Raw genomic sequence first — 144,179 nt, 5'->3', positions numbered from 1 at the left:
GCTGCGTGTGAGGAAAATTTCATTATTGAAGAAGAGACCAGAATCGGAACGGCTTGACCTTTCTAGTGAATGTCACCAAATGCCGGGACATTAAAGGGTTGACGAGCGATTCATCACCCTTCTCAGTATTTCTGCCTTTTCAAGTGAATTTTAAAACCTTGTTTTCCGCCGCTTGGCGAGAAATGAATAAAATGTGTCATGCTTCTCTCGCTGCGTGTGAGGAAAATTTCATTATTGAAGAAGAGACCAGAATCGGAACGGCTTGATCTTTCTAGTGAATGTCACCAAATGCCGGGACATTAAAGAGTTGACGAGCGATTCATCACCCTTCTCAGTATTTCTGCCTTTTCAAGTGAATTTTAAAACCTTGTTTTCCGCCGCTTGGCGAGCCATGAATGAAATGTGTCATGCATCTCTCGCTGCGTGTGAGGAAAATTTCATTATTGAAGAAGAGACCAGAATCGGAACGGCTTGTCCTTTCTAGTGAAATGTCACCAAATGCCGGGACATTAAAGAGTTGACGAGCGATTCATCACCCTTCTCAGTATTTCTGCCTTTTCAAGTGAATTTTAAAACCTTGTTTTCCGCCGCTTGGCGAGAAATGAATAAAATGTGTCATGCATCTCTCGCTGCGTGTGAGGAAAATTTCATTATTGAAGAAGAGACCAGAATCGAAACGGCTTGACCTTTCTAGTGAATGTCACCAAATGCCGGGACATTAAAGGGTTGACGAGCGATTCATCACCCTTCTCAGTATTTCTGCCTTTTCAAGTGAATTTTAAAACCTTCTTTTCCGCCACTTGGCGAGCCATGAATGAAATGTGTCATGCATCTCTCGCTGCGTGTGAGGAAAATTTCATTATTGAAGAAGAGACCAGAATCGGAACGGCTTGACCTTTCTAGTGAATGTCACCAAATGCCGGGACATTAAAGGGTTGACGAGCGATTCATCACCCTTCTCAGTATTTCTGCCTTTTAAAGTGAATTTTAAAACCTTGTTTTCCACCGCTTGGCGAGCCATGAATGAAATGTGTCATGCATCTCTCGCTGCGTGTGAGGAAAATTTCATTTTTGAAGAAGAGACCAGAATCGGAACGGCTTGACCTTTCTAGTGAATGTCACCAAATGCCGGGACATTAAAGGGTTGACGAGCGATTCATCACCCTTCTCAGTATTTCTGCCTTTTCAAGTGAATTTTAAAACCTTGTTTTCCGCCGCTTGGCGAGAAATGAATAAAATGTGTCATGCTTCTCTCGCTGCGTGTGAGGAAAATTTCATTATTGAAGAAGAGACCAGAATCGGAACGGCTTGATCTTTCTAGTGAATGTCACCAAATGCCGGGACATTAAAGAGTTGACGAGCGATTCATCACCCTTCTCAGTATTTCTGCCTTTTCAAGTGAATTTTAAAACCTTGTTTTCCGCCGCTTGGCGAGCCATGAATGAAATGTGTCATGCATCTCTCGCTGCGTGTGAGGAAAATTTTATTATTGAAGAAGAGACCAGAATCGGAACGGCTTGTCCTTTCTAGTGAAATGTCACCAAATGCCGGGACATTAAAGGGTTGACGAGCGATTCATCACCCTTCTCAGTATTTCTGCCTTTTCAAGTGAATTTTAAAACCTTGTTTTCCGCCGCTTGGCGAGAAATGAATAAAATGTGTCATGCATCTCTCGCTGCGTGTGAGGAAAATTTCATTTTTGAAGAAGAGACCAGAATCGGAACGGCTTGACCTTTCTAGCGAATGTCTCCAAATGCCGGGACATTAAAGGGTTGACGAGCGATTCATCACCCTTCTCAGTATTTCTGCCTTTTCAAGTGAATTTTAAAACCTTGTTTTCCGCCGCTTGGCGAGAAATGAATAAAATGTGTCATGCATCTCTCGCTGCGTGTGAGGAAAATTTCATTATTGAAGAAGACCAGAATCGGAACGGCTTGACCTTTCTAGTGAATGTCACCAAATGCCGGGACATTAAAGGGTTGACGAGCGATTCATCACCCTTCTCAGTATTTCTGCCTTTTCAAGTGAATATTAAAACCTTGTTTTCCGCCGCTTGGCGAGAAATGAATAAAATGTGTCATGCATCTCTCGCTGCGTGTGAGGAAAATTTCATTATTGAAGAAGAGACCAGAATCGGAACGGCTTGACCTTTCTAGTGAATGTCACCAAATGCCGGGACATTAAAGGGTTGACGAGCGATTCATCACCCTTCTCAGTATTTCTGCCTTTTCAAGTGAATTTTAAAACCTTGTTTTCCGCCGCTTGGCGAGCCATGAATGAAATGTGTCATGCATCTCTCGCTGCGTGTGAGGAAAATTTCATTATTGAAGAAGAGACCAGAATCGGAACGGCTTGACCTTTCTAGTGTAATGTCACCAAATGCCGGGACATTATAGGGTTGACGAGCGATTCATCACCCTTCTCAGTATTTCTGCCTTTTCAAGTGAATTTTAAAACCTTGTTTTCCGCCGCTTTGCGAGAAATGAATAAAATGTGTCATGCATCTCTCGCTGCGTGTGAGGAAAATTTCATTATTGAAGAAGAGACCAGAATCGGAACGGCTTGACCTTTCTAGTGAATGTCACCAAATGCCGGGACATTAAAGGGTTGACGAGCGATTCATCACCCTTCTCAGTATTTCTGCCTTTTCAAGTGAATTTTAAAACCTTGTTTTCCGCCGCTTGGCGAGCCATGAATGAAATGTGTCATGCATCTCTCGCTGCGTGTGAGGAAAATTTCATTTTTGAAGAAGAGACCAGAATCGGAACGGCTTGACCTTTCTAGTGAATGTCACCAAATGCCGGGACATTAAAGGGTTGACGAGCGATTCATCACCCTTCTCAGTATTTCTGCCTTTTCAAGTGAATTTTAAAACCTTGTTTTCCGCCGCTTGGCGAGCCATGAATGAAATGTGTCATGCATCTCTCGCTGCGTGTGAGGAAAATTTCATTATTGAAGAAGAGACCAGAATCGGAACGGCTTGACCTTTCTAGTGTAATGTCACCAAATGCCGGGACATTATAGGGTTGACGAGCGATTCATCACCCTTCTCAGTATTTCTGCCTTTTCAAGTGAATTTTAAAACCTTGTTTTCCGCCGCTTGGCCAGAAATGAATAAAATGTGTCATGCATCTCTCGCTGCGTGTGAGGAAAATTTCATTATTGAAGAAGAGACCAGAATCGGAACGGCTTGACCTTTCTAGTGAATGTATCAAATGCCGGGACATTAAAGGGTTGACGAGCGATTCATCACCCTTCTCAGTATTTCTGCCTTTTCAAGTGAATTTGAAAACCTTGTTTTCCGCCGCTTGGCGAGCCATGAATGAAATGTGTCATGCATCTCTCGCTGCGTGTGAGGAAAATTTCATTATTGAAGAAGAGACCAGAATCGGAACGGCTTGACCTTTCTAGTGAATGTCACCAAATGCCGGGACATTAAAGGGTAGACGAGCGATTCATCACCCTTCTCAGTATTTCTGCCTTTTCAAGTGAATTTTAAAACCTTGTTTTCCACCGCTTGGCGAGAAATGAATAAAATGTGTCATGCATTTCTCGCTGCGTGTGAGGAAAATTTCATTATTGAAGAAGAGACCAGAATCGGAACGGCTTGACCTTTCTAGTGAATGTCACCAAATGCCGGGACATTAAAGGGTTGACGAGCGATTCATCACCCTTCTCAGTATTTCTGCCTTTTCAAGTGAATTTTAAAACCTTGTTTTCCGCCGCTTGGCGAGAAATGAATAAAATGTGTCATGCTTCTCTCGCTGCGTGTGAGGAAAATTTCATTATTGAAGAAGAGACCAGAATCGGAACGGCTTGACCTTTCTAGTGAATGTCACCAAATGCAGGGACATTAAAGAGTTGACGAGCGATTCATCACCCTTCTCAGTATTTCTGCCTTTTCAAGTGAATTTTAAAACCTTGTTTTCCGCCGCTTGGCGAGCCATGAATGAAATGTGTCATGCATCTCTCGCTGCGTGTGAGGAAAATTTCATTATTGAAGAAGAGACCAGAATCGGAACGGCTTGTCCTTTCTAGTGAAATGTCACCAAATGCCGGGACATTAAAGGGTTGACGAGCGATTCATCACCCTTCTCAGTATTTCTGCCTTTTCAAGTGAATTTTAAAACCTTGTTTTCCGCCGCTTGGCGAGAAATGAATAAAATGTGTCATGCATCTCTCGCTGCGTGTGAGGAAAATTTCATTATTGAAGAAGAGACCAGAATCGGAACGGCTTGACCTTTCTAGTGAATGTCACCAAATGCCGGGACATTAAAGGGTTGACGAGCGATTCATCACCCTTCTCAGTATTTCTGCCTTTTCAAGTGAATTTTAAAACCTTGTTTTCCGCCGCTTGGCGAGCCATGAATGAAATGTGTCATGCATCTCTCGCTGCGTGTGAGGAAAATTTCATTTTTGAAGAAGAGACCAGAATCAGAACGGCTTGACCTTTCTAGTGAATGTCACCAAATGCCGGGACATTAAATGGTTGACGAGCGATTCATCACCCTTCTCAGTATTTCTGCCTTTTCAAGTGAATTTTAAAACCTTGTTTTCCGCCGCTTGGCGAGCCATGAATGAAATGTGTCATGCATCTCTCGCTGCGTGTGAGGAAAATTTCATTATTGAAGAAGAGACCAGAATCGGAACGGCTTGACCTTTCTAGTGTAATGTCACCAAATGCCGGGACATTATAGGGTTGACGAGCGATTCATCACCCTTCTCAGTATTTCTGCCTTTTCAAGTGAATTTTAAAACCTTGTTTTCCGCCGCTTGGCCAGAAATGAATAAAATGTGTCATGCATCTCTCGCTGCGTGTGAGGAAAATTTCATTATTGAAGAAGAGACCGGAATCGGAACGGCTTGACCTTTCTAGTGAATGTATCAAATGCCGGGACATTAAAGGGTTGACGAGCGATTCATCACCCTTCTCAGTATTTCTGCCTTTTCAAGTGAATTTGAAAACCTTGTTTTCCGCCGCTTGGCGAGCCATGAATGAAATGTGTCATGCATCTCTCGCTGCGTGTGAGGAAAATTTCATTATTGAAGAAGAGACCAGAATCGGAACGGCTTGACCTTTCTAGTGAATGTCACCAAATGCCGGGACATTAAAGGGTTGACGAGCGATTCATCACCCTTCTCAGTATTTCTGCCTTTTCAAGTGAATTTTAAAACCTTGTTTTCCACCGCTTGGCGAGAAATGAATAAAATGTGTCATGCATTTCTCGCTGCGTGTGAGGAAAATTTCATTATTGAAGAAGAGACCAGAATCGGAACGGCTTGACCTTTCTAGTGAATGTCACCAAATGCCGGGACATTAAAGGGTTGACGAGCGATTCATCACCCTTCTCAGTATTTCTGCCTTTTCAAGTGAATTTTAAAACCTTGTTTTCCGCCGCTTGGCGAGAAATGAATAAAATGTGTCATGCTTCTCTCGCTGCGTGTGAGGAAAATTTCATTATTGAAGAAGAGACCAGAATCGGAACGGCTTGACCTTTCTAGTGAATGTCACCAAATGCCGGGACATTAAAGAGTTGACGAGCGATTCATCACCCTTCTCAGTATTTCTGCCTTTTCAAGTGAATTTTAAAACCTTGTTTTCCGCCGCTTGGCGAGCCATGAATGAAATGTGTCATGCATCTCTCGCTGCGTGTGAGGAAAATTTCATTATTGAAGAAGAGACCAGAATCGGAACGGCTTGACCTTTCTAGTGTAATGTCACCAAATGCCGGGACATTATAGGGTTGACGAGCGATTCATCACCCTTCTCAGTATTTCTGCCTTTTCAAGTGAATTTTAAAACCTTGTTTTCCGCCGCTTGGCCAGAAATGAATAAAATGTGTCATGCATCTCTCGCTGCGTGTGAGGAAAATTTCATTATTGAAGAAGAGACCAGAATCGGAACGGCTTGACCTTTCTAGTGAATGTATCAAATGCCGGGACATTAAAGGGTTGACGAGCGATTCATCACCCTTCTCAGTATTTCTGCCTTTTCAAGTGAATTTGAAAACCTTGTTTTCCGCCGCTTGGCGAGCCATGAATGAAATGTGTCATGCATCTCTCGCTGCGTGTGAGGAAAATTTCATTATTGAAGAAGAGACCAGAATCGGAACGGCTTGACCTTTCTAGTGAATGTCACCAAATGCCGGGACATTAAAGGGTTGACGAGCGATTCATCACCCTTCTCAGTATTTCTGCCTTTTCAAGTGAATTTTAAAACCTTGTTTTCCACCGCTTGGCGAGAAATGAATAAAATGTGTCATGCATTTCTCGCTGCGTGTGAGGAAAATTTCATTATTGAAGAAGAGACCAGAATCGGAACGGCTTGACCTTTCTAGTGAATGTCACCAAATGCCGGGACATTAAAGGGTTGACGAGCGATTCATCACCCTTCTCAGTATTTCTGCCTTTTCAAGTGAATTTTAAAACCTTGTTTTCCGCCGCTTGGCGAGAAATGAATAAAATGTGTCATGCTTCTCTCGCTGCGTGTGAGGAAAATTTCATTATTGAAGAAGAGACCAGAATCGGAACGGCTTGACCTTTCTAGTGAATGTCACCAAATGCCGGGACATTAAAGAGTTGACGAGCGATTCATCACCCTTCTCAGTATTTCTGCCTTTTCAAGTGAATTTTAAAACCTTGTTTTCCGCCGCTTGGCGAGCCATGAATGAAATGTGTCATGCATCTCTCGCTGCGTGTGAGGAAAATTTCATTTTTGAAGAAGAGACCAGAATCGGAACGGCTTGACCTTTCTAGTGTAATGTCACCAAATGCCGGGACATTATAGGGTTGACGAGCGATTCATCACCCTTCTCAGTATTTCTGCCTTTTCAAGTGAATTTTAAAACCTTGTTTTCCGCCGCTTGGCCAGAAATGAATAAAATGTGTCATGCATCTCTCGCTGCGTGTGAGGAAAATTTCATTATTGAAGAAGAGACCAGAATCGGAACGGCTTGACCTTTCTAGTGAATGTATCAAATGCCGGGACATTAAAGGGTTGACGAGCGATTCATCACCCTTCTCAGTATTTCTGCCTTTTCAAGTGAATTTGAAAACCTTGTTTTCCGCCGCTTGGCGAGCCATGAATGAAATGTGTCATGCATCTCTCGCTGCGTGTGAGGAAAATTTCATTATTGAAGAAGAGACCAGAATCGGAACGGCTTGACCTTTCTAGTGAATGTCACCAAATGCCGGGACATTAAAGGGTTGACGAGCGATTCATCACCCTTCTCAGTATTTCTGCCTTTTCAAGTGAATTTTAAAACCTTGTTTTCCACCGCTTGGCGAGAAATGAATAAAATGTGTCATGCATTTCTCGCTGCGTGTGAGGAAAATTTCATTATTGAAGAAGAGACCAGAATCGGAACGGCTTGACCTTTCTAGTGAATGTCACCAAATGCCGGGACATTAAAGGGTTGACGAGCGATTCATCACCCTTCTCAGTATTTCTGCCTTTTCAAGTGAATTTTAAAACCTTGTTTTCCGCCGCTTGGCGAGAAATGAATAAAATGTGTCATGCTTCTCTCGCTGCGTGTGAGGAAAATTTCATTATTGAAGAAGAGACCAGAATCGGAACGGCTTGACCTTTCTAGTGAATGTCACCAAATGCCGGGACATTAAAGAGTTGACGAGCGATTCATCACCCTTCTCAGTATTTCTGCCTTTTCAAGTGAATTTTAAAACCTTGTTTTCCGCCGCTTGGCGAGCCATGAATGAAATGTGTCATGCATCTCTCGCTGCGTGTGAGGAAAATTTCATTATTGAAGAAGAGACCAGAATCGGAACGGCTTGTCCTTTCTAGTGAAATGTCACCAAATGCCGGGACATTAAAGGGTTGACGAGCGATTCATCACCCTTCTCAGTATTTCTGCCTTTTCAAGTGAATTTTAAAACCTTGTTTTCCGCCGCTTGGCGAGAAATGAATAAAATGTGTCATGCATCTCTCGCTGCGTGTGAGGAAAATTTCATTATTGAAGAAGAGACCAGAATCGGAACGGCTTGACCTTTCTAGTGAATGTCACCAAATGCCGGGACATTAAAGGGTTGACGAGCGATTCATCACCCTTCTCAGTATTTCTGCCTTTTCAAGTGAATTTTAAAACCTTGTTTTCCGCCGCTTGGCGAGCCATGAATGAAATGTGTCATGCATCTCTCGCTGCGTGTGAGGAAAATTTCATTATTGAAGAAGAGACCAGAATCGGAACGGCTTGACCTTTCTAGTGAATGTCACCAAATGCCGGGACATTAAAGAGTTGACGAGCGATTCATCACCCTTCTCAGTATTTCTGCCTTTTCAAGTGAATTTTAAAACCTTGTTTTCCGTCGCTTGGCGAGCCATGAATGAAATGTGTCATGCATCTCTCGCTGCGTGTGAGGAAAATTTCATTATTGAAGAAGAGACCAGAATCGGAACGGCTTGTCCTTTCTAGTGAAATGTCACCAAATGCCGGGACATTAAAGGGTTGACGAGCGATTCATCACCCTTCTCAGTATTTCTGCCTTTTCAAGTGAATTTTAAAACCTTGTTTTCCGCCGCTTGGCGAGCCATGAATGAAATGTGTCATGCATCTCTCGCTGCGTGTGAGGAAAATTTCATTTTTGAAGAAGAGACCAGAATCGGAACGGCTTGACCTTTCTAGTGAATGTCACCAAATGCCGGGACATTAAAGGGTTGACGAGCGATTCATCACCCTTCTCAGTATTTCTGCCTTTTCAAATGAATTTTAAAACCTTGTTTTCCGCCGCTTGGCGAGAAATGAATAAAATGTGTCATGCATCTCTCGCTGCGTGTGAGGAAAATTTCATTATTGAAGAAGAGACCAGAATCGGAACGGCTTGACCTTTCTAGTGAATGTCACCAAATGCCGGGACATTAAAGGGTTGACGAGCGATTGATCACCCTTCTCAGTATTTCTGCCTTTTCAAGTGAATTTGAAAACCTTGTTTTCCGCCGCTTGGCGAGCCATGAATGAAATGTGTCATGCATCTCTCGCTGCGTGTGAGGAAAATTTCATTATTGAAGAAGAGACCAGAATCGGAACGGCTTGACCTTTCTAGTGAATGTCACCAAATGCCGGGACATTAAAGAGTTGACGAGCGATTCATCACCCTTCTCAGTATTTCTGCCTTTTCAAGTGAATTTTAAAACCTTGTTTTCCGCCGCTTGGCGAGCCATGAATGAAATGTGTCATGCATCTCTCGCTGCGTGTGAGGAATATTTCATTATTGAAGAAGAGACCAGAATCGGAACGGCTTGTCCTTTCTAGTGAAATGTCACCAAATGCCGGGACATTAAAGGGTTGACGAGCGATTCATCACCCTTCTCAGTATTTCTGCCTTTTCAAGTGAATTTTAAAACCTTGTTTTCCGCCGCTTGGCGAGAAATGAATAAAATGTGTCATGCATCTCTCGCTGCGTGTGAGGAAAATTTCATTATTGAAGAAGAGACCAGAATCGGAACGGCTTGATCTTTCTAGTGAATGTCACCAAATGCCGGGACATTAAAGAGTTGACGAGCGATTCATCACCCTTCTCAGTATTTCTGCCTTTTCAAGTGAATTTTAAAACCTTGTTTTCCGCCGATTGGCGAGCCATGAATGAAATGTGTCATGCATCTCTCGCTGCGTGTGAGGAAAATTTCATTATTGAAGAAGAGACCAGAATCGGAACGGCTTGTCCTTTCTAGTGAAATGTCACCAAATGCCGGGACATTAAAGGGTTGACGAGCGATTCATCACCCTTCTCAGTATTTCTGCCTTTTCAAGTGAATTTTAAAACCTTGTTTTCCGCCGCTTGGCGAGAAATGAATAAAATGTGTCATGCATCTCTCGCTGCGTGTGAGGAAAATTTCATTATTGAAGAAGAGACCAGAATCGGAACGGCTTGACCTTTCTAGTGAATGTCACCAAATGCCGGGACATTAAAGGGTTGACGAGCGATTCATCACCCTTCTCAGTATTTCTGCCTTTTCAAGTGAATTTTAAAACCTTGTTTTCCGCCGCTTGGCGAGAAATGAATAAAATGTGTCATGCATCTCTCGCTGCGTGTGAGGAAAATTTCATTATTGAAGAAGAGACCAGAATCGGAACGGCTTGACCTTTCTAGTGAATGGCACCAAATGCCGGGACATTAAAGGGTTGACGAGCGATTCATCACCCTTCTCAGTATTTCTGCCTTTTCAAGTGAATTTTAAAACCTTGTTTTCCGCCGCTTGGCGAGAAATGAATAAAATGTGTCATGCATCTCTCGCTGCGTGTGAGGAAAATTTCATTATTGAAGAAGAGACCAGAATCGGAACGGCTTGACCTTTCTAGTGAATGTCACCAAATGCCGGGACATTAAAGGGTTGACGAGCGATTCATCACCCTTCTCAGTATTTCTGCCTTTTCAAGTGAATTTTAAAACCTTGTTTTCCGCCGCTTGGCGAGCCATGAATGAAATGTGTCATGCATCTCTCGCTGCGTGTGAGGAAAATTTCATTATTGAAGAAGAGACCAGAATCGGAACGGCTTGACCTTTCTAGTGAATGTCACCAAATGCCGGGACATTAAAGAGTTGACGAGCGATTCATCACCCTTCTCAGTATTTCTGCCTTTTCAAGTGAATTTTAAAACCTTGTTTTCCGCCGCTTGGCGAGCCATGAATGAAATGTGTCATGCATCTCTCGCTGCGTGTGAGGAAAATTTCATTATTGAAGAAGAGACCAGAATCGGAACGGCTTGTCCTTTCTAGTGAAATGTCACCAAATGCCGGGACATTAAAGGGTTGACGAGCGATTCATCACCCTTCTCAGTATTTCTGCCTTTTCAAGTGAATTTTAAAACCTTGTTTTCCGCCGCTTGGCGAGAAATGAATAAAATGTGTCATGCATCTCTCGCTGCGTGTGAGGAAAATTTCATTATTGAAGAAGAGACCAAAATCGGAACGGCTTGACCTTTCTAGTGAATGTCACCAAATGCCGGGACATTAAAGGGTTGACGAGCGATTCATCACCCTTCTCAGAATTTCTGCCTTTTCAAGTGAATTTTAAAACCTTGTTTTCCGCCGCTTGGCGAGCCATGAATGAAATGTGTCATGCATCTCTCGCTGCGTGTGAGGAAAATTTCATTTTTGAAGAAGAGACCAGAATCGGAACGGCTTGACCTTTCTAGTGAATGTATCAAATGCCGGGACATTAAAGGGTTGACGAGCGATTTATCACCCTTCTCAGTATTTCTGCCTTTTCAAGTGAATTTGAAAACCTTGTTTTCCGCCGCTTGGCGAGCCATGAATGAAATGTGTCATGCATCTCTCGCTGCGTGTGAGGAAAATTTCATTATTTAAGAAGAGACCAGAATCGGAACGGCTTGACCTTTCTAGTGAATGTCACCAAATGCCGGGACATTAAAGGGTTGACGAGCGATTCATCACCCTTCTCAGTATTTCTGCCTTTTCAAGTGAATTTTAAAACCTTGTTTTCCGCCGCTTGGCGAGAAATGAATAAAATGTGTCATGCATCTCTCGCTGCGTGTGAGGAAAATTTCATTATTGAAGAAGAGACCAGAATCGGAACGGCTTGACCTTTCTAGTGAATGTCACCAAATGCCGGGACATTAAAGGGTTGACGAGCGATTCATCACCCTTCTCAGTATTTCTGCCTTTTCAAGTGAATTTTAAAACCTTGTTTTCCGCCGCTTGGCGAGCCATGAATGAAATGTGTCATGCATCTCTCGCTGCGTGTGAGGAAAATTTCATTTTTGAAGAAGAGACCAGAATCGGAACGGCTTGACCTTTCTAGTGAATGTATCAAATGCCGGGACATTAAAGGGTTGACGAGCGATTCATCACCCTTCTCAGTATTTCTGCCTTTTCAAGTGAATTTGAAAACCTTGTTTTCCGCCGCTTGGCGAGCCATGAATGAAATGTGTCATGCATCTCTCGCTGCGTGTGAGGAAAATTTCATTATTGAAGAAGAGACCAGAATCGGAACGGCTTGACCTTTCTAGTGAATGTCACCAAATGCCGGGACATTAAAGGGTTGACGAGCGAATCATCACCCTTCTCAGTATTTCTGCCTTTTCAAGTGAATTTTAAAACCTTGTTTTCCACCGCTTGGCGAGAAATGAATAAAATGTGTCATGCATCTCTCGCTGCGTGTGAGGAAAATTTCATTATTGAAGAAGAGACCAGAATCGGAACGGCTTGACCTTTCTAGTGAATGTCACCAAATGCCGGGACATTAAAGGGTTGACGAGCGATTCATCACCCTTCTCAGTATTTCTGCCTTTTCAAGTGAATTTTAAAACCTTGTTTTCCGCCGCTTGGCGAGAAATGAATAAAATGTGTCATGCTTCTCTCGCTGCGTGTGAGGAAAATTTCATTATTGAAGAAGAGACCAGAATCGGAACGGCTTGACCTTTCTAGTGAATGTAACCAAATGCCGGGACATTAAAGAGTTGACGAGCGATTCATCACCCTTCTCAGTATTTCTGCCTTTTCAAGTGAATTTTAAAACCTTGTTTTCCGCCGCTTGGCGAGCCATGAATGAAATGTGTCATGCATCTCTCGCTGCGTGTGAGGAAAATTTCATTATTGAAGAAGAGACCAGAATCGGAACGGCTTGACCTTTCTAGTGAATGTCACCAAATGCCGGGACATTAAAGGGTTGACGAGCGATTCATCACCCTTCTCAGTATTTCTGCCTTTTCAAGTGAATTTTAAAACCTTGTTTTCCGCCGCTTGGCGAGAAATGAATAAAATGTGTCATGCTTCTCTCTCTGCGTGTGAGGAAAATTTCATTATTGAAGAAGAGACCAGAATCGGAACGGCTTGATCTTTCTAGTGAATGTCACCAAATGCCGGGACATTAAAGAGTTGACGAGCGATTCATCACCCTTCTCAGTATTTCTGCCTTTTCAAGTGAATTTTAAAACCTTGTTTTCCGCCGCTTGGCGAGCCATGAATGAAATGTGTCATGCATCTCTCGCTGCGTGTGAGGAAAATTTCATTATTGAAGAAGAGACCAGAATCGGAACGGCTTGTCCTTTCTAGTGAAATGTCACCAAATGCCGGGACATTAAAGGGTTGACGAGCGATTCATCACCCTTCTCAGTATTTCTGCCTTTTCAAGTGAATTTTAAAACCTTGTTTTCCGCCGCTTGGCGAGAAATGAATAAAATGTTTCATGCATCTCTCGCTGCGTGTGAGGAAAATTTCATTATTGAAGAAGAGACCAGAATCGGAACGGCTTGACCTTTCTAGTGAATGTCACCAAATGCCGGGACATTAAAGGGTTGACGAGCGATTCATCACCCTTCTCAGTATTTCTGCCTTTTCAAGTGAATTTTAAAACCTTGTTTTCCGCCGCTTGGCGAGAAATGAATAAAATGTGTCATGCATCTCTCGCTGCGTGTGAGGAAAATTTCATTATTGAAGAAGAGACCAGAATCGGAACGGCTTGACCTTTCTAGTGAATGTCACCAAATGCCGGGACATTAAAGGGTTGACGAGCGATTCATCACCCTTCTCAGTATTTCTGCCTTTTCAAGTGAATTTTAAAACCTTGTTTTCCGCCGCTTGGCGAGCCATGAATGAAATGTGTCATGCATCTCTCGCTGCGTGTGAGGAAAATTTCATTATTAAAGAAGAGACCAGAATCGGAACGGCTTGACCTTTCTAGTGAATGTCACCAAATGCCGGGACATTAAAGAGTTGACAAGCGATTCATCACCCTTCTCAGTATTTCTGCCTTTTCAAGTGAATTTTAAAACCTTGTTTTCCGCCGCTTGGCGAGCCATGAATGAAATGTGTCATGCATCTCTCGCTGCGTGTGAGGAAAATTTCATTATTGAAGAAGAGACCAGAATCGGAACGGCTTGTCCTTTCTAGTGAAATGTCACCAAATGCCGGGACATTAAAGGGTTGACGAGCGATTCATCACCCTTCTCAGTATTTCTGCCTTTTCAAGTGAATTTTAAAACCTTGTTTTCCGCCGCTTGGCGAGAAATGAATAAAATGTGTCATGCATCTCTCGCTGCGTGTGAGGAAAATTTCATTATTGAAGAAGAGACCAGAATCGGAACGGCTTGACCTTTCTAGTGAATGTCACCAAATACCGGGACATTAAAGGGTTGACGAGCGATTCATCACCCTTCTCAGTATTTCTGCCTTTTCAAGTGAATTTTAAAACCTTGTTTTCCGTCGCTTGGCGAGCCATGAATGAAATGTGTCATGCATCTCTCGCTGCGTGTGAGGAAAATTTCATTTTTGAAGAAGAGACCAGAATCGGAACGGCTTGACCTTTCTAGTGAATGTATCAAATGCCGGGACATTAAAGGGTTGACGAGCGATTTATCACCCTTCTCAGTATTTCTGCCTTTTCAAGTGAATTTGAAAACCTTGTTTTCCGCCGCTTGGCGAGCCATGAATGAAATGTGTAATGCATCTCTCGCTGCGTGTGAGGAAAATTTCATTATTGAAGAAGAGACCAGAATCGGAACGGCTTGACCTTTCTAGTGAATGTCACCAAATGCCGGGACATTAAAGGGTTGACGAGCGATTCATCACCCTTCTCAGTATTTCTGCCTTTTCAAGTGAATTTTAAAACCTTGTTTTCCGCCGCTTGGCGAGAAATGAATAAAATGTGTCATGCATCTCTCGCTGCGTGTGAGGAAAATTTCATTATTGAAGAAGAGACCAGAATCGGAACGGCTTGACCTTTCTAGTGAATGTCACCAAATGCCGGGACATTAAAGGGTTGACGAGCGATTCATCACCCTTCTCAGTATTTCTGCCTTTTCAAGTGAATTTTAAAACCTTGTTTTCCGCCGCTTGGCGAGCCATGAATGAAATGTGTCATGCATCTCTCGCTGCGTGTGAGGAAAATTTCATTATTGAAGAAGAGACCAGAATCGGAACGGCTTGACCTTTCTAGTGAATGTCACCAAATGCCGGGACATTAAAGAGTTGACGAGCGATTCATCACCCTTCTCAGTATTTCTGCCTTTTCAAGTGAATTTTAAAACCTTGTTTTCCGCCGCTTGGCGAGCCATGAATGAAATGTGTCATGCATCTCTCGCTGCGTGTGAGGAAAATTTCATTATTGAAGAAGCGACCAGAATCGGAACGGCTTGTCCTTTCTAGTGAAATGTCACCAAATGCCGGGACATTAAAGGGTTGACGAGCGATTCATCACCCTTCTCAGTATTTCTGCCTTTTCAAGTGAATTTTAAAACCTTGTTTTCCGCCGCTTGGCGAGAAATGAATAAAATGTGTCATGCATCTCTCGCTGCGTGTGAGGAAAATTTCATTATTGAAGAAGAGACCAGAATCGGAACGGCTTGACCTTTCTAGTGAATGTCACCAAATGCCGGGACATTAAAGGGTTGACGAGCGATTCATCACCCTTCTCAGTATTTCTGCCTTTTCAAGTGAATTTGAAAACCTTGTTTTCCGCCGCTTGGCGAGCCATGAATGAAATGTGTCATGCATCTCTCGCTGCGTGTGAGGAAAATTTCATTATTGAAGAAGAGACCAGAATCGGAACGGCTTGACCTTTCTAGTGAAATGTCACCAAATGCCGGGACATTATAGGGTTGACGAGCGATTCATCACCCTTCTCAGTATTTCTGCCTTTTCAAGTGAATTTTAAAACCTTGTTTTCCGCCGCTTGGCGAGAAATGAATAAAATGTGTCATGCATCTCTCGCTGCGTGTGAGGAAAATTTCATTATTGAAGAAGAGACCAGAATCGGAACGGCTTGACCTTTCTAGTGAATGTCACCAAATGCCGGGACATTAAAGGGTTGACGAGCGATTCATCACCCTTCTCAGTATTTCTGCCTTTTCAAATGAATTTTAAAACCTTGTTTTCCGCCGCTTGGCGAGAAATGAATAAAATGTGTCATGCATCTCTCGCTGCGTGTGAGGAAAATTTCATTATTGAAGAAGAGACCAGAATCGGAACGGCTTGACCTTTCTAGTGAATGTCACCAAATGCCGGGACATTAAAGGGTTGACGAGCGATTCATCACCCTTCTCAGTATTTCTGCCTTTTCAAGTGAATTTTAAAACCTTGTTTTCCGCCGCTTGGCGAGCCATGAATGAAATGTGTCATGCATCTCTCGCTGCGTGTGAGGAAAATTTCATTATTGAAGAAGAGACCAGAATCGGCACGGCTTGACCTTTCTAGTGTAATGTCACCAAATGCCGGGACATTATAGGGTTGACGAGCGATTCATCACCCTTCTCAGTATTTCTGCCTTTTCAAGTGAATTTTAAAACCTTGTTTTCCGCCGCTTGGCCAGAAATGAATAAAATGTGTCATGCATCTCTCGCTGCGTGTGAGGAAAATTTCATTATTGAAGAAGAGACCAGAATCGGAACGGCTTGACCTTTCTAGCGAATGTCACCAAATGCCGGGACATTAAATGGTTGACGAGCGATTCATCACCCTTCTCAGTATTTTTGCCTTTTCAAGTGAATTTTAAAACCTTGTTTTCCGCCGCTTGGCGAGAAATGAATAAAATGTGTCATGCATCTCTCGCTGCGTGTGAGGAAAATTTCATTATTGAAGAAGAGACCAGAATCGGAACGGCTTGACCTTTCTAGCGAATGTCACCAAATGCCGGGACATTAAAGGGTTGACGAGCGATTCATCACCCTTCTCAGTATTTCTGCCTTTTCAAGTGAATTTTAAAACCTTGTTTTCCGCCGCTTGGCGAGCCATGAATGAAATGTGTCATGCATCTCTTGCTGCGTGTGAGGAAAATTTCATTTTTGAAGAAGAGACCAGAATCGGAACGGCTTGACCTTTCTAGTGAATGTCAACAAATGAAGGGACATTAAAGGGTTGACGAGCGATTCATCACCCTTCTCAGTATTTCTACCTTTTCAAGTGAATTTTAAAACCTTGTTTTCCGCCTCTTGGCGAGAAATGAATAAAATGTGTCATGCATCTCTCGCTGCGTGTGAGGAAAATTTCATTATTGAAGAAGAGACCAGAATCGGAATGGCTTGACCTTTCTAGTGAATGTCACCAAATGCCGGGACATTAAAGGGTTGACGAGCGATTCATCACCCTTCTCAGTATTTCTGCCTTTTCAAGTGAATATTAAAACCTTGTTTTCTGCCGCTTGGCGAGAAATGAATAAAATGTGTCATGCATCTCTCGCTGCGTGTGAGGAAAATTTCATTATTGAAGAAGAGACCAGAATCGGAACGGCTTGACCTTTCTAGTTAATGTCACCAAATGCCGGGACATTAAAGGGTTGACGAGCGATTCATCACCCTTCTCAGTATTTCTGCCTTTTCAAGTGAATTTTAAAACCTTGTTTTCCGCCGCTTGGCGAGAAATGAATAAAATGTGTCATGCATCTCTCGCTGCGTGTGAGGAAAATTTCATTATTGAAGAAGAGACCAGAATCAGAACGGCTTGACCTTTCTAGTGAATGTCACCAAATGCCGGGACATTAAAGGGTTGACGAGCGATTCATCACCCTTCTCAGTATTTCTGCCTTTTCAAGTGAATTTTAAAACCTTGTTTTCCGCCGCTTGGCGAGCCATGAATGAAATGTGTCATGCATTTCTCGCTGCGTGTGAGGGAAATTTCATTTTTGAAGAAGAGACCAGAATCGGAACGGCTTAACCTTTCTAGTGAATGTCACCAAATGCCGGGACATTAAAGGGTTGACGAGCGATTCATCACCCTTCTCAGTATTTCTGCCTTTTCAAGTGAATTTTAAAACCTTGTTTTCCGCCGCTTGGCGAGCCATGAATGAAATGTGTCATGCATCTCTCGCTGCGTGTGAGGAAAATTTCATTATTGAAGAAGAGACCAGAATCGGAACGGCTTGACCTTTCTAGTGAATGTCACCAAATGCCGGGACATTAAAGGGTTGACGAGCGATTCATCACCCTTCTCAGTATTTCTGCCTTTTCAAGTGAATTTTAAAACCTTGTTTTCCACCGCTTGGCGAGAAATGAATAAAATGTGTCATGCATCTCTCGCTGCGTGTGAGGAAAATTTCATTATTGAAGAAGAGACCAGAATCGGAACGGCTTGACCTTTCTAGTGAATGTCACCAAATGCCGGGACATTAAAGGGTTGACGAGCGATTCATCACCCTTCTCAGTATTTCTGCCTTTTCAAGTGAATTTGAAAACCTTGTTTTCCGCCGCTTGGCGAGAAATGAATAAAATGTGTCATGCATCTCTCGCTGCGTGTGAGGAAAATTTCATTATTGAAGAAGAGACCAGAATCGGAACGGCTTGACCTTTCTAGTGAATGTCACCAAATGCCGGGACATTAAAGGGTTGACGAGCGATTCATCACCCTTCTCAGTATTTCTACCTTTTCAAGTGAATTTTAAAACCTTGTTTCCCGCCGCTTGGCGAGCCATGAATGAAATGTGTCATGCATCTCTCGCTGCGTGTGAGGAAAATTTCATTATTGAAGAAGAGACCAGAATCGGAACGGCTTGACCTTTCTAGTGAATGTCACCAAATGCCGGGACATTAAAGGGTTGACGAGCGATTCATCACCCTTCTCAGTATTTCTGCCTTTTCAAGTGAATTTTAAAACCTTGTTTTCCGCCGCTTGGCGAGCCATGAATGAAATGTGTCATGCATCTCTCGCTGCGTGTGAGGAAAATTTCATTATTGAAGAAGAGACCAGAATCGGAACGGCTTGTCCTTTCTAGTGAAATGTCACCAAATGCCGGGACATTAAAGGGTTGACGAGCGATTCATCACCCTTCTCAGTATTTCTGCCTTTTCAAGTGAATTTTAAAACCTTGTTTTCCGCCGCTTGGCGAGAAATGAATAAAATGTGTCATGCATATCTCGCTGCGTGTGAGGAAAATTTCATTATTGAAGAAGAGACCAGAATCGGAACGGCTTGACCTTTCTAGTGAATGTCACCAAATGCCGGGACATTAAAGGGTTGACGAGCGATTCATCACCCTTCTCAGTATTTCTGCCTTTTCAAGTGAATTTTAAAACCTTGTTTTCCGCCGCTTGGCGAGCCATGAATGAAATGTGTCATGCATCTCTCGCTGCGTGTGAGGAAAATTTCATTTTTTAAGAAGAGACCAGAATCGGAACGGCTTCACCTTTCTAGTGAATGTCAACAAATTTGGGACATTAAAGGGTTGACGAGCGATTCATCACCCTTCTCAGTATTTCTACCTTTTCAAGTGAATTTTAAAACCTTGTTTTCCGCCGCTTGGCGAGAAATGAATAAAATGTGTCATGCATCTCTCGCTGCGTGTGAGGAAAATTTCATTATTGAAGAAGAGACCAGAATCGGAACGGCTTGACCTTTCTAGTGTAATGTCACCAAATGCCGGGACATTAAAGGGTTGACGAGCGATTCATCACCCTTCTCAGTATTTCTGCCTTTTCAAGTGAATTTTAAAACCTTGTTTTCCGCCGCTTGGCGAGAAATGAATAAAATGTGTCATGCATCTCTCGCTGCGTGTGAGGAAAATTTCATTATTGAAGAAGAGACCAGAATCGGAACGGCTTGACCTTTCTAGTGAATGTCACCAAATGCAGGGACATCAAAGGGTTGACGAGCGATTCATCACCCTTCTCAGTATTTCTGCATTGTCAAGGGAATTTTAAAGTCTGGTTTTCCGCCGCTTGGCGAGCCATGAATGAAAATTGTCATGCATCTGTCGCTGCGCGTGTGTAAAACTTCATTATTCAAAGAAGAGACAAGATTAGAGCTAGCTTGATCTTTCCAGTGGAATGCCGCCAAATGCTTTAACATCCAAACATTGAGGAGCGACTGGTGACCGATTACTACAATGTACTTGTCTTGACGGTACCAAGAGAGACCGCCAGTGATTGAAATTCCACTCAATAAGTTTATAAATTCGAGATTTGTTTTTAAAGACATCTCCTAAAGAAACAAAGCTTTTATGAAGGTACATGGACTTTACTTATTAATTGTGGACGATGTCAAAATATATTTTGTTTCCAATGATTTTACGATAGATATAATTTTGGTTTTTGTAAATATATGTTTAAAAATTAATGACTGTTGAAATAAATTTTAGAATTTTGTAAATAAAAATCTTATAGTTATTATTTATCACCATTTAAATTCAATTTTAATTTTTAAACAAAATAATAATTTAAATTATTCTGTTTAAAATTTAAATTTTAACTATGATTCGAATATCATACAAATGAGTTGTTTTTTAAGTATAAAAATAATTTATGTTTTAATTTTTTTAAAATTTAAATTTTTATTTAAATTTTAAATTATTAATTAAAAAAATATTCCCGATTTAGCCTTCATCTTTAATAGACGCACATATTATCATATATACAGTTTTGATACTATTCATCAACGGCAACTTACTAGTATATAAGTAACGCTGAAAGTTTACAGATTATTTTTATGAAAAGGCTTGGCAAGAGGGCTTTATTGTATTAAATAACATACATCCAAAATTTAAATTATTAATACACCGTATTTCTCCGCATCTGAGTTCCTCAACCCAAGCTATCCCCTTTCCAATGGAAATTTATTTAACATAGAATCTTCATGATTACTTTCAATCGACAGTCCTGTTGCGTAAGATTCTATCAAAAACTGTATTAATATGTATTTGCACTGTATTAATACTAGATGGAAAATTTTGGATGTAATAAGAGAGATTTTATTTTTATTTTTAGATAAACTACTTTCAGTTTCTAATACTACCGTCAGGATAGACCAGACTCCAAAAGCGTTGACATCTGAAGCTATATGCATGATGTAACTATATTCTTTTCTTACAGTTTACTACGCCTATCTCGCACAAGATATTTTTGTGATCTTGTGATTTCAAAAAGAATTTTCCTTCTTGAAATTATATTTTTGATTGAATATATTTCTATTTTTAATTAACATTTAAGAAAAATTTGTTTGGCTATTACCCAGTCAGTATTCAATTTTACTTCCTTCTTTACGAAAGATATACAAGGTGGTCAAATTAAAACACCCCTACTTTATGTAGCGAACTACTCAGTGTAAAGATTCCAAAATTGACATTCAAGACATGGGGAAAAGGATTGCGCTAAAAAAATCAATTCCAGAAACACGGATAGATGGTGCTGTAGAACAGAAAATATGCTGAAAAGACACCGATAATCACAAAAAATACACACATGCGGTATGGAATTTTTTCTTTCTAGTTTCTATTGCTGATATGGAAAAAAAAAAAAAAGATGAAAAAGTGAAGAAACTGAAACTGCCATTGTAACTGCAATTTCACACTGTAAGCACAAAAATTTGCATAAACCCTTGCTTTGCAAAAGAGATAAAGATTGTTGTAAAAGGGATAAAGCTGGGAAAATGTCATTCTAATCAGTAATGGCTTCGCTCTTTGCTTTTGAAGCTGTTTTATGAAAACAAAAGAAATGCTGCAGCTGCACTTCGAGAGTTTCGTCGACTGGAGAATTTATACAAAGGACCAGCAGGTACCAAAACATGCTCGAACATTTTGTTGTACTCCAATGGCTTGATTCAGTTACTTTTATGCAAGATGAAGTACCTTTACACATTGGACTCTGTATACAGCAGTTGTCACATTTGACGGATGATAGAGTAATTGGTCCTGCGTTTCCGGCAACCTAACCACCTCGTTCAACACATCTTAATTCCTGTGATTTTTGACTTTGGGGATACTTAAATAAATCTTGTTTATTTATTACGTTTGATAACATTGGCGGATCTGAAAGACAGTATCACTCTGTATGTGAGAAGCATTTCAATCGACCCATTACGATCAGAAGTTGAATAAGCTGTCCACATAATGCATATTTTACGATCTGAGAGAAGGGAACCATATTGAGCAATTTCCCCTGCATCGACGAGGCCCTTGTGATTGAAAGTTTGATACGTTCGAATAGAATGTGTTACAAATGAGTATTTTGAGTCTTTTCAGCATAATTTTTGTTTCACAGCGCCATCTATCAGTGTTTATCAGTTAATTTTTTAGCACAATCCTTTTCCACATGTCTTGAATAGTATGTTCAACAATTTTGGAGTCTTTATACTGAGTTTTTCGCTGTATAAAGAGCTCAGAGTAGGAGTGTTTTAATTTTGACCACATTGTATATAGAGATGCATAAAAAATAGTGTATCTCGACATTTTAATTAACATCTGTTTTACTATCCACCTTATACCCGGAAAAATAATTGTGGAATTATATATTTGCTATGTTTCTCTTTGTTCATGTGCTTATAAGCATGAGAAACCCGATGCAATAAATCTTCTGATTTGTCAAGGTCTGTTCAAGAGAATCCATTTAACTCCCCCACCCGTCTGGACCCCCTTCCATAATTTATAACATGAGTGAAATCTGCCCATAGAAATGCCCGTGTAAGAAGATTCTTGTATTTATAAGAAATAATAAAAATATTTCCATTTTTCATAGTAATGTAAGAAAAGTCTTTTAAAATTTTTTATTATATTTATTCGAGTACACATATAATTGTTCATCATCCTCATTTATTACTTCAAATTATTTTTTAAATTGTTTTAATTTCAGATGTATACTCATGTGCTTTGTAGCTTTCTCCGTAGCAGGAAGCTTAATAACTGCTTTTGAATATTTCTGTGAAAGAAATGCAAAGGAAAGTGAAGTAAAAGGTGTGAAACATTCAAAGAAAGCAATAAATGGAGTAAACAGGATGAAAAAGTTCCAAAATTGTTTTAATGATGGTATGGTGACGATTTTGAAATATTTAAACAAAATAATTTCATAAAATTATAAAACTGATACTTAAAAGATTATGGAATTTAAGATGTTGTGACTTTTATGGCTTCAAGCTCTCGTCTCTTTTATCTGTCAAGAAACTCTTTATATCCTCTCTTTCCATAATAATAATTTATCAGATTCTATTCTATGAAGATCTTTAGAAACATGATGGTCAATTTTTAACAATTCAGAAAGACTTACCATTTTAAAAAAATGCATAATGCCTAGTGATTTTTTTTAAGAGAGCAATTTTTTGAAAATCATCAGATCCAAAAGTTTTGAAGAAATGCTTGTATGATAATACCCAAAACCTTAAACGAGATTCTAAGTAATACAATATGGTTTTATAAGAACTGAATAAGAACTTGCAACGCAAATAGAAGTTCTTTTTTTAGATATATATATGATGCAACACCAAATAATAGTAACAAAGGTAATGTGCAGAAATAGGAAATTTTGATGAAATTCTTTAATCTAGAGATTAGTTGAAAGGTAAAATACATCTAAAAAAAGTGAGATATCTGAAATAAATTATCGCTGTGATTTACAAAAGGATATGGAAGGAAAAAGGCTTGAAAGAAACAGAGGAGCGACAATTTAAAAGTTTTGTTCTTCTAGAACAGGTTTCCTCAAACCAACGCATTTGCTACTAATTACATTTTTTTTTATGATATAGTTGATTACAAAAAAAGGGGGAGGTGGCATTTCAGTAATTTGCTACTTATTATCGCATCTTCACGAAATTGTTGTCAATAAAAATGACACAGGTTTCCGTCGACAAACTAATTAACAGAATTAATTAATGTAATGAATTAATTATTATCCCGAATTGTTTTCCCTTTATGGATTTTTTTTTCTGAATCAATTTATTGTATAAAATTTACTTCCTAACATTTTTCGGAACTGTGATTATAATAGTGTTTACAATATTAAATGAGTCTTATGAGCGTTTGACGCTCTCTTGGAAAGTAATATAGTAGACTCCCGATTATCCGCGCCTGCCGCACACTAAGTTTTTTTTTTTTTTTTGCTTCCAAGCAAAGAGAAAATGCTTCCAAAGCAAGAAGCAAACACAAATGACTGATTTCTTCAAAAAAGGTGTAGTTTTACAGTTATGCTTTTGTAATTACATAATACATTACAGTATTAAAACAGTACATATGTATTCATTTTTCTGTGTATCCTTGACGCCCCTCTTAAGTACAAAGCACTTTTCTGTTTTCATTAACAAAATGCATTTTAGGTTAGTTTTGAGTGATATACTAAAATATAAGCGTTAGTTAAACATTTCCTGCTGTTTATTTTACGTTTTATTGTACATAAAACGATTTTTCAAAGTTGGAATGACTGTTTCCTCTTTTGTAATACCCGTTTTTAGCTTTTTTCGGATTATCCGCGATTTTTGTTATCCGCGGCGGCCGCGCCACCCAATTCCGCGGATAATCGGGAGTGTACTGTATATATTTTCCGAAAATTGTTTACACGTTCTAAAAGAAAATTATCATATTATATTGTTGGAATTCCTGACCTAACCCTAATAATGTAACCCCTTTGCTCATGCGCGCTCGTGACGTCAGGAAAAAATTTCCCATGAACCCACAGAGCAACAGATGTATATTGAGATTTGAGTTTGGATTGATGAAGTACGTATGATGGAACCAACTATGGTTGCGTGTTTTATAAAGAATTAGTGCACGTAAAATGAAATATGTAAATATTTGTATATAATTATCTGTGCCTGTGTCTTCGTCCTACAAATAAAAATGATGATAAAATTGAGAATACTTGGATTAAATATTTCGATGTTTATGTTATCTAATTCCCCTTGGAATACCTCGATTCTATCTCATTTAGAAGATCCCGGAATGACAAGGTAAAAGAGAAATTTTTCTTACATTTTGATAAATTTGAATTTGGGGCCTAGAAATCCAAAAATATATGAAAATCACGAAATAAATGTATAAATAACACAAATTTAATATTTTTGTGTTATTTATACATTTATTTTGTGTAATTTTTAAACATGAGTACGGGAAAAAAGTGAATTGTTAACGACTGTAACGAATTTGAAAAAAAAAGTGAAATCTTTGTATAACGACAAAGATGATATGTTAAAATGTAGGAATCCAAAAAAATTATGCATAAGCACAAAAATAATTTTCAAAATATTAAAAAAAATTGTAACATATCCGTAGTTGATTAACAATTTCTGCATTTTGAGTAACCGGAACCTCATTTTTGTATATAGTGATCTACACTTCACGCGCAAGCTGTAAAGACCTTTAGAAAATCGTAATTGGCTAAATATTAAATTTATTTTCAGCTCAGGCAATTCTAATTTAACATGACTTATGCTTCCATTTTTGTTTAAATAATGTTTTTTTTTTATCCATTAAGACTATATTAAATTTGATTGTTGAAAAGTTCAATCAGTTTGAATCTTTCACAAGCCAACGGCAATCATTGTTTGCAAATAAAATTTCTTTTACTAGTCAGTAGTTAAACAATACTAAAATGTAAAATGAGGAAATCGATTTTAATATAAATTTTAATTTATACTATTATATATTCAGTGGCTTAATAATGAGAATGCATTCATAAATTTCTTTGATTAAATGAAGGATTCTATCAGGATATCTTTAAGATAACTCAGGTTTATAAATTATTCTCTTCTTTGTAATTGCGCTTATGTAAAAAATATTATTCGAATCTCTAATTCCCCTTCAGGTAGCCAGATTTAAATGACATCAGGTGAATCATTCGGTTACATCATTCGTGAATATATTTGAATGATGTAAATTTAATGCGTTTTAATCAGAATGCTTTTAACTGAAAGAAATTTTTGTGATAGAATACATTTCATTTATTATTATTTATATGATATAAATAGGGCTGTGCCAATTTTCGATTTATCGAAAAAAAATCGATGTTTATGAAAAATCGTTTTTTGATGTCAATTTTCGAAAAATATCGATTTATTGAAATCATGATCATGAATAATAGTTGATGATGAATCGCGGTACAATAAATCGATATTCACAATTAATTTCCGTTTTCGTTTTGGTTATCGGTTTTTGTTTATTTTTGTTGTTCTTCATTCTTTTTCATCTTCATACATAATTTTTGTTAATATTTCTATGAATAATGTCTTGTTCTAATATATAAAAGTACTTTTTTTCAGCATGTCATTTTGAAATAAACTGCTTTCGGTTCCCTAACTGAATGATACCATTATGGAAAAAAAAATTGCGGTTATCAGAAGGTCGTTGACTGTCCTTTGTTTAATCGCTAAATATTCATCTTCCGAAATAAAAGCAAAAATCATTCATTCAGATTAAATTCACAATTTTATTCGCATCTCACATTTTCGCACTCAAACTTACTCTCATAAAAAAAGAAGCTTTAATTATTTTTTCAAGAAGCTTTAATTATTTTTTCAAGAAGCTAAAATTTATTTTTTTTCAAGACATCAGATTTTTAATTCATAATTTATTAAAACTACTTAATTTTACTTGTTAAAGGCATTATTATGTCGTTTTCCTTTTTTTATGTTGAATGAAAGAAACTGAATTTTTTTTTAAGGTATCAGTAAAAAGAGAAAAATTTTAAACGCATTTTTATAAATTGTAGCATCCAGACTTTGATTTGGCATTGACACATTTTATTAAAGAAGTTTTAATACAATTGTTTTCTAACTATTTTTATTCAAAAGAAAGCAAACAATTTTATGATATAAATTGAAACTTCCTTTTATTTGGAGCCTTCTGATCAGTCAGTATGTTAAAAGTTGTCATTTATAACTTATAATAGCTATAAATAAATAATGATATCACGCTATATCGAAAAATATTGATATGCGTTGGACGATATATCGCGATGATGAAATTCGGTCATCACCCAGCCCTAGATATAAAATTCTAAAACATTTCAGAAATCTCATTCAGAGAGGGATTCGAATTTCACCGCCTTCTTAAAATTTATAAAAAAGTTCTTATCAGAGATGTATTCGATTTATTTAAAAACTCTTTAAATATGTATCTCATTGTGAGAGAAAGCACATAAGAAATGAACAGTTTAATGTTTCCAAAAAGAAGGCTCCATCAGCACTTAAGAGAAATTGGCGAAAAAGTATAATTGTAACTTTCAGCTTAATTTACTAAATTGCACTTTTTTAACCAATTTTCATCAAGTGATTATTTGTGAGAGTGGAATTATTTAGAGTATTTCTCCTTGTATATTTACGCTTATTTTGATCCTCAGAAATTTTACTGGAAGTATTATTTAGGTTAATTATTTTTATAATTATTATTTATACAGGGAGTTTCAAAACTTATCGTTCAAATTTCTTGGGGAGGTAGGGAACATCGCAAAACATTGATTTCACATAGGAAAGTATGTCCGCAAACGTCATCTGCATGGACAAAATGAGGTGAACACAAGGAAACATTATAGTTAAGTGGCAATGAATGCGCCTTTTATTCCAACAAAGTAAAGTCAAGTTCATAGGAGGTATTCAAAATTATGAACATTTACACGAACACAAGATTCACAGCGCCGTTGCATTGACGACCGAACATTTTCAAAAACGCCTGGCATAGAGCGGGCAATGCCTTCTGCCGCCACTATTCGAGCAGCAAGGTCCATTTCACTGTCGACTGGGATCTCATACACATGGTCTTTCAAGGACCAGTACAAAAAGAAATCCATGGACGATAAATAAAGTGACCTGGGTGGTCAAGTGATTAGTGCACCTCTGCCGATCCATTAAGTTCAGAATGTTCGATTCAGGTATTCGCAATTTGGTTCAGGTATTCGGGTTCGCAACAATTGTGCTATGGTCTGGAGTTCCGTCATGTTGATACCACATATCTCGGCAGCGGGTATATTACAGGATTTGTCTGTGATATGTCAGGTGTTTTTGAAAATGTTCGGTGCTCGATGCAATGGCGCTGTGAATCCCGTGTTCGTGTAAATAGTCGCAAATTTGTAATACCGTAGTTCGTGTAAATAGTCGCAAACCTACTGTGAAGCACTTACTGGTAACGAATGTACTTTACTTTGTTAGAATAAAGATCCCATTCGTCAACGCTTCACTTTACTGTTTCCTTGTGTTCAATTCACTTGCCCATTTTGTCCATGCAGATGACGTTTGCGGACATACTTTCCTATGTGTATTCCGGAGATATTCCCTATCTCTCCACGAAGTTTGAAAGGTAAGTTTTGAATCACCCTGTATTATTTAAAGGTATTACTAAAACCTCATTTTATAACAAAAAATTTTTCTTATTTTTGTTATTTTTAAATTTTTCTTCCTTTTTTTTTTAGGAATAATGAAGAAAATTAACAAGTTTTTCAAATGTTTTTGCTTTGTTACTAACGGTAAAACAATTCTGGTCCGTAAGGCATCTGATGGAAAGGAAATAGATTGTGTCCATGGTATCAAAGTCATTAATTTATGCTGGGCCATCATCTTTCATACTTGCTTGTTTTATTTCTCATCAATAAGTAAGTTACACCAATAGCTATGGTATATTTTAAACCTTTAGAGAAATATTTACTTAACCTCAACTGGTCTAAGGAAAATGAATTATGGATTCAGGAATTCTAGAAGGAATCGCCCAATAAATTCTTTTCGCCCATTCTTCTTTTTTACATCAAAGATCTTCCGTTGTTTAATTGTTAAAATGCGAATAAAAAACGAATTTCTATTTAACAAAGTGTTTTCGTTTCATATAAAAAACTTTGTTATAATGAAATATAAATTTATAAATTGAATTAGTAAGAAAAGAAACAAAGATTGAAATTTATACTCCACTTTATTGGCTTCAATGGCTCTTAAAAAGTAAAATAAATTGTAATATTAGTTCATATACTTAATATAAAGTACGCTTTTTTCTATAGAATTTTTTATATTTTTGTAAAGATAGCCAAACGTCACCTGTAGCATTTTCTTTAAAATATATCTCCTTCATAAAACATCAAAAATTGTTAGTATATTTTCTTGTAAAGACTTTGTATATTAATCTTTTCGTTATCACTGAATTACTGTAGTGTGCTCGCATTACATTTCGTAACATTTAGCAATTAAACATGCTCTGATAAAATGATTAGCATTGTTAACGTCTTCATCATGTGGAAAAAAAAATCAGACACTTTTCACTTTCTTTCCTGGTCTTCATGTCTTTCTATCTTTCACGGCAGCAAATCCGGTTTATATTATTGAAGCTTCTGTTGAAGAGTGATTGCCGAACATTTCATAAACAAAATCAATCTAATGAACATCATTATATAGAAATTATCTTACGTAATATTTGGAGTAAATACAACATAAATGTCGGCTATTCTTATCATTTATCTGGTTTATTTTCGGTTATATTAAAGGCAATTTTTTTAAACAACACTAGAGCTATTTTGGGACGAAGCTCGTAATTTTGATCCGCGGCCAAATGATGAGGACGATATCTGATCTGGCACCCCTTCACCAAATTTCCACATCACACAAGCAGGAGAGGTTTGGCTCCGATGGATTTAACATGCGCCAGACCCGATTACACGATGGAATCGCGTCTCGAGCCCGAAACTCTTCGATTCCGAAGTCGAGACCTTACCATCAGGCTACAGCGGTCCACCATTTAACTGGAATATTTTAGCCATTCACTTGTCAGCACAGATGTCGTCCTCGTCATCTGACCGCGGTTTAAAATCACGAGGCTCGCCCCAATACAGCCCTATTGTTGCTTTAAAACAGGATGTTAATGTAACTGAACTAAAATATCCGTAATAGCCATGCTATTTCGATAATTGTTAATGTGCAGTTGTACTTGAATTGGAATTTTTAAAAAATTTTTAGTATTTTTATAGTTAAAGAATTCAATATTTCTGATGCAAGTAAAATTCCATCTAGAAAATTTGGAAGATCAAGGCGACTTCCTGAGAAAACGGTTTCCGAAAGTTGTCACTAGAGGAGATTATCTGAATGATGCCTTTTTCACTCTAGGGTAACTAAGTACTTTTAAAATGCTTTATATAAACAAAATGCTTCATTAGTTTCATGTCTATTATCATATTTTTTTTCATATTATTCCTATGTAAATTTATCTGGGTGTTTGAAATAGATTTATAATATTAGAAAATCTAATATCTGAATATTCAGAGCACAGACAATAATGTAATCAAAGCGGTTGTGGGGAAAGGCAACTATCAACATTAATTTTTGGCATATATTTATTAAGATTACAGGGACAAAACATTACTTAACTAACATAAAACACATAAAAAGATACACGAAAGTGAGCGGTACGTCTTGCCGTCTCACCGTCAAGCTCTCGTCCTCCAGTTATGGCGAGAAAGCACCATGTGATCAATGGCACTATACAGGTTATGAGAACTGTTAGCAGCTCCCACACTACTGTATTTCGTCGTAAATATTTTCTTCGACATTAACTAATACGGGTATAAAAGTAGCAATGATATTAAAAAAATGATGTTCTAAGACCCATTCAGGAGATTTAAATCTTCTACGAGCTAATATAAACTAAAGCGAGAAAAATATTAAAATAAATGTTTGTTTTTCATTTGTAACTAGATTTGCTTTTAAAATTTGTAATATTCTTTTATGATTTTCAAAAATGTATTCCATTATAGCAGCAAAACAACTTTTACCTATTTATTAGTCTTTTTTTTCTCTAATAGAGTTCTGTCAATATTTGCCTTTCTCTTAATCTATCCATATCATAAATTTGCCAGGTTTACGAAAAAAAAAATATTGCAAAACATCGACAGTTACAGTGATGACAAATACGCAGAAAACTTATAAAGACTCATTAACAAAGTACTTCCAGTAGTAAAGTATAACTCAATACGTTATAAACAGACATCGTGGATGGAAAATGATGGCATAAACCATGTTTTGTTGGGGGAAAAAAACATCCTGAGCCATAGAAAAAACAGTGTAATATCATTTGACAACTGAATACGGTTGCAGATTTGCTACGGTTTCTGCTTTAAGTAATGGATAATCTGGATTTTAAGTCTCAATTTTCTCCTGATAGCATCTGTAGATTTTTTTACTGTGGCTATCCGAAAAATATCCCATCAAGAGACGCCTGTGGACACACCAAACCCTCATAACCCTAATTATCAATATGCTGTGCCACGTATCAGTAAAAACATCGATATATTCAAGTGTGTTCCCGAATCATTTGCATATCTTTGTAAAGCGTGCAATGATATATATATATATATATATATATATATATATATATATATATATATATATATATATATATATATATATATATATATATACAGATGGATCAAAAAGGGAGGGGGGGGTTGCATTTGTATGGTACGAAAATGAACAAGAAAAAGAATCTAGAAAATTTTGATTGAATGACAATGCAACTGTCTTTATAGCAGAAGTGGTGGCAATCAGAAATGTTTTGGAGTTTGTCGCTCAACGCAAAATAAAAGGGGCAAAGATAATTTCTGATTGAAGATCGGCTTTAATGGCCCTAGATGCCGTTGGTGAAACAAAAAAAAATAATATTGGATATAAAAGCAAAAGCTACTGAACTTGATGTTGAAATGATCTGGATCAGGATCATATTGGAAATGAAAAAGTAGACACACTAGCCAAGGAAACTCTAAACTTAGAAACCCGAGAAATATCTTTCCATGAGTTCAAAATCCAACTCAGAAACGAGACTAAAAAACTAATAATTAAGGATTGGTGGGAGAGATGGAATAATTCCATTAAAAGGAGAGCTACCTACCAACATTTTATAAACGTTTCGGGTAACCGAATTGAGGGTGATTTTTATCTTAACCAAGTACACACCGGCCATGGTGTATTTTCTGTAAGTATGTTTCTTTGACCAAAGTTCGACTTGTCAGTATGGCACCGAAAAAGGATCTATAAATCACGTTATCAGAGCCTGTGCACTACGGCGAGAACACAGACTTAGATGGCCAAGAAATTGGTTGTCTCTTAAAGTTGAAGAATTTATAAAAAATTCCAATCATCAAATATTCTATTATGGACATTTTGTCAAAGCTTTTGTATTTAGCTCTCTCCTAATATAAAAATTAATGCTATGTAGTGTAATGTTTTTTTCTATTCTTTTTCTGTACCAATATGCATTTTCTCTAGAGGGTTCTTTATTGTTTGCAAGGGTCCAATGTCATCAAGTGTAGTTTGTTCCTTTGTGCTATTTGGGGTTGCTCTTCGGTGGCCCCATCAAGTTTCTTGCATGGCCTCTGGCTAGGTAGTAGTACCGCACAGTTACCACAGCGAAACAACATATTTGCATGAAGAACCTAATGTGAGGCTAGGGGGGGACTAATTTAAAATTAAATATTAAAAAAAATGCGAAAAAAAGTAAACTTCTTCTTCCTGACCTGTATCTTGAACTTTCTTTTTCTCTGTTGGCCCATGTCAATCTGGAATTTAATGATTTAACCACATACAATATAAAATACATAATTTATAACTAAAAATGAATGTGTCTAAAGTGGAATACATAATTTAAACTATTGGTTTGTTGTGATTTAATTTCTGTCTCGGTCAGGCCTGGCCATTGTCGAGCGAGTCGTATTGTCCTGGAGCTATTGAGCCACACTCTTGAAAAGTGGTTTACTTGAGAATCTGCCAACTGGCCCATTGTTGGACCACCCACGCCTGTGGACAGAGTCGGGAGCTTCCCGCAAATTTTCGGTAAGACATCAAAGAATCCCAGAAAACCACAAGAGAGGGGAAAGTGTGTTAGATTCAAGGCGGGCACAGGTCGTCGGAACAGGGCTAAAGAGTAAAGCACTATATAAATACCCATTGTCACGATTTAGGCAGTGTTTGTACATATTTTTTTAAGATACAATAAACCCATACGGGAAGAGTGACACAGGATCTGCCGATGCCCCTGAGTACCTATTGCTGCTCTTGTGCTTCGTGAAGAAGCTCTGTGTCAGGGCAGGCCCAAGAGTCTCAAAAGTGTTGACTTGACTTTTTTTTCCTTGTCGATCCATCTTTTATCCTAAACCCTAAATTGGGAGGTTGGTTCACTGTTGAAGAAATGGCTTGGTAGGTCAGAAGAGTTAACGAAATAAATCCACGTGAGTCAGATGTGCAAATCATGCCCATGATATGAATTAATAAAAATCTGGTACCTGCAATCTCATAATGCAAAATTGGCCGACATCTTGTGCACTGCCATTCCTATTCAAAAGGGAAATAGAAATAGTTTCATCAAAATGAATCATTATCAACCAAATAAAACAAAATCTATCCTTATTCTTCAGTACTTATCAATATTATACCATTCGATGGAACCTGACGAATATTTTAAAAGCCTCTAAAATTCTTTGTCTCAGAAGAACATCGAAACATTCAAATATATAAGAATTTAAAACATCAGAATAATTCTTTTAATTTGTAGTAAGCTGATCAAAAAATTTTCAAAAAAACAACAACCTACATTTAGTTTTTCAAAACCAAATTCTAAAATTAGATCTCAAAAATTCTGTGAGAGCTCTAACCTTGAATCTGATCAGAATCAATAAAAAAAAACTAATCAAAGTCGAGAAAGAAATTCGTTCTTAAAAGAAAGGAAAAATTCTTTTCCCACTTGCAAACCATTCTCTAACAAAAATGGAATTTTTGAAAACTACCAATGGATAAGTCAGTAATGCCAAGATTGTTTTTAAAGTTCTCCCATATGATTCTGATATATTCACTAGCAACACTTCGCCGTGCACAAATCCTGGCTATAATATGAAACAAAATGTCTCTTTTCCATTTAATAACAAACCAGTAACAAAATCCTCATAACTTTATTATAATAAACAACTTTATTTCCTAGAACTGTCGTGGATATCGTTCCAAAGTTTATGACATCAAATCAAACTTGACTGGTTATCAGCAAATCTATATAACTTAATTGAAAATTTTAAAACAGCTACAAAGTATATGGGAGAAAAATTGCTTAAAAAGGATATAGCAACACATATATTTGCATTTTCACTGCAATTAATTTTCTCAATTTGCTATTTCACACTTATTTGTAAGCCTTTGCTCTGCAAACTGATATTAAACACTAATTATTGTCTCTATTAAATTATTAAAACTCTTCCAAATGATATCATTACACAATAAGAAAATTTTTGATCATCTTCCAAAACCTTTCATTTTAATATAATGGCCAAAGTACCTGGTAGATAAATGCAGATGTAAACTCTCGAGAGACTGCAGATTCAGCAGTTGATTTTAAATCATTTCCTTGTTTAACATTTTTTCAAAGACCTTCACGTACGTTCCATTCGTTCAGTCTCGCAGTTTGATCTTCTTTGCTGCTATTGTTCTTAAATTCTCAGTTGTTACATAGCTTGCAATATAAATGATGTTCATATGAAAATTAAAGGAATTTATACTTGATTTTTTTTTTCATTCTGTTTCTTTTCTTTTTCCCATAGAGGACTTTTAAATGCTTTCAGTTTCGCTCAAGACTATAAAAAGAAGAGAGGAAATATATTATGGGTTCGTTTCTACATGAAGAGAATAATAAGGTATATTTTAAACTTTGTTTTAATGCTAATGCAGACTTAATTTTTTTGAATTTATTTCTACTGTGAATTCTTTCCCCAGTTGTCAGCATTCCTGTTACGCATGTATTTCTAAGCTTTACAACGATAATCAAAGTATAAAATTTTTTTTGGTAGAATTGGAATTCGAAAAGGAATCTCACAATTATTTGAAAGTTTGCCATTTATTCAAAACTCCCTGAAGATTTAATGTTTGATAGCTATGAATTCAATTATGCCTGTTTTTTGATGTCAAAATAAAATAATAATAATTTTAACAACAGAAGTATGAGATCATGCGAAACGTAATCTTCTAGCTTGTTGTCTTTCTTTGAATTTCAATTTAAATTAATCAAGTTATGAAAGTGGAACTTTAGTAATGTAGTGTAAACAGAATTGTGTAGAAATACATTATAACAATGTCTAAATTCAATGCAACTTCCATTTAATGGCTTTTCAATTAACGAAATTTTCTGCAGAATCTTAATTTTGAATGACATTCACATATTATTTAATCATCATATTATGAAAGATTAGTAACTAAATAAGTTATAAAATAAGTTTTAAGAAAGATAAGTTTATAAGGAACCAAGTTTTTACAACTTAATACTTTTTTCACTTTTTATCACAATTATCTTAATTTTTCATGACTTCTTATATACAAATTTCCAAAACAATCAACTCATTTGAGTAACATGAAAGATATTAACCTCTGGAATAGTAGAAGTTGTTGATGAAAGCAATCGAATGGTTTAAATGTTGCTGGAAATATTATAATATCTGAATATTTAATGGAATGTAATATATTTCAAAGTGTTGCGAAATGCAATAAAAATGCTGAATGATAATTAAGAGGTTATTAATATACATCTTCCCATGAAGAAATGCTAACAATACTTTATAAATAAGAAGCGGGGGGCATTTTGAAAAGCTTGCAAAAGGTTGCATTTTCCAAAAGCTTTACATATAAATCTTTCAATTTTAAGAAATAGCTGAAATTTCTATGAGAAATATATTCCGAATAAACTAGTGCAAAACAAATTTCTTTTGTTTGATATATTTTTTTTTGTAATACAGAGTACAAAATTTTCAAGTAATTGATTTTCGTTTAATTGTTTATAGTTAGCATTAATATATATTAATGATCTATGGCATTGATAATGTAATCTGATATATGTCAACCACAGAGAACAACCTGATAATTAAAGCATCAGCACCCATTAAAAATACTTTATCTTTTATTTCCTCTAATATTTTTGAATTTCTGAGTAGAAAGTCAATTTTGTCGAACACAAGCATTGCGTTCACATGATGCGGAATCGACATTTTCTCCAAGCAGCAAACTTAGTTTTGTTGATTTCACAGAATCAACAAGTTTTTCTTTCGATAAATTATTTGAACCAAATCTCAGTAGTACTTCTTCGAGGATGCTAGAGAAATGAAATTTCCTATTTTGTTCCTTTCTTTCTTCTTTTTCTTATTCGAAGTAAAAAAACAGAAAGAACTCCAGCTTTTGATATATCTCCACGTTCGAACTCCACCCTCAATCCGGAAAACAGAAATTTTTAGAATCATGTCTGTCTGTCCGTGAGCAGGATAACTCAAAACATTTTTCACTAGGTAAATGAAATTTAATTCATGGTTTTTACATAAAATTTGTAGATTTTTTTTTCTATCAGAGTTTACACGAATTTTGTTCTCAGGAAGTCAGTCTGTCTTGCTCTCCGAATACAAGTGGAAACGGTAACTACTGAGCAAAAATGGAGACAGATAAAACTTGGCACACAGATTCAACATCTAAAATGTTGACCTGTATCAAATTTTAAGCTAAAATTATTAAAGCATAAGACATTTTTCGCACGCATATAAATGCGGTAACTCAAGGATGCAACGATTTGGATGCACAATCCCCCCCCCCTGAAGTTTAGGCTCTTATCAAATTTTGAACAAAATCCATCAAAGTTCTGTAGTATGTATGTTTGTTCTTTCATATGCACATGAACGTAATGACTGAAGAATGCAGTGATTTCAATAAATGAAATTTGTTATACTCTTAATTTAAGTTGTAATTACTTATCATTAGTGAATCTTAGTTTTAATCTTTCCAGAAAAAAGCATCGAAAATACATAATCAGTTTTCTTAATTATAATACGAAGCACAAAACTCATGTGTGGGACTTTGGAAATAAAAAATTTGAGCATTTGTGGCATTCACGGTTTTGTTTAAAGCTCGCAATTTCAATGCAAAAGGAAGGAGTGTAACATCTTTATTAGAAAACATGCCAGAAAACTTCGAGTTGACCCCCTAACTAATATAATTCCGCGATCCCAATTTTCTAGATGTCGTCGACATAAGAAATAAAATGTTACATTTATTTATTTCTACAAATTTTGTCAATTTATAACCAACGTGCTGACTAGGCAATACTCTGGAGGATGCACCCCCGTCAATGCATTTTACTTTAAACCTGACTGTTGATATTACAAAAAATAAAACGATAAGCTTGAATCAATTCTTAAAAAGAAATATGAGAACAGAAACATGAATTTGTGGATCTATTATACGTAACGATACTTTTATAGATTTATCTGTCTTTTTGTTGGTATTGAAATGAAAAATACTCTTATTTAAATGGCAATTACAATGAAATTAACATTAATTAAATTTCTACTTTTTACAGAGTTATCCCACTGTATATGATCGTATTAGGTTTCTACGCAACTTTGTTCCCTTACTTTGGTTCCGGTCCTCTATGGCCAACGTACGCAACCCATCCACTTTGCAAAAAGAATTGGTGGTGGAATTTGCTTTTCATCAATAATTTCCTTACAGCACGAAATCAGGTAAAAAAATATATGAGAATATACTATAAAAAAACCCCTCACTCTGTGATATAAAGATTACTACGAAACAACTCTTGAAAATTTTACAGTTGCTTAATGTGTGCTTTTCAAACGCAATTTGATTATTTAAAATATAGAATGGTAAAAAAAAAAAAAAAAAAAAAAAAAAAAAAAATCATGGTACTAGAAATTATACATAATTTCTCTCGTGTCATATATTGCAGAATTGACTTATCTAATCTAGTATCTTAATTGACTGTTTTGTTTCTTATAATTTTATACTTGTATGTTCGAAGGTGAGGTGAGAAATATCTTCTAATTAATTCACTTTATCCATGATTCTGTATGCTTCCGATCTCATGTTCTGTTGCAACAGTTCCCTCCTCCTATGACCTTGATTAATCTTCATTTTTGAGTGAATTCCATTGTCATTGCGTTTCTTCTATCACTACCATCATTCCTTCGCGCAAAAAAGTTTTTATTGTTAATTCTAACAATTTAGATTTATTCAAGAATTTGACAACTCAAACTAGTTGAAAGTTCGATTCCCTTTTAGAAAAGATTTATTTTTGATTTTCTGTTTTGTTTCATTTTTAATAATAGTATTAGTTCTACATTGTAATAAAAGAAACAGCATTAAAACCACTTCATTTTAGTTTGTGATAAGTTATGTCGATTTCACCAGTGATCTTTCAATTAATTTCACGGAACCGAATTTAATAAATTTGAATGAAAACAATGTTATCTCTTGCATTTACTAAGATACTTGTTATTAATATACATATAAGATGAGTATATTATTACCTAGTAAGTTCTAGATTTGTGACGGTATTAAATATTTTAACAATGAGCTCTTGATGCTCTTCTTTCATTGCTGCCTTGTAGGTTTTCGAACTTGCATAACTTTCCCTTTCTAACTTTAAAAACTTTAAAAACATCCCATAATTGACTTTTTTTTCGTTTTAATTTCTCATTTTTCTTATTTTCTGCTATTATCAATCTCAGTTCAACACATCCCCAATTGATCTGCTATTTCCCCCAGTGTTAAAGGGATCACAATTTAGTAAATTCAACTGTATTGCCAAAAGATGCTACCCGTATCATGATCGATCATTCCACACCTCCCAGAGCGTTACCGGAATCCATCTGGATCCTCTTTATATAAGAGACTTTGTTATATCAACCAATTAATGATGTTGAAGTATTTGAAACACTGTACACTGCTTAGCTACTTAAGAAGAAATAGTGAACACTTGACAGAAAACAGAATACAATTTTGACAATCACAAAGCGAAAACATAAAAATTTATAAAAAAAAATAGCCTTAATACATTTACAAAAATATCCAAGTACAATAGTTCAATATATTTTTGTAATCTAATGTACGATATTTGGGGCGAAAAAATCAATTGCTATGTTATTTTTAATTTCTTTTCATTCTGGATCCTCATTAAAGATACACATGGAACCAGAACAAGTACACATAAGGGAAAAAAATTGATAAATTATTTTGAATTAACATGCTACAAGTAAACCGTCATAATTGGTAGCAAACCATCATCCTCTATCAATCATGCTTCTTCTTTCTTCAACTTTCACTGCTATTGGAGCACTGCAGTCACACTCAATCGTCCTTTTGGGATTTCTAGGCCCCAAATTCAATTATATCGAAGCGTAAAAGAAAATTCCTTCTTACCTGTTTTTCCAAATCATGAGCATCAAGGTATTCCCGCATGAATTAGTTCATATAAACATCGAAATCATTAATCCATGCATTTACTTATTTTTGTCATCTTTTTCATATGCTAGACGAGGACTCAGGCACTGATAATTATTTACAAATATTTATATATTTCATTTTAAGCGCATGAATATATAAAGAGTTCATACAACCATACAGAGAGAATATATAAAGAGCATACAACCATCTTTGATTCCGTTCTTACTCACTTCATCAACCAAAACTGAACTGAAATTGAAGTTTATTTCTGTTTCTGTAGGATCATAAGTTTTTTTTCTTTTTTTTTTCTTGATGTCACTATTTGCCTGTGCGCAAAAGGGATACATCATATAATGGTTAAGCCAGGAATGATGCGCTTTTTACATAAAAAAATTACTCGAGCCCTAAATACAATGCGCGACACAAATTTAGATAATGAAAAAATTCACATAGATATGTTTAATCAATTTTCCTAACATTCTTATTGATTGTTTCATAAATACGATTTCCCATGGAAAAATTTAGAACTTGTGTGGTTTGGGGCTCGATTTCCTACCATATAACTGAAACATATCTTTTAAATTTGTTTACAGTAGGGTATTGTCTACCATTGTAGTAACTTTGCGACGCATGATACCCCGGAGATTCTCTGTTGGGTTAAGATGAGAACTACAAACTGGCCAATCGGAATCTTTTATGTTCAGAGAATTAAACCAAACTTTTGTGTTTGTAGCGTGAATCATAGCATTGTCGTCTTGAAAAGCTCATTGTTGATTAAAAACTCAGGAAATGGCAGGAGGTTATTCTTAAATGCCAAAAAATAAAGTTGTGATGTTGGCGAATCGCTAACAAAGTGCAGAGACACATGTCCCTTGTAATAAAATGCTGCTCGAATCATAACCAAATCACCACTGCGACTCTAAAAAAGTTTTTTGCATGAATCAGGGCAGTACGATACTCAGTATTCTGACCCATCCAGACTCCCCTCTTTACCTTGATTACCAATTCTGTCCAAATACCATATGATTACGAGTTCACAATATTATTTGTGACTTTAAAATTGGTTTCTTTTTCATTTTGTCATGAACTTTTGCGTCCAGATTTCATCTACGGCTCATATTCTTTGATACTTAGAGTACCAATAACCTTTGAACTTCGCGAATTGTTCCTTATTTGCTGGGATATTTTATTTAACGAACATAGCATTTATTTGTTACAACCGGCTTCCCAGATTTGCGTTTCGCTTTGTACATGCATGTATCAAATAAAATTCGATAAACAGGTTCTTTGAGGATTAATAACGACCCGAAACGAGTTTACCTTCGGCTCTCAACTACCAAATCTTCATAATTTCATCCATTTGAATTTCTTTCCCTTTTCACGTTCATTTTAAAACAACACTAAGGGTATTTTGGGTCTTATTATATTTAAGGTCTCTTATATTTAAATCACAGTCAGATGAAGAGAAGGCTTTCTGAGTTGGAAATTTCCTCACCCTCACCGCACCGGCGGTAGAACATTTGATCCGATAGATTTAATGTGCACCAGATCAGCTTACAAGACGATTTTCTGGTGAAATTGGGTTTCTACGAAATGTTATTATTTGCAGAATTTAAGCATTCAAACGATGCCATTTATTATTTTTGCACATGCAAACAAAAATTCTCAGGAGCTAATACTCGACTTTAAACTTGTTCAAGAAGCAAATTTCTGTTTTTATCCAAAAAAAAAAAAATTAGTATTTTAGCAAATAAAATAACTATGCTTTGTTTATAACATTTCAAAAGAATTTTTGAATACATTGAAAGACTTTCATAATTTTACTATCTCGATTCTAGGTTTTAAAGTCGAATCATGGCAGCTTAAATCAACTTGTGCATCACATTGTTTGTAAAGTGTGTTTGATTTTATACTTTTATTCCTGTTTAGAGGAAATCGGCATTTTTCACTTAAAAGAATAACTGATTACCTAAAAATAACTCATATCTGATTCCTCAATTACTTACAGTGCATGATATGGACATGGTATCTCGCAAATGACATCCAGTTTTACTGTATAGTTCCGCTCTTGATGATACTGTTATCCAAGTAAGTGATTGATTATTATTATTTATAATATTGTAAATGAAGGTTACTTTTTATTGTTGAATGATTCGATTCTTATATTTTAATATAATACTTCCTAGTTGACATATTATCTTCAAATTGCATGATACAAAAATCGTTTTGAAATGCTCTAGAAAGGAGACAGTTTGACCAGAGGCTATTAAATTTGGCACACAATTACCTTTTGGATAATTGGTGTACATTGAAAAAGATTCTTAAAATAAAAATTTAATTAGGGATTTCCAAAATTTAATTAGTTTGAAATTAATCTAAATTTGAACGTATAACATCTTTGAATTATATTATTGCACTATAACCATTTTTACTTCTCTTTAAAATTAAAAAGTTATCCTTTTAACGATACCACTTTTATTTCCTCGCGATCTTTCTCTAATTTTAATAAATATTTATATGTTTAAAGAATATTTTAAAACAAAACTTTTCATTGTTTTAGTTGCTGGATTCTATTGCTCACATTCATTTCAAAGATAATATTTTTTAAGTGCATATTATCACCTAATTCATTTATTTTTAAAAATAAATTAAAAATAAAGAAATCATATCTAAAATATTATTATGATAAGATATTTTGGACTGGAAGTTCGATGTAAATGATTTTGCGAGTTTAAGTTGATGTAGAAACGACAAAACATACAAAACATAAATAAAGCATTTTATTTCCGTCAGATCTCCGAATTTAATTTTATGATTGGTGAACGTGAGTTCCCAATCACCCATAGCTTCTGAGCAATGCTTCATGAATGGTCTCCAGTCGATCGTAGAAATGTCTGTTCAGGATCTATCTTTTTAGCTGACCATTCCGGAACACATGTTAATTATAATCAATTCGCAGCTAACACCGGCTAAAGTGCACCTGACTTCGACACTTAATGGCAACAGTTTGCTAGTGATTTATCGTTTCTTGAAGATTTGTGGAGTCCTTTCATAAGGGAAAAAAGTTTAGCCTCAGGATGTTTTCTTCTCCCTTGAAGACATAATGAATCTATTTGAAACTACGAGACACACACATGTGGCTTTTCACCTGGATACAAAAACTGACCAGACACAATGACTCTACTAGTAAAAAGGATTTACATCTGGTGGTCCGTTGGCACTTAACTATGTGTGGAAAAACGGGTGACGTTACATCTGGTCGAAATGCCAATTACCATGTGAGAAAAAATGGAAAATGTTAAAATGTTTTAAAAATAAAATACAATGAATATCCTATTTATTCATTTATCAAATTATTATTACATTCCTATCAAATTTTATCATGTTATAAGGTTACAAAATTAGTAGTTTAAAACTCATTTGCCTTTTTCCCTTCGGAAATCAAAACAAAGTATATGATTCGCTTTTTTTAAATAATAGTAAATAATATTGTTTTGAAATATTAATAGACTAATTAGTTTCGAAAACATATTTAAAACAATAAAAACTGCAACTCCAGAAATTTTTTTTAAACATTTCAGAAATGTACATGAATATACATAGTTAGAGATGCAAGTGAAGGATATTACGAAATTTCTTCCGTAAAGTCAACGAGCTCGCTTGTAGTGGGTGTATGTGTAATACAATGAACAGGTTTCAGTAACAAACGACGACTTTTATTAAACACATAGACACGAATACACAGGCAGCAAATACGCAGCCAAGACATACACAAGCTACACACAGCAACACACTTAGGACAAACAGCAGCCCACAAGTAGTAACCGGTAACTAACAACAATCACAGCACGCAAAGCGGCCATAAAAGAGTTCAACAGGAGGAGGAATCTACGTAGCTACTCTCTACGGTCTCTCCAGATGTTTGTAATTCTCCACTGTCTCTTCACTTTAGCTGTATCCAACTGCCGACTCACTACTACACGACTGGCTACTCCTCACATGACTCGATGCTACTTCTATAATAAACTCCAGGATTAGGCACAAAGCTCAATTCAACAATCACTTGAGTTCCTCTCCACGCTTGCGCTTCGCTGGACTGATGCAACTATTCCGCAGTTGAACTCGCTATGCTACTCTAAGCCTGTCGACCACTCTGTACGCGACTGTCATCGGTTTGGACGACCGGCCTTTTATAGTTCCCCGAGCAGGAGTAGTGAAGGTTCTAGAACAATCAAGCATATCTCGGTTCCTATTGCCTCTATCGCCAAAATTCTTGAAGATTCCAGTATTATACATTTTGTCGCCAAAGTCACCAATTGATCGCCAAGTTTGTCACCAAGCCTGGCCACTGATCTGGCAATCCATCAGCATCCGATAGAGCTGATCGTAAAACGGTCTTTCCAGTGATTGGACTAATTGTGCTGGGAAGCAACATTGCAGATTCGTAACAATATTTTAATACATGTGCCGTCAATAAAAAATAGCCAGATCGGCTATGAGAGAAATGCAGAGTGGACATAAAATAACTTTACCTATTTGGCGGCATCTACAGCTAAAGCAAATTCTTAACTAACAGAATCTCATTTCATATACAGACTGTGGAAGACATGGGAAGATGAATTTCGCAGAAAAAAAATTAGTATCAAAAGTTGCCGATAGGGAAAATATTACTTTCACGTAAGAACTAGCGAATTTGCATATCGAGATGGATTATGTACCGCCCTTTTTTGAGAATGTCACTCAAACAATTCCTATTACCTGCACCAATAATGACGAAAAATATGGGGAAATGCTGCACACTTTTGCTATTTCGCAATTGCAACAAAGGCAATGCTCGGAATCAGTCATTTTTATGCAAAATGGAGCACGGCCACATATTCATTGTTCAGTACAGAGCCTTTTACGACAGTATTTCAGTACTGAGAAAGTTATCAGTCAATTCTTTCAGACGGAATGGCCGCTCCGTTTCGCGGAGACATCCCCCCCATATGACTTTTGGTTGTGGGGATACCTGAAAACCATAGTGTATGCTAATGGCGTAACAAACCTGGATGTCTTGAAACAGAACATAAGACGGAACTGTTATGAACATCGGTAGAGAATGTTGTACACGCTATGCAATAGATTGCACACAGGGGTGGTCAGAATATTGAAAATATTGCACGCCGTCTAGGGGATCACAATGTTGATAAATAAAAGACTATTTTCTGTGAGTTTCATGAATTTATTCATAACTATACTTCCATAGCTCCAGTATTGCACCAATCGGCTACTTTTAGTACTAATTTTTTTTTTTTTTTTTTTTTTTTTTTTTTGCATTGGAATTTATTTTCCCATGTTTTCCACAATCTTTGTATGAAATGTGCTTTCATTTCATTCATTCGTTTTAGGTGCAGATGCCGCCAAATAGGGAAAGTTTTTTTTCATGGCCAACCTACAGTTTTTCCACCTGATTGAATCATTCAAGAAAAATTTATTTTGTCTGTCTCAATAAATTTATCGTCTTTACAGATACACTAAAATCAATGCACGTATTTTTGATGACGGTGATCAATTTAAGATATACGAATCAAATAAAAATTTTTAGTATAGAAGTCAGAACTCGAATTATTTTCTTCATAGATAGACATATATGTGACATTAGCATGTACGTCATGTTTTCTAATCTCATGACTGTATAAATTAGTAAAAATTTTCCTGTTAGATTGAATCACAGTTAAAATTATCAATGAATTACTGTTCAATTTCTGATTCGGAAACTCTCTAGTATTTTGCGCATGCGTCAGGAGACGTTTCCTTCGTCAAATACGGGATAAGAAGAAAGATGAGAAGAAAAAATGTTTACATTTTTATGCCGAACTTTCTTTTCCGGTTGAAGTCGAAGCAATATCATTGCCAGAATTACATCGCGGAACAAGAAAACAGATTTATTTGTGAATTCTTGAAATGTACTATTACTTCTCTTTTCTTCCCTCTAATTTTTTTAAACCCAGAGAGATATTCCCTTGGCATGGACATGGATAGATTTAACAATTCAAAACATTTTATGATATGAATTTTCAAAATTCTATATACATTCTAACTTAGTTAGTCAGTAAATGACCATAAATCGACTTATCTTATGTTTATAATATGTTGTACGCTTCCACTAGACTATAATATGTCTGTAAACTTCATATATTTCCAAACCCGTCGATTTGTCCAGTAATTTTTTTTTCTTTTCTTCTTTCATCTCGCTATTATTGTTCAGAACATTATTTTAGTTGTTGATCGTCTTGGGGGTCCCCCCTCAATCGCGTATTCCCGTTGCATAGCATATAGTTGAATTTAGGTAAAAGATTATTTGTGAAATTTAGGAGTCGTAATAACCGCTCATCATTCTGCATATCACCCCTTAGTGAAGTACAATCGTCGAAAATTGCTATTGTCGGAATCCTGAAACAAGCAGAACGTATCTTTATTAAGATAAACAAAAGAAAATAGGAAATTAACAATGAAGTATTAATTTTATATTTAAAATAAAAGTGTCATAAATTCAAGTTTCAAAAAGGGCAAAATATATTATATGCATATTTTTAACCAATCTACAACCTTCCATTTTGAACGACCATGATAAAAAAGACGAATTTAACGATTTAGTGTTAAAAAGATAATATCTCTATTGGCATATTCATACTCGGAAACACGAGGAATTAGGAAACAAAGATTCATTTATAAACGTATAATATACATTACAATTTAATAGTTAGGACGACCACTTCTTTATCTATTATTTGATGATCTGCGAAGGTTGTATGAGTAAAACACTATATACTAATCTCCTTTGGTGAGTAGTTTGTTCATCCAGATTCCCAAGTAATACACAAATATTGTACAATATTGTATAATATTGTGGAGTATTAATTAATATCGTATAATATCTCACAATATTGTTCCATATTGTGCTACAGGTTGTACTACCTGGATTATTTATTTTTTAGGCAGTTAAATTTTTTATGGAATGCATTTAAAAAACTCTTTTCGTCCTGCTGTTTGATACGACTGAAAAACATAAATTCAATTGAATGAGCGTATTAGAAATTAAAAATGTAACATTACGAAAAACAAAGGAGGAAGTCAAATCGCACTATAGAATTAATGATTATCAAAAATATGCGATTAAGTGTTTTCATAGATGAATTTGTATTCCATCATAGAATTTAAAAACATTGTTACATACAGTGCATCAAATTGAGTTAAAAATTTTCAGAAATGAAATCGATATCATTAAAAAGATTTTTTTTTTAAAATCTTAATATAGTACAAAAATTATTTCTGTAAGATATTTGATTTGAAAAATATGGACATCAATTTTTGTTGGTTTTAGTTTAGTTATATTGACGTCCCGGTTTAAAGCAACACTAGGGCTATTTTGGGATGGACCTCGTAATTTTGAACCTCAGTCAGATGACGAGGACGACACCTGAGCTGGCATCCCCCTCTTCTCACCACACCGCATCAGCTGGAGGACGTTTGGCCCTGACGGATTTATCGTGCAACAGACCCCCTTACACGACGGTTCTTCGGTGGAATCGAGTCTCGAACCTGAAAACCCTACGGTTCACAAGCTGAGACCTTACCACCAGACCACCGCGGCCCCTCAATTTTTGTTGGCTAGTCACAATTATTGCTCTTTTGTCAAAGGTTATGTTTATTTTAGAGCTCGATTAACACTAGGTTTGTTTAGAGTCTATTTCCCCTCCCCCCTTTTATATCTTCTTTCACTTTTTGGTGACATGGCGAACCATCTCTGGAGCATTTTAAGGGGACATAGTACCTAAAAAATGATCAAAATATTGTTTTTTTTAATTATTATTATTGGCTCATTTGTTTTTTTTACTCCCATCTTCACATCACACTAAAATGCTAAAGCTGTATTTGAATTATTTCGAAAGTTATTTAGGCTTTTATTTGCAATGACAGGGATTTAAAATGACCTGAACCTTTAAAAATGACCTTTAAAAACTCAAAGCTTTCAAACTAGCTTCAGAGCTCACAGAAATATTGAAATATTTTACTCTTTTTAGCAGAGAACTGTGTCTTTCTGGAAAAGATTCTTGATGCTTTTATCATGAAGCTTTGGCCGATGTTAAAACACCAGGCTCACATAAAACACATATAAAAACACTAATAAATGAGAAATGCGTCTCCAAAATTATGCCAGTTTATCAACGACTGGCATCAAAGGAGCTTCTTCAACTTTGCACAAGCTGTTTGACACAGAATTCAAACGAAAGTCTTCATAGTGTAATAAAAGAGTAAGTGTTCAAAAGAAATTTCTGCTTCATTCTGTCAAGTCCAAATTGCAGTTGCAGATACAGTTTCTGAGCTCAATGTAGGGACATCTAAATCATTAGAAAGTGTTCACGCATTCTTCTGAACAAACAATCTAAGCATTTATCCATGTGGGTGGATTATAGGCGTGTGTATCTGAGAAGACATAAGAAATCTGCTGTGTGTGAATTAGTTCAGAAAAAAAATTTATACTTTCTCATAAACGCAGAGAATACTATAATTTAAAGAAAGAAGGACTAACATACAAACCTGAGGGCGTTTGAATCATGTGTTCAATAAATCTTAATTACCAAGTATGCTAATTTATTTAAAAAAATCTAGATATTTTGTCGGTTTCATACAATTGTTTTTCTCGATGAGATTTCCTTTTACTACAATAACGAGTATTTAAATATTTATAAATTATTTTCCATTGAAGTTAGGTGTTTTAAATTTTGTATATATATTTTAAATTATATAGCTTTTATGATTATGCAAAATATTTGCTTGAGAAAAGAGTAAATAGATTTTTATTCCCAAATCAAAACTTTAAATGTCTTTATCTCCATGTTCTGCTTTACTTCATCTTCATGTTTTTAAAATGTTAAGGCGTTTTTCCTAAGATAGAGCTTACAAACTTTGTGTACTGTACAAGTTCATCATTATGTATTTAATAAAACTGTGAATGATAAAGTATTCACTTCTTTAGTTTTATTTAGGGACTAGAGTTAAAATGACGTGCTGCTAAATTTCCCTATTTTTCACCACATATAATAGTAAAAATTTTCTATTAAAATAAGTACTAAATATTTCTTATCATCCGTGCACGATTTTCTGTAATATATTTCAGAGAATCTATAAAAAAAGTCTGAAGAAAAAATACTCATATTTGAAAAAATAGTAGCAAATATTAAAAGATTTTTTTTAAATAACTGAAATTTTGTGATGGAAAAACAAAAATAGTTTTTTTTTCTTTTCAGGTTGCTTTTATTTCAATGTTAACATACATTACTAGCAAACTTGTTTGTATAATGCTTAAAATTTCAAAAATATTGTGATGGTTCCGTGTTTCCTTAACAATATTTTGCAATCTTGTTAATTAGGTAAGCAATATGTTAAATTAGTGCTATTGTAAAAAATTCATTGAAGCAGTCTGAAATTCGTGTGATAGTTTGTGTCATGTCTCTAACCTCTGTTCCTACTCTACGGCTGAAAAGAAGATGAATTAAAGAGAGAGAGGAACAATTACGCGGGGAGTGTGGTGGCGATACTGGTAAGAATGTGTGTTTGTAGTAGCTCCGGATGGAAATCAGAGAAATGGGTTATAATCAGAGAAATGGGTTTAAATTTAAATTATAATATGTAAAAAAGTATCAATAGGTATAGATATATAAGTATAACATGTAAATAGGTATGAATCATTTAATTCTTAAAATATAATGAACTTTTGTTGCCAAGGGAAGTGCGATCATTTGCGTCAAGGCACGTGACAGTTTGTTTAAATTTCATTGCTACCATTTGACAATAAGTCATAAGAGCAAATTCTGTGCTATATATGTTTGGATTTTAAAGATTTTTTAAGATAACTGATTTATAAAATGTCAAGTATTTTGCTATTGTAAATAATTCCATTCATTTCTCATAATAGAAATAAAACATCCTGAAGAAAAAAATTAACCATATTATTTGTTTGTTTGTTTTTTTAATTTTGCAACTCATAATTACTTTTAATGCAAATGTGGACAATTTTATTTTAGATGGCCGAAACTTGGATACATTTTGGCAGGTGCCTGCATAGGTGGATCTTGTCTATCCGTTTTTTGGGTAACGAAAACTCTTAATTTAACGATTGATTTATTCAGGATTGCATTTCATCTTTCTGACATGCCAGGATTTATTGATCGGTAATACATTTCTTCATTTGGTCCTGTTTTATTCATTTTGATAGTTAAATCATCATTTTTGAAATTAAACAATGCAGAAGTATCCAAAACGATTGCATCAATCACAAATGACTATAATTTCCTTAAAAAGACAAAGAAAAACGGAACTTTCCTTGGTCGCATGGATAACAACCATATCACTAATACGTGAAGATCCCTTTGCATACCTTCAGTTCGTACACTGACGTTAAGACAGAATATTTGGCATTTCCTAACAAAGACCCAAGGAATAATTTCTCAATTACATCAGCTTGCAGTAACAGCTTTTATCACGTCCCCCCCCCCACAAGAAAAACTTTATACTTCCTTTTTTATATTTAGCCAAGTCTTATCTCAATATCAATGTTTACAAGGAAGTTTTGCCATTTGTAATTGATGCAAGTGTCTTGGAAAAACTACTGGCTTTCTTGTTGAAGAGAGACACTTTGCTCAATTTTTCTGCTTTAATTTTTTCCTTATTATTTTTCAGAAGTTTCGAAACTTTTAATTATCTGACTGAGAAGCCTTACACAAGAACGAGTTCTTACTTAGTTGGTATCCTGCTAGGACATTATTTAAGCAATAGAAAAATTGGCAACTTCACTGAAAGAAATTCGGTAATCAAATTTTATTTTGTAAGAAGAATTTCCATTGAAAACTTTAAATTTTCAAAAGGATATTCAACCTTTTAAGAGAAAAATATTTCGGCGCGGTCGTTCATTATTGGAAAATTTACAGAATTTTAGATGCATGTAAAATAAAATTTTAAGCTTTTTCTTTTTATTAACACGTGGATTGTTTTATACAGTATTGTTACGGACAAACTCAAAATCCATTCAGTAGTAACGCGAAAAAAATGCAACAAGAATGATAACAATTAATTACTTTAATTAAGAACAATTACTTTAATTGAAAGAGTAATAAGACTTTTTTTGCACCCGAAAATAAGAATACACAGTAACAAACACAATCGTAACATACACAACAAAAAACACAAACAGAAAATAACTATTGAATAATTGAAACAGCTCAAAACGCTCGTAGAATGTATTCAGTTATTCTCTTTCAACTCGACTATTACTGCCAATTACTTGTTCAAACTTAAGTCAATTCAATTTTTACTCGGTACTTTCTAAGTTCCAAGACAGGGAAAAACAGTTTCTAGAACGATAGTGTATCTTCGCTCTTAATCGATGGAGTTATCACACAGAATCTCGAATATTCTAGGTCCTTCGTCTTTGTCACACAATTCATCATCATACCGCCAAGTTTTAACCAAAACTGATGGATCATTGACTAGGTACCCTTTCAGCATCCGTTAGAGATATCTGTAAAACTTGCTTCCTTACCAGGAAAATATTGCGCAAGAAAGCAATAATACAAATTTGTAACAATACATAATGGCAATACTACTTTCACCGTTCTTAAGGAGGTATTATTGTTATTTTTTTATAACTATTATTCTCAATTTGTACTTTGAAGTGTGCTTTTTATTTACAATTTGGTAAGTTGAATATAAATTACATAATACGAGTTTATAATGGTTAGAATTAGGACAGATTGTTTTTTGAAGCGATGAGAGCCATTTGTTCCGCTGCCATCTGCTCAAGTTTCCTCCTTTTGGTTGCAATTTATATTAAAATTATGTAATAATTTTTTTTAAAAATAGATTTTTTCCTTTTAATATATAAAAGTCATTTTGATTTTCATTAGATATTTACAATATAAATCAATGCATAGAATTTGTCCATGAATCGATATTTTTAATTTATCATCAAAGTTTGAGCTCAGAAAACGTGCGAATAATAATTTGAATATCACTGTATGAGTGAGAGGGTGCGTTATTTTTCTGCATGATTCATTATTCAAATCTCCACTTATGTATTTTGCCTAAATTCAACCAACATTTTGGGTTGTAAATTACCAATTAGTTTAGTTATATTAACGTCCCGTTTGAAAGCAACACTAGGGATATGTTTTGACGGACACCATAATTTCGAACCAAGGTCGGATGACGAGATCTGAACTGGCACCTTACTCTCCAAGCATCCTCGCCACATCAGAGGGAGGATGTTTGGCCCAGACAGATTTGGCTCGCTGACCACCAGGCCAGCCTGCAAATCGTTTCTTTGCCGGAATCGGGTTTCGAACTTGACCTTATTACCAGGCCGCCGCTGTCCCTTCAAATTACCGTAATAAAATTTTGAAGTTATCTTTATGTAATAAAACAAAATACATAAAAATAAATTTGAATGTACTGAATTTGATCGATGATAATTACATAAAAAGCAAAGAGATATTTTTTGATAATGTTTCTCAATATTCTAGATACTTTTGTGCTGCGGGTGGATTATTACAGCTCTTTTCACTAGGATCTGCTTCTCTTCCTTTGGCAACGAAGAGGAATTGCTCGTAACATTTGCTGTCTATAATGGGATAAGGCATTTATTGTTTGCAGCTGGACTGTCATGGATCATTTTTGCATGCTCTACCGGACAAGCAGGTTTGATTAGTTTTGTGATTGATCTGTTCATTTTGATTTTTAACATTTATTTTCCTTTCTTGAAACAAGATCTAAAAACTAACGGGAATGGTCCCCCCCCCCCAATACTTTCTGGCTTACTCTCTAATAAATTTGTCTTGCAAGCGAACGCTTTACAGGCCATTGGTGCACAATAGTTAGCTGTTGGCGTGATTTTACCATTTATACCTAATCTATCTTTCCATCCAAGCCGATTAATCCTTGGCATGCGTTAATAGTATCCAAAAATTGAATTTGGGTTTTAGACCAGCGATTCTCAACCTGTGGGGAGCGAGCACACTAGAAGAGGGGCGCAAGAATATCCAAAAAAAAATATTATTAAAAAAATTGATTAACTGACTGAAAGGAAAGCACACATACACATAAAAACAAAATACATTTCGACATATTTAATAACTTATTAAAGTAAAACAATTTACTAAATCAAAACTTACTGATTCAAAATATACTAAATTAAAAACAAATTTAATAACTATTAGTGACTTCCTTGGGCCTGTCTTGCAGAGCAAAGTTTTTCGAAGGAAGGCTTAGTGATAGAAGTAATTACTCTCAGCTCTTTTTCTATATTTAGCCGAGATTTGTATTTTGTCTTCAAAGAAGCCACACCAGAAAATCCATTTTCACAAAGATAGGATGTTGAAAATGGTAACAGAATGCGAAATGCACTTGTTTTCAGTAAAGAAAAATTATCCTCTACTCCTGCCCAAAATTCAAATAGGGATTTATTACTAAATTGTCTTTTAGTTTCGTCACTTGTCGTGAAGTCTATGAATTTTTCTTCCTCATCAATTGAGAGTCCTTCGGGAGTCTTATGAAATGGATCCATAATCCCCTCGTAACTCGATATCAGTTTGTCGTCAGCAAGAAAATACTTTTTTAAATTCTTTGCCAGCATGGCTAAATGATTTTCAATGGTTACAAAAACAGCTTTTACATGTTCTTCATCAGCCTTGTAAGTTTTAGTACAATCATCAACATTTGCAAACATTGTTAGGTTTTTTTGCTTTCAATTTCTAAATTTCTGCTCGACAATTCCTACATTCCTATTTTCTACAAAAAGCATTACATTTATCATTCGCATCCAACATAAGTGTATTTGCTTCTTGGAGTTGAAGATTCAAGTTATTTAATTTCTTGAATATGTCGACCAAGTAGCTCAATTTCATCACAAATAAACCATCTCGAAAATTTTTGGCATCCGGTCTGTTTTCTTTAGGAAAATGAAAATTTCTTCCCTTAATTCATAAGCACGTTGCAAAAATTTCCCACCTGATAACCATCTTGCCTCGCAATAAAATAGTAACGCTGAATGTACTGAACCCATGTCTTTACTAAGTGCGGAAAAGATTCTCGATTTCAGAGGTCTCATTTTTATATAATTTACTACGGTTACAACCGTAGTTAACACAATATTCAGACCAGGGCTCATTTCTTTCGAAGCCAAAGCTTCTCTGTGGATCATGCAATGTGTCCAGACGGACTCGGGCGAGTTTTTTTTACAAGTGCTTGTATACCTTGGAATCTTCCGGACGAGCACCATCGGTGCATATTCCGATGCAATTTTTCCATTCTATGTTTGCTTCGTTCATAAAATCATTTAAAATAACAAATAATTAAGCGCTGTTGTTTCAAGTTCTATTGGTTTGCAGAAAAGTATTCTTCTACTACTGACTATTATCATAAAATCGAACTTAGGCAATTAAATGAGCATCTTTATTACTATCTGTTGCCTCATCAAGCTGTATTGAAAACAATTTGCAACGCAACTTCGAGAAAAGCTGACACTGTACATCTTCAGCTATATCACCAACTGACGAGTTACAGTATCATTTGAAAGAAGTATGGACTGCAATTGTTTTGAAAAATTATCTCCAAACATAACTTCTACAATCTCAATTGCTGCTGGAAAAATAAGCTCTTCACCAATGGTGTGAGGTTTTTTTATACCTGGCTATTTTATGTGAAACTTTGTAAGATACAATTAAAGCTTTTTTATTCACAGACAAAGTTTCTTTTAAAAAGGATGTTTGCTTTTTATATGATTTTAATTTTAATTCGAAGAATTCTCTGGGTTTGGTGACGAACTCACTATGAAGCGTTTCCAAATGTCGTTTAAGTTTATTAGGTTTCATGCTGTCTGTGTCCAACAATTTTGAGCAAATTATACACAGGAGCCTTTTTCAGAGTAAACCGAAAATTTAGGTATTCTTGAGAATATCTTCGTGATTTTATTTTCGGAACCACTCTCGTCTGTTTACTTGTTGATGCTTGACTATCGTCTATAGCTCGCTTACTTTCACTTAAAAATTTATCCATGAGTCTGCATAAATCTGCAGCTGTAAATATTTAATATGGTGAATTGCAATTAACACGAAAACATATATAACATACACATTCACGACAGAATCGATAGCGATAGAAGGTTCGACTCGAATGAGACTGGCTGGAATTGAAACTTGCGTTAACGAACATTTTCATTCTTCCTATGAGTAAACATTTGCTCTGCGCTTGCTGCAGACAGCATCGGTCGTGAGGATTCCATTCCACAAGCATTACTTATTTTTTTTCTCTTTTGTTTAGTCATGCTTCTGTTTTATTTATTTTATTATTCGAAAAAAATGTATTCCCAATTTCTAAATTTAACTCACCTCATCTAGGTTAACTTTCATTAACGAATTTTTCTACTTTCGTATTCTTTTAACGTTATCTCCCTGTTTGGCTTTCATTTCAAATATAATATTTAAATTTCTCCCAATTTCATTCGCTTCATCTGTTTACCGCCCGCTTGACAAAATGCCAGAAGTGGCTTCTCGCCAACATTGGCGCGCTTTTTCTCTTGTTTTGGTAGTTACTTGAAAATAATTTAAAAACAGAATCCAAAATACTCAATATACATTATTGTTGTATGCATTTTATTGTAAGCGGGAGGTGCGATGAAAATTATGATTGAAAACTATGCCACGAATACTGAAAGGTTAAGAAAAGCTATTTTAGACCGTTTTTTCTCAGCGGATTGGAATAAAAATTTGACACAAAACTAACTTATAATCACCAAATTTAATGCCAAATTTGTCAGACATCGTTAAGTTATTGCATTTTTGAATTATTGCGTTTATATGTTTCCGAAAGTAAGGATCAACAGATGGTCAACCCCCTTGTTGGATTGGGCTCAAAATTTTACAGGTATCTACACTATGGATGTTAAATTTGTGTACCGAATATTATCTATCTAGCTCTCTTCATTTTGTAATTACCGTCTTAACATGCATTCGAACATCCGGACTTCCTCTGAACAGATTCTACACACAATTTGATAGAATTCAGCAAATTCGGTCTAAATACCGTATACGAAACGTCAACAGTCTAGCTCAAAGTGTTTTTGATTTGTCTTTGTCACAGATAGGCAGACAGATGGACGGACATTTTCTAAAAATGTGTTTTTCGAACTCAGGGAGGTCTGAAACGTGAAGATTCGTCAAAATCTATAGTTACAATTTTTTGATGATTACTAAGCTTTCTCTATACCAAAAAGTGACACGTATGCGAGAAAATAAAAATTATGAAGACGGTGCAGATAAATTTGAATTGTCAGTCTTAATTTTATTTAACTTAAAGAGTTATAAAGATCATTAAATCATCTTTCTCTGTGAGATCAAGCATCTTTTAACATTGAATGAATAATATTTCTAATTTTTGTGTAATTTACGATTGTTGTGAATTTTACATTTTCTGTCATTGTCTTCATTTTTCTACCATTATCTCTTTCAGAGAGTCGATTTTTATTGAAATAATAATTCAATGCAGTATTTTTTTATATTAGCAATCCTTTCTTAGAGAGTCCACAATTCAAAGAGTCAAAGAAAATGCATTTATTTTTCAGAATTTTTATCCAGAAGGTTTCAGTTTGTTTTTTAACTCTGGTAAATTTTAAGACATTAAAGACCGCTCACGAATTTTCTGGTGAATCGCGTCCCATCTGTTCCTGACCGCTCACGAGTTTTCTCGTGTTGTGTGTCCCGTCTGCTATTGCTTCATAAATAACAAAGTTAAGATGATTTTAGAACGTACAAATTTGCCAAAACTCTGCTGTCTTACATATTTCTTTGCGATCCATAATGGGTTGAATATTTGCCTCTGGTTCGTTATGCATCGATTTTGCCGAAAAATCATGAAAGCGAGATATCTCGTCACTCGGCCACAACGCCTGCTAAAAACGTGAAATCTCATGACCCATACGCAATGTACAAAACGTGTGTATGTATTTAGTTTACTTCCAAAGTATAAGTATAATATTGGCAATGATTGATCTTCTTAGCAATGAACATCTTAATGTTTAAAAAATTTTTTGATATATTGTATGTTTTAACACGCCATTCCAGAAAATTGATCTCACCATTGCTGCAAGCTCTGGATATTCGCTCTTCATTTCACTTACTAATGTATTCAATTAATTAATACATGTGTAATAATGACTTTGGTAATTTTGATTCCATAATTTTTATCATAAGAGGTAATATGGAGCAGATGGACACTAAACAATTATAGTCCGATATACATTTCAATGGTGACATCAATAAAAACGTTGTTTTTTTTAACAGAAAAAAATCAAGCATACTCAATACTCCTAGAAATTTTTAAAAATGTATTTATCAGGTAACGAAATTTTCTCTAATTTAATGTATCTAAAACATTTAACTCGTCATTCGAAAACTTCTTTTTCAAGTAAAATAAGATTTTATACAGAAAATTAAAAAGTTTTAGGCATGAAATCATTATCGTTATTATTATTTGAAATCTAGATCATCATTATTATTATTTGAATCATTGTCTAGATTTTTCATTGTTGCGATAATAGTTCTATCCTTTGGCATTCATAGATGTTCTCTCAAAAGTACATTATATTAATTCCTTTGCTGTCAGCTTTTGTTCCTGACTCATCCAATAAAATTATTTGTTACTTGAAATTTTTGTACCATAAAGTTGACGGTTTTTCTATTACTCTTTGAAAACAGAATATATATATATACAAAAAAAGAGATAATCATTTCCCATATTTTTACTTTCTCGTATACATTGTATAGAGAAAGCTTAGTAATCGTCAAAAAATTCCAACTCGAGATTTTGACGAATCTCCAATTGTGAAACCACCCTGAGTTCGAAAAACGCATTTTTGGAAAATATCTTTCTGCCTATAACAAAGATAGTTCAAAATTGCCTTCAGCTAGACTATTGAAATTGGTTCAATGTCTTTGCATCAAATTTGCAGATTTCTATCAAATTTTGAGTAAAATCTGTTCAGAGGAGGTCCGTCTTTCCAGTTTTACAAATATAAGGTAGCACGATCATTGCAAAACGCTCAGGCCTAGACTGATAAAATTCGGTACGCAGATTTAACATTTGTAGTGTAGATACCTGTCAAATTTTGAATGAAATCCAACAATAGGTTAATTGTATGTCGGTCTGTACTTTTAAAAACAAGTAAACGCGATAATTCAAAACAAATATGTCAAATTGGGTATAGTATTTTGTGACTACAAGTGCAGTTTTGTGTTGAGAAAAACGTATCCAAAACACGAATTCGATTTTTGGATACTCTTAACGCATGGCAAGGATTAATCGCCAAATATCTCGCCAAGGATGACACAATAGAATCAGTAAGAATGCTAAATACAAATCAAAAGTTTATATTTGTAACTATTTACGCCTGTGCCCCATGTAAGACGTTCTCTGGAATGCAAATTTATTACAAAGTAAGCGAGAAAGTTTTAGGCATTCCACTCCCGTTGGTTTCACTGCAGAAAAAATGGGAGAGGAATTTTATTCAGTTTTATTCTAATTTCAAATTACTACTTTATAAAATAATGAAATATGTTTACTAAAATGAATTTAGTAAGCAGATTTTTGAAAAGCATTGGTTAATATATTAAAATTATAAATATTTTATTTTAATAATTTATTATTTCTGACACCACAGCGGTTCTTTCCAGTGGAATTAAATAAAAATCTACTAAAAATCTCTTCTCGTAGTATCTTTCTTGTCCTTGAACTTCGCAAACTCCATCTGAAAATCAGATTCGACAATTTTTTACATTTTTCAGATATCATTTATATATTAGATACTTACATATTAAATATTTAAATAAATATAAAAACAAAAAAAATATAAAAAAACTGGAAAAAAATAAATAAGATACGAATAGGATACAAATAAATAAGAAGGTAAAATATGTATAAAGATATAAATAAATATGTATATAATAATATAAATAAATAATAATATAATAGCATAATATAATAGTATAAATAAATAAATATGAAAAGGAAATCCAAATATGCTAAACGAAAATTAAGTGGAAATGAAATAAGTAAAAAGATCCAGCAAAGAGAGGAAAAAAAAAATGAAATTCAAAAGGAACCAAATAAAGTTGTCACTGGAAAATTGCCTATAAAGGGAACAAAAAAAAAAAACGTGCACTGAGGGTGCACTAACCTAACCCTTATAGTTTCCTCCTCTTAGAAAAAGTAGAAATTTGTCCCTTTTTGTTTTTATTTGTGTGTGTGTGGAGGGGAGTTTCTCACACGCTCTCCAACATTTTTAACTCTTCAACCGGCTGGAACGTAGAAAGTCGCTCCAACGTATCTTTCGAATCCCAGCTGGAACGTAGGAAGTCGCTCGAACGTGTCGTTCGAATCCCGGCTGGAACGTAGGAAGTTGCTTTCCGCAAACTGTTTGAATCCCGGCTCCAACGTAGAAAGTCGTCAATGCTTTCCCCTTTAAAGGCAATAAACGAGGTGGGTCATCTGCTTGTTAAGGTCATTTTGTGGTTTTCGCTGACAGTTAGAATTTGGGTGGTCCCTCCAATTAGGGGAATGAACTCACGAGAAGTGGAAATAACGTTCTTCGCAAGAATTCACGATTGCAGGATCGATTGGTGATATGAGCTGTATACTTCATTATTGATTTGAATATTTCATTATTTCACAGCAAATTTAATATACAGGTGAAAACTATCATACTTATTAAAGGTAGGGAATCCCTCATATTTACATGTCATAATCATGTATAACAGTTAATGACTGTGATTAGCTCGCAAAAACAGATTTGAATTTTCAGTACTTGGTTGATGAAATATTAAAAAAATACGTTTGAACTTTTAATAATACATTTTTTAAAACGCAGTAAAATATAAAAAAAATCCTTATATAATTTTTTAAAATTTATTTTCATTCCACTTATTAATCGAGACAAATATTTATTTATAAATGTAATTTTAGTTATTGCTTAGGCTTTGTATATAGATTTTGGCGAAGTATTTAATACGTAATGAAAGGCACATTTGGAAACTTTTGGATCTAATTATATATTTATTTTTTATAGTTTAGAGTGAACTATAGTAAAAGTGTTTTTAATTATTTTTATAACCGTTTTTATTTAAAGTATCTTAATAAATGTTGTTACTATTATTCTTTTTACTGCTTAATATTATTTTTTATTTCACTATTTTAATACAAGCGCTGTTTACTGCTTTTTGCAAATCATATTTGTCTTTTTTTCGGGAAAGGGGCTCGGGAAGGGAAAAAACGTTTCTTTTATAAATATTTAAAAAAAAAAACAATTAGAAATTATATTTTTAAAATATATAATTATATTATAAATATATATTTAAAATCTCTATAAAAAAACCACATTGAAATGGGAAGAAGTTTTGTGTCTTGTGACGGGCTGCGAAAAGTATAAATGAAAAAAAAATAACATAGAAATAATAAGGACTATTAAAAAAAGTTTATTATATGAAAGAAAGAAAATATATTTAATAAATGGGGAACTATTATAGAAATATTTATTTATATTCAACAAAATTCGATGATGAGTGAATTTAATAGATATTGCTTTGAAAAATGGAAAGAATAAATTGTATCTGTGTGATTATAATTATTGCTTTGCATTAAAACAGTATTAGCTATTTAATGAAATTAAACAAATGCATTTAAAGGCTGATACGATTTCTAGCTATTTGAACGTATCCCAAGGCTGTGGATTCAGAACTTAATAATGAATACTGATTTACATGCAAACTTAAAAATGAAAGTAAATGAATGCAATTATAAATAAAAGTTACTACCTAACAGATGACACATTTTTTTATATATATCTGCAACAAAGCTGCTGATAATCTGTAGAATATAAATATTTTAAAATGTCTTCTGGAAGAAATTTTAAATATAATAAAATTTCTAAGATTAATAAATATAACACAAACAGTACTGCATAAAATCTGTTTATTTTTTACTAGAAATATTTTTAAAAAAATAATTAAGCGATTATTAAAAGTTTTTCATCAGAAATAGTTTGTATACTTTCTTTGAAAAGTGACAAAATTAGAAAATAACTGCCAAATTCCACGTATCATTACAGAATTCTTAAAAGTGAGAATATTAACATGAAGCTATAAATACTGAAAAAAAAAATACGAACTTAAAATACAGCAAAATTTTTAGATGAAATTTATAAAAAGGCATAATTCAATATTTGAAAGATAAATGTGATCATGAGCAAGTTTTACAATATTTCATCCACTGCAATTACATGTAAGGAAATTTAAAAAACAGATTGAGTGTGATATATCTCAAAACATGGAGCAGCGCATAAACCCACTTTGCAGATTACACATTCAAAACGTGTTTCTCTTCTCACTCTTTTACCATTTGCATTTGTTTTTGAGCAACACACGACACATCTCCTAGCAGAGTATTTTTTGTTTTCTGTTGGAGCAACTAAAGACGGAAAATGTCTGCCCGTCAATCTTCCCACATTTTCAATACTCTTTGGGACTTTAGACGATGGTAATCCTCTTCCTTCCTCACATAATCTCTCTATCAATCGCATTCTAAATTCCAGATGATTTACACTTCCTCCATTTTTTTTATAAAGCAGAAAAGCATTCCACACAGCCTGGTCAAGTAGATGTCGAAATATTTTTTTGTAATATTTCCTTTGTCGGCTTCTGGGTGAAGAATAGTATGCTAAGCACTGATCCGACTTATCAACTCCTCCCATAGATCTATTATAATTGACTACCACCTTAGGCTTTTGTTTGGTTGTAGTGGATATTTTTGATTCAACACTAACTAATGCAGCATTATGAATGGTACTTAGCATTGTTAGAACCTTCTTGTCTTTCCACTGTAGTACCATAATTTTTCCCTTTTGAAATGCTCTCAATTCATGCTTTTTCAATTTTGTGTTCTTAAATTCCACCGGTAACCCTTTTCTGTTTCCTCTAACAGTTCCTATCAAATCAGTTTTATATTGAAGAAGAATTTCGGCCACTTCCGGAGAAGTATAAAAATTGTCTGTTGTTAGCTGATATCCTTTATTTTTAAGTTCATGGATTAAAGTCAGTACACATTTTGTAGATAATCCAAATTGTTCGTATTCTTCCATGAAAAGGGTTCCTTTACCGGTATAGATAATAGAATTCCAAATGTAACCGCTTTCTGATTCACAGAGTTGGAAAAATTTAATTCCGAATCTAGCTCTTTTAGTTGGAATGTATTGCTTCCATGCAAGTAAACCCTTGAAAGCAAGCAAAGACTCGTCTATTGTTACAGATTGATTGGGTGTATAAGCAGATTTAAATCTCTCAACCAGCATGTTATGGATATCAAAAATTTTTCTTAACTTTGCATTTGGATGCGTATTTTTATTGAATTCATCTGAATTCTCAAAATGAAGAAATTTCATTAGCAAACTGAATCTTTTCTCACTCATGATTTGTCCAAAGAAAGGAGTGTTTAAAATGGGTCTTATGCTCCAGTACGTTGCTTCCACAGATTTTGGCATTATTCCTTGAAGTAAAAGTAAACCAAAAAATAGATGTAACTCTTTTATATCCGTATTTTTCCAATTTAATGCTCTCGATGATGGTGTCAAATCGGTTTTGTTGAAAAAGTCTTCGGCGTATCTATTTGTTTCTTCCATAATGAAACTCATCACTGCATTATCAAAAAATATGCTGAAAAACATCATCGGATCATCTGAGTCCCCAAGGAAATTTTTTGCCGCTGAACTGATACCAGGAGTCGAAGTACATTGAAAATTTGGGAGGAGCAGGTGAAAGTGCTTGCAAGTCAATAGGACACCAACAGCGAGCCGCATTTAAAGTATCATCGTCAGATTCACTTTCAGAGTATTCATCTTCAGACGATAACATTAATTCATCACAGTCAGAATAGTCAGAATTTGAATCCATATTAAGTTCATCAATTTTCTCATAAATATAATATTAATTACTTTGACTGCAGGAATTCAATTGCAAATTTCAATAACATATTAAAGAAACTGGATGATAAAATCTTTCATTAAAGCAATCAACATTTATTTAATTAAATAAATATTAATAAGGTCTACTCAAGTTCCCTGCGCAGTGCACTTCCCTCGAGTTGCTAGACCTTTCAAACAGAAAACTATAGCCAGCAAAACTTAAGAGCCTTTGGATTTAAAATCTAAGAATAAGAATCCTGGTGAATGCCTATATAAGTCAAGCTGTTATGAAGAAAATACCAATGAGAAATTAGAATTTGAACATGTGGCCAATAAGAAAGCAGAGGCAATAAAAAGTGATAAAGGATTTATTTAGAGAGCCCCTTCCCCTCATCTAAAAGGATTTTTTTTTTTTAATGCTGCTTCGATTTTTCAGATTTCTTGGATGACATTTTGTAGAGAATATGCAACCCGTCAATTGATAACAGTCAGCAACATTTTTACTATCTACTGTCTACTCTCAATGAAGACATAATGGAACCATTCCTATTTGCTTGGAACAATGTCGAAGAGTTGGACCGATGTGGTGTAAATGCATAATATTCTGTTTTATTACCACCATGGTTCATTTATCGTTTTACTGTGCAATGTGTTTTAAGAGAAACTTCTCACAGATTATCTCAAGAATATTTTTTTTATTATTATTATTTCTATGGATTTCGGTTCTGTTCAATTGTTAGTATTCCGTAAGAAAGTGCAAGTGTTTCTCTATGTGAAAGTAGTTTTTCGGCTTGTCCGTATTGTTAATAGAAGTTTTACGATCAAATCAAGCAGTAAAATGTCGGTAGGTTTAGTGCTAACAGTTACCCGAGTTACGTTACAAAGAGAAGCGTTATATCTGGCGACAATAGCCTATTGAAGAAACATTTGTGTCTCAAAATGGGTTATATAAAACATGCTCCAGGCAAATTGTACAATAGAAGTACTAATTTTGCATTGAAAGGGAGGATATTTTCCCTTGCTAGGCATTCAGCAAGACACGAAAGAATTCTTGAAGGATGTTACGAGTATTTCTTTTAATCTTTACCATTCTTGAAATTTATGAGTCTTGGATTCAAAAGATTTATTCATCACTCTTGAAAGCCCTGTTCTTTTTATAAAATTAACGTCGTTATTATGGCAATAATCTATGAAAAAAGTTTTAAAGTTTTGCTCTTTATTCAAGTTCAAATTTTGGTTCAAAAAATTGTGTGCTCTATCATTTTTGATTTTCATATTTATTAAAGTTTTTTCATAGAACATTTAAAGACGTACTTCTTAATATATTTAATAATAATTAATAACTAACAAGTAAAATAAAAAAAATCGATTTCTCTGTTCACTAATATAATGCAAATGGATTTTATTACTAAATTGGTTTATATTTTGGTTGAAATTCGGCTATTGATCAGACACTAGTAAAGATTGTTTCCAATAGAAAAATTGCTTCCTTTAGGAAATTTATTTCTAATGCACCTCCTAAGGCCGGTCCTAATAGCAATTTTTAAAAATGAGCTAAAATTTTTTCACCAATGCTTGATTTTGCACTTGAACTTTATCTAAAGTATAACAATTTTTTTAACAAAAGCATACCACTGAAACATACTCAACATTAAAGAATAAGTTGAATCATATCTTGATATCAACAATAGAAGCAACAATAAAGACAATTTAATTTCACTTCCATAATTTCTTTCCTTTCATAATGAAATATACTGATGTAAAATATACATAAATTCGATAAATTGATATATAAATTTCAAAATAATTAATTTTTTTTTCTTTGAATTACCCCGGGAAAATTCTAATTAAAATTTTGGTCATGCTTTAAAAATTAATAATTTACGAAAATATTAGCTTTTGAATTTTTTAAAAGCTATGTGTGAATCTTACCTTTTGCTTTGATAAAAAATAGTTAAAGATGATAAGATTTTAACATCATGTGACCCCAATGAGTCATCTGTGACTAGACCACCAATAACTTGTTGCTTTACCACACCAACATGATTCTCCGACCCAGTCTTTGCTAATTAATTCTATGACGTTAAAATTCACGCTTCTCTCTATTTTTCTTATATATATAAAATAACTTATATATACTATTTCTGATTTAGCGCAATCTTCTTAATATGTAATGTCATTGTTAAGCCACTTTTCTTCCATCCAATTTTTGTGACCGGAGGATAAGATCCTTTAAATGAAGAACTCTGTCCTTCCTCCACAAACTGGCAAAACTATTACAGATTCATTAATATCTATAATTTGTTTTATTTTAATTAATGTGCCAAAATTTATAGCAAGTACTTTTATTGTTGAAATGAAATAAAAACCTTATTTTTCACTCACGGGTTTTTAAACTTCGCTGAAGTTATGATTACCTACTCTAGATTGTTTTTCTTTTATTTTATTGTGCATCCGTTTTTTGAAATTCACATGAAGTGAAATATATTATAAATGTTGCCAATGAAATTCGTTTGAATTGTTCAGACATGAAGAGCATGGAAGTACCGGTCTGAAAGGGGTAATTCTTAATTATTCGATATATGCAGCTAAGTCTCATTTTTATCTGCGAGATTTCATAATTTACGAATTTTCACAAAAAATCATAATGTTGTAACTTAATAAAATGGGTACAATTTAAATTTTGAGTTCATTGATGGAGTTAAATGAAGGAAAGGTTTCTTTCCAATATTTGTCGGCAGAGAAAGGCATGGATTTAGGAAATTATTTTTGCGCTGACTTTGAGTCCTTTTTATCAAGATTTGTGACAAGATTAGGAATGATATAAGAAATTGCCATTCAAAATATTCACCTACTAAAAATATGAATGAAATGATAATTTTTATCAGATATAAACCTCGTGAGTAAATGGATGCATTAATAAGTTTTCATATTTCAGCATTAAAATTATCTTTAAAAACGTATCATCTTACCTTATTGCTTTAATTATTTCAAAATAAGATAATATGTCAAAAATATTCAAGTTAATAATATTTTCATAAACATATTATCAATAAAATATTCACCTACTATATATTGACCAAAGATTTTTTTAAGTTCTGAAAATAATAAAACAATGGAATAGGAAACAAAAATCTAAAACAAAAAAAAAATCATGCAAATTTTTATTTAAAAATTTTCAATAACAGATTATATTTTCCGAAATGAACGTAGTATTTTTACTATTACGTATTATTAAATCATTAAAAATAAATTTTTTACAATCTGTTATAATCAGAAAACAATATTATATATATATATATATATATAATATGCAATGCTATTTTCTTTTCGTATACCAAATATACGAGTAAAATGCTTAAAACTAAAAATTAGATGAAACTTAAGTAAAATTCTCTGAATGTCAGTAAAAAGAATATATTATATTCGTAATGCAATTTGATAAATGGTAATTCCTCTAAATCATTTATTAAACAAATTTTTCTATTACTTAAAAAAAATTATAAAATCATATTGCGGAATTTTTTATTTATTTTTGAATTTATGCGGAATTTATTTTTGAACAAATTCTATTTTTTGCAAATATTGCAGATTAAAAGAGAAGTTCTTAGTCTTCAGAGCGAAAACCAAATTCTGAATTGAAAAACCGCATGGCAATTGCCCTGCGTTGACAGATTTATTACTTGATTAATCGGTCAGTACTATTCAAAATCCCCGGTGTTTAGGGGGACGTGATAGTCGAGACGCGGGAAAGTTTACACCCTGCTGTTAATGGTCGGGGGAAAGTAAAAACATACCAGGCCGGTTTACGAACGTTCTGCCAATTTCTTTTCTAGTAAATTGTGTTCATCCATTATTTTGACTGCCGCCGTTTTAAGAACATTCTTAAGCTAGACAGCCGGCGCTCGATGGGTTAAAAAGAGACGATCGGCAAATAAGGCGTCTTTCCTTGGTCATAAATGCATCGTGTATCAATAAATGTCTGATACTAATTCAAAATAGATTTGTGTGCAAGTGAAATCATCCTCCAGTGATTGTTTTTGGCAAATTTTGAAATTCACCAGCTTCTTAATTGCGGTTATAGAGCAAGTGATTAATTCTAGGTATCTTGGCCGGAGAGTTCCAGATTCTAAACTCAAGTTCACCCATAAATCACTAAGGCATACAGATCAAATAACCGTTAATTCTGTTGGATCCGAATGCTTTGTTAAATTATCGTTGCGTTTCTTGATTGCACAATAATTTATTCGATAGTGAAGATTGTGTTCTGGAGTGAAATGACTTGAAGACACATGTTGTCTTTTCTGGGGTTTATTGGTAACAATAACAACAAAAGGCACGTGAATACGCCTTAGTGTAGAAAGCCTAGAGAACTACACATAAAACTCTCTCGGAAAGAGCCGGGATCCGAGAGTCGAGATATCACTCCCTCTAGTACAGGAGTCCAGTTCGCTTCTGCTAGAAAAAAAATATATACTAAACACTAGCGTCTCAATCGCAACGTAATCCCTATGGGATGGGCGAATCCATCATGAACCGTACTTTTCACAGGTAGGTACGTTTACCCGAGAGGGGCAGCAGGGATAAACGTTGGCTTAAAAATGTTGAGTTGTAGCTCAACGATTATCCCGGTTCAGTTGAATCGTGTTTCGTGGATCACGAGGGAATACGTTGTCACTACTTTACCATGTGAATGTGGATATAGTTTTCCTCTCTATTAATGTCTATTTTTAAATCACTATTTCTTATCTTTGAAAATGTTTACAAATTTGTTCTTGTGTTGCATTTCATAAACGGATCATATATAATTTTTAGAAATGTATAAAATTACATTGTGAATGAAGAGGTAATGTGATATTTAAGTTTCATAGTATGTAATATGGAAATAAAGCAAATCATTAACCATTTCATTTTCATACTTGTTGATTTTTTTTTGTCATTATATTACTCTTGTGCTTTGTAGTTTTAAGTAAATGCATGTTAAATTCTTGTAAAGGTAATAAACTAACAGGAATGAAATAACTTATTGTATTTAAATAACACGTTTTGTGAGTAGAAGACATATAACCAAAACTTAATGATCTAGGTCATCTTTATTTTTAAAAAAATAAGTAAAATAACTTTTACAAAAATTTAGAAAAATAATTTTATAAAGTGCTTACTGTAAAAACAACTTTATCACAAAGTTTATTTCCTACTTGGGGATCATAGTGTAATAATAGACATAGCATGTAGAGTAGGTAAATATTGAAATATTTATTGTATATCAAGTCAAACCTTTATTCAAGAAACAATTTTCTTAAATGGATTCTGATTTTATTAATGTTTGATTGAGATTTATTTTACTATATTATAAATTTTTACTATCACAAGTTATTTTCCTCTTCTCAATAAATAAAACAAATTGTGTTTTATTACTTAACAGATAAATCTCATTAAATGAGCTGTAAAAATATGAACCTTTTTAAAGCATGAAATAAAACTATTTTCAATTCATGTTTTATTGATAATTTAAGTTCTTTTGTAATTATTGATTTTTTTTAAACATAGGACTATTTAAATTCAATTTTCTTATGATAAGTATAAGATTATATTCAATTACATAAAAGTATTAAAATGTAACTCCCTGCGAATGTTTCGGAGGATATAAGTTTTTTTTTAAATACTGGTTTTCTTTAAATTAGGGTTTGTTTTTCTAGTTATTAAGAAATCAATGTTATATAGAGTTTCATGTTCATACTTGAAGCTTCCTCAGTATATTTCAAAATATAAATATTCTTGAAAGATTAATATAATGGTCTTTTAAAAGATGTCCAGAATATTCACAATATTGCAGCCTGTTACTGACATTCTGAATATAAGAAATGAATAAATCTCTTATTTTTAAAAAATGAAACTACTAAATTTTCCAGTTAATAACTGAAAAAGAAGTGATATTGAACTAATATATTTTACAAATATAGAAAGCCTGAATGTTCAGCATGTCACATGTTCTATTTCTAGTAGCACCAATATGTTTCCATGTGAAAACTTTTTTAAAGAGGGTTAGTGGAATTTGGCTTCATTCTATTTAGTTGTAGATGCCTCGAAATGGGGAAAATTATTTTATGGTCACCCTGTAGTTTAATTACACAAAATTTTTGAAATATGGCAAAATGAAATTTTAAAAAAAGTAAAAACTGGAGCAAAATAATTATAGTTAGGAAAGAATTAATTTTACCTGCTAAATCATGCAGCAGTTATTTTTTTCATGTTTAGGAGTATGGAATATAATATCCTGAAAATTCTACAATTAAATAACAAGCTAATATTGAATTTTGAATTAAGCAATAACACTTGGAAAAATAGAAATATAGTCAAATATCAAGTTCTTATTGGTTTAACAGTATAATATAAACAAATTAACATATAAAATAAAAACTAAAGAAAATAAATAATATATAGCACTGTATTAAAAATTTTTTTGACTAAACTTTAATAAGTTAATGTCATAACTAGGCAGTTTTTAGAGTGATGAAAAATATAACGTATCGATTGTTAGCTTTATACAGCTATAAAATGTAAATAAATGTTTTCATGGTAATTTTTTTCAGATTGTTGTTCTGTGACATAAAATCATATTTACAGTGTTTGGGAATAAAGTAATCGTGTTATCTTCCTTTTGTGAATAATTGCAATACTTATTAATTTATTTGGAAAATCTTGGTTGGTTTCATTATAAGAGTCATAAAAAGAAATAGTTATAATATATATAATCCTTATCATGAGAAAGGTTTTATTTGATTTGTCAAAATTTTTCTCATCTAAATCTTAATGCTTATCTTATTAAAATAATAGTGCAAGTTTACACATTACTAAAGTTTCTACTATTTTAATGACAAAATAAGATTCTCATCTTACTGTTTATCAAATAAAATACAAAGATATCCTTACCAAATATGAAATCATGATAAAAAGAATTAAATAATGATTAGCAAGTTCACTTGAATCATAACAAGGAAAACTAAAAGCTAAATTTAGAAGAGCCTACAGAAGCAAACTGTTTTTTGAGATGTAATCTAAATGACATTGCTCACAAATGGTAAATTGTTTAGTATGTAATAAAGTTAAATATAATAAAAACGCAAGACATATTTATTACGAAAACATTGTGTAATGAAACAAACAGAAAATGGATTAATAAAGGACAAGGGAATACTATGCAATATTGAAACATGACATTGTTTTCATATTTGTTATAGTCTGTTCCATCATTCTGTTATGCATTTCATAGTATATATATTCATATTTGTCACATCAGGAACATTGGTTGTATTTGTTTTTAGATAAATTGTTTAGATATAACTTTATATCAATGAGTCTATCAAATAGTTTAGCATTAAAATTGTGATTTTAACTGACTTACTTAAATATTCTTATTTACTCTGTGTATTGTGATCATAAACTTTTCTGATTGAGACTGTTACTTGACATCATGGCGCTGTTGAAAATGTAAATAACCCTTTCATCTATCTTTTAAATTTGAGGTATTGTAACTTCCCTTTTTCTATTTGTTTTATAAATTGCTCAGATATTAAATATAATACTTCTTTACTTGATTTTCAATAATAGGCAAAAACCATGCGATTAATTACATGATGAAAAAATGAAAACGATTTGGATTTCAGGGTAATAATGTAACATTAAATGTAGGGGGGGGGATATTTTTTAAAAAAGCAAATATTCGTACTACAATTTAATTGATATAAATAAAAAAATTTCAAACAATGTAAAATTTATGTTTGTGCAGTGATATTTTCAGAAATTATCGTGGAAAAACAGCGAATTTCAGCTTAAAATATTATTTAAAATTTCCAAAAAATCGGTCCAAGGTGCACACATCCACCATTCTACATATGTGTCACATTTGATACATGTAGGTCAAATATTTGGCTTGTAGAGCACCAAAACACACACATTCAACTTTATTATTAGTATATAAATATATTTGTTCCACTTTTTTTATAATTAAATGTTTCGTTATTCGTTCGTTGAAGCAAGTTAGGTATGGGGTGGATTAAAAAATGATTCCGTTTTTATCCTTATAATGTATTAAAATAAAATAGTTAAATATAATAATACTAAAAAAATATGCAAGTGATACAATAAATGAGTTTTTTTTTATTGGTTAGATAATGCAGACAAAGATATTTACATAAATACTACAGACAACAACTCTGTGCACGATGATTTGCAATTCTATTATTTGGTTAAATGTTACAAACTGTATTTTGGTTTATATATTATAATTATGCTAAATAAACTAGTAAATCTGTAGAAGTTCAGCTCTCAAGAATTGAATAAATTTGATGATAGTTAATAGATATTTTATAAAAACTTTTAATTTAATAAATTTAAATAATATTTTATAAACTTTCTATAGCAAACAACTTTTTTTTTATTATCTTTATTGAATATAGAATAAGAAATGAAATACTTTTTTTACTTAATATACAAATGAATCTAAATTTTTCAAGGCAGATTTTTTAAAAATTTCAAATGCAATTTAGTTTTTCCATTGGTATATTGTATCTAATTATTAAACAATATAGCATTGTAGTTTTATTAGAAACAAAGAATTTTTCAAAAGCATACAATATATTTCATCATTTGAAGAACTTATTGTGCTATTTAACTATAAGAGGCAGAAAAAAAACTTAACACAAATTAAAAAAATATAATAAAAATAGTTATTTCCATTTTTTTATTAGTATTTATATAAAAATATATTCTTTTCTATGAGAAGAAATATTATATTTCTACAATTTTATATTATTTATTTTATTGTTTTACAATAAAAAAAATAATAAACACAAAATAAAGTTGGATGGACACTCTAGAAACAAAGTAAACAGAATGAAAGTAATTTGATTAAAACTTGTTTTTAAATATTTACATAACAGCTCATTTTTCTGAGGCAGTTAAGAAAATAATATATTTGTTTTCATTAGGTTTGCTTCGAAATCATTAAGGAAACCAAAATATGAATGATAAGCATAGATAATATACTCTCAATTAGCATTGGAACCATTGTGCCTGCATATTGTGCATTATATATGTAATTTTCATAATTGTGCTATAGGTATAGGAAAAATATTTATTCACTTAAAATATAGAAATGTTACAGTGTTAAAGAATATAGTAAAAATATTTACAGATTGGTTACAGAAGGCTACACTTAGATGAATGCCTGCTAAAAATGTCTTTGGTAAGTGGTTAGTGATTAAAAAAAATAACTATAATTTGTTATTTATTTTACTGAATTATATAGGCAATTCTCCTAATTTATAAGACTAACAATGAAAAACATTTATACATGAATATTTGACCGAGTTAGTCCAACAAACTTTGATATTGCATAATAGGAGATGCTTTGGATGTAGAATATTTTACTATATAACTTTCAAAAATCAAATAATAAAAACAGCAAATTATTTAGCATGTAACTAAATTGAAATACTAATATGAAAAAAAAAAAATTTGTCTATTGAATTGATATATTTGGCTCTAATTTACAATGTAAAATTTTAATGAAAGGAATTAACATTATCAAGAGGGTTTTGCAATGAATAGACACATATTAAATGCACAAACTACATATAAAATGCTAAGCAAAATGCGTAAACTTTATTAAGAATGAGAACAACGCATAATATATAAAAAAAAATATTACAACTGAAAAACATAGATACCATAATTACAATTTCAGGATCAATAAAGTAAAGAAAGCGACAAGAAGGAAAAATTTACCTAAGTATTTTAAACACTAGTATATCTTCTCACAAATCATGTGATGTGTCGCATTTTATCGTTAAAAAACGTTCCAAGATTCAAATTGCCAATACTACAATTGATTTTGAATAATCAATTTTTGAATACTTAGTACATTCTAAAAGAGACACTATGAATCTATGTATGCAATATTTTACTTGGATTTTTTCTTTTTAAAAAGAATTTATCATTGCATAATTATTTTTAGAAACTATATAACTGCAACTGGCTAATGGAAAATAAATGTAAAACATATGAAGTTCCCAAATAATGTCTTAAATTGTGTTTTTATGATATGGGAACATGATACAGTTTTGGGAATGAAATTTTTATTTCAGAAAAAAATTGGCCAGCTATATCTTTAAATTGGGACTGCAGAAAATGCAAAATATCAGAAAACATTCTAAATTTATTCTGTTTTAGTTTATATTCTGAATTAACAACATTCTAATCATATTATAGAAAATACTTCTACAGAAAGATTATATCAGGAAGCATATTCTATTTAAAGTATATATATTTCAGATGCTTCAATTTATCAATGCCTTTTGTGACTATCTATGGTTTAAAAAATCCAAATTTTAGTTTATATTACAAAATTGAAATGTTCTCATGTCATATTTTAAATTTAAAAATAGCAGTATACATTTTTTTTTTCAGTTCATGGTAACATATTAAGACAAATAGAAATGTGAAATTTAGGAATTATAAAAAAATAGACATACACTGTTCTGGGAATGTAAAGGCAAATATAACCATTGGCAGAATATTTTCTTTTCTCGGACTATAAAGATATTATATCCATACAATCATATAATAGGCACATCTTTTTTACTTACTGCAGAAATAGTACATGTTAGATGTAAATAAAAAATATGTTTCCATATTATTCAGAAATTTTTCTGTAAAGGAATGTTATCATATTACAATTAAATTTTTTTCAAAATCAGTAAATTACCAGTTTTGAAGATGATGTATTAATGGAAACATTCGTCGGGTCAAAAGTACTTTTAAATGATTTCAAGATTCATTAATATCAGGAAATTCAGAACCCTATAAAAACAGAATTAGTAATAATAATAATAAAAACAGTAGAAAACCAGTAAAAGCCACCTGAAAATGAATTGTCTGAAATATTGCTTTTGGTAAAATAAATGGTATTTGTATTAAATATCCATTGAATAAGATGAAGGTCACTGAAAAATATGTTTTAAGCTAATATGTCAACACCTTGCTTGGAAAACGCATCCTTCCACTCCAGCGGAAAACTATTCAATTGAAGCGGGATAAGCGTTGAGCTACAACTCAACATTTAAAAGACAACGTTTATCCCTGCTGCCCCTCTCGGTCAACGTCCCTACCTGTCGAAAGTATGGTTTGGGATGGATTCGCCCATCCCATAGGGATAGACGTTGCGATTGAGACGCTAGTCTAAACAACAACAGGGAGACCACGTGACACATGATTGGCAGCTAGTTCCGCCCAGGGATATCACGTGGTTAACTGGATTCTCAACATGCTTATCAGCTGCTGAGTGGGTGGGCGTGGAAGGAGGAATTTTTAGATGGATTTTTCAATTCATTCATCGTTCTCATCATCTGCCCACGACAAAAAAAAGTGATGTCATTCACCCCAAAAAGCCCTGACGTCGTTTCAGAACTACACACAGATATAATTAAGCGAAATTAAATTTGGTTAAATCGAATCTTAATTGCACATTAAATTCCGATATTTCACCTTGATGTCCGGCTGTCCAAGATAAAACTAACGATTCAGGAATGAAAGACATGGATATGCAATTCATTGAGCTATGGATAAAAATGTTATTAAAATATGCAACTGGCAATTAATTTCATGACATCTTGAATTGGAAGATCGCTTTTAGTTCGAATGTATTGTCATCAAACATGAAACGCTATTTAAAGAATTATTACATGGTAATCTAATAATACTCCAATTCATTCAAATTTCTAAGACAGTTTTTCTGTGTTGTATTTAAGTCAATTCAACTATTTTGCCCTAGAATAGTTTCACGTGACATTGTCTTGAAACGTAAATTAAAATTGTTGAAGCATGAAACGTAAGAGATAAACCTTCTTTCCAAAATCCCTAATTTATTCTTAATAAGCTTACTCTCAAAAACAAATTTTAATATTTCTTTGCAAAACGTATGTTCAGTAGTTTGGCTTCCACCTTGAAATATTGCAGAATTGGTACAAAACTGTTATTTGCTTGATTTATGATGAACATTTTTATAAAGTTATAATCTCACATTTTCTTATAATAATTCGTCATAAATTTGCATTTTAATCAAGTATCAGGTAAGTAAGAAGTCAGTTTTCCCTTAATGTTAATTTACTTTATTCTTATTTTTAGCATTCATCAACAGTTGTCTTTCATGGCACGGCTTCGTCATTTTATCCCGCTTATCCTATTGCGCATATTTACTCAACTTCTTTGTAGTGGAATACTATTTCTTCAGGTTAACACAAGTTCTGGAGTTTTCTGTTGCGTATATGGTATGTATGTCAAACACAATTATTGCTATTTCATGCCTTGGGATTAAATTATTTCTACATGAATCACAGACGAGAAAACAACATTCGAAAGTGGCTTACTTTTTTGTGTATATGACTTGAAAGAACAACCAAGAAGGAAAGCCAGAGGCATTGTGTGTTCAGATTCATTGTAAAATGAAAAGAATGGAATACGTATTTTTAAAAACTTTTGGCTTTAACAAATTAGGATTTTTTTTTAAAAAATGAAGCATGTCTGCAATGTCTATGCCATATACCAAATTTCACTTTTCTATCTAGGTGCAACTTTGAGTTGTCGTTTTTGTAAACGAATGACAAATCAAACAGATAATAAAAAAGAAAAAGGAGACGAATTTCATTCATAGTGTTAAAGCTTTAAATGAAGAAACCGTTGTGCCAAATTTTAAAATTCTATCTTGTTTCATTTTTGCATTATCTTATTGATATACATGCACACAGATAAACTTCCTGATAACAGGTGTGTGTGTGTGTGTGTGTGTGTGTGTGTGTGTGTGTGTGTGTGTGTGTGTGTGTGTGTGTGTGTGTGTGTGTGTGTGTGTGTACACTATATATCTGAACTATAGACGTTTACTTAATCAGATAACTCCAAGCAAGCTTTCCTTTTTTTTTTTTTTTTCAAATTCTAAAACGTAAAGATATATTAAAATCTTGAAATTGATGTTTTTGATAATGTTTGTTTCAGAGTAACCTAACCTTCTTATAACTTTTAAATAATAATGAATGTTGTACTGATTTAAATGCAACAACTATCACTCTAAAAATCGACAATCTCTTATTTTAAAGGAATCGTGTGAAAATCGAAAATATTTTCATTTGCAATTGTGATATTATTTTATATCCACTTTTAATATAATAATAACAAATATTTTAAGTGAATTCATGCTCTATTTTAATGGAAGTTCACTTGTATTCATTTAGGTAACCGTAACTGCTTACGTGTTCTTTTGGACATTTATTGCTTCATTCATGGTGTCAGTTGTCATTGAAATTCCTGTATCAAGATTATATTCAATGCTTACCAGTAAACAGAAAAGTGAATAAAATGTTCAAATTAGTTCTCAGATTTAAATTTTGTAAAAATAAAATAAAATGTTTTTTCTCAAGACTGATTCAAACACTTCTTTCGTCTCAAAAAAACTGAAGAAAAAAAATTTGTACATTTTTTTAAGTTTTAAGAATAAAGTTTTCAAAAATTTATTCTTTACTAAAATATATTTTTTTTTTTCGATACTAATTCTAGAAAAATTGCTCGTAAGGTCACGCCGATTTAGTTTTGGAATCTTACATTTTCTGAGGTTATGTCACAGTACAATGAGCATAACAGCAGAAGTAACACAGTAACAGTGTAAGGCAATTATTTTCTTTTTACGTTTAATACGATTGTGCATTGCGTGAATTGATTCTATTATAGAGATGCGACAGTTTCTCTGATTACCTTGTCACCCAAATCTTAAGACACATAGCTAGTGAGTTAAACATTCCAAGATCGACAATGGCTTTTGTGATTAAAAAGTGGAAGGTGAGTGGTGATTGTCGGAATGTCGTCCAGCGAAACTAAAAGATATAGATCGACGAGTGTTGTCCAAAGAAATTCAAAAAAAAAACTAACCAAACCGATGGTCCACATACTCTAGGAGTTCCAACAAGCATCCGAAACTGTTGTTTCTATAAATGCCTTACTCAAGGAAGCACATTTGCTTTGTTTCAAAGGTTGTGCTGCCGCCCATAAGCCTTTAATTAGAAAATCCAATCACCCTGCTTGGTTGATGTGGTTCAAGGCATATCAAAATTAGACCGTAGATTAGTGGAAATAGGTTCTCTGGAGTGATGAATCAAGGTTCAATCTATATCAGTCGGATGGCAGAGTCTGGGTTTGGCATATGCATTGAGAAAGCCTTTTTCCAGAATACATTATGCCCTACAGTGAAGTTTGGAGATGGAATCCTGGTTTAGGGATGTTTCTGGTGAACTGGGATCCTTAATCAAAATTCATAGTAAGCTCAACGCCTACTCCTACTCCAATATTCTAGATAACAATGTGCTTCCCTACGCAAATTTTACGGGTTGGATCATTGATATTTCCAGGATGACAATGCCACTTCTCATGTTGCGATGTCCAGCATGGATTAGTATGAGGACAATGGGATGAACCGACTGAACTTTCTTGCCCAGACTTGAATCCTATAGAAAATCCATGGGACGATTTGGATCACCGCATTAAGGGTACAGCAACCGTTCAAATTCGGTGAAAGAACGTAAATGTCTTCTCCAGGCCGAATGGAAGAAGATACCACTGTGCATTATCCAGACTCTTGTGGGAAGCATGCCACAGAAGGTTAAGGGTTTTAAGGTCTCAAGTGGATGTTCTACCAACTATTGAATATGAATAAATTGTGTTTATCTCTTTTACCAAAGGTGACCAATTAATTATTGGTAGATAGTATATATATGAAAGTTTATTTGAGATGGTTTAGAGCTTTAAATTAAATATATTTTGAAACTGACTACTTCAATTAAAAGCTATTGTCTTTGACAGTAATTGCGCTTTTCCTATGAATACTTTGTTTTTGTCTCCAAGAGAAATCTTTTGTTGAAGTTTTATTATTTGATAATTTGTATATCACTGAAATTTGTGTAAAAAACCACAATTTAAGAATATTCTTCAATAAATCAATAACTATGTCATTGACATTAAAATTTTTTCAAAATATGCTACAATTATATCTTTGCCTCTGTTTAAATTGTAGGGTTTATGAGCATCTATTTTGGGTTGTCCCTACCTACTAACAGGTGCAGAATCAAGGAACTACTTTATTTATCAATATGGACAGAATGCCACCTTCAAAATAATATTAGTGTATCGCAAATCCAACATTCTTGCCACTTCTGTAATATATCCTGGGAGATCTGTGGGTTTCATTTTTCTCTTCACAATAGAATTTTTTATCTTCTAATGACCCTCGTGAAACACTCATATCACTCAAACACGTTGTTTACACTCTGGAAATGCTCATGTCATGCCCTCTAGCACGACTCATAGCAATATTACGGAAAGCTTTCAACATCAGATTTGTAGAGTTTGAAACAAACTTTCCTAGTTGCTGTTCATTGATGTTTGAATCCTCGTAACTCTAAGGCACATGATGATAGAAACTCAGGTTGTTCAGTTAATTATGTACACAGCATGCCTGCTGGAGCACTGATTCATGGAATCATTGAGCAAATGTCAAGTGCTCACCACACGTGTCTGCGCCATCTCCAGGTAACGAAAACTAATTCCGAACCTCTTTTAAATCAATACATAGCATTGTATGAAGCTAAGAAAATTATTAAATCAACTAAGAAAAACAAATGGTACAAAAATTTACAGTGGAAAACATTAGATGAAATAGAAAATACAAAAGCAAATCAAAAGAAAGTATGTTCTCAAAAGCCAAATTTATGATAAAGAAGTCGTTATTTCCACCGGTAGCACCGATTCATTTTACTTTAATTTCTTCTTGAAGATCTAAAATACTAAAGTCTACGAGACTTTGTAAACCATCTTCTGCTTAAGAATCGCCACTGAAACTTGAATTCTCTGAAATTAGAACACTACTCTAGATTTTCAATAATGTAAACGCTTTCCCTATAAAAAAAAAAGACAGTCAAACAATAAAACAGTTTACAGTTTAAATTTACAATCAAACGATAAAAATTTTGTCATAATTTTACTTATTTCTTTAAACACAATAAATGAGGAATGATAGATTTCAGAAGATGGAGTGCCTGTGATGAATGTAGCTGCGATAATGTCAGAATTGATTTGCTGTTAAAATTAATAGCTGACTCGAATAACATTTTAAGAATGTTTACAAAATTCTAATGCTGAAGGATATTTTTTGCAATATTCACTTCTAATTATCGAAAAAGAAATCCTTTTATTTAAATATCTGAAATAAATTTATTTGTGAAAACATTTCAGGAGATTCAAATTAAGATCATCAAAAGTATGTGTCATTCACATATTTTTAGATTCGATGAAAATGGAAGCTACCTCATTAATATCTTGTTCCGAAAAATTAATTCTCACTGTGAAATTTTATTAGGTGGAATAGAAATTAAGTAATTAATGCATAAATTAAATGAAACTAAAAATTGCCGTAGCTAACAAATTTAAACGAAGCAAATGCTTTTCAAAGGATTTTTAATATTTCTTAATATGCATACAGATGATGCAATTAGTTTTTTTTTAAGTTAATGGCTTTGGATTTCTAATAATTACAGGCACACATCTTTAAAACTTTCTTTGCAAGAAACGCTAATTTTTCTTTCAGCGCCTTCTTTCTTGTTCTAAAACCGTTCCTGAGCCTCTTAAAATAATTCTCTAAGTTAAAAGTGCTTCATCTTCGACATCGTTGCTTTCACTGTTGGATAGCGATTAAATGTCATCATTGTCACTGTTGGATAGCGAACAAATGTCATCACTGTCATCAATTTCTTCATTCATCTTTATTCTAGATTTGTTTTTTCTTTCTAGAATTTCTAATTCTTTGATTTGTTATTTTTTCACCGCCAATTGTTTTTGCAAATGAGCTATTTTTGGGATTTTATTAAATATTAAAGAAATTCTAGCTATCAAGGGTTACAAACTTGTATGGTGTTATAATTAAAGATTCTAAAATCTAAAATACGTTTCAGACCTAACTGAACTCAAAAAACACATTTTTAGCATTATGTCTGTCTCTCTGTCAATTAATTTGTCTGTGAACTCGATAACTCAGAAACGCTTTAAACTAGATGAATAAAATTTTATATGTGGATTTGCGACCAAATTTATTAATTTCTATCAAATTTTGAATGAAATCCATCCACGGGAGGTCAGACTTCGATTACAAGTGAACTCAATAAATCTAAAACATGAAGAGCAAGATGAAGAAAATTTGGCGCACGAATTTAATATCTAAAATATAAATTTTTATCAAATTTTGAATAACATCTGTTAAAGTGTTGATCGTCTGCTGATCTATGCTTTCGCATGAATGTAAACCCAGTAACTCATAAATGGAAAATAACTTAAACCAATGATGTTATTTTGTGACTACAATTATAGTTCCGCGTTGAATTTTGATTTCGTTCGACCAACAGAAAAACTTTCGAAATGCATATTTGTTATAAATTCAGTAAAAATGTTAAATTTCTGCCAGAGATTTTTTTTTTTTTGAAAACTAATACCTATTATTGCTATGCAAAGTATTTACGAACTTATTCCAGTCTATAATTTCATGCGGGGGGGGGGGGAGAAATAAGATCTTAATTTGAAGGTCATGCGAGAAAGTTTGGAGGAGAGCATTTCCCTTGATTTTACTTTATAACCGTTTCACGCTCATATATCGTATTTCCCGCCATTCCAATATAGAGATTCTTTACTATTCCAATATTTACTAACTATACTTTACTTTTGAACACCAATGTAAATAAGTCAATTAATCATCAACCCTATACTAGAGTCAAGAGATATAAATTGAAATCTTAACATAAAAAATTGAAACATTCACAAAGAAAAGAAATATTGACCACCGATGGGCACATACACCCGAAAACATAATATACTATATTAAACATAGCAAATGATAAATATTTAGAGTACAACCAAATGTAGAAATGAAAGAAAAATGAAAAGTGACAGCATGAGTACAATACTTAAACTGATCCCAACATCACCTCCCAATATAAAATTGCGGAAACATAAAAAAAAAGTAGCAAGAAACTGATTTAACAAATAAAGGGCATACAAATAAATGTGAAAAGAATGCAGCCAATTAAAATGTTTAGATTCCAACTTTATAGAAACAATGAAGCAAAAGCAAATGTTACAAATAGGTAAAAATTCCGTAAAAATCCTCACTATTAATTAACAAACTGAACTCTCAACCGAAAGAATCACCAGAAGCTGAGACCGAAAATGAAAATCGCAGACAAAATCAAACCTAGGATAAGCAAATATAAATAAAAATAAAAACTCTCTCCTCCCCCCATACTCTTCTCTATATTTCTTTACAAACACACCCTAAAATTCCTTTTAAAAAAAAATCCAGAGATGTTTTATTTCTGCATACAATAGTCCGACACATATAAAATTGAGCACTATCGAATAATAAAGATTGTAAGACTACACAGAGAGTCATTTTAGACATTACAGAATTATACAATGATACATTTTTCTACATATGGGGGATAAATTAACGATATAATGAGAAGCAAAATATTTTCAGTTAAAGGAGCACATTAAACTAAATCGTGTGATGAAAGGAGGAAACCTTCATGTTTAAAAAAAGAAGATTCATCGTCAAGTAACTTGTCGCAAAATGTGCAAGCGATCTAGAGGAAAGGTTGGATTAGAAAATAATAACATAAAACTAACTAATAACATAAATAATAATAATAAAATAATAACATAAACATAACTAAGAATTCATCGAGATTGAAAATTCATGACAGATGCGCAAGATGAGAAAAAATATAGGCATATTCGAAAGCAAAGTAGTTGGGACTACCTCAGATGCACGAAAGATTATTTAATATCCAGATTAAAAATATGAAACAACAGTATGGAGATATCTTAAAATAATGGCGTATGAATGTTTTCATGGAGTTTTGACGAAATCTATTAAATGGAATTTGATCATTCAAAGTGAGTATAGGACTCGAAAACAGAATAACCCCTATAGATATGTTTTTTATCATCAGAAATCGTGTTTGTCTGAAGTTTTAAATAGGAGCGGTTGGCAGTATATAAACTCAGTAATGCAAAGATACAATCAGTAAGAAGAATTAACTTTAATGTGAGCATTTATTCCAATATTAAGAGAAGTTATATGTATATAATTTAAAAATTAGACCAACTTGGTCAATGACGACAGGCTGAAATGGCCGGAACCAAAAATATAAAGACTAACTTGAATCGTGGTATATTGCGGAAATGTACGAGAAACTAAATGAGAGAACACTTAGACTAATATTTTTCTTTCCTTTTTGTTTTTAAAGCATTGCTCTTCTCTACATCTACATTCATTTGAAAGTGAAACTTCAGAACTTAGATTTGCAGGACTAAAATAATTACTTCTACTTTATTTCTTATCAGTATCACCGTATGTAAACAATGTCACATGTAAAAGATGATAAGAGGTTGCGAATGATTAAAATGGATAAGCAGCATTCAGGTATTTATGTGGAAATAGTTTACACAATAAATTTGCTATCAGTTTTCTAAAGCTAAATTTTTAAATTTGGCGGATATACATTTTTTTTTCTTCTTCTCCGGATTTGTATAAGAATAAAATTCTTATAAATATAATTTTTCCAGGCTCTATTTCAAACCGAAATTTCGTATCGTATCTCCAAATGTATGCTTTGTTTCATTACTTATTGGTGCATTAACTCAAAATGTAAAAAAAAAAACCTCAAAATTATTGTAATATTATACTAAATTAAGAATTATTTGAAATTTTATAATATTTAAAAAGAGCATTAAGAAATGTTATATTTATGACATCTTAAGAATCTGAAGATTTTTATTTATGAATGACCATTTTGCTTGTTGCTGCAAATGTTAATATTTTTAGCAATGTTATACATAATTCTTCTAACTCATTCATTCGAAAAAGGGCCAGTTTACTAAAAGTTACTCATACTGTAATTTAAAAAATGACAATGAATTTGGTGAAAAAGTACACATGAGTAGGATAATCATGATAATTATATTTGCCTTTTTTTAAAAAAACGTTATGATGTTTTTTAAGACTTGGATTAATTACTTTTCAAGCCTTTATTATAGAATTGTATTTGAAAACATAAGTTATTGATGTAACCTCAGTCCTAATTATTTACTAATAATGTATTTTTTTACATCTCAATGTCAAATTCAAGTCATTTCATAATGAAAATTTTTGTTCAACAAATTAAAATTTGAGTCATGGTTTTTAATATATAATAAAATTATGTTTCATGTCTCTAATCTTTACTATTTCTTTAAAAATTGTCAGTTTCAGTTTGGGTAATTGATATTCTATTTTTACCATGCTCACTTTGAATTTATCTTTTTTATGTAATAATGTTTATAGTATGTTAATTTTTTAATTAATGATCTATATTTCTTTTATAATTTTTTTTCAGCAAATCTGATTTGCAGTAATTTTTATTTTGACTATGAATAAAGTTTCTATAAGATTTTCCAGTACTGTATTACAGAACATTAAACGATTTTATACAATGGAGCTGAAAAAGCCTTTCAATTATTTAAATGGAAAAAGACATCATCCTCTTAAGTCCTTGCGTGCTATTGCAAATTCAAATCCTGCAACAGGTAATATGATATGTAAGGTAATCTCATTAAAAAAAAATTTCTTGTTTATTGTATTGTATTCTATTATTTTATCTATATCTTATTTTCACTTTGTATATCTTCAGTGCAAATTCTGTCCTTATTTTTAAGAAATTTAAATTGTTTTCGAGGATAAGGAAATTTCTATAAAATAGAACAAACAAATATGGAATGTATATTTATATATATATAAAAGAAAAACTTATAGAAATTCTTAATTATTTCATACCATTTTCTCTACTGTATTAAAAGTTCATAAATATTTTCTATACTATTGAAATCCAAACTATAAAACAGTTTCTCTTTAAATTTTATTTCTAAAACTTTAAAGCACAGGAAGGATTTTCTAATAATTGATTACTTAATCAATTAATTGCTTGAAAACATTTTAACGATTATTTGTTAAATTTGCTTCTTAACTAAAAAAAACTGTTAAAGATAAACAAGATTTCTATTCGCAGAAAGATGTCAAAGAATGAATCAGCTTCTTGAATTAGTATGTATTGATATATACTATATATAAACCTGCTGTTGTACCTACCAGTTGTAATAAACAAATATTTGCATTAACTCATTATTATAGGCAGCTCACAATTGAAATGTTAATAGACTTGAAGCAATTGAAACTCTGCATACTTTAAGCACAAATTTCCAAGTTACTTTATGACAGCAAAGGAAAATGTTTCTTGAGTAATGAAATTTGTTGGTTTGGTAGATGTTAATTGGGGAACATAGAGATTTACATACTTCAGCAAAATAGTATAAATCAATAAATAAACCAAATTTTAATTGAAATGCCAATTGTATCTCATAAATTGAGCTTGGAATAAATTGAGCAAATTAATGTGATTAAACTATAAATAAAATTAAATTATATTAAGTCTCATTAACGATTATCTGATATATTAACTACAGATATACCTTAACAGATTTTAAATGAAATTTTTATATTGGTTAGATTTACAAACAAAACTGACAATTTAATTATAAAGGAATATTTGAATTAAAATCTTCAATTTAGCAAATCAGTGACAATTTTTAGACCAAAATAGTTAATGCAAAGTCTTATTCCATTTTGATTGATTAATACATTGCCCACATCAATTATTTTTAAACAAATTCTAATATAATTTCATTATTCTGAATTGAGAATAATATAAAGTATATTCTAAAAATGCTTATATTTATATTTTTAGGAGAATTCTTATTCAATCTGCCCTGCTCTAGTGATGAAGATGTCGATCAAGCAGTAAAAAGCTGTAAAGAAGCCTTTCTTATATGGTCCAAAAAATGTCCTCGTGAAAGAGGTCAAGTATTGTTAAAAGCTGCTCAAAAAATAAGGGTATGATTTTAAATATAAGTCTTAATCAATTAGTCAGAATCTAATTCTGTAAAATTGAAATTTGTTGCCATTCTTAAGCCATGTTTTTAAAATTTTTAGGAATATAATTTTTGTTTTAAAGCAAATGTTGTTTAAAAAAATTTCCCATCATTTTATTGCCTTTTCTTTACATAAATGTTAAAAGAATGTGATTTCTGTCACCTATGAATATTAGAAATTTGCTGTTTTTATTGTGTTTATTTGCTGACACTGTACTTTTCGTTAAATCCATATTGATGGACATTATCATATTCCATTAAAAAGTTTATACTTCTGTCCAGTCATATAGTCCTGAAATGATTATAATATATTTCATAAATAGTAAATATAGTTCAACAGACTTTTATTGTGAATACTAATGTGATGTTTAGTGTAATAGAAATCTATATTCAAAATAAATGTTGCTAACTTTTATAAGAGTATTTTTCAAAAGCAAGTAGGTGAAACTTTTTACTTCAGCATATTCTAGGAAATTTTTTTGTTTAGTTGACTTAGAAGTTTAGATTTAGATTGACTTAGAAGTTTAGATATTTCTACACATAACAAAATAAATGAAACAAAACACATGGGGTGAAAAAAAATTTGCAAGAGCAAGACAAACAATCAAATTAAAATAGATAGGTTCCAAATAAAGATTTAAAAGAAATGTATTATTGTGGTTCCTTTCAATTTGGTCTGGAAAATGTATTTTTCTATTTATGCTACTGTTTGGTGCATCTTTTTCTATTTCTAGAGCTAATATTATTTATTTATGTCCTGTTTTTTTTGTTTGTTTTTATACTTTTAAAGTCTGCATTTCATTTATATTCCTTTTGCTATTCATTTACCCTTATCCATCTAGATATCTATCTGTTCAATTTTTGTTCAATTTTCCATATCATCAAATAATTCTAATTAGCAAACATTTATTATTTTTGATAATTTTTAAAAATGTGTTTGTATTTTTTTTTTTTCATAGCTATTTGTGTTTTATTTCAGGAAAAACTGGAAAACCTAGCTTGTTGTGAAGTGATAGATACAGGAAAGCCAATTTGGGAAGCTAGGGTAGATATAGATGGCTGTGCAGATGTGTTTGAATATTTTGGAGGAATTGCAGCTACCATTAGTGGTCAGTTTTATAATTTTGGTGCATTTTTAAATATAGACTTAATTTCGAATTATTAAAGAACCTGTAGAAAATTATTAGCTTATGTTTTTTACTGGTAGTAACTGTCCTCGTCCTCTGAATTTAGTCAGATAATACGGGGGTTTTTTATGGATCAGTTAAGCCATTTCAATGGTTGGTAGTTGATATCATGGTTATTTTTTATCCCTCAATATAGCCACAAAATTTCTTTGGTGCTAAAGTGAGAGTCAATAGCACTCACGATATAGTTGGCAGCTAATCCAATTGAATTTACTTCTTCCATGAAAATAGAATTGCAATCACTTAGCCTTTATGCCCTATTTTGTTACTTGATTCTATTGCAGAAATATAAAAGGGCACAGCCCACTTTACAATCCATTTTAGAACTGTCTATGTTACAGAGATTTTTTTTTCAAAGTAGGGATAGTTATTTTTCCATATTTGAAAATGTGTCACATTATTTATGTTTTCTATATCTTTCATCACTTTAGTCTATCTTCAATTTGATATCAGGTGGAGGACAGTTGTTCAATACTTGAAAATCCAGTGTTAATGCAGTTTTGTAGGCCTTAGTTATTACTAAAACAAGCAGATGCTGAATTTGTAAAATTTTTATATTCTATTTAGAAAAGCCTGTAAGCCAAGATCTCAAGTCATATGGCAGTTGGTATGGAGTCGCATAATACCATATAAATATCTTTCACCACAATTGAGGGCAAACCCCGAGTTGCTTGAACGATTCTTCTAATTATTTTAGTTATTTTAATTGTCTTTTCTTGAATTATATTCAAATGAGGAATGAATGTCAGATTTGTCTTTCCTTCAGTATTATAAGGCAAAATCTCCTATTCTTCCTCATTTTGTAACTTATTTACAGCAAACATTCGATTCAAAAATAATTTTATACTATGAAATGCAGTTATCTTGTTAAAATCTCTTAAAAGATAAAACTAAATTATTAAAATCAGCCATAATTGTGTAAATATTTTTTTTATAAAAAACTTAGTTTAACTGGAATTTAAACTACTGGTTGTCATTTTAGTGTATTAGAATATAATTACAATATAATTAATGAGTTTTAAAATAATATAACTTTTGAATTCTTTTTATGCTTATAAAAGAAGAAAAAAAGGTGACAAATTTTATTTCCAAATTTTTACTTTATCCCATAAGCCACAGGATACAGTAAAAAATCATTCTGCCATTTAGTAGTAAGGTTTAATTTATCAATATACTCTAGATTGCTTCATATGGAGCAGACGATTTAATATTTTTTTATTGATTTCAAAAGTCTCTAGAATGTCTGATTTGTTATTTCTGTTTTTGGGATTGCATTTAAGAACTTTTTGTGGTGTTATTGTTGACTATGATAAATGAACTGCAAAACTTTTTTTAAAAAACTCTTTAAAAAATAGAGAGTGTCTTGTTCTAATATATCAGGAGATAATTGACAGTATTAAAATTATGTAATTTACAGTGAAAAAGAGATTTCAAATATTTGCAATTATTCAAATAAAAAGATGTTTCTCTGTTTTTTTTTTTTTTTTTTTTTTTTTTTTTTTAAAGATGTTTGTTTCCAAATTTGTAATGCTTTTTTAAATAAAGCAAATTTAAACTCAATGGTTATTTTTAGTTAAAGTAATTATAATTTTGTGCAAAAATTGATAAGCAGAAAGCTATCAAAGCAAACGTATTAGTTTCCAACTCAGATGAAATTCCAATATGTAGTTTGAAATTGTTTCTGAAATTTTAAAATTTATCTATTCAGTCATTCATACTGAAACTAGGTACTTTTAATTTAATTGTATTTCTTTTTTTAAAAAAATTGGAACTCTGACTTTAAATAAAAAATTTAACTCTAAAATCTCAACTGCAGTAAAATTACTAAACTATAAATAATACTATTTATTATTTTATTAACTCAGTGCAGTATAAAATATTTAACTGGCTTATTGTGTATGATTTATTATCTCATACTTATCCAAATTTAGGTACACATCACATGTTATCTGATGGTAATTTTGCAATAGTTCAACGAGAACCTCTTGGTGTTGTAGCTGGCATTGGAGCATGGAACTATCCATTTCAAGTGATGTCTTGGAAGGTTGCACCTGCATTGGTTTGTGGAAATACATTTATTTATAAACCATCTGAATTCACACCTATTACTTCAGTCCTTTTAGCAGAAATTTTAGCTGAATCTGGTTTGCCTCCAGGTGCTGTGAATATTGTACAGGTAAATTAATTGCAGAATTTTATATTTACCTTTTTATATTTATTTTGATCAGATTTTAATTGTATGCTTTCATATTTTACATCTTGCAATTAAGTGAAATTTTAAAGCAATGGCCATATAATTTCTCTATATAATATAGTATTGCATTAAGTTTCTCAAATTTTGATTCTTTCATCTCACAAAAAAAAAAAACGATTTTGAAATATTTATTTACTGAATTAAATATTGATGTACATGAGTATTTATTAAGAAGTGAATGCTGTTAATTATTGAAAATGATTGTGTTTGCTTTTCTTATAAAATAATAGCACCTGATAATCAATAACTATTAATTTTTTAAAATTCATTTTAATTTTTATCTAGCTTCTTTAAAATTATTTAAATTTATTACATTCATAAAACATATATACACACGAGGGATATACATTTAATTTAGTTTCTATTTAAAATTGAGATGTTTTTTTTTTTTAAATATTATTAGAAGGTAGTAATGCATGCTTACTTTTTTTGGATTGCAGTTTTCATTAATTAATTACAATTTTCATTTTTCCACCATAAGTGGCACTGTTTATGAGCATGCAACTTTGCTGCCTGTAGTGTGTATGTGCATGTCTGTGTGAGTGTGTGTATGTGTTACATAATTTTGCTGATATGTGGCCAAGAAGATAATGTGTTATGAACTTTAATTTATTTTTCCTCTGGTGAATATAATTTGTACACGGGAAGAAGCAATCATATGTTTCTGATTACATGATGATACAAGAGCAAAGTGAGAGAAATTATTCCCATAGTAATCTTACAAAAAGATTCTTTTATAGATTTCTTTGATTGTGTTGACTTGGAAATGGGATCTTAAGTATCATTACAAACATAGTTTACCTCTTTGCTTGGGATGCAAAAACCAAAGCAACAGCAATTTTTTATAGCAAGTGTTAGAACTAATTAATTAAAAAAGTGGAATTTGGATTAGAAGATAAAATAAAATTTTAGAATAAAATAGTATGGGCTAATTTAAGATAAAAGAAAATTAAATTGGATTTAAATTAAACTAACATATATGTAACAAGGGAGAGGAATGCATAATACTTCTAAATGCCATAATTATTACTGAACATAATGAGTAAACCAAAAAAAATGTTATTTTTCTATAGCATTGTTTGCAATCGTTTAAGAATCCTTCCAGTTTAAAGAAAGAATATTCTTGCTGCTAATCATCTCAAATAAGAGGTCAAATATTAATATTTATTTCCCTGAGCCATCTATTTACATTGTTAGCTTTATGATGAAATTGGAACTAGATTGTGCTTGATAACTGAATTAAGTTGATGTTTTGATGTTTCAATTTAAGATAAAAGTTTATAATTTTAAATTTAATATTTATTGATGTTAATGTTATAATGGGAATCAAAGGATTTATGAAATAAATACCTTTGAATGTTAAATGGTAAAAAAATTTCAAAGTACTATTTTTCTTTCAGGGTAGTTTTGAAACTGGAGAATTCATTTGCCAACATCCAGGTATCTCAAAAGTGACTTTTACTGGCAGTGTCGAAACGGGAAAAAAGATTATTAAATCCTGTGCTGATACTATGAAAAAAGTTACGATGGAACTTGGTGGAAAATCTGCACTCATTGTATTTTCTGATTGTGATATTGTTAATGCTGTTAAAGCTACATTATTGGGAAACTTCCTGACACAAGGTGAGGTTAGTTATATTTTTTCTTTAATTTTTTTCTGTATTAATTGTTAGTTTCAACTCATTTATAAGATTATGATTCTCTAATGAAAAATCTGTTTATAGCAGTGTGTATTGTATTTGAACTAATAATGCTTTGCAATTATATTGCATCATTTTTTCAGATCCGAATATTTAAATTTAGTTTAAGAAAAGAATGTGTTTATGTGAGAATCACAGTTGTCACCAACATATATATAAATATTGTAGTTTTAAAAAGCATATCAGAAAAGAATATGATTGAAATTCTCAAAAACATTAATTAACATTAACAGCATCTTAATTACAACCCATATCTGTTACTATACCTTTAATACTTCTATGGATTTGAGAAAGGAAAAGTATATATGCATGCAGAAATCTTCCTACTTCTTTCTGCATATTCTTGTAAAAAATTCCATGTTTCAGATAATAAAAGTTTCTGCCTTCATTTATTTCTTTTCAATAGGATTAACTATGTCTTTCATGGCATAAAATATTCTTTTATAAGTTTTGATAATTCTCAACTTTCATTAATTATATTGTTTTGAATTATTATTTTGATGTAGAACATTTTTTATTAATTTTTTTTAATTCCTTATTATTCTTAAATTTTACTTGAACCTTTTTATCTTTTAGCTGAAGCAATTCTATGGTATAATTTTTATTTTTATCCAATATTAATTAAACAATATGATGTATTTAAAGGAATGTATATATTAACAGGACTACAAGAATGACATATTTTCTGTAAAAGTCAAAGATATTTTTTTAAAAAATAATTTAATACTTTTGGATTATTTTCTTATTATTATAATTTTATTTTCAATTTTTTAGAATAATGTTTACATATATATTATTGTAATATTAAATTAATCATTTTATTATTTGGTAGGTTTGTTCCAACTGTACAAGGGTTTATGTACAAAGACCCATTTTAAATAAATTTATCGATAGCTTGGTAAATGCTACAAAGAAATTGAAAATTGGAGATCCATTTGAGGAAGATACTAAAGTTGGAGCTGTAATTAATGAAAAACATGGAGATAAAATAATGGACTTTATTAATATTGCTAGAAAAGAGGTAGAGATGGATTTTTTAAAATTATTGCTGTTATTTATTTTCCTAAATTTGGTTATAGGATTTTTCCTTTTTATTTCTATAATTTTAAATCTTGAAATCATGATTTTTCAAACCTTAAAAATTATGGTTCATAAAATAAACCATAAGAATTTATTGCAATTATTTCAAATGAGGCTTAAGATATACATTTTTAAAGAACAGAGTTTTTGATATAAAATCTATTGTTCTCTTGAGATTAGAAGTATCCAATAAAAACCATTCAAATTTCCAATTAAAATTTATGTCATCTGTTATATTTTTGAAATCCAATAAGGTATCATTAAAAATGCCTTTTATATATTTTTCTAAGGATTATTTTAATGAATTTTTTTATTAAAAAATTCAATTACGTATTTTTGTTTTAAACGTTTTTGATACAAGGGTTTAACCTTTAATGATAAAAGTGTAAATTTGATTAATTTTTTTCTTACTTTTTAAAAAATAATTCCATTTGCTTATAAATTTTGAGCATAAATATTTCTTCTAAAAATGAGATTGAAACTTGCATTTTTAATCATATCTAAATTTTAATTACATTAAATATTTAAAACACTTAATGGTTCTAAAATCAAATTTCTATGTTTGAATAAGTTTATTCATATATGAGAAAGCCATTTCAATTGCAGCTTTTTAGGGAATATTGGTTTTGCACTAAAATTTAATCGTATTCAAGAAAATTGAAAGTATCTTGAATTACTCAAAATTTAATAGGTATATGGATTATTTATCTCACTTATTGGTTATTATCTCACTTTATCATTTTAAAGGGTGCAACTGTTGCATACGGAGGCAATAAAATTGTTCCACAAAAAGGAGATCTTAAGGGTTTCTTCATATCTCCTTGTGTTCTTACCAATTGCACTGATGACATGACAGTAGTTAAAACAGAAATATTTGGATCTGTGGTTTCTGTGCTACCATTTGATAATGAGGATGAAGCCATTGCAAGAGCAAATGCTTTACCCTATGGCTTAGCTGCTGGTGTAATGACCAAGTATGTTATAAGTTTATCTTTATCTATGAATAACATTTCATATATTAAAGTGTTAAAGAGGCTGAACAGTGTTGTGTATTTCAATTATAAAATTAATATGTTCTGTTTGTTAATTTGCAAAAACTGGATTATAATCATTATTATTATTATTTTTTTTTTTTCGTATTGGCATATATTTATTTTATACTTTTACAAAGAACGTGTATTAAAAAATATTGATATTTAAATTACAGTACTAAAAATTTTCTTACACCTTTAAAAATAGTGATTGTTTTCCTTGAAATATTATACAAAAAATTACAATTAAGAATTAAATTAAGATGCTATAGTTTCAATTTTATGTGTTTTCTCTTAAACTTCCAGAATGTTTCAGTAAATTGTATATGACAGTTTTCAATGATATTAAAGGGAAATGAGTATTTTTAAAGAATACATAGCTGTAGATAGGCTTTGGGTTATTTTTTTACTTCAATTTATCAAGAGGTATAATGAATAAAGGAGATTTCCTAATTTTTTTTCTTTTCTAATAACAATTCGGATTTTGAAAGAAATGCCATTTTTCTAAATAAACATGAAGATTTTTTTATTCTCATTTTTATGACTTCACATAAAATTGACTGCAATACCAATTCTTATTTCTGGTTGTAATCTTTGATCATAGATGAAGAAATTTTCTCTATGCAAATTGCATGTAATCTGTAAAAATATTTCTAGCTGTAATATACAATAATTTCATTAATTATTGTTGGAAGATTTTAACCTTTAGAATTAGTCATTTTTAAATGCTCAAACTTCCTAACTTCTAAGTTTTTTGTTTTTGTTTTTTCCACGTGATTTTGAATGTGAAAATGTTAAATAGGTTTTAATTTTCTACCATATTTTTTATATATTTATTCTTTTCAACTCTGTACATTTTAAATATGTTTGTTCTAATTTTTTACTACATAAATGAAATGTACTGTTATTTTCGTTCCAGAGATATTCAAAGAGGCCATCGTGTTGCAAATTCATTGCAAGCTGGCATTGTATGGATAAATAATTACAATATCTTTCCCCCAGAAGTTCCATTTGGAGGATATAAACTGTCTGGATATGGTAGAGAAAATGGGCAAGCTGCCATTAATGATTTTAGCCAATTGAAAACTGTTTATGTAGAAATGAATAACGAAATTGATTGCCCTCTCTATGGCTGACTAATTTTTTTTTCTATGTTTCCTAAATAATAAACTAATTTTGTTTTAATTTCCTTTATTTATAATTTACATATGTTACAAGAATATTATTTATATTCCAGTTTATGTTACCTGCAAAAACTTTGCATTCATTGTTAGAACATGTTACTTAACTTAGCATTTATTTTTAATTTTATTCAATGAACTATGTTATATTTTATTGTTTTTGATTTTTTATAAGTATATTTAGAGATTTTAAAGTAGTTAGTTGTTTAAAGATTCTTTTTCAAGAACTAAAACAAAAAGAAACCAGTATTAACTTTTCTCATTCTCTTTATATTTGCAGATTAAATTGATACATCCACTTTGAGTATTTTCAGTATATTGTAAAAGTTAAGGCAGCTAATCATTCAGAAGTGAACTTTTTAATGAGGAAATCTAGTCATATTTATACTTTTAATTTAATATATTTATTAAGTAATTAGAAAAAATAGGACAATCTTGATTTAAATTTCGGACAGATAGTCTAATATGAAAATTACTTTATTTTGAGAATGAGTTAGACACAACTGGGTCTAAACATCAACATTTAAGCCTACTGAGTTTACACATATTATTTGATCCTTCATCCTTCAAAGAAAATAAAAAGCATTCTGAATTTTTATACTTTTGTTCTAGATCAGTGTACTGTTGAAAGGTTTTCAAAATTATTTTTATAAAAGTAAAGACCTTAAATAAGATCAGATATATTTGTTTAAATTGTCAAATCTTTTACTATGTTTATTTTTATAAGTAGTTTGTAATAAAATTGTTTGATATTTTCTTATCAAAATGTTTTGAGTTTCTTTTTGAAATGCTATATTTTTAATGCTACAAATTCAATACCACTTCTAGATGAAAATTATGTTTAAAAAATTGGAATTAGATACTAAGCCTTTTTTCAAATTTTTCTGAATTGGAATAATTGGAACTGAAGCAATGTATCCAACTTCTATTATTTTTGTAATTTCTCATATGATTGTCAATACTCGACATGAAACTGAATATCACTAGGGAAGTTCTATGAGTAATCATTGGATTTCATTCGATTAATTTTAATATATTAGAAATTTGAACAGACATTTTGTTCCTGCCCTGTTTATTTATCTATTTCTTTTCACTTAATTTTGTTGTTTTACCAATAATCTCTCAACCAGGACTGGGCAACAATCAGACTTCATCATTGTGATATATCTTTCGAGATAAATCGATATTTTTCGATATATCGTGTTATTATATGTTATGGAAATAATAAATTATAAATAACCTCTCTTAACATAATGACTTATCAAAACTTCTCCAAATTTAATAAAAGGAATTTTCAGTTACCTCGCTAATTTTCATTTATATAACTATCATGTTTTGTCTTCCAATAAAAAATATTAAAATTTAATGATATTAAAATCATTACAGTAGAGAATATTGCAATATCATTTCATTTTAACTTTGTCTGCATTTCACAATAAATCATAATATTTTTTTCAATAATGGAGTTATTTTTAAAATGTTATTTTCTTCAATGCTGATATAGAAAATTTCATTCCGTTTCATCCTTTACACCTGGATATAAAACATGCATGTCTTCACTTTTGGTAACTCGAGGTTTCTAAATCCAAAGTCTATTACGATGAAAAATTAATATAGTGTATTAATTTTCATTTTTTATTTTTAAAAAAAGTATTAGTGACATTAATTTAAATATGCCAGTAGAATTTAATTTATAGATAAAATGATGACAGCTAAAAGAACTTGAATATAGTTTACAATTTAAAAAAAGCAAAAAGAAATTTTAAAAAATTGTAATTCTGAAAGGTGTATGAATATTATTATGGAAAGTAAGTGCACTTATGAAAGAATATTTTAAAAGGCTTTCAATTTTGAGGCAATAAGAGTACATGGGCAGATAAAAGAAAACTGCTCCCATATACATTATTAATAATATAAACTCTTGAAAACAGGACCAACTTCCAAACAAAACGCTTATATTTCTGAATATTAAGGGCATTTCTGGTTATTCTGTGACATTTAGCTCTTATCTTTTTTTTTTTTTTTTTTCCTCTTCTTCTTCTTCTTTCAGGCAAATAGTTAAGTGTAAATATGATATTGATTTATTTTTTTAATCTTACAAATTTTTCAATAAAATCATTCCTTATTTGTGTTGTAAACTGATTTTTTTAATTTAGGCATTTCTATTGTTAATAATTTTTATAAATAAATGAAAAAAAAGAAAATATTTTAATAAGAATTAAATATAAATTTCTCAAAATATTTTCATCAATATTCATTTCAAAATAGTTACTTATTTGATTCTTATGGGTATTTTTTACAGCGATTTTGGTTAAAATTAATTAAAAATGATAAATTGTGTTAAAGGCATTTTATTATAAATAAATTATTTCAGGTTACACAATAGGTGGTTCTTTAAATTAAGAACTGTAAACTTCCATTTTTAAAAATTTTATTAAAACATTTGTGTGTATAATTAGTTTTAGAATTAATTTTTGTACAGAGAAGTAAAAATTCATCATTCCTCAAGATGCAGCATTTCCAAGGATATCTATCTTTATAGAATTCTTTATATGAAAAATATAATCAGTTGAATGTCATTTTAGATATTCGTCTCTATATATTTGTAGTATAAAATGTGGAATGTTAAATGTTTTCTCTGTATGTATTCTATAAAATATACATATATTAAATAGATACAGTGAATCATGATAATCAATTTATTCTCAGTTATCACACATTAAAATGTTAATAAAATGTCATTATTTCACAAAAATCATTAATTTGCAATTTTGTTTTCATTTTGTAATGCCCAAATGAAAATAAAAAAAGTTTTATATTGATAATTTGCTAGCATTTTGATTTTTAATTAATCTTCATTTTCATTCTGAAAACAAAGATCTGAATAACCATTTGCACAAATTTTAGACAAAAAATAATTGCCTCAATATAGAAAATGAGCTGAAAAATTAATTTTAATAAGAAAAAAAAAATTTGATAGAATTTATCTTTAATGAAAGAAAATAAGACTGCATTCTAGACTGGTTCTGATTTAAATTATATTGCAAACGATAAAATTATTCAAAACAGTTCTGAATTATTTTAGCTATTAATGCGCTCATGTTTGAAAAAAACAGGAACATGAAAATATGATCCTCTACTGATTAAAAATAAAATAACAAATTTAATTACTGCATCACAAAGTTCATGATACTCTTGAAGTGGAAGAAGGTATAATCGAAATAAATGATAGATTTGATTTGTGGTCGGTTGATCGATTCATTGGATTCATCGTTTCGCTAATAATAGATATTTTATGTTTAACCAAGTAAAAGCGCATTAATAACTAAAAGTTTTTAGATATAAATAATGTTATGAATTTCTGAAATGAAAACTATTTTCTTGGCTGCATCTCATGTTTTTCAACCTAACTGAATGCTGCCTGTGCCGTATTTGCAGAGAATGGTCTTGATTTCATCTCCTTCCAACTCCAAAGCATGATGATATCGAATGGTGAGAGTATTGGCGAAACTATCTTGAGGAGTCTGTAATGCAAGAGAACAAGAATTAGAATCAGTTGCTTAAGTCATAGACATGAAAATTTATGAAATTGTAGATCACAAAACAAAACAAATTAAAAGAAATATGAGCCTCTTGAAGGAGAATATAATATGTTGGCTCTCAACAAGACAGCGGTTCTGTGTACAATTATAAAATTTGGCATAAATATGCTACGAAAGGATGAAAATGTGGATCTCGGAGAAGTTTTTTCTAAATTTAGAGAGAATTTTAATTAATTAGTTATCAAGCGAGATTTAAGCGCTTTCTTGCGATATTTCCTAAAAATGTTATAACAAAATAGCGATTTTTAAATCATCTTGAAACTTAAAGAATTGTCTTCTTAATGATACCATTATAAATGCTATGCAAATCTTTTTCCAGAATTTTGGAATTTAAAAAAAAAAAAAAAATTAATTTTTAATAATAGATTTCATTGCTGTCACGAAATTTAAACCATTTTCATTATATGATCAGATAATTATTCACGTACTTTTTTTTTGTATATTTTTTAAAAGTAAGGAACATTTCTATTTAACATCAGTGTAAGGGAAATTAATTTACATTACAGCGAAAGTTTGATGAACCGAGCAAATTACGTTTTTAAAGAACTACAATGTCATGGGACTTGAGTCCATTAAGATGGTTAATATGCACGATAAATAGAACATTTTTTTTAAATTAACATGGCTTTAATGTCTGATAAATTGACGGAATCATGAACATGAAATTAAGTCTAGCACAATCTAAAATAAGCTTAAAATGTAAATTTGTAGAATCAAGAAGGTCTCCAACTCACCACATGAATTGTACCACAAGCAGCATGAGGGACATTCAAGGAATAAGTCATTTTCCCGTCTCCTCTGAAACTGCAACCGCTGTCTTTCTTCCCAGCATGCACCAGGCCGCGGAAAGGAACCGAAAAGTTCAGATTCACCATTATATCGTTGGACCGGCAGGACAGAGATACTGCATTTCAAGACATCACAATTATTAGTATATCTAATACATTTACAAATTTGCTGGCCATCTAATAGTTTAATTAATATACATATATAATGCTATTGCTGTTTGGAAAAAGAAGAAAGAAAAAAAAACCTTCTGCTGAATTGCATTTGCAGAGAGATTGTCCTATGACATAAAATGTATAATCCGAAACAATCAATATTTTTATTTTAAAAAAAAGGAGGTAAAAAAGTTTTTTCCACTGCAAAAGTTTTTCTTTCTTTCTTGCTTGAAAAAAAAAAAAAGAATTATCTACAGTGGCAAATTTGAAAATAGAAGGGGGCCACAATTCGATTTATCCAGTTTTTAGATTAAGATAATTTTTTTTATTTAAATGTGTATAGCAGGGAAATACGATAACTTTTAAACTAAAAATGAAAATAAAGATGTTTTAATATATAATAAAAATTATAATTATGATTAAAAACTAATAGTTTTATGAATAACTTTAGTGAATAATTAGTTGTAAGTCATATATAGCACTTACTTAACAAATATTTAAAGGAGGTTCAAATTTCTAGCCCGAAATATCAGAGCATGATGGTGTTTCAAAGTGAATCATCAAATTTTATATTATTGTTGAAATTTATTCTTGATTATATAACAATGATAATATTAATGCAACATTACTGAGTATAAATTCAGTGTCCAAAACAATGAAAATTATTGTTATAAAATACACTTGAAATTATTTTTCAAAATGTAATTATTTATTAGTAAAATTATTTTTTTTAAATTCACATTAAAAAAATAGACCTTCACTGAAATCGGTATCACTGAAAAATGTTTTTTTTTTTTTTTTTTTTTTTTTTTTTTTTTTTTTTAATTTTCAAGTGGTGTAAAAATAATTTTTGCATAATAATATAATTTTAAGTTAAGGAAAAATATTAAAATATTGATACATTTTCAAATAAAAATGTAATTAAAATAGTGAAAAGTTTTTATTTTTTTATAATGAATATTGTTACGGATTTTTCCTCCACCACCGGGTTCTTTTGATAGTGGTAGTGATATGGTGTGAGAACACACAATCAGTAGGCCTCAGTAGAACTCAACGACGTTTATTTACACGAAGAGACGAATACACTGACGACGAATATTTACAGCAGAGACGAACACAGTAGCACACTACAGCAGACAGTAGCCCACAAGTAGTAATCGTCCACGGCACACGAAGCGGCCAGACAGAATCCAGCAGGAGAGGGATTCCTCGGAGCTTCGCTCTACGGTCTCGCCAGACGGCTGAACTTATCGCTGTCTTCTCTCACTTTAGCTGCCGACTCACTACTTCTCACAACTTGCTACTACACAACACGAGGCTGCTTCCACAGTAGGACTCGATGTTCAAAGCTCAGCTCAGCACTCGCTCCACACAACGCTGTTTCTTCGCTATCCTCTCCAAGATTCGTTACTTGTCGGAGACTCCGACTACAATTCACGACGACGACACACTCGACACCCACAACTTAGAAGTGAGGTTAAGGAGTACCCGCTTCAATCAGAAGCTATCTCCTGTAATTGGGGAAAACTGATGAAGGCATGGCTCTTATGAGATGACATTGACTTTTGGGAGAGGAGCGGTCCAAAGGACCGACCTCTCTTCGTGGCAGATGAAGGACACCCACAACTTGAGAGTGCCGGTCTTTTATAGTTCCCAGGAGGCGGGCATAGAATCTTCTAGACCAATCAGGCGTATCTCGGTTCCAAATGGACGGATCGACAAAATTCTCGAAATTTCGAGCATTAAACATTTTTTGCCAAATTCGTCGTCAAGCTCTGTCATCACTGGCAAGGCATCCGACAGCATCCAATACAGATGACTGTAAAGAAGTCTTTCTTATGACGGCATTATTCGTGCCGGAAAGCAAAATTACACGTTTGTAACAATATCTACTACTTTGGTAGCAACCATGTGCTAAATTTGATTACATTTCATCCAAAGGTTTTCCCAGTAGAACCTTGTGAGCAATTTCTTTTTCCATCATTCATGCCGCATGAGCATTTTACAGATAGTATACCAGACTGAAAAATTATCTTGTAAATTCTTTCGGCTCATTTCTATACGGTATACTCCCGTGATAACAAATATATAACTCGAAAAGAAAGCTTTTGCCGAAAAAGCGTCTATCAAAGAAATTAGTTAATACGGAATTCTGGAGTCCTAATAAAATTACAATTTATCAAATTGGTCGAAATCAAGAAAAACTGAATCTATGAATGCTTATGATAGCAGAAATTTTTAATTTTTAAATTAAAAATGACAGTAAAGATTTATTTTTAATATTTAATAATTAATGCATAATAAATAAAACAGTGTTATTAAAAATCAATCAAAAATTTTCCTTTCTAATTTATAAGTAATTGTATAAATAAGCTGCTTGCAACATTTAAGAAAATTTTAAAATAAACAGTGCAATTTATATTTAAAGAATTCGATAATTTTTATTTACTTTTTGATTGAATATACAGTAAATTATAATAAAACAGACACATTAGACACAAGGAACGGACATATCTAACTAAAGAATGCAGTTCAGAAATAGAAACATTTTTTTGTTATCGCCTATTTTGACTTCGAACCAATAAAAAGTGAATTCTAATTAACCTAGCTCTGATAAAATACCTTTCTTTCAAAGCCTGGACACTTTAGTTCAATATTTCAAAGTACTCTTAATTTAACATCATGTTAATGATTTCTTTTAAATTAATTATTTTTATTTTAGTTAGCAATTCTGTGAAATGCATGCTTTTATTCATTCATTTTGATTCACTGATTGCGTGACATCCACATTCGTACGCAATATTATTTAAATAAGCATTTTCGATGTTTACATATAGCTAACTAAGCATAATGAAACAGACATGATAATAACAATGTTTTTTCAAACGTAATAGGTCAGAAACCTAATTTTATAATTCACAGAATTAAAAAAAAAAAAAAAAAAAACAGATAGAGAAATGAATTCCAAGCTCATAACTTTCAAGAAAGTGCAAGTATCGAAAAAATCACAATGAAAAGTTTTTTGTTATGATAAGACAATAATTTGCCCAATTCGAACGATATTCTAATCCTCAAATGTAAAGGAAGTATAGAGATATAATTTCAACTCCTCTCCCACATAATTTCTGTAGACCTCAGCTGAATGACTCATCTAAGAACTCAGTCAAAATAAATTTCCATGTTCCTTATTAATATATTCCTAACCGTTTTCTTATTAGGAATCTATGTAACAGTGGTTACAGCCTTTTTCCAACCGGAAGTTTATGCGTAACTATAACTGTTTTAAAATGTATTAGTGGTCTCGATTAAAATGGATGCTTTATAAAATCATTTAAACTTCGCTCTAAGTCTGAGCTATGGTCAGATTTTTAAAAAATGCACGTTATAGCTGGATGGCGAATGTCTCTTTTTTTTTTTTTTTTTTTTTTTGACGCTCAAAGAATGAAACTTAATTGTTAATTTCAAATCTAAATAGCAGATTTGGAGGAGAATCGTTCTTAAGAGTGAGTATTGAAATTAGAACAAAAAAATTGATCAATAATTTATTTTTAAAAAATTTAGGAATTTATAATTAAGAGAAAATATAGCGATATACAATAATTATAGCATGTTGTTACAGCTTCACGCCGATAGATGGCGTATCTGTCGAGTACTAAGTTCCGTTAATTCTTTTTTGTTTCTGAACGTAGAGTGTGTAAGAACGATTCTGTGAACTGGACGTGGCACCAATTGTGAAAGGTGTCCTAATCTGTAATAGTCTACATGAAGTGGCACAAAAAATGTGTCCGAAAATAAAATGGTGTTCACCAGAAAGAAATGAGTAATTATTTGTAGAGAATTACATTAAGTGGTCCGTCGACTACGCAGTATTGAACCATCGAGAGTTTTGAGAAGTCGGCGTTTCTGTTTTGCCTCGTGTGTTTATTTGATATTGTTCTCAGTGATTTCTGAATCGTTTAGAGTGATATCCATATGCAGGCAACTTGCGAAACTCCAAAGTATATTATGCCTCATCATGGCGTTTTTAGGCCAGAAAGTAGTTCTACAAAATTACGCGTTGTTTTTAACGGATCAGAGGCAACGTCATCTGGACAATCGCTTAATGATAATTTGTATTCAGAATCTGTTGTCCAAGATGATTTGTTTGCTATTTTGTTGAGGTTTCGAAAACATTCTATAGTTTTCACCGCTGATATAAAAAAGATGTATCGTCAAATTTGGATACATCCAGATCAGTGTGATTTACAATGTATTTTATGGAAGGATTTAGAGGAAGAGAAATTACGTGTATTTAAGTGGCTCACTGTTACCTACGGAACCAAATGCTCTCCTTACTTGGCGACCAGAGTACTAAAACAAATATGCTGTGATGAGCGGAACAACTATCCTTTAGCCGCTGCTGCTGGCAAAGAGTTTTACGTCGACGATATACTCAGTGGTACCGAGGATTTATCTTCTGTCATTGAACTACAAGACCAGTTAATACATTTGTTAAAATCAGCTGGTATAGAGCTTCACAAATGGAGCTCAAATAATCCTGTTTTGTTACAAAATGTACCAACGTCGGACCGAGAATACAATTTCGATAGCCCTAACTCAGCAACTTTAAAAACTTTGGGATTACAATTCAATCCTGAAAAGGATACATTTAGTTTTAGTGTTCAAAAAATTGTGAGACCTGCAACAAAAAGAACAATGCTATCGGACATATCCAGATTGTTTGATCCTTTAGGCCTCTTAGGACCTTTGATAATCACAGCGAAGATGTTCTTGCAGAAGTTGTGGATTTTGAGAATTGATTGGGACGATGAAGTTCCCTTACACTTAAATAGAGAGTGGGAAAAATTTAGTTCTGAACTGAGTCAATTGAAAAATGTAAACATAGATCGTCATGTGTTATGTTCTAAAGTTCTGAAAGTAGACCTGATAGGCTTCGGAGATGCTTCGAAAAATGCATATGGTTGCGCTGTCTACACCAGGTCTTTGTCAAGGTCTGGTGAGATAAAGGTGTCACTCTTATGCAGCAAATCTCGAGTGGCTCCCATCAAAGAAATTAGTATCCCACGTTTGGAGCTGTGTGCAGCGGATCTGCTTTCCAAGCTTACCGTTAAGGTTCTGTCATCCTTACAACTAGACATTCATGGAGTACATTTGTACTCGGACTCCACCGTGGTGCTTGCTTGGATCAAAACTCCATCTACATCGTTGAAAACTTTTGTTGCTAATCGAGTCACTAGGATTCAAGAGTATACTAAGAACTTCCAATGGCATTATGTAAATACTGCTGAGAATCCTGCGGACTTGATATCACGAGGAGTTTTCCCTTCAAAGATACAACAGTTGGACATTTGGTGGAATGGACCGTCTTTTCTTTCATCTAGTAGCTGGCCAAACTTCAATGACGATCCTTCCAACGATCCAATGACTTCAAGAAGATATTCATCTCAGATGATGAATATCATCTTGAGGTGAAAAGAGCTGCAAAGAACTCTGAACGGAATAATGATCCTATGATTAATCTTTCCATTTGCAATAATCCTAGTTTTTTACAGTGTATATTAGATATAAGTAATAATTATAGTAAAATTGTTCGTATTTTAAGTTATGTTTTCAGGTTTGTCAAGAACCTAAAAGAAGCAGTGAAGATTACAGGTCCACTGAATGCTGAGGAATTAAACTATGCAGATTAATTAAATGTTAATTAAAAATGTCCAAATCCAAGAGTTTGCCAAAGACGTCAGTAGTCTCCAAAACCACCACTGTGTGCCTCATGGTAGTAAATTAAAAACTTTGAATCCTTTCTTGGATTCTAAAGGATTGTTAAGAGTAGGAGGACGGTTGAGTAATAGTAATTTTAGTTTTAATAAAAAGCATCAAATAATTTTACCAAAAGACCATAGATTAATTATAATAGAACATTTTCATAATAAATATTTACATGTTGGTGCTTCTTCCTTGCTATATCTTGTTAGAGAAAAATTTTGGCCTCTAAATGGACGTAATAGCTGCAGAAAAATCGTTCATCAATGTATCATTTGTTTCAAAGCCCAACCAATTGCACCTTCTCAAATCATGGGCAATTTGCCCAAGGAAAGAGTGTCTCCAGATTTTGCTTTTAATTGTGCTGGTGCCGATTTCTGTGGGCCATTTTATATTAAGAATAAGGCTCAGCGTAAAGGTGCTTTACAAAAAATTTATAATTGTATTTTTGTATGTTTTTGTTTTAAAGCTGTTTATATAGTAACTGTTTCTGATTTGACAAATTTAAAAGAAAGTCATCTCAAGAAATGGCAAAAGGTAACTAGACTTGTACAATATATGTGGAAATTTTGGCATCGTAATTATTTAAGTCAATTACAACAGATGGATGTTTGACAAAAATAATGTAAAATTAGGACATTTAGTGTTATTAATCGAAGATAATTTGTCTTGTTATAAATGGGCTATGGGTAGAATAATTAAAATTTATTATGGTGATGATAAGAAAATTCGTGTTGTTAAGATTAAAACGAAGTCTAGTATTTGTAAAAGAGCCTTTTCTAAAATTTGTGTATTGCCTATGGAACATAATTAATTTGTAATATTTGATGTTGAAATTTGTAAGTTTTGATTCTTATTTCTTAAAGATGTTGATTATTATGTATATTGTGTATTTTTTACTGGATTTGTGTAAAAGTTGTAATATTGTTTATGTTATTCAGCATTGTAATCTCTTGAAACCCTGGGGTTTCAAGGTGGGGAGTATGTTACAGCTTCACGCCGATAGATGGCGTATCTGTCGAGTACAAAGTTCTGTTAATTCTTTTTTGTTTCTGAACGTAGAGTGTGTAAGAACGATTCTGTGAACTGGACGTGGCACCAATTGTGAAAGGTGTCCTAATCTGTAATAGTCTACATGAAGTGGCACAAAAAATGTGTCCGAAAATAAAATGGTGTTCACCAGAAAGAAATGAGTAATTATTTGTAGAGAATTACACATGTCTTTCCTTGCACTACCTCATATACTTTCAAAATATGATGCATTCTGTATTTTGTTTCATGATGTAACTAAGAAAAAAACCGAGCAGATATTTTATAAATCTTTTTCTGACTGGGCTCAAAATTTGTCATAGATCTATAATTTTGGTGACAAAAACCACACACTGAACTTCCTCTATGTAGCTTGTTATCCAAGAATCGACGTCCCAACAGACATTAAATAATTTGATCGATTTTTAAGAACTGGACCAGTGATGACCTTTAGGAAACAGGACACAGTTCCGTTGTTTGTGTTGTGACTGGTCTGTCATTCAGTGCCCCGGGAACTAAAGCATGTCTCCTGATATCACTGGAAGGGGGGGGGGGTCTAACTCCAGGCGTGCCAACATAAATTTCCTTGATTTCGATATTACTCATTAAAAAAAATTACATTATATACTTCTGTCTAGTGGTATTTTCATGAAAAAAAGTAAAAAAATATCATTATAGTGAGAAAAAAAAAGCTATATTATTTGGAATTTTGATGCAAAACCTTTAAATTTAGCTATGTAGATCACTAACTTACCTTGTTTTTTTTATGTGCATTAAAAGTCTTTACTGTTGCGGGGGGGGGGGGCATCGCACGTGATTACCGGCATGCAGCAGCAGCAAAGCAACATTTAGGAAAGAGCAATCATTTAAAAATGAAATAAGATCCAACAGACATGCATTAATTATTTTAAATTGTTACTTTACTTTTCTGACCTATTACTTGTTACTTTTCAGGGTCTAAGAATATTTTGGTGCTACGTTAGAAAAGTAGCACTTCCATATAGTTTTTTTTATTTGGATTTAGGGAAAACGTTTCAGCAGAAAATTTACCGACAGAAAGAAAAAACAAATAAGTGTTAATTACAAAAATCATGGAGAAAAAAAAATTCTGTATAGTTAGAATGTAAAGCAATTCCAAAAAATAAATCAAATAGATCGAAACGTATTTAAAGATAGAAAATGTAATAATGAATTTCCATCAGTGCTGAATAAAATTACTTTTTTCTAAAGACTCAATAAATATAATAACATTCAAAACTGGAAATAAATAATTGAACATAAACCTATTGAAAGTTTTTTTTTTTTTTTTTTCCTCTTAACCGCAGAGTTATTCATATCGTTTCATTTGTCGATTTTTCTTAACGCTTTTTCTCCCTTTTATTTTTTTCCCTGTATTTCTTGCAAATGGACGTTTCGAAAGTTGCGGCAATCGATATTGCGAGTAGCTAAAGCAATTTTTAAAAAAATTTCTCATCTCACAAAGAAATCGAAAGACAAAACCACCCAAAATGTCAAAGTTGATTCTGACGTACTGGTGAATTATGGTTGGAAAAAATATCGAGTTTACTAAAGAATAGAATTGCATCAGATAACCAGCACTTTACGAGCGAATTATTTATAGTCCATTCTAAAGACTTTCAGACTATTTTCTTTCTTCCACCACTATTTTACTCGCTTGATCTATATTCTGAATGTCCGCAGCAAATAAGAATTTCTAGCGAGGTTCCTATTCTTTTCTCTCTTTTTTTCTTAAATTAACATTTCGTTCAGTAATTTTTTTTGTTAGCATTCGCTTCATTGAATTCTCTAATTAACGTTCTTATCACTATGTTCTTTAATCAACATTCTTTATAATACATTCAACTAAAATATTAAATATAAGAATACATATTTATAAATGGGACTAATATTAACATATTTAGTCCACCCTATAAATTTTATGATCCGTTTTAAATTAGCGGTATTGTTTCCATCTTGATTTTCTCATAAACTTATTCAAAATCGCGCATTTCTGTTAGTTTCATAGTACAATTTTGAGCAACGAAAATACATTTTTGGACTTCTTCTAAACAGCCAAAAATTTTACAAAATTTAATAATAAGCGATAATTTTGGCATAAAGATCCTGTACCAAATTTCTTTTATCGACCTAGATATGTTGTTGAGTTAGCGTGTTTATATTTATGAAAACAAAGAAAAAGAAACTAATGAGTGAGAGAGAGTCAATACATCGATGGATTTAGCACAAAATTAAATACAGATTTACAATTTTAATGTAATGATTATTTAGTTCTCCAATTCAGATAGCAGGGTTTCCGAGTTATGACGTTCATATATACACAAACGGAAAAATTAGTAGTGGGTTCATGATGATGAGGTCCAAAATTTAACATTTAAAAAATCTGCGAATGTTAAAATCGTAAACTAAATTTCTTCTATCGAAATTATTTCAATTTCATGTTGTGTTTATATATAATAGGAAACACAGATTTCCTGTTCATGGATATCACCCAAATTCTACTTTTATATAAAACGCTAACCTACGTGGAACAGAAATCGCTCTTATTATTTACTCTCCCATGGCAACAGTTAAATGTAAACAAATAATCATAAGAATCTTAGACTGCTTCAAACATTTGTCAAGCTTCTTCTCAATACATTTCTTATTAGGAGTCGAGAAACGCAGAGTTTAGTTTAGTTATATTAACGTCCCGTTTTAAAGCAACACTAGGACTATTTTGGGAAGGACCTCGTCATTTTGAACCACGGTCAGATGACGAGGACGACACCTGAGAGAAAAGTAGAGATAAAACGACCGCATGGCAAACATAAATCTCAAACAATTGCTGAGTTAAACTAAACTAGACTGCTTCCTTGAATGTTTTTACAATTGCATTGATTCAACGCTTCGAGTAGTTAATTAAATAGAGCTTCAAAATATTAATAATGTTCTATGATGGTTTGTAGTGTCACCATTTCAAAAAGGAAGGAAAATATTAAAGAGATCAAGAAATAGACTCCAAACAGAAAGTTCAATCCAGCGCAAAAATAGATTTAATCGTCGCCAAATGAGTCTATGCTTAATAGCTATTGCTTAATTAGATAAACGGATGTCTATATTTTCCAAAGAAATTGTCTTTAAAAAATTGTTTTAATTTTATCTTAGTTAAATTACTTTTTTAATAATACCAATTTCATTTCCGTAGAATTTCTTCCTTAATTTTAGTAATATTTAATTCAGTTTGATGAATTATATGTTGTTGTTGTGACTATGGCACGTTACAAGCCCGCTGACAATTATCTGTCAGCGATTTAAACCGAATGAGTGTCTCTTGTTTTTTCAGTAGTGCCAACTAGGGTCAAGAGTACGATTTAGCTACTCACACGTCACAGCCCTTTTTACGGGGCGGACTTCATTCATCCATTTCATTCACTCATCCACAGATCGTAATTTACGATCTGAATCAGAGAACGATCACCTCTGAACCAGTACCCCCAGTAGTATTACTCACGACATGGAGGACTTTGTGACCGCGACAGATTTATACGAGCGCCAGCCACCACACACACGAGGAGTCTTCGGCCGGCACGGTTCGAACTCGCAACCGTGGGGATGCGAATCCAACGCCTTAACCAATCAGACTCTCCCTGCTCCTGAATTATATGTAATAATGATTTTAAATGCGCATGATGGAATTCAAACTCATCCATCAAAACAATCAATCGCACGTTTTTTGCCAATATTTAATTCCGTAGTAAATTTTTCACTGCTGATCTTATTTAGCAATAAATATACTTTTCAATTTGCAGTAAGCTGATTCATTTGAAATCGTGTTTTGCAGTCATACCAAATAACAAGGTGAAATGCTTTTTAAAGGCCTTCCATAAATTATTTGGCAGTCTTAAAAATCAATAATCTTGGCAGAGAAACAAATTTTATAAAGATCCACAATCTTGGTGCAAAGAATCATATACCAAATTTCATATCTCTAATTTATTAATTTCTTTAGTTACCATGTTCGTAGACACACGAAAAACTTTTTTTTTTTTTTTGCTTTGTTTTAATGTGTGTGAATACATCAAAATTTCGAGATTGAAGATAACAATAGTTTGTGTACTACATCAGACATGTTCTACTTTTGATATGACTGGAAGTTTGGAGAAGTGGATGTTAATTGACCTTGTTATTTCACCTTTTTTCAAAATTATGAAATCCACCTCAAAATAAATTTTCATGTAACTTTTAAAACGGAGCATTAATATACCTAACTAATCCAAGAGAAAATATTTGGTAACAAGTAATGGTAATTGACAAATTTAATCCTTCTGGTACCATAGTATACTGTACTGTCAAAATTAGTGCCTTTGTTTTATTCTAAATCAAAACTCTATCTCTTTGAAAAGATGAAATTTGAACAATTTTTAATATAATATTTGTAGAGAGTCATCCTATCTGTAAGTTGAACGAACATACATGATAAAAATATTTCATATAATTTATAGGTTGTATCACAATACATATATGCTCTACAACCGCTATATCAACTGAACAAACCGCTGAATCAAAAATAGTAAATTTGGCACATCGCTCATTCTTGGGTAGTGGATACTTACTAAGTAAGGGCTTTTCAGAATTTTCATTAGAATTTTATTATAAAAATGTATCAAAATATTAAATGTTTCGTTTCAACAACTTCAAAACATTTTATTGCATTTTTTTGTTGTTGCATTATATTAAAATTTAACGAATCTGCTTTTCAATTACAACAATTTTTTCATGTAATTTCTTTCTCTCTTTTTTTTTTTTCTTTTTTTTTTTTTAATTTTTGAGTATATTTTACTACAGAATTTATTATTATTTACATTACTGCGTTTAATGCATACGCGTTGCACAATATTAACACATTGCAGGCCACAGCCATGCGGGTAATATTTCCCAAGAGAGACAATATGTCTGTTTATGTATTTGAAATTCACAATTACTTGACATGAAATATGTTGTGTGATGTATGTTCGGATAGTTCACTTAAGAGCAACATACGCTTATGTATTTTATTCTCTTACTTCTGTGAAAACCATGCTTAAAAGGTGGTGCTTCCCTGTAAGTCACAATGTCAGATGTCGATGATGACATGTGGATAAGATGAAAATGCCCGTCATACGTATGCGTGCAAGCAGCTCTCTGGGAACTGTTACCGATGCACATTTGTGTGACATGGTGTGCAAAATGTTAAACGCCTTTTTTTTTTTTTTTTTTTTTTTTTTGTGCGGTTAATCCTGATGTTACAATTAAAAAGAGAGAAATTTTGAAAATTAATATAAAGACAAACAAATCTACAAGAGTATCATGCTACATTGTTTCAGAAAAGAAGTTCAGATGCTCCTTATTTTATCCTTATTTTTTTTCCTTTCTTTTGTTTTTTCACGTTTCTCTCAAAAAGGAATGTTTCTGTTTTTATGAGCATGCATACAAATGAGATATTGCAAAAAGTTTATTTGTAATAGCTATTGGTTCCTGATTTTGTTAGCCTTTGAGATAATTTAAACATTCTTCTCATAATTATTGTCAATTAAACAATTTGATAAGGCATGAATGAAACATCATTCTATGATAAATATAAAAGAGTATATCATGAATCTCATTTTTAGGAATTCTTATGGAATGGGACCTGCTTAAACCAAAGCTGACGGCACCAGAATAAAAACTCGACTTATTCAAATTAAGAAAAACAGGGAAGAATAAAAGTAAGTATAGCAAGAGAAAACAATTTTTTTAACTAAAATTAGCATTAAAGACTTTTTTCAATAGTTTTATAATAAATAATGAATAAGTATTTTAATAAAAGAATAACACTGCTTATAATTGAAAACATTTAAAACAATAATTCACATCTAACTTAGTCAAACATTTTTGAAAAAGTGAAACATTTTTTTTTTTTAATTTTTCATTCAATTTCTTCATACTACAATAAAATCTTAAATTAAAAACAAAATAAAGACCTTAAAAGTATTCACATATAATTACTGGGGATGCAAGTTATAAATATATACATTTCATGAAAACAATTCAGAATTTTTTTTTAAATCGCAATTTTTTAGTTTTGATTTCGCGTTAATTAAAATAAATGCGAACCACACATTATATTCTAACCTTATGCTATTAGTAAATTCAGAGGACTAAAAAAATTAAATTTCTCTGAATTCGAATTAAAGATTTACATATTAATCCAATTTCATTGTGTTAAATATATATATATCACAAGCTGTTTAAAACTATTGTCTTCATAATTTTTGAGGCAGAGTTATATGGTAAAAGAATAATACTGATGACGTGCATTAGATTTGCAATAAATATGTAACATATTGAAGTTCAAAAAAATGTTCTAAACTTCAAAAACAATGTTTTACTTTTTATTTCAATTTATAACGAAATTTTACTATATAAGAGAGGAGAAAAAAAGGGGAAAGGAAAATATGAAACTTATAAACAATATTATTAATTTATTATTATCTTAATTGCATTATTATATTTTTTTATTATTTTATTTATATTCTTATTATTATACTTTTTACTAATAAAACTATCAAAATACAACTTATCTAATAAACAGTATTTTTTTCCCCCTGCGGTATCAACGATTTATGTCAAAATCTTAGATAAACATCAGATAATTTAAATTCATAAGTTTGAAATCTTCTGAAATAAAATTATTTTCGCATTAATTTCATCAAAATATGTTTTCGAGGATGCCATAAGCTGAAATTTAAAGTTTACATAACAGACATAGCAAAACAAATTGCCATTTCACTTATACTTTTAAAAACGTAAAAGAGTGCATCAAATAATGCCTTACCTCTCGTTTTTTCAGATACGAAATCCTTAAAAGTTCCGGGTTTATATCCTAATTTAGTTCCAGGGCTTTCGCAGTTGACTAGAGAAATGAAAAAGATCTAAAAAAAAAGAATGCAATAAACTCATTATTGTGACTATTAAAATAATTTTAATATAATTTCTACGTAATACCATTTCATTAACGAAAATGAAATATGAAATCAATATCTCAAATATTTGTTTAACCATTAAGAATTTTTGAAATTTTCATTATGAAAAAATAAAACAGCTGTATAATCATTAAAGACAATATATAATTATATTTATCTGACAAAAATGTGATACTTTCAGCTAATGAAAAGATAGAAACATAATATGAAATATAAAACTCACTTTTTTTAAATTCAGAGTTAATTAAAGATAACTTCAATACATAATTTCTCATTTTAAGAGGACAGTGGACTTTGAAATAAGCAAAACTAGACAGAAACATGAAATTTTATTTTTATCGTTTCCTCACCAAAATGTAAGTTCATATTCAACTAAAATTGTGTTTTAAGATATATTGTTCAATAAAATGAATATTTCAAAGGCCGAAAGAAAAAAAAAAGCACGTTTTACTTTCCTCAAAATGATATTATAATTAGATTTGAATATCTTTGACATGTTCCAGGCGTATTAATTTTTGACTAAATTAAATATAATTGATAATAGATATTTCTTTTAAACATTAACAGAAAATAGGGCATTCATTTTATATTTCGAGTGTTTTAGATAGTTGAAAAGTCAATTTTGGTTCCGAAAAACATAAAATTCTTATGAAAATTCAATAAGTGTGAATAAAATTATTTCTAAAAAATTAGCATTTATTTGGAATTACAAAATCCTACACAGTTTTATTCCAAATAAACTTATATTGGGTAATAAAGAAAAAAATAATTTTAAAAAATTAAAAACTGTATCGCCTGGAATATTTTGGAAATTAAAAAAATTATATACCTTTTAATTTCTAAAAAAAAAAAAAAAATATTTCACTTAAAAAATTTTTTAAAAAGAAATTTGACATATTTATATTTTAATATATATGCATAAACAATTTCATAACTCTAAGTGAATAATTCCGAAAAATGCCTACTAGAGTCCACCGTATCCTTAAGCTACAATACTTTTCAAATTAAGAATTCATAGCTATTGTACAATCTTCAAGACAGTAAGTATATTTCAAACAGTTTTCAAAATTCAAACCATTAAAATTTTTGGTATTTTTAGACAGCTGATAATACATTAAGATATTTACAAAAAATGTATTACATTTTATAGAGTTCAAATATTACGTGAAAAAAAATGTATTTTTAAATGGGTATTTATCCATTTAAAAATAAAGATTTGTAATTTTCGAATTTTCCTGAGAGACTGAGGTTAGAGATATGTACTTACCAGCACAAGGATAATAACCCCATTTTCTGTTGTCGTATGTCTGGACATCTTTGAAGCCGGAATGAAATGAAATGAATGATCGTTGAGGTAGACTTCTTGCCTTCTCGATAAAAAAGTAAATAAATAAAAAAAGAAAAGAATCGTTGCGGAGAAGGAAAGAAAATCGTGCAATTAATACGCCATCTAGCGACACGCGAATCCTGCCCTGGCAGTGACCTTCAAACCACGAAGCAAGATTACTGACCCTACCTAACGAGACACTAAATGAGCACTTTTCTAGCAGAGATATACGTACAGATTTTTATTTTACCTTCGAAACTGGTTTCGGTAATATCTTAACCTAACCAGACTTCGGTTTTAATGGAGGCAAAGCTTTGTATCTGAAAAGTGAAATGAAGTACGAGAAAAGAAGAAAAAAAAGCTGAATGATGAACTTTCGTAGTTTATAAAAGTCAATGAGAACCTTTGAAGAAAATCATTCGTAAAAACTCGGAGGTCTTAAGAAAAGTCACTGAACTATGCAAGAATAAGTAAAGAAAAAAAAAGTTTGATGAAGAATCACAGACGAATCGTTACATTTATTTTTTGTTTGAAAGCCTTTCAACGCAGCATTCATTAAAATATGAATATTAGATTAATGGAATGCAAAGAAATCCTAGTTGCAAACGATTTTTTCTTAAGAATTTTCTTTCCTCTACAATAACACCGATTATTTTTTCCCATCTAAGAATTTTGCAAATTCTTTTTTTTTTTTTTCGTAGTAATTTCTTAGAAAATTTATACTTTTTACACTAATTCATTATCACAGTGTTCATACTCAAGTAGACTAATAAAATAATTTAAAAAAAAAAGATTGCAAAGAAATCGTAATTGCAAACGATTTTTTCATAAGAATTTTCTTGATAAAAAAAAGTAAGAATTAGCCTCTCGTTTCAATGCATTCTGAAGTGCTGACATTTGTTTTCGGAATTTTAAATCTTCATTGATGAAAACCAATGTATAGTTAGAATTAATATTCTAATCCCCAAATATTCATCGTGAATCTTTCATACATTTTTTTTTTTTTTTTTGTTTACCCTAACCAAGCAAAAAATACAATTGCTTGACTTAGAGAATGTTTGAATATGCATTTTTTCTCAACCATAATGTTGGAAAAATAAACTACAAAAATTTATGTTTGGTGTTTAGAATTAAGTATAAAAATAAGTAGTTGGCTTGACCAATTTCGATATTGCAGCAAAATATGTCAATCAAAAGATTAGAGTAAAATATTTTGAAAAAGGAAAAACTGTTTTGTAATCGCATATGGAAATATTATCATTGTAGATTAAGAATACTTGACTGTTGATGGTTGGGTTTAATGACTCCTGACATTTTTGTTCAAAAAAAGTAATATTTATACTCTGCACTGCATACAGACTTTTCTTTCTCAAAATTTTTCATCACTATTCAGAAAATTACCCAAATAATTGAATGGATTTACAAAAATGGATTAGTGTTAAAAAAAAAAAAAAAAAAGAATGGAAGCAAATTTAACTAGTTTTAGTAAGCCTAGGAAAGTAAGCTTTGCGTCTTCTTTTAGTTTGAACATTTCAATTCAAAAATTCACAACATCACTACCTCCAATTCTTGTTTAAAGCAAATGAATAACTAGTTGATAGTTTTTGATTTCTTAGTCTAACAATTTTTCATCAATTAAAATTGTATTTAACAAATTCTCTGGCAATTTCATCAAAGCAATGAAAGGTGTTGCTAGAGCATTCAGACTCTTAAACTCGATGAAAATATTTATTCAAAATTCTTTTTTTTTCAGCGTGTTTTCGTGTAAATGTCTCTTTAGATATACTATAATGTTTTCCAAATATATTGGCCCTATCAAGATTCCTAATAAATTTAATAAACATATTCAATATAAATATGCTTACCTTAATAATTCAATAAAGATTTAATTATCAAGAGGATAACAAATATAAATCTTTAAAATTAAATTAAGTGTTATGATTTGTTGCATACAGAATTATGCTAAGGCCTTGCCACCAAGTTCGTGAAACGGCTGCCACCTTGGATTGAGACAACAAATAAAAATTCGAAGTTTCGTAAAAGAAACATACAATTTTCGTTTTTTAGAGTGGCTGACCCAACTTTAATAGAAACTAAGTAAAAACTAACTAGGTAGGAATTGGATCTGAATTGGTTGCCAGTGACAACTGGAGTCCACTCACTTCTATAATGCTATCATCCAATTTTTATAATGAATGAATGAATCAAAGCATGCATTTCAAAAAAGAATACTCAAATAAATATGTAATAATAAAATTTATTTATAATGCGTGCTTATTTTTTACAAAAAAAAAAAAAAAAAAAAAAAAAAAGATGTCTAAACACATTTATTTTTGGCTGCTCTTCAAAACGTGACGAAAATGAAACATAGCGTCATCGTTAAAAGAATTTGTAAGGCGCATAGCTATTACCTTAGTAGACCGTTGCTTCTCAATATAAGATGTAATAATTTTATGCATTCTTTCAGAATCTTCGTTGGAAGATTGTTGCTCTGTTGAGTCTACTATTTCTTTCTCTTCTGACCAAATCCCCTACACAGCTTTTAGTTGTGACAAAGGCTGCAGCTCCATAAGCTATGATTTTCCATTATCCACATTAATGTCGTTGTTATCCATCGAACTCTGGCCCCATAATCTTGATCAGAGCCAATTCTCCTTCGCTTAAAGCTTCACAGACATTTGCTCAAACCCCTTGGAATCGCATTCGACAAAGCTATCTGATAAAAACTTTTTCCAAGTAAATATAAGAGCTCTCTTCAAACAATCGCTCAACACAAACTGATACAAACCAATTCAGCATGTGACGTCATGGTGTAACCTCGCCACTCGTTCTGCGAAACATTGTTCGTTAAGCGAGTCACTTTTTTACATTTCGCTTTGCTCTTATTAAGATTCACGGAAAGAAAGAATTCCAAATTTTGAGTGGTAGAACAGCTCAGAAATAGTTGATATTACAGAAAAAGCATCTTACAAAGAATTAGAACTATTAACAAAATCAAATATAAATAAATATGCAGAGGTCATTTATAATCATCGGACTGTAATCCCTCAACTATATGGGAAAGAATGCATTCAAACTGCATTTAATTTCTAACGAATATTATGTTTAGAAACCTGTTAGATATAAGAATAAGAAATTAGAATTTTTATATTTGACCACATCTGAGAAGTCTCGTCAAAATTATGAATGAAGTCTCGTCAAAATTATCTGTAGTCTCACTAAACTGATCTGTGGAGACTCTTGAATCAAGTCTTATAAAAAGTATCTGTAAGCTCATTCAAGTTTTCAATGTGTACTTCGATGCAATTGAGATTCAAAATTTGATGTGATATCTACACCTAATACAAATTTGGATTTGAATATAGCCTTTTATGTTATTTGTATAAAAGACAAACTGTCTGTGAAAATTTTTATTTTGTCTACGAACACCAAGCTTCACTTTGTCCTAAAATTAATTTTTAATATTTCGATATGGAGAACATTAAACCCAGCATACAATTCCTATAGGCCCATTTGGCATCGGACAAACTGACCAATCTGCCATGATTGTCACATATGTCGGTTATCGTTTGAAAAAATTTTAATGTAGCGATCAGAATGAAATTTGAAGTCTAACCAAATAAAATTCGAAAGTTAGCAGGGTTTAATAAAAACACGACTTCTGCTATAGACTTTTTTTTCCCCACTGAGGTTTTATAGTTTTATTTTACTAAACAATATCTGAATGTTGAAAAAAGGAGAAATGAACAGGCCAAGGGAGCTGAATCAGCCTTTCTTTCTTAAAGCAAACTCTGGACCGGAATCAAGCCTTTTAGGGGGCTTAGGCAATGCAGGTGGGGGGGGGCTTTCTAAAGCTTTTCGTTTAGTTTAGTTATATTAACGTCTCGTTCTAAAGCAAGACTACTTTATTTTGAGAAGGACCTCATCATTTTGAACCGTGTTGAGATGATGGAAACGACAAAGGAGATGGCACCCCCTCTCCAAACTTCCACACCACACCAGAGGGAGGACTTTCGGCCCCTACGGATTTAGCATGCACCAAAAACGCTTACACAACGGTTCTTCTGTGGAATAGGGTCTCGAACCTGAAACCCTCCGGTTTCGAAGCCGAGACTTTACTACCAGGCCACTGCGGCCATAAATTTTTCACCAGAATTTTGTTATTGATTTTAATTCTCTACGAACACAGTTTTATGTAAAAAATTCTGATAAGGTGACAAAAGATGTAGGAATGACTCCTGTGTTGGTGTGCTTAATTATAAACAAAATTAGCGGACTAATTTCATGAAATAGATTTATTGAGAAAAAGCGTTATGCGTTACAGCGTTGAAATCGACTCCACTCCCGTTACCGAGAGCGTCACAAAAGGCATGCCAATTGGCGGAGAGGTCCGTCGCCAAGCGAATTAGACACGCATTACGGAACAATTCTCGTCCGAGAAAATCGGTTTCAGTACATCGCATATTAAAAACTGAGAATTACTAAACTCAGAAAATATCGCAAATGATAAATCAAAATTTCAAGGGGCTTGATAATCCATCCTTAGACACAATTCATACCTGCATGAGATATAAAGAAACAAGTAAAGTAGTCTTTATATGAGCTGGTAATCTCAGTAGAATTAACTTGAAAGACGCAGGTTATTGGGATTTATAGCTATAATGCTTTTTATCCCCTATTTTCAGATGAAGTTTCAGTCGGTTAACAGTTAAGAAGCAGTTGCGATGATGCGATTTAGTTCATATTCGAGATTCTAAAGTTCCAGTGAAAAGAGGTACAATAAGACGGATAATTCCCGCAACACGGAATGATGAATAAAGAAGAGACCACAACATCTCAGTAGGATATCGAAGCTCCAAATAAAATCACCTTACTTGCCTAATGACCTTCTTTATTACCTGACTAAATTTATCTTAATGGCCTTCTTTATGCATCCGGAAACAATACACCACTTTAAAACTAAATTCTACGAATCTGCCTCACAAAACTCGCACATAAATATTTGTTAGCTACAGAACAAATGCCTATGTTTCTATAATGTAATTATGCTGCTACTTCTCATTTTCTTTTTTTAAGTGCTCATATTTTTATACCTAATATTTACATCACTTCCAAAACAAAGCAGTGTCATTGCCTACGTTGCTGTCAAAGATCCAAATGTCGACTTCCTTTATTTTTATTTAAAGTATTTTTTATTATGGCCTATTGCATATTAATTACCATTTGCCAATGATTACCTGAACTATTCTACTGAAGTTGTTTTTCTGCTTAATTTTGGGAAGGGAAATTATGAACTTTAGTTCTTGCGCTTCAAACTAAAGACGGATTTTGCTATAAAAAAATATTAATTTGAATGCCGATAATGAGTTTCCAGCTGAGAAAGTGCAACGGCTTGCAATTTAGGGAAAGATCTCTGAAGAGAATTATTTCTTCAGAGATTACCTCTTTCATGCTGATAGAGATATTCTCTATCTTGCTAATTAATAAAGGTGCATTGACATCAAAAAACTTCTCACGAGCTTTTTGACGACAAAACTAGTAATTAACCAGGAACATAGCCTCAACTTCTACCTTTGCTCCACTCAGCAAACTTGATTCTGAATGCCACGCATAGGAAAGAATTTGACAAAAATTCTAACAATGAAATTTAAATGAATCAAAAATAAAGTTTAGTTTAGTTATATTAACGTCCGTTTTAAAGCACCACTAGAGCTATTTTGGAACGGATCTCGTAATTTTGAACCATGGCCAGATGACGAGGACGACACCCCAGCTGCCACCCCTTCTCCAAACTTCCACATCACACCAGCGGGAGGACGTTAGGCCCCGACGGATTTAATGTCAACAAACTTGTTAACGACGGTTCTTCGATGGAATCGAGTCCCGAACCTGCAACCCTCTGGTTCCGAAACAGAGACCTTGCTATCAGGCCTCCGCAGCCCGGTAAATGAGCAGATCCTATTGCAAAGGATAGGCTGCATTCTTTAAAATTATTGATGTGTATTGGGCGAGACACCATCGGTATTTTTCATTTAAAATTACTCCAACGTGTGAAAGCATTAGACAAGTACTGTGAACATTCGACGGTCTGATGCACCCGGTCCTGGCAAATAGAAAAAGTGTAATCTTCATCTTCATCAATAACAAACAGCATGCAGCAGAACACTCACTGAGAACACTGCAGAGTTGAAATGAAAAATCCTTCAATACCCACCACAATCACCCGATTTCACACCATTTGATTACTATTTATTTCGGTTTTTGCAGAATAGTTTAGGCGGGGAAAAAACTTAAAATATCCGACGAAGATACATGAACCTTTTTTTCAAAGAAAGTTAAAAATAATTTAGATTATATTCTTTATTAATAAAGTTATATTACAATTTCGGTTATTTAAAGGTATCAATGGATAGGATACGAAATTTTGAAATTATCAGATACATTCTTAAAAATGAAAATTCTTCAGTATCGACGTTACATTCATTCAGCATTCAAGGTATATTCATACAGCCATATTGAAAACGCAATGACGTTGAAACGAACATGCAGAAAAACTATGCAGGCTTGCACCAATAACTGTGATTAATTAATTTTTCCCAAGCGTATCTCCAGATTAGCAATGCAACACAAGCTTTCATATCACAATAATCCATCAATATGCAATATGTAATCAATTATAACTTGATTTTTCTTTAAAATGAATTGTTTACGATTTTGATATTTAAAAATTTTATATCTTTTAAATAATGCAAAAAGAATTTTTATGATTATTTGATACCTTTAGAAGTATTGCAGAAAAATATAAGCGATAGTCAAATGAAAACGCAACAGACTAAATAACGAGCATGACGCGAAAGTTGGTAACATAGGTAGGTTTGTGTATATAAGTGACCTCTTTTGGGAATCATGAAGAAACAATTAAAGTTTGGAAAATGTTATAATCAACAGTTCTGGAATTTCAATCAATCAACATGGAGTTTAGTTACAGAGAAGGTGCAACCAAAACATTGTGAAAACAAGCATCAAATCAAGAATAAAAAATATTTTTTATTCAATTAAAATTTCACATGAACTCACAGCTTTAATTGTGTGCAAACAAAGTATGGCAATTCTGTCCTTGAAAACAGGAAGAATGCATTTAAAAAAATTGTGCATACATCCACCAAACTGCTGCACACTCTCTCCTCTGTGAGAACAGTGACACATAAAGATATTCACAGCAAATGCAATTAGGTCCACATCTGACATTAAATGTCTCACAAAAAATACACACATATTTTCCCTCAACTTACATTCACAAAGAAATGGTAGTCATATCAGTCAAAAAAGAATAATCAAGGAAATCACAGATGCTACATCTCTGCAAAAAACTCCTAATTAAAGAATTTCATAATACTAATATATAATGATTACAAAATATTCCAACTTGTCTTAAAACTTTTGTATACTATTCCCAGCAAATGCAACAATGACCACATTTTACATTAACTGCTTAAAAATCACACACATATTTTTGCAGAGCATACTCAGAAAGAAATGATAACTATTTCAGTCAGTAAAAGTTATAAAAAACATCACAGATATTACAGCCCTTCAAGGAAAAAAAAAAAAAAAAAAAAAATCGCTTTATAGAGAATTTATTCACACTACTATATAAAGATTAATATGAACTTCAACTAGCTTGAATTTTTTTTTATACTATTACAATAAATAATAACAAAAAAGATCCAAATACACTTATTTTTTTCTCTGTTATTGCAATCTGCATTAGTCTACAGGGAGAGTTAAAATTATGTGACCACTCATTAGAAAAATTTGCTATATCAATGGATTAAAAAACCACATATGGAAAGCTATTCCTCAAAAAATACAGATTATTATTTATGGCCAGTACAATTGAGATCTCATGTAAATGATTTATCACATTTGTTGACTTCATATATTTCTATAATTTTAGTGGCAACATAATTTTAACTCGATTCAAAATATGACTTTTTGACTAGTATTTGACAAACCCAATCATTCTTCTTATCAACTGGAGTATAGTATTATTTTAATTCTTTATAGTTTACTATTAGTAGTTATTCAGATTATGGATTCCATACTGCCAACTATAATTAATGAAATCAAATAAAAAAATATGGGAAGTAAATAATAAGATAGGTTTATTATTTTATCTATTTAGCTCTTCAACACAAGAAGCAGAAATATAGTAATTCAATATAAGTCAGTAAAACATTTTGCGAGCTGCCATTCTTCATATTAATGCATGCAATAATTAATATTATGAGATTCTCAAGATATTTATAAAACTGATTTGACATATTCAATAACTAACTAATTAAGTTACAAAAAAGATTATAAATAAAATATCATTTCACTGAAAAAATTTAAGCATGTGATTCAATTGTGACATAACTGTTGTGGAAAAAATAAGTAAGATACTTAAACTAAAAAGCACTTAACAGCTTAGAAAATTAAAATGAAGTGGTACAATTGGGGTTAAAAAATCATGTTATAAACCTGTAAATTACCAATACAGTAAAGAAAAAAATGATATACAGCTGTCATATAGATTCTTTTCAAGTTATTTTGTTCTTTTTTTATACATAGCTAAATAAATACTTTTAAACAAACAAACTGTATTTTAGAAAACAGTAATAGAAGGCATTAGCAATAATTATTTCTATTTAAATTCATATCAAAACTGCATATGTGTTCATAAACATTTTATGTACAGAAAGGGATGAGTTGCAACTAAAAGAAGTTCAATATGTTGCAAAAGACATTTTATACAAGTCTTAAAAATTACAACGCTTCACTATTGCATAGGGTATGTCAATCTTTCTTCCGTAACAGGTGCTGATTCCAGATTCTTCAATAGCTGACTCAACCAATGCTTTGTTGACTTATCTTCCTTCAAGCATATGCTGAAAGTGTTATCCTTTAACTGATCAGGTAGACACTGCCGCAATGCTTCACGAGCCCTGGAAATAAAATTAAATACTTAATTGCAACGCATGTTAAACTAAATGATTAATCCAATTCTTGACTTTTGGTATCTTTACTGAATCCACATATTTTTCATGATATGTAATGCAAAACTCTAAAAAATACTTTTTGCAAAATAATCAATATTTGCATGCATTGCCTGAAAAGGTATAAGGCCCATTTTTAGTCACAAATACTTATTGAACAAATTTTTAATAAATACAGGGTGATTATAATTAAAGTTCCACTTTGAAATGGTCATAAAAGGAAAACTACTGGATCAAATGATATCAAGCTTGGTAATAGTTTAAAGTTCAAGGGGATTTTTAAAATTTTTTATTTATTTATTTTGCAAAATAAAAGGTCAAAAACTCATTATCTATAACCATTAGATGGGAAACTGCACTATATGCAATATTGTTAAGCAAAATAAAACATGAAGACACCAGTTTAAAATGCGCTTAATCGTTTCTGAAATGTGTTACAAAGCATGATCAATAAGGCGTCCACCATTTTCTGAAAGCAAATTAAATCATATTACTGCACTCTCAACAATAGCTCTTAGCAAATCAGGAGGAATATTTTGCACATGTCGGTGAATCTCATGTTTTAATTCTGCCAAATTGTTTAGATTTTCTCCATAAACAGTGCTTTTGAGATAATAGACATTGAATACGTTTTGTAATAAGGTTCAGAAACAATTAATTACATTTTAAGCTGGTGTCTTCATGCCCCATTTTGCTTAACAATATTGATACAGTGCCATTTCCCGCCTAATGATGAGTTTGTGAACTTTTTTTTTTTTTTTTTGGCAGAAAAAAATTCCCATGACCTCCTTTAAATTATTACCAAATTTGATAAGATTTTGTTCAGTAGTTTTCCTTTTATGACCATTTCAAAGTGGAACTTTAATTATAACCACACAGTACATTGGTGTGTTTAATGAAATCAATGAGTTCATTGATCACTACATATTCACATTCTTCACATTGTAGAATTAAAATGGTAGCTAACTTTATTTTATTTTTCATAAAGAATTTTGTAAGATATTTTGATTTTATGACACTAACTTCCCAATGTTCAGCAATGCACAAATAAGAAGTAGCAAATGGAATTAAAATTTCCTTGGCTTTACATTTACATTCATCTCTAACTAAGAATCAAAAGTCAGGAATTATCACATAACAGAAGAATCAGAATAGACTCCAAACTCTATTAGCAGACAATAATTAATGTGAACATCTATCAGTAAAATATTTTTAATTAAAAAGATTTGAAAACAGAAAATTAAAGCTACTAATAAAGTAGCAAGCTGTTATCGGTGATAATCATATCCATTTATATATGAAAACAGAGTACGCAATATCTAGCAAACCTCATACTTATTAATTCACATCAGCTTATTTGATGTTAAAACTTACAAAACTGAATTAAAAATGCAAATAAAATTGTGAAAATTATTAATATGTTCTGGTATTCTTGCAAGGGAGTTCTTGAAGCACATTTTGAGAACCACAAAATTAAGATAGTTGGCTAAAAGATTAGTTCAGTCTAACAACAATAATTCTTTATAATACATAGAATCTGAAGTCTTGTGATGCAAACTATTTTCACTATTTTGACCCCATCCCGTGCATATTATATGACAATAAAAAAAAATTCATAGCTGTTCGTAGATGGCATATGTATATTTTATTTGAAAAGATATAAACATAATTCAGAAAGAGGTGCACTTTTTTTCCAGATAAAAATAATAATAAAAAAAACTTCTGAAACAATTTTGCTTTATAACAATTAAAAAAAAACCCTATAAACAATCAGCAAATATAAAATGTAAAACTATAAAAATTAAATTTAATTTAACATAAAACAGTTAGTTCAACTTTTATCATACAAGCAAACTAATATTTAGCACAATGTCTTATACAAGAAAAAGTGCAAAAAATCTCAACCTTATATTATTGCTAACATTAACTAGAAGTTAACTTCACACATAATCCCTTGAGGTTGTATATATGTACTATATATTATGTCTAAATAAAATTATTTCATATAAAATGCATTATTGTCATTTAGATCAATATTTATCCTGCTTTATAGCAATTACCTGGATATTCAAGATCATGCCATACCACACTAATGAAGTGTGGCACTCAAAAACTGATCATAAATTTAAAAAAAAAATAGAATTAGCATAGGGAAATTGGATACCCATCCCAATCTTCTTCCCATCCGCCCATTGTCATTGTTCCATTTGGAGTGGAAATACATCTGACTGAAAATGAAAAGCTTGGAATGCATGAAGGGGAAGAGTCCATTGTTCTCTAGCAAGGATTCAGATAGGGGATTGAAATGAAATGCCACATAGCAGAGTAATTTTAAATGAAAGTTTTTACATATAACAGCAAAATGATTGAAGATTTTTTTTTTTTTTCCAAATGAAAGATTTAAATTCTTTTGATATGAAAGGGAACACTTACCTAGGGTTATCAGAAAGACGCAGGTAACATCGAATGACATGCTTCAATAACCTAGCTGACTGTTCTTTTGACAATGCTATCACCATCTTTCCCTAGAATTTAAAAGAGATCAGAAACATTTCATTTTATAAATTCAGCTATATTTCTATTGACATTTTTCTCTAAAAAACTTTAACTAACTTTAAAAGATTTCAAATTGAATTAATATTCAACATAATCCAGAATATTACATTGGCAAAATTGAATGTTCGTTAAAAAAAAAAAAAAAAAGGAATCTTTTTAAACAACTTTATTGATAAAGCAAAAAGTGTAATTCAGGAAAATATCATCTTTTTTGGTTTCTTTACATATTTTCAACATATTTTCTCAACATTTAAAAAATTATCAACAGCTTTTTTTGGAAGACGGAGGCAGGAGATTTGAGTATTGTGCAAGCATTTTTCTTTGATAACAACTAAAAAAATATCTTTATAATAAACTACACATTTTGATACACACCATAACTTTTCCAGTCAAGGGTTCACATATTAGATAAGGACAATGCTTAAATAGTTTAGAATGCCTAAAGTGAACTGCAATGTATTAGAAATTAAATTCTGTTACAGCCTGCTATTTAATATTTCTAAAATCAACCAATACAACCTGAAAAAATCCTGACCAAAAAATTTAAAATCCTTTTTTCTTCCTCTAAAAAAACTAGAATTAAATGTTTTATGGTCTGCACTGTATTTAGTTATGGCAATCAATATTTCAAGATGTTCAAAATTTCACCATAATATCTACTATACATGCAGTTTCTAAACAATATTTATTCTAAAAGACAAAATAATAACAATAAAAAAAAGGAGTCTATATTTTGAAAAACTAGAATTGATAGAATTTAACAATGTGCAGACCATAATCATTTTAAAATTGTATTAAATGCAAAGAAACAAATACTTACAAGAATCATTGCAACGTGTGAAAATCTTTCATAAGTTTGACAGATGTAATTTAAACCAGTTTCATCTAGTAAAATCTTTTGCAAAATAAATGTTGCAACCTATTAGAAATAGAAATATTTGCATACTTTAACATAAGTTTTGATAAATAGCTAAAATTATATCAGAACAGTTATTATTTCAATTTAAATTAAACACACAAACACTTTTAAAACTGTAAAGTCTGACAAAAGGAAAAATCCCAAAGATTCAGTTCACAATATAAAACAGAAGAATAAAAAGCTTGCAAAGTAAAGCATCATATACTTATTTTTAATGCATATGATTGTTCTTTTTTGTCCCTTTTCTAATAAAATACACTTTAGTCCAATTTCATAAGAAACCAAATCTTTTCAATAAATTTCTTTTCCATAGCCATTTGAAAGATTTTAATAAATTTCAAACTTTTAAATTCTGAAGAATAGATTTTGCTATGATGCTATCAAAATACATTTCATTTACTTAATTAATTTAAGACAGGTTTTTAAATGTTAATAACTAAAAGCAAAAACAAACAAAGTAAATTTTATTTACTACAAAAGTGCAATTGGATATATTGTTAAAGCAAAATATTAATTTGCATTTAATTAAAATCTGAATAGAACAATATTTTGTAATATTAGCATTGATAATCCACACAAAATGTTACTCTATAAAAATATTTTTAAACTATGACTAGATTAAGAATATCAAAACAAAAATTCAATGCATTCATTATATGATTTCAGATATAGAATATAATAATTATATTAGTAAAGAAAGATAGTTTTGAAACAAAATTTTTCAAAGATGTTTTCAAAAATATTTAATGTTTTCTATGCACAATCTTTTTTTGGATTCAAAAATTTTGTACTATAAACGTATGAAAAGAAATGTCTGAATATTAAACAAGAACTATCATAAACTTTAATTAGCTTTGGCACTGCCAGAACAGACCAGTTACTGGCTTCCAAAAAATTATAAATGATGAACTGTTTCCCTGAAAATTATCTCTAAAATAAGTATTACATGCAGCTTTTCAGGACACAAAACATCTCTTTATGCAAAGTTCTCAAAATAGGGAGAGTAAATATGATTTAAAAGAGATGAAAATGAGAGGAAATAGTAGGTATCAAAAACCAAGGAATTTTTTTGAGATTTTAATAAGGCATAAATCTTATATAAAAATTTTGGAAAAGAAATTTTAATTAAAAATTCTACAAACAAAACAGAAATTTTAAAAATAATTAACTACATTAGATCCTATCTAATCCAACACTTGTTACTCTAATACTCTCATTAGTCTGATGCATCTGTTGAAGAATGTTATTGGATGCCGAGTCAGTTTTGCTGTTAAATTCCCCCGCTTTCAGCACACGATTTGTTTATTTAATATGCTCCTACTCAACAACTGAACATATTTTTCTTCTTACTATATTGTTTTCAATTCCTGAACATAGAAAAATTAACCATTGTATGATTTAGTGATGCTTATATGATTCTCTATCATTTGGACATTCTTTATAATCTGACAAGTGTCCAGTCATATATGTGACTGATAGAGAGAGTCTACAATATTCATTATCATTGTAAATAAGTCATCAACGGTTACAATGTAATGAATTTATCGAGTAGGATACATAAGGGTTTATGCAAAGGCATCAATATTTTCCACGTTAATTTCAAAGCTAAAAGATTTGAAGAAAACAATCAAATTTCAATTTAACAATATATATTATAAAAATATGTGAATACTGATATTGACAAAGTGGCTAATCCTGTACTTGATATTATAAAAATAAAATGTTTGTATTCTCATATTCTGGTGATATTAATGCATGACTATTTTTATGCAATTGCAAATTCTAAAACTAAAATAATGAGTCTTCTTTATCTAGTTATTAAATACAATACAAAAGGAAATTAAGAAAAAAAAAATATTAGTTTTAGAATATGATGATGCTTTAAAATCTTCTTCATTAACTCCAAAATAACAAATATAAATTAGACTGAAGACAAAAAGTGAATTTTTTTAAATGTAATATCATTTTATTATGAACATTCCATTGATCAGTAAATATACTAGTAAAATATAAAAGAGAAAATTCAGACCGTCTTTGAAAGCTCGCTTCCAGCTTCCATTATTCGTAAACAAAGTGGAATGATTTCAGTAGACAAAAGAAAATTAATTACTTCTTGTTCATCAGTCTGTAAAATAATTTAAAAAAAAAACATATTAAAATATATTTTGGTACAGTATTCATAATTTATACACATGCAAAAATATAGGAATTTAGATCTTGAATATTAATCAAAACCAGCATGATTAAATCAGTTAATGCAATTTTTAATGTTTCAATTCATTGATCTATTCTATTTAACAAAAAACTTCTATTTTTAAGTTTTTTTCTGTATAATTTAATTATTAACTCTATAAAATGGAATTATGTTTGCTAGACATGGCAGTTATTGAAAACAGTTAATAACTATAACCCCTCTAAATTAGCATTAATTACAAAGGACGAAGAAAAAAAGACATGTGGAATAATTGTTTTTGCTTCAAAGATATGCCGCAAGCAATTGTTCATGCTTAAGATAATTCTTTAAGTGCAAAATTTTCCAATGAAGAAAATCTCTGTGCTACACACATGTATAACACAATACAACATACACACTACAAGATGGGGGGAGAGGGGGGGAATGGCAAATTTTGGAATTAACATTAGTTTTTAATTTATTTTCAGATTGAAGGTTATCAAAAACATATCGACTCCCTATAAATTTTGTTTAGTGTTTTCTATGTTTGTGTTTCTATGTTTCTATGTGTATTTGCTACAAAGGTTAACTTACTGTGTAAAAATAGACTTTTATAAATGCTAATCAAATTGGTGAAAATCCAAGCTATTAACTGTATAGGAAATAAAAGCTAGATGTAAATTCTATTAAAGGATATTAGAATTCAATCATTTGAAATTAAATATAAGAAAAAATATTTAAGCAGTTTAATAAGTATATAATAAATGAAAAATAAATAACAGTAACAAATTACCTTCACTAAAGCACCAATAACACCAAGGCTCGTAAGTCGCAAGTACTCAAATGGTCTGGTTTTACTAACAGTGTGCAAGAATGGATAGAGATAAAGAGGTGTATTTGCTACAAAGGTGAACAAAATAAAACTTTAAAAAATTTACAATTTAGTTACTAACAAGTCACTTCGGAATTATTCCACAAACGACATAAATCAAATCCAAATACAAATTTACTTATCACTTATGTATTTACACTAAAATTATGTATACTTGTAGAACTTCTGATTCAGTTTCTGAAACATAGTTATACTGAAGCAGTTTGTTTCACATTCAATCATGGTTTGAAATTAATAATCTTCAGCAAAAGTATATTTTAATCCAAATGCTTCCAAAATGTAAATAGAAGAAATGCCAAAGGCTATTGAAATTCAAATGCCTAAAATATCTCAATTAATAATAAAGATAAATGTGAGTGTGTGTATCTGTTGGTGCTCTACAGACCAAATGTTCAACCCACAGTGATCAAATTCGGGAACATACAGGGTGGTTATAATTAAAGTGACCCTAATCAGACCCCTCAAACTCGTTCTGCCAATCAGATTTTTATGTATCTTGGTATGTACATTATATGGGTCATGTAGAATAAATTTCTGCAATGAAAAAAAAAAGTTCAAATTTTGATCGCCAGGAGACATTTTTTTAAAAATTCCTTATGCAAATCAAACCTATAAAGACATTTGCAGTCAGAGCCCAAAACTCATTCTATGTGCTTTGGTCATTGTTAATCATGCCTTTACAGAAGAAAGATGAAGCTTTATTGGTAAAACTGTTTCATCCAAATATTTGTAATCGCTTAGCTGCACTGCATGAATAGCAAACTTTGAAAGGAAGTGTGAAAAGGGTCCATGTCAAAGAATGGTTTGAAGAAGATGGTTATGAAATTTGAAGAGACTGGAAACATGGGTATCCTGCCAAGAAGTAGGCAGAAACAAGTTGTGAATGAAACTGTTGAAGAAGTTGCTACTACTCTGGTTAAAAGAATCTCCAGTTCCAGCTATTCTTCAGTAAATGCTCGATCAATGTCATGCAAGTTGGCAATTCTGTGGTCAATAATACAAAAAATTGTGCGATCGATTTTAAAATGGTATCTATAAAATCCACGTAGTGCAAATGCTGCAACCAAACCTCCAACCAAGACCTCCAAACATGCTATGAGTTTGCTTGCCAATTTTTGGCATGAATGAGAAATTGATGATGTGACCTTGGCAAATTCTATGGTCAGATGAGATGCACTTTTCTTCAGATGGAGCTGTGAATAATCAAAATTGCCACATATAGAGTGCTTGACCTCTTAAGGTCCTGCACCAATAATCACTGCATTCTGATCACATGATTGCATGGTGTGGATTTACTGATTTTATCCTCAGAATGTTTTTCTTTGAAACTCTCACTTTTCAAAGTCTTAAAATGTGCCATGTCACTAGTGCAAGGCACACTTCTTCAACAGCAGGTTATTTCTGCTTTGCCAGAATGGCAGTGGCTGCAGACCACTGTCTTCATGCAAGATGGAATAACCCTCCACATTGGATGTCAAGTCAAAGAATTACTTCGTCCCGATTTTGGTGAGAATCATATAATAATACCCAGAGCTTTTCCAGATGCCTGGCCTCCTCATTAACCCAACTTGAAACCCTGTGATTTCTGGTTGGTGGGATTCCTACTATGAATTGAAGTGTTTATGGAGGAGGTATCAGGACTTTACCTGAGTTGAAAGTCAGCATTATATACCATGTTGCTGAAATCCATCGAGAGTTTATTCGTGCAACCATATAATATGCTATAATGCACTTTCTGCATGTAATTGATGTCAATGGAGCACATTCTGTAACTGAATAAATTACAATGACTCGAACAGATTTTTTTGTCCTTCTTTTGGTGCCATAATTTCCCCTGGTGGTCAAAATTTTAACTATAGTTTTATTACAGAAATCTTTTTTCCGTAATCCTTATAACGTATATACCAAGTTTCAACTAAAGCAGAAAGGGTTCTAGAGGGATCTGAATAGGGTCAATTTAATTAGAACTATCTAGTATATATGGTGGTAGTGCACATCTCAAAGCAATTCTTTTTTAAAAATTTTAATTAAAAATTAAGATGAATTTCGGTGTTTTCCAGCAATAACTTTTGAAAGTAATATTGCACAAAAATAAATTTCATGCTGTTTGAAAATTAAAAAAAAAAAAATTAATTATATTACTTTAATAACTGTGCAAATTTTTGCTAATTTGGGAAATTTTCTAACTTTTTTTTTTTTTTTTTGCTTAATTTCCAACAACAGATTACATTGTTACCAAGAAATTAAAAAAGGTATCATTGTTTCATCAAATCATTTATGACATGATGTTTTTCTAATGTTGAAAGATGAAGAAGAAGGATTCTGTAAGGTGAGTAATTTATGAGATCAATAAAAAGATGAAATTGCAATATTCAAAAATTCAGTAGATGGATCACATATTTATGCCCTTAAGAGTGCTATGATGTTACGGGCTTGTCCCCATTACATATGTTCATGTACAAAATCAACAGAACTAAAATAAGACAATTAAAATAACAAGTCTAATGTCAGACAATATGGTGGAATCATGAATGTGAAGTCATATCTAAATAATTACCAAAATTAAATATAACCAAAATTTTGATAGAATCAGTCACTAGCGACAACTTGTGTGTTAGAAAAATATAGAAAAATAGATTATTAAACTTAGACAATAATTTTCTGAAACAAAGATTTTATTTACAAATATAAGATATTAGCTAATAATGATAAGACATTGCATTTGCATTGCTTCATTGCATTTTTTGTCATATTACCTTTTTATGTTTTCAAAATATCATTTAAGAAATGGTAAATTATTGTCAAAAACAAATCGTAAAACATGCTACCTTTCAAACAAAATATTTTGTAATAAAAAAACAATTTGTAATAATATTAAATAAATATTTTGTAAAAGCATATTTTATTATCAAAACACATAAAATATTAATTTCTAATACTCAGCACAACCATTTTAATTAAACAGTATATGTGACAGTATAAAAAGTATGCATTCAAATATATGCAAAAGTATGTATTCATAAAATTTGATCTAATTACCAGCAAGAAATGCAGAACGTGTTTCAGGATGTGATGCAACACACTGCAGAAGGGCCAAAGCATTGCATACTCTGTTAGATTGGTGAGCCTAAAAAAATGTTATTGAAATAAATTATTCTTAATCAAATAATTCAATTATATTCTAAATGGCATTAAAAAACAGTTTTAAATTTAATTTGTCAAGCTTATTAATATTACGATGCATGGAGCTGAAGCATAAAACTTCATATCCCATATTCAAAATTTTTCTGGATTCTAGAAAGTGGCAATTATATATTAAATATTCAAAAACATATATATATATCACTATCTTTTTCAATAAATACATGTATCTTTTTATGATCTTTTACATACTTCCTAATAAAAGTTATAATTAAAGTTTACAGATCAATATTTTATTATAATGAACAAAAAAGTGCATTTTCCTAATTAAAGCCATCAAAATCTGTGTATTGCTTGAGTATCTTTAACATTCTCAATCAAATGTTTTTTTACAATATAATACACTTCTCAATAAAAACTATTCTTTTTTATCTCTCTTAAGTAAAATTAGAAATTAGATTTGTTTAGTTTAGTTTAATTTTATTAATGTCCAATTTTAAGGAAACACTAGGGCTATTTTGGGACGGACCTCATAATTTTCAATAGCAATCAGATGACAGGGACAACACTTGAGTTGGCACCAACACCCCTTTAGAAATTAGATATAAAACTACATTAATCTGATGTGAAAGCATAAGATTTATATCAAAAAAATAATTCAGTTCTTGCGAATTCCTTTTGTGATCCTAATAATCAGTTACTTCTGCCTGAGGAATTCAACATATATCAATAATCTATCTCATCAATATTCAATCAATATCTTTTAAATTGATTAAATATAGAAATATTGAATTTAGAAACCATTCACCATTTACAAACTTATTCACCCATAGTTTTATCCAGACTAACTGAATTCCCCATAAGATAGGGAAACTGAATGTTAAAAGTTTTCTGAGAATTACATTTTTACTGTAACTTTCAGTCACCACAAGATTCTCACTGCATCAGGGATACACCAAACATTTCACTATCTTACTAAAAATAATACAAAATAGGAATATGTACCTAAAATATCTACGCCAGTAACAAACTAAAGAAAATTTATTACTTATCTAGTAACCTTATAAATAATACTCAATGGTCTTATTTTAAATCAAAATACAATTAACTAGACTAACATGCACTAAGTAAATTTTTGACATTTCTAATGAAGAGGATATTGGTAAATACCACCTAATTGGATAAACAGCAAATACTGAAAAAGTTTTGTTATCTGAAATCAATAACAATTATAAATGGCTTCTTCATGAATATGTGAATATGAACAATGGATTCCTACATTTCAAATTTCATTATATTTGAATAAATATTATTATATTTATTCAAATATAATAATATTTGAATTTCAATGGGAGTATTAAATCATATGATGATGTTTGTTTGTATTAATTGATTTTTCTCTTGTTGCAAATGGCACACAAAGCAATTTGTAATAGGTATCACATTACATTGCAAAGGCATCACATTATCTATACATTGTCAATAAAAAAAAATAAAAAAAGGAGAAATATATAAAAAAAAATCATTCTCACAATAACAGGAACATTGCGATGATTACAGCAAAATAATTTATTCTAATGGTATTTTGGAACATGCTAACAGCTAATATTTAATTCATTAATGGCATCTTTAATATGTAATTTCTTATTAAAACTTTTAAAAAAGCTTCAAATATAAAAATAAAATTTTAAACAATTCCAACATTCAAATGCCAAAACATTTGTTCTTCCTTATAAATAGGACACATACCAAGCCATATAAGGTTATTGTTTTTTTGTAGGTATTGTATATAATTTTATCTCAAATCCTATATTATTAAAAACACACACACTTGCGATATCTACTTTTAACTGCTACAAAAGTATATATAAATACTTAATATTTGATAAACATTAGTAATTCATTGTTGATCTTTAATTTTTAATGTATTACATTCTAAAGTTACATCTGGGTTTATCTCGGAATGTCTGTATCCTACAATAGATGTAAGGAATGTTACTAAAAAAGAAAATAAAAAAAGAATCACATGATACTGAGTTGTAACATATTTATAATTTGACTGGAAGGGTTAATGGACTATGAATGCCATTTAATTTATGGTTCAAAATAGCCCCATAGTTCATGAAACGTGTCTCAAAATAGCCCTCATGTAGATTAACTAACAATTTAGGAAGACAGGCAAAAAAAAAAATTTATCAACAATTAATGGCTTACGGTAAGAGTTGGTGGGTTAATTGCAGGATATATATTAATGATTTCCTGGAGCAATGCAGTTATAGTACCAAATGAATTCCAGAGCATAGGAGCGAGTTCTGGGACAGCTTCTCTCTTTTTACTGAAAATAAAGATACATTTAGAATGATAATTTTTTAAATAAGATATAAAAATAAAGCTTGCCAAGTATTTTAAAAAATAAAGATATTATTGATGTATATATTCTAAAAGAGAATAAAAAATTAGTCATTCCACATATGCAAACTGAAATTTTTCTAACCTTAGCACATTGATAAGTTCAAACATTATAAATTAAAGGATATGAGAGAATTTTTGGTAAATTTCCATTTGTACTAATGGGCAGCCAACGATGTGCTTCGTGCACGGTGTTGGGGTGAAACGCCGTACCAAATGTACTAATGGGCACAAAGGTATTTAAGAAAGGGGGCAAAAACATTTTCTGTAAAGGTAGGGAAATTATTTTTAAATGTTTGTCTCTCATAATGTAAAAATAAATTCTAAAGATATTTCATGCAATTTTGAATAAAAAGGGAAGTGTTCAAATTATATAAGCTTACTATTCAATTGAGTTTCTGAATATAAATAAACATGCCTTCAAACTAATAGCTGTAATCAGCTTTAACTGTAAATGTTTTACAAATGAATATTATAAAAATGAAAAATAATAAAGGACAATAAAAAAAATGTGTGTAATTTCTTTAACCCTGGCTTATTTCATTCCAAAATCAAAATCTGTTTATCCACATAATATACTTTCTGTGAGAAAATACTATTCCCTCTCCATTCCCAAGATCTCATTCAAACAATTAAAGCTATATATATATATATATATATATATATATATATATATATATATATATTGCTTCAGATACAGTAATTTTTAAAAAAAAAGTTATATACAAATGAATGCATTAATTTTCGTAATTAATTATTTTAAACAAATTTCAAATTGAAATTTTAAATGGATATGCAATTTTTAGATTTGTAATTATCACATCAAGATGCAGAAAAAACATTAAGCATGTTAATTCTTAATCTATAAGCAATCTATGTTACAAACCTCAAATATAGTTATTTCATATAGTTTGACTTTCAAGCCAAAATAAAAAAATCATAAACATAAATAATATTTTAAATTAAGGATTATGAATAAAATGAAAACTTCCTGAAATGATAAGGATAGAAATCAAATGAATGAAAATTATAAAAATTTAGAGATTTCTAATTGAAAAACTACTTTGGATAAAATAAAAAAGAATGAAATTCTTCTTCATCATCATCTGACTCCTAATCAATATGCAGACAAAAAGAAAAAAATTTTACAAATTTTGCAATAATCCTAAAAAAATACATATAAAAAACAATGGGAATTTTATAAAGGATTGAATTGTCATTTAGGATGGAATGGAAAGGAATAATATGGAAAGAAATTCATATAACAATGGCCAATCTGCAAATTTCAATTTAATTTTTTCAGATTGGATTAGTTATGTTGTTGACCAATATTCAAAAATCTGAAAGAGGAGTGGATGGCTGTAAGAGTTTTCATTACTATGATTTTATTCTACTGAATTACATAGAAATTAAATACTTTAATTGGAACACAATTCATACTTTACAAAGCCCAATACTATAGCAATAAATAAATGTCTTCTTAATAGAAAAGAAAACCTTTAAAAATAGAGTGAACACTCATAACAAAAATTATTATGCATGTCTGTCAACTTTTTACATAGTAAACTATTTGAGAATTACCAAATTTGACCCTAATACACTTTGTTGGAAAGAATATCAAAGCAATTTATTAAAAATTATATATAATTTTGGAATTTTTATGACAATTTTTGAAAATTTTGTCATGATGCCATTAGAAATATTAATGTATAAAATGAACCAAGAAATGTAAAGCAAATAAAATAACAGGGCTAAAATCTATCATAATCAATTTGAATAAAGAATATTTCATTAAATGGATTATAAATATCAAACTATGCATAAAAGATTCAACAGAAATTTAAAAGTCATTATTCATGATGAATTAGTAGGTCATTCAAGATGATATGGATTTAATATTAATAACAAGAAGTAACTCAGATTTGCTGATTGTGACTTGCCAATAGGATTGTATTTTTCTGTAAATGTAAAAAAAAAGAAGAAAAAAAACTAAGATATTTATTAAAAAGAAATTTAGCTGTTGTAATTATATAGACCATCTTCAAAGGGAAAAAAAAAATGTAGTAGAAAATATTCAGACCAATTTTTTATTTAACACTCCATTTAGGCCTGCAAACTAGATTATTAATATTGCTTGTGAAGCAATATCACTGCACCAAATATTTACATTTAAAACACACATTTCCTTTATTAATCCACAGCAAAATCATAGGAGCACCTTAAAGCAGCCCATAGTTTACTTAAGTTTTAGATTATGCCAGAAACTCCATTATACCTAATGCACCTATTTCTGATACATCTTGATTGTTAGAAAATAAAATCAGGCGTCCAATATATGACTAATTATCTATAGATAACCATAGATTTCTACAAAAAATATTTCTGTCAATAAACATAAATATTAGCTATTAGAAGTCAGTGTTAACATTTCAATTTTTATGAAATTAATGGTGACCAGTCTTTTATAACATACTATTCAAAAAATATTAATTTTGCTCATTTCTGGATCTCAAGATTAGTACTTTTGAGCCATTTAACACCACAAACAGGGTAAAATAAGTGTACTTCCAGAATTCTTTGTTAAACCTTGAACTTGACTTCCATCCTATTAAATGCCTTTTCTTTAAAAAAATTTTTATCTGGCACATGTGAAAAAGTGCAGAGGGTTTCTATAGCCGAGAGTTGATATAATGGTTGAAAGAAAAAAAATCTAGTGAGAATAAACAAATACTTCCAAGGCAATCACTCAAAATATAGATCAGAGATATAATATCTTAAATACTTTTATAACATGCAATCAAAATATGAAATAAAATTTATTTTTGAAAAATATATGCACATTTATAATGAGAATAAACAGATAATTAAACTAAATATCAAAGTATGAAAAAATAATAGAAAATATTTTTAAAAGCTAAACTAAAATATTAAAATTACCTTAATTCTAAAAGTGCATTTTCCCTTGTATCTGGCCTTGCTAATTCACTGATCCATTGATAAACCTTCTCTTGATCAGATTGTGACAAAGTGGAATGCTGGGGAACATTCATAATTCGCTAAAACATACATATACAACTATTAATAAAAGAATTTTAAGCAAACATATGTAATTGAAGCCCAACTAAATATTTGATGTGAGCAATGAAAACTGTTTCATATAATGAGATATTTACATGATTCTAAAAGATTCACTATTAAAATTGTACTGTAAGTTTTTGTACATCACAGCAATTTCAATTTTTAAAAAGGAATATTGTATTTTTGTCACTAATTTGATTGTAAACCAAACAAAATGCATTTTCTATAAATGATTAACTCAAACCCAATTAATCAGTAACCAAAATTTGAAAAGTAATTACATTTACTTTCTGAAGAAAAAACAATGTAACTATTTCACTTTTTTTCTTTTTTATTAATCCAGCTAACATTTTAATTATAATTTAAATATATTATTTTCACAAACATTTAGATAGTCATGCTTTATTAAGTAAATAGATCCATTACTGTCAGAATATATTAAATATACTCAAATAACATAAAAATTTTATTACTGTATTATTATTATTTGTTTAAAGTAACTGCTAATTTGATTTCAAAAAGTACCTTTATTACTTTTGTAATGTTTGTTGATAATATTTTCATTTGAATGATGCAATCAAAAATTTAAGTATCCAAATCTAGTAAACATATGTTATTTTTTAAAAGAACCTGTTATTAGGGCTTACATATATAACTTTTATTGCTTATAATCTGTTTCACAAACTGATGCTGATCATTAATTATTTCAATTAATTCTGAATTTTTTTTTTTTAAATCTTTTGGTGGAAGTAATCAGAATTAATGATTAGTAGCTTAATAATAAGTAATTACTTCAAACTAGTCATAAATTAAATCCAGACAAATATCACAATTTATAGATTTTTAAAACATCACAAAATTAAACTAGAATGAAAGTAACTACATATTTCTTTTTCACTTGAATGGTGTTGTTTGATCTCCTTTTTATATTTAATGCATGCTAGCTTTTCATCAAATCTGAATCGGTGTTTTTCAAGAAATTGTTAAAAAAAAAAGGAAACAGCACACAATTTTCAGAATATTCAAAGAAAAAGGTAATCATTTCAATACTAAATCAATATTTCCAACACCAACATCTTTATAAAGCTTCCATTATAGTAATTTCAAAATATTTCTATATCATTTTCCAAAATTTTACAAATTTCGAAAACTTTTATACAAAACGGTAGTAATAAAAAAAAATTTATTCATAGCAAGTTTACTTATTTTGTCCATAGCAAGTTTTTGAATACTTATTTGTATAAATTAAATCATATTTGTCATCCTCATTCAAAACATATGTAAATAATATTAAAAATAATAATTGTCTCTAAAATTTAAAATTCGTCGTATTTTGTAAACATCCTTATCAACACAATTAACCGGAAAAACTTTGATACAAAAAAAAAAAAAAAAAAAAAAAAAAGACAGCATCCATTTATTTGTGAATAAAATTTCAGCATAAGGGTAATAAATTTGGGACAAAATTTTAAAATGCATTTTTCCTATTGAACTTACTGGTTGTCCTACTAAAGTATTCATTGCGGAATGAGATAAGAATATTACAGAGAAACTTTAAGTAAATAAGCTACGCTTAATATATCAGAGATAATTTTGTTTTGAAAATAAAAACTTGAATGTGTAATATGAAAACAATCCGAATTAGAAAGAATGCCATCCACTGAAAGGAAACTATCCTTCATAAAACCACAGCCGATGCGATTTTTCGGTAAGACCGAACAGGCCGTTCTCAGCGAAAAGATGATGATATTTGCAAACAGTTGAAATATAGAAATACATATATGCAAATCATCTGAAAAATAGTAATAAAAATTTAATGAAGCCAATTGATTTAGCTTATTAATTTTTTTCATCCACAGGAAGACTATATACCGAATTAGACATGTTGCGAAGTGCCGTACAATAGAAATTGTTCAAGAGGAATATTTTATATTTTAGCGTGCTGTTAAAGTGTCAATGAAATTTTCTTTTTTCATTATGATTTTTGAATTATCCAAACAAATAAGTATTCTTCAAAATACATTTCATACTTCCGATTATGATCTACACGCTCTTTTGCTTCCAGCCCAGCTACGGTGCAAGGATCTCATCGATCCAGCAGAAGAACGTTGGAAGGCATTTTCCGTCCAATTCCTGTTAGTCAGATTTCGACATTATTTTTCTTTTCCATATTAAAGCTATTGACCTTTACATGATCAATAATCGCCTGCCCGCTCCTACTCTCTATTTTCGAGCAAATAGATTTCAAAACACTGTTTCATTGCACATTTTCCATAGTGAAAAATCACGGCAAATGTCCTTAGCCACTGCCCCTATTATTATTTTTTGACATTTAGATACATCATCCTCAATATCACTTGCCTAAATCTTCCTAAAGTTTTAAGTAATACTGCAAAATAAAGCTTTCGTAGTGCCCAAACCTTTCTAAAGTTTTAAGAAATATTGGAAAGTAAAGCTTTAGCAAATAATATGGTCAAATTTTGCCAATCTATACTTTTAAAATAATTAGTAAAATCAAAGAACTAATCATCAAGCCATAATCACTTGTCCGATTTGGCCAATTTTTACTTCATTGAAAGATTATGACATTTAGTAACATCATCAAAGTCTTCTGCCTTCTGCCCACCTCCCCTAATTTTTTAGAGATACGGTAGGCCACAAAATAAGTTGAGTACCTGTACCTAGGGATGACGAATATTTTAAGAGCGGTTATTACGTAACCAATATCAAAAAGTCACAAATACAAGTGATCAATACTTTTCAAAGAGGGGTGTGATTCAAATCCTTGATACGATCTTACTGATGATATTTCGATTACAGGTTTTGGATCACGATAGAAAGTAACAATCGATACGATATCACTGAAATTTGCCGGAGCGGTGACTTTACTGGAAAGTAACAATCGATAAGATCTGTCCAATGGAAGCTCTCGAAAGAAATCTGTGATTGGATTGAAAAGTGAACGGACCGGTTATTGGAATTATCGTATCGTATCATTGAAATGCATATCACTGAAATTTATCGAAGCGGTGATTTTACCAGAAAGGGCGAAGTCACCGCTCCACTTTACGGGAGTGACCGATATTCGTATTTGATGATGCACTATTCCATACAGATCATTTTCAATTGCTCGTGACATGATTGCTTTGATTACATGTATTCTGTTTACTGCTGGCGCCATCTATTGGTAGAATATAGGACTAAAGTAAACATTTTAAAGAAATGACATATATTTTTAAATCACCTTTTCCAGAAAATGGTTCATTATACAGTTTTGGTTCACTATATAGGTTAGGTTCAAATAAATAGTTTTGAGGAAAAAAAATTTAAGAAGTAAGCTGAAACAGATAATAGTAAATTAAGTGTTAATTACAATTAATAAATTTTATATTTAATATTAAGTAATAATTTTTAATTAATAATATGATTGAAATAACAGATATTTGGAACGCATATTTAAAAATAACAATAGCAATATTATTTGTTATTCAAAAAATCGTGGATTATGCATCTCTACCTGTACCCTACCCGATTTTTACAAGATGCTGAAAAATCGATTATCGATTAAATTGTATCGATTACACTATCGATTTAAAATTCAATGTTGGATAATAAATAAATTAAATATCGATTACTCTATCGATTAGTCTGGATCAATATTTCAATCGCTATTCAAACATGGTTATATAAAAAACTCCCAAAGATGGTAATTTAAAAAATTCCAAAGATTATGATTTTTTATTAAACTTTCAAAGATGGTGATTTAAAAAAATTCCAAAGATGATCTTTTATTAAACTTCCAAAGATGGCGATTTAAAAAAATTCCAAAGATGGTGATTGTTTATTAAACTCCCAAAGATGGTGATTGTTTATTAAACTCCCAAAGTTGGTGATTTAAAAAAATTGCAAAGATGATGATTTTTTATTAAACTTCCAAAGATGGTGATTTAAAAAAATCCCAAAGATGGTGATTGTTTTTTAAACTTCCAAAGATGGTGATTGTTTATTAAACTCCCAAAGATGGTGATTGTTTATTAAACTCCCAAAGTTGGTGATTTAAAAAAATTGCAAAGATGATGATTTTTTATTAAACTTCCAAAGATGGTGATTTAAAAAAATCCCAAAGATGGTGATTGTTTTTTAAACTTCCAAAGGTGGTGATTGTTTATTAAACTTCCAGAGGTGGTTATTTTATTAAAAAACTTCCAAAGATGGTTATGTTTATTTTTTAATAGACTCAAAAATGGTTAGTTTATTTTTTAATAGACTCAAAAATGATTAGTTTATTTTTAAATTCCAAAGATGATTATTTTATTAAAAATTCCAAAGATGGTTATTTTATTAAAAAATATGTTTCATATTATTCTTATTTGAAAACTTTTAATCATATCTCAAAATTGTTGTGCAATTAAAAAAAATTTTTAGAATAACATTTATATAATATTTTTTGAAATTTTTATTAAAAAAACATTATTAAAATTAAATTGTCATTTTAATACTAAATTTACAAATTTAAAATCATATTCCAACTCTAATTAATTAATAAATAATTTAAGCATAAACAGTTTTACTTTTAAAACTCATATTGATAATAAATTACATTTCTTTGTCAGCGCTTTTCATTACCAATATTAGAGGTTATTATTATTATTGTGTACAGAATAAAAACTCATCAAATATTCATCATCTTTAATCTATGTTCATTATTTTCTATGTTAAAAAATATTCAAGAAATTTTTAATTATATTTAAAAAGTTAAATCACTGTAGATAACAAGCATGTAAAAACAAAAAAAAAATTGATAAAACTACACCCGACACTAATGACCAATTTCGAGTGAAGTTCATGGTAGATGAAACAGATTTATAGCTGCAAATATAGATGCCTCTTGAAACTTCGGAATAAGAGAACTGCGTAAAGCAAAAGAAACCTAAATGGAAGAATATTTACTAATAGTTGATATTTATGTAAAGAGTAAACTGCGACATTTTGTTGTGGCTTGAACTTATGCAGAACTTTAAAAATAACAGTTAATATCGTTTTATTTATTTATTTTGTTGTTTTTGAAATGGCAACAAACAGATATTCAGTTTTTGTTGTTCGAAAAAAATAAAAATTGCCAAATGGTTGTTAAAAGCTGTAGTAAAGATTATTTTGAAGTAAATATGGATTAAAGTTATTTAATGTAATTGAGTTCTAATTATTAAGATCAGTTTGAAGTTAAGATCAATAACTGGTGACCCGGGATTTTTATTTTAAAGTGAATATGGTTGAAGAAGATAAAAACGACGAAGATGCTACACATGAACTGTGCAAAATAAGTGTTCAAATTCCTTCTTTTTCGATGGATCGCCCAGAAATTTGCCTTTTTCCAGTAGAAGTGCAATTTAAGATAAGTGGAATTGTTTCGGAGAAAATAAAATTCAATTACTTAGTGTCACAATTAGAGACCAAATATGTTGAGAACATGTGGGATATCGTGACGAGCAATTAACATTCGAAACATTCAGAATCCAAAACAAGGCTTCTAAATTTACTTAAAGAAACTAAAAGTATTCGAATTAAAAACAAATTACTATAGGAATTAGTTTAGGTAACTTGAAACCAAGTCAACAACAGTTATTACAAAAGTTAAAATCTGCTGCAACAATGGATGTGTCCGAAAATTTAATCAAAACTTTATGGCTAAGGAAGTTGCTAAATTCTGAGCATAATATAATACTTCTTATTGATGAAGAATTACCCAAGTTGGCGATCACGGCTGATAAAATTTCATATATGACACCTTCTTATGAGATTTGTGACGTATCAACAGCAAGAAATTACTCGAATACAGAAACTGTTAATGAAAATTCAATCCCTTGAACAGCGAATTGCCCAAAAGATTATTCATCATATACCGAGGCCACGTTTTAGGAACAACTATCAGTCCGACAGACAATCTAGCAGTATTTCTATTTTATCATTTTCGTTTGGGTAACAAACGCCATCAGGAAAAATGTACTCAGCCGTGCAACTGGTTAGCCGATAGGTCATCTACTCGGGGAAGTGACAATGTGCATTAGAGAATGCGGCAAGTTCTACTGTCGATAATGTCCCAGAGTGTCAGCAATTTCTCTTATTTATGAGATAAAATTCGTTTCTTAGTGAAGAGTGTTGCAGACGTAAGCATTTTACCCGCATCGGCTCAAGACAAACAATCCAAGGATTTCAAGTTATATGCAGCAAATGGTACCGAAATTAAAACATATGGTATAAAAATATCACTTGATTTGGAGCTTAGGCGTGAGTATCAATTTTCATTTATAGAGGCCAAAATTAATAAAAGTAGTAATATGATGTGCATAACTTAGTTACTGGGAAAGGAGTAGTGTTGTGCCTTGAACTTATACAAAATTTTAAAATTAAAAAATCAATATCATTTTATTTATTTATTTGTTGCTTTTGAAATGACAATAAAATGATATTAAGTTTTGTTGTTCGAAAAAAAATAAAAAAATTGCGGTTTTTAAAAGCTGCTATAAAGATTATTTTGAAGTAAATGTGGATTAAAGTTATTTAAAGTAACGGAATTCTAATTATTAAGATTAATTTGGAGTCAGGACCAGTAATTTCTATAATTACATCCATCTGGATTATTATGGGAACGAATAAATTTAACACATGGATTTGAATCAGATTTTATTTCAAAATAAGATTAATTTAATTTTCCTTAATATAAAAGCAATGTTATGATTATTCACATGCAAAATTACTAAAATTTGTTCGGAAAAAAAAGATAATTTTGTAAGATGAAGAAGACATTGTAGCTGAAGAAAAATCATCTCCGCTTATTAATTATGAAAACCTATACTCCTATGAAGCGGAACACCCCAAACTGTTTCCTTTTGTATCCATTTCTGGTCTCTTAAATGTAGTCCCCCCCCTTTTTTTAATTACAGCCAGTCACCCCATTACTACAGAACTAAGCTGCACAAACAGGGATCCTTGTCCATAAATGCCCTCGTGGCCAACACTTCACAAAATGTGAGCTTAAACATAGTTTCTACTAGCCGCCTTTGGCAACCAGCCGGATAGCCAATCTTCATGCTCGTTAAAATTTTAATAATTAAATATTTTATGTAATTCCTACTTTAATAGCTTCTTCATTAAAATATTTTAAAACTTCAAATTTCACTTCACTCATAATATTATAAAGGCCTTCAGTCATAACGGAATCAGTATCTCTCTAATTTTCTGTTAGCTTCCGTAGAATTTATGCTTTAAATTAAAGTGGAAATGATTAATCTGCAATTAATATAATAATATTTTTTACTGAAACAAAGCATTTTTTTTTGTAATATGATTATTGAAAACTAGAGTCACTGAGCATTTAAAACTTATGGGCACTAAAGAATATCTCTCTTAATTTGTGCAATATCTCAAGAATTTCTGAACAAAATTTTTTCACATTCATCATGAGCAGGTCTATTAATTAACAATGTTAAATTTCAAATGCATCAAACACTAAGAAAATAAACAGAATCGTTTAAAATAATCGGTCGAAAACAGGTAAAAAAAAATACTTAAAAAACGATGAACTTAAACTAACATAAATACAATTTAATTACAAAAGCATACAACTAACCTAAAAATAATTTAAATCAAGTCCGCTGACATTGAAAATAGATGTCAACAATCAGAACACAATGAGCATGCGTGAATTTTTCTACGCCAGTTGGGGTAACGCTATGCAGATTAGAAATTTTTAATTTCCTTTATTCTGTTTTATTTTAATTCAAAATTACTTCAGAATGAATATGAAAGATCGATAATTAACAACGTGTAATTTTAAATGCATCATACATTAAGAAAATAA

General features: G+C 31.3%; 4 protein-coding genes across 5 annotated transcripts; 2 read left to right on the top strand and 2 right to left on the bottom strand.

Annotated features, from left to right (window-relative positions):
• The first annotated feature begins 29,403 nt into the window (after positions 1-29,403).
• On the top strand, positions 29,404-75,336 carry LOC129980756 (nose resistant to fluoxetine protein 6-like). The gene is made up of 10 exons (XM_056091139.1): positions 29,404-29,490; positions 29,595-29,731; positions 34,200-34,292; positions 36,989-37,151; positions 40,880-40,959; positions 48,942-49,088; positions 49,597-49,723; positions 51,435-51,609; positions 74,099-74,241; positions 75,199-75,336. Exons 1-10 carry the CDS (start codon positions 29,404-29,406, stop codon positions 75,319-75,321), a joined length of 1,275 nt encoding a protein of 424 aa, XP_055947114.1. The 3' UTR covers positions 75,322-75,336.
• Positions 75,337-81,402: 6,066 nt separating this feature from the next.
• LOC129981061 (4-trimethylaminobutyraldehyde dehydrogenase-like) lies at positions 81,403-95,280 on the top strand. Of its 2 annotated transcripts, none has more exons than XM_056091698.1 (9): positions 81,403-81,482; positions 82,435-82,624; positions 83,839-83,984; positions 85,002-85,131; positions 87,141-87,385; positions 88,864-89,091; positions 89,996-90,184; positions 90,991-91,217; positions 92,194-95,280. In XM_056091698.1, the coding sequence occupies exons 2-9, from the start codon at positions 82,468-82,470 to the stop codon at positions 92,408-92,410; spliced, it is 1,539 nt and encodes a 512-aa protein (XP_055947673.1). In that variant the 5' UTR covers positions 81,403-81,482; positions 82,435-82,467; the 3' UTR covers positions 92,411-95,280. The 2 variants fall into 2 exon arrangements, with proteins under 2 accessions (XP_055947673.1, XP_055947671.1); XM_056091696.1 differs by lacking the exon at positions 81,403-81,482 and adding an exon at positions 81,499-81,665.
• Positions 95,281-95,329: 49 nt separating this feature from the next.
• On the bottom strand, positions 95,330-112,251 carry LOC129981062 (uncharacterized). The gene is made up of 4 exons (XM_056091699.1): positions 112,056-112,251; positions 110,641-110,737; positions 96,792-96,961; positions 95,330-95,979 (listed from the first exon to the last, which is right to left on the bottom strand). The coding sequence occupies exons 1-4, from the start codon at positions 112,101-112,103 to the stop codon at positions 95,857-95,859; spliced, it is 438 nt and encodes a 145-aa protein (XP_055947674.1). The 5' UTR covers positions 112,104-112,251; the 3' UTR covers positions 95,330-95,856.
• Positions 112,252-119,142: 6,891 nt separating this feature from the next.
• LOC129981574 (CCR4-NOT transcription complex subunit 9-like) lies at positions 119,143-137,970 on the bottom strand. Its single transcript, XM_056092473.1, has 9 exons — positions 137,819-137,970; positions 136,181-136,299; positions 133,049-133,169; positions 130,733-130,820; positions 127,595-127,701; positions 126,658-126,753; positions 124,530-124,628; positions 123,587-123,678; positions 119,143-121,102 (listed from the first exon to the last, which is right to left on the bottom strand). Exons 1-9 carry the CDS (start codon positions 137,840-137,842, stop codon positions 120,937-120,939), a joined length of 912 nt encoding a protein of 303 aa, XP_055948448.1. The 5' UTR covers positions 137,843-137,970; the 3' UTR covers positions 119,143-120,936.
• Positions 137,971-144,179: the final 6,209 nt, after the last annotated feature.

The sequence above is a fragment of the Argiope bruennichi genome, chromosome 8, assembly GCF_947563725.1.
Source record: "Argiope bruennichi chromosome 8, qqArgBrue1.1, whole genome shotgun sequence".
NCBI classification, from domain to species: Eukaryota; Metazoa; Arthropoda; class Arachnida; order Araneae; family Araneidae; genus Argiope; species Argiope bruennichi.
The sequence above is the reverse complement of the archived record's forward strand: the minus strand, read 5'-3'. Positions and strand labels throughout refer to the sequence as shown.

Coding starts and splice junctions, on each gene's coding strand:
- LOC129980756 (XM_056091139.1), top strand. CDS start 29,404: ATGTCGTCCTCGTCATCTGACCGCGGTTTAAAATCACGAGGCTCGCCC. Junction 29,491..29,594: donor CTTTAAAACAGGATGTTAAT/GTAACTGAACTA, acceptor GTATTTTTATAG/TTAAAGAATTCAATATTTCT. Junction 74,242..75,198: donor AGTTTTCTGTTGCGTATATG/GTATGTATGTCA, acceptor GTATTCATTTAG/GTAACCGTAACTGCTTACGT.
- LOC129981061 (XM_056091698.1), top strand. CDS start 82,468: ATGAATAAAGTTTCTATAAGATTTTCCAGTACTGTATTACAGAACATT. Junction 82,625..83,838: donor AAATTCAAATCCTGCAACAG/GTAATATGATAT, acceptor TTATATTTTTAG/GAGAATTCTTATTCAATCTG. Junction 91,218..92,193: donor GCTGCTGGTGTAATGACCAA/GTATGTTATAAG, acceptor TTTTCGTTCCAG/AGATATTCAAAGAGGCCATC.
- LOC129981062 (XM_056091699.1), bottom strand. CDS start 112,103: ATGTCCAGACATACGACAACAGAAAATGGGGTTATTATCCTTGTGCTG. Junction 110,738..112,055: donor GGGTTATTATCCTTGTGCTG/GTAAGTACATAT, acceptor CTTTTTTTTTAG/ATCTTTTTCATTTCTCTAGT. Junction 95,980..96,791: donor CTTGTGGTACAATTCATGTG/GTGAGTTGGAGA, acceptor CTTGCATTACAG/ACTCCTCAAGATAGTTTCGC.
- LOC129981574 (XM_056092473.1), bottom strand. CDS start 137,842: ATGAATACTTTAGTAGGACAACCA. Junction 130,821..133,048: donor TTAACCCACCAACTCTTACC/GTAAGCCATTAA, acceptor ACATTTTTTTAG/GCTCACCAATCTAACAGAGT. Junction 121,103..123,586: donor CGTCTTTCTGATAACCCTAG/GTAAGTGTTCCC, acceptor TTTTATTTCCAG/GGCTCGTGAAGCATTGCGGC.